This window comes from Oratosquilla oratoria, chromosome 27 (assembly GCF_046742065.1).
Source record: "Oratosquilla oratoria isolate Oo_2021 chromosome 27, ASM4674206v1, whole genome shotgun sequence".
Taxonomy (NCBI): domain Eukaryota; kingdom Metazoa; phylum Arthropoda; class Malacostraca; order Stomatopoda; family Squillidae; genus Oratosquilla; species Oratosquilla oratoria.
In genome coordinates, this window is record NC_134803.1 from 38,171,109 (window position 1) to 38,315,287 (window position 144,179).

Consider the following 144,179-nt stretch of genomic DNA (forward strand, 5'->3'; position numbering starts at 1 on the left):
ACAACCCGCAGCGCAGCGATACCGAAATTATTTCAACCCTGGGTAGGATTCGAACCCGGACGCCATAGTGGCAGGCGAGAACTCTAACCACTGCGCCACGAGGTGTGTGTGTGTGTGTGTGTGTCTGTGAACTTCACTCTGCGCTGTGCTGTTTCGTCTTTTTCTCCATTGAAATAAGTCATCTTTAAGATTATTCTATGAGTTAACGCATATTTCTTAATATTCATAAAATGTGTATCTATATTGTTTTCTTTATTTTATTTATTTGTTTGTTTATTTATGTATTTGATTATTCCATGATTTATTTATCTATTCATTTATTTATTTGTTTGTTTATTTATTTATGTACTGCTATTACCAAACCAGGATATCGCAGTCAGTTTTTATCAAGTTTCATTGTCTTGCCCGCAATTAAATTACCTCTTATTGTTGATTCAACGTTTATTCTTTCAATTATGACAGAGTACGTCCAATCTCTCCTATCGTATAGCTGTTAAGCTGTGGATCTATTTTGTTGCTGCTATTTGAATAATACTGATCATTTATGTCCTTCATTTTGTGCGGAGGTCATACGTATTGTAATATGTATGACTATAAGCATATGCTACATATTCTAATCTGAGTCGGATTATTTTCTGTTTTTTGTTTAGTTTTGTTTTGTTTTCGTTCTGTTTTCATCCACGTATCGGAAAACATCGATCAACATCACAAAATTCCTCGCCTCTTTTGTCTTTATAATTGTTTCTGTTCTCTTTGAATAAATCATAAATTGGTTTCTTTTATTCTTGTCTGTTTCCAATAACTTCTTTTCTTTCGGTATTTAAGATTCCACATTAGGCTTCTGCTTTATATTCTGTGTGCGGTAAATGTTTTGTAACAATTTCCAGTCTTCGCTTTTAACTCTCTTCATGGTCTTTGTGTCGTCTGCAAACGTCTTGGCGTAGCTTGTTCCTCCTATGATTTTATCTAAATAATATATATATATATATATATATATATATATATATATATATATATATATATATATATATATATATATATATATATATATATATATGACGTAAGCGGAGTAGGAAACACAGGAGTCTTAGTCTTGAGTTTATCCCTCAAGACTAAGACTCCTGTGTTTCCTAACTCCGCTTACGTCAACCTGTCAGAATGTCTCAACATATATATATATATATATATATATATATATATATATATATATATATATACACATATTACTGGATTATAAAAAAAATATTAGCTACCAAAATAAAACGAGAGGATAAAAAAAGACAGGTGATAATAAAATGTGTACAATTGTTAGAGCTGCAATATAAATATGGAACAAAACAAATATGGTATGGCGAAATAAGATAAATTGAATAAGGATTGAGATTCTGTAAAGAGAATTGTGGTACAAAATAGAGAAGAATTATTCAGACAAAATTTTCTATTGGCCGTCAGTATCACATATGTAATGGATGGGCAATAGTAACATGTAACTGACTTGTTATATTGTAATGATAATAATTTTTGTCTCGAATTTCAGCCGCTGAAAACCTGCTGCCCCACAGCAGCTGGCAACGATCTTCAGTCTACCATGGTTTAATTACATATACATTATGTTAAATCTATTTTTGTATCTCTTAGTTCTTGTTGTAATCTATTTACAGGCGACATTGCGCGTGCTTGTTCGCTGTCTTGGTCGCCATCTTGAATACAAAACGCTTACCATCAGCCGAAATGCCACCTGTCGGCAAGTGGTGGAACTACTACTCGCCAAGTGCCGAGTTCGGCACCGGGATCCAAACCTCTTTTACCTTACCATGGAAGTGATGGTCAAAAGGTAAGCCCAAGCCAAGGACAAGAGAGACGAATCGCATTCACTGCCTCCTAGGTTGCCAAATGTTCCTATTCACCTCATCTATTGGATAATTTTGCATCTGCAAATATTCTATCTATATAGCAATGGCCTCTTCCCATATACAAGGGAGGTAGGTAGCCAGTCAAGGCACGCACCCACTCCCACACACCACTTAGCACTGTTTCCCTGTCATCTTAGCATCTTATGGATGAAAGATCATCCCCGTCTCCTAACCACTGTTCGAGTCAGAAGCAATAAAGAGAGACAGTATATACATAGCAGGACATCTTCACTTACGCAGCGACCCTCCCTCCACGTCCCCTCATGCAGAAAATTGAAAAGGCGGAGATAAATCCCGTCGAGTTGCGTCAAAATATCATCCACACACAACCATACTCCAAACACACCTAACCCCTCCCTACCCACTTCCCTGCTCAACAGACATTCCCCTCTTGCTCAAAACCCCTTTCACCCCCACCGACCTCATCCACGGTCGTCCTCTCAGGTTCACTCTATCCACATCTGCTTTCCACACTTTTTTTTTTCTCATCTTTCTTGACTCGTTCTTTGTGTCCAAATCTTTCCAATAAATTTTCACCCGCTTTACCTGCCAGCTCCCTTTCTACCCTCATTCTTCTCCGATAATATCTGTACAAAAGAGGGAGAGAATATATATATATATCCTGCGTTTCATTTGATCACTTAAAGGCTCTCTTAACTATGTTTTTAATAAAACACATAAGAGTAATTACAATTTTTATACTTTTGAGTGTCTGAGAATATACCTGTCAGGAGCATAGGGGACGTGGGCCTGGCTGAAGGCAAACTTTTGAAAATTTTGTTAGTTTATTTATAGTTGGGCGCCTATAAATCAGATAAATAAGCTCGCTTCTGGCCGTGGGAGGAACGGGGGGAAGAAGGAGACGGTGGCTGTCCCCAAGGTAAAACGAATACTATAAGGTACGTTAGCAGGGGGGTGAGGGAGAGCCAGAAAACCTCTCCACTGCGCAGGTAGATGATGATGTCAACGGAAATATCGAGACCAGGGTTCCGCGGGTCGAGAGCTGTCAGTCACTCACACACCAGTGTATGGAGCGAAGCTCCATCTTCTGATAAAAGGGGCAGAGAGTAACATATAAAAATGCCAACAGTTTGTATAGTGCAGAAGTGCAATACCGTTAGACTGAAAGGTGATAAAAATATACATTTCTTTTCACTACCCAAAGATAAAGAACTTAGAAAGAAATGGATTGAATTATGTGGTACACACAATACTCGGTTATCTGGATATGTATGCAGCCGTCATTTTGAAAGTGACTATTTATTAGCAACATTTCCTGAAATTTTCATTAAATTGCAAATAAACAGACTAAAGAATCCGGTTAAAACATAACTGAGGTTAGTGGAGATAAAGGTCTACATATAAAATTCACGCCCACGCAAATCCAAAACGTAATACAATAAAAACCATATGATGCTTTTATGTGTTATTATTACTGGGTTTATATTCAGCTAGTTGGTGTGTATCAACAGTATAATATCTTCCTCATCTACAAGATCAACATATAAATTGACATGTCATCCCATCTAACTCGTCATATTAGTATAATCCACCTAATGTGAAAGCATGGAAAACATTTTTATAACTTTTCTGGCGGTCATATCTCAGATACTGATAATTAATTTGAGGATAAGAAAGTGATATTGAGTAATTTCAGTATTATGTGAACATAGTGTAATTTTAAAGTTTACCATACATACAGATGGTTTTCTTTAAAGTTTACATTTTCTTTCACCTCTCACTCTCTCCCCCCTCTGGATTTCCTATGACGTCACGGTGGAGGTGCGCGGAGGGGGGGGGGTGTGCTCAACGTACCTTATAGTATTCGTTTTACTTTGGTTGTCCCTAGTGATGAAGTCTCGGTGCGGGAGGTGGCTGTAGATAGCTTCCTCATTTCCTAAGGCCGTCTGTCACGGCGGGGAATGTGACGGGAGATTCCTCCCCCGGTTCCCGAAGTCGTCTGTCTTTGGTGAACTCCCGGCGACCCCTTATATTCACAGAGATCAAGTCATGACCCTCGCATTAACTGTCCTTTGGGAGGCGCTCAGCACAGCTGGGGGCTGCAGGTGTACCATGAGACTCGTTTCGTCCGCCCCGAAGCGGCGGGTCGGACTTCAAGGGCCCGTTTATCCGACTCGATTCGGCCGGGGCATGACTGCCAAGTGTTCAGTCCCTGGGGACCTTTCGGAGGCGTCGACGTCGATGCTGATGGGTATGCGTCGCCGGCGAATGCAACTGCCTCACAATACCTTTATTCTATTCCATATGTTGATTATTAAACGAATGAAAGCAACTCTTGTGTCGCAGGTGGTCTGGTGTGGTAGCCCGATCTGTATTGGTTCTCGACGATTCTTCACGTCCAATCGAATTGCAGTCTTGCCATCCAATTGGTGCGTCTACCTTTGCCCTTCAAACACATCCTGGAGGTCTTGTTCGAGTCTGTGACTCTATCCTCTCACCTGGGGTAAGCTGCTAAGTATCATTCTACTACAGTGGTTTTACTTCTAATACATTTTACTGTTTTGCTAGAGGAGGCCAATTTTCTTTGTGAAAATGAATTTGAAATGTTACACTAGTGGGCTTACAAATATGGTAGTTTTAATTCTATAATCAATACTTAGCCAACATTTCTGCTGCAGTAATTCTTGACTGAATATCTGTGGTTCTATAATTCATAACCATACACTGATAAAGTACACTTTAATTATATAAATTAATGAAAAAATACTTATTTACTATGTATATTTACAGTCCCAGTACAAATCTGTATTGGTGTCATGTCGAACAACAGCAGCAGAACTGGTGTCCCTATTACTCAGCTATCATTCAAGCAAAGAACCTCGTATCCACTATGCCCTACATGAGGTGAGATTTTGTTCTAGGTTATGTATTTATTTATAATTTATTGGATAGGAAATATGCTTGTGGATTACAATCCCTGTGTCTTCAGCTATTGAACTTTGGTTTTAATGAATATATGTTGTCTGTCTTTTGACTGCTTTTATACAGTCTATTTCGCAAATTAGTTAGTTCAACTGTGTGGAAAATTATCTCTTAACTTCCATCAAACATTAATTTATTATGTACTCTAGATATTCTTTTTGTCCATATTAATAGATTTTTGTAAATCATATCTATTCCTTTCATATTTTTGAAGACAGCACTCTTGTCTTAACTTCCACAAAACATTAATTTATTATGTATTCTAGATATTTTTTTTGTCCATATTAATAGATTTTTGTAAATAATATCTATTCCTTTCATATTTTTGAAGACAGCACTCTTGTCTTAACTTCCATAAAACATTAATTTATTATGTATTCTAGATATTCTTTTTGTCCATATTAATAGATCTTTGTAAATAATATTTATTCCTTTCATAGTTTTGAAGACAGCACTCTTGTCACTTCTTTCCCTCCTTAAAAAGAATGTCATATTCACAGGTCTCCCACATGCCATACCAGGACAGACCACTTGATCCATCAGAACTTCCCTTAGCAGTTCAGAATGGATGGCCAAAGGATTCAAAAGCAAAGTTTTCCTTTATCCTGAGAAGGAACATGACACAGGCATTGTCCTTACGACGGGTGTGTATACTCTTTGTTTAACCTCCTTTGCTTAAATGACATGTTTTACATAATTATGTTGTTCTGGATAATGTTAATTGAATTCATTCAGATGTATAAATCTGTGATATACAGATTTAGTTCTGAATTATAACAGACATATTTATTCAGCTGTGATCTGGGCCTTATGCCAAATGTGTTCAAATGATAACCAAAATTCTTTCACAAAACAATAGTTTTCCTTAATGGTCTTACTTGTTTGTTCCTTCAATTAAAGTCACATATACCCATGTATCAACTTATAACAATTAAAAATATCTTATCTTTTAGCTGTCTCTTCGGAACAATATCAACACCACTAAGAATGAAGACATCTCTACAAGCCCAAAGGAACAACATTGTCCTGAAGCTAAAGGTTCTTCAGAGAAAGAGAAGATAATATCACAAAGCAGCTACTTACCTCCAGTCTCTTTACTGGCCTCCAAACCTCACCCTTCTACAGTTTCAAACTCTTTACCTTCCAAGAGTACTTCAGATTCAGCATCTGTTACGCAGGTCTCTAACTTGGTGACACAAGCCTCAAACTTTCCCAAACAGACATCCAGCTTTTCAACACAAACCACAACGTTCTCTACACAGACTTCAAGCTTTCCCACACAAACCACAAACTTTTCTACACAAACCTCAAAATTCTCCATGCAGACCTCAAACTTTCCCACAAAATCCTCAGACTTCTCTACACAGACTTCAGACTTTGCTACACAGACCTCAAACCTCCCTATACAGACTTCAAATATTCCAACAAAGACTTGTGTAGAGAAATCAGTTCTCCCATCTAGCTGCAACCCAGGACACATCTTAAGGCATGCACGGCCTTGTATGACAACTGGTGTATTCAACATTATCACTTCAGATACGGCAGTAGTGCAACCCACAAGTTATTACATTAATGAAAGCAAGACTTCTCTTAATGTTGATGATAAAGTTAGGTCCGGCTCTTATACAGCTGTCTCTAAGATTGACACCACTCCTAAGGAGACTTTTGTTGATGCTGTGGTAGATGCTGTTATTGACTGTACACATGCAACTCCTAGAATATCACCTTTCACAAGTACCACGTCACAGCACCAGAACACAGCATCGAACTGTTTACCAAGTGTCACGAATAAGTCTGGTCAGACTACGAAAATGCACACAGGAGATTCTCCATCTGTGCCAGGTCTTGCACAACCAAAAGTGTTGGTTCCTCCAACCTCACATCAACCTCCGCATAGCTGTAACATTAAGGACCCACCAGGACGGTGCTGCGAGATGGAGATCAAGGTCAAGCACAAATGTGCTCATCGTTGCCACAAGTGCTTCTACATCTGATCTTGTGACTTCCGCCAACATGTGGTCTGGAACACAAGACTCTGCCTCCACAAAGAAACCTGAAGCACTTTGTGTACCTACAGGTGATGACCACAAGAGTATGTAAACATATGATGATCATACTCCTGGGTGTACACGCTGATGCCAGAATAATAGATAAACTTGAATCAATGATGAGTAACTGCAAATGGTGGTACGCTATTTCTCCATTGCTTGTCTTTAATTCCCATAATGTGTCAGCTTCAAGAGGCTAGCAGCAATCATTGTCTGGACAAGGCACAAAATTTCTCTCCAATCAACTCCAACTATCTCTCCTCAACCTTTCACATAAGATAATGAGGGTTATCACCCTGTAGGTGCTCTCCTATCAACTGTTGACATGGAAACATGATTCGGTTTAACGTCGCGAAACTTTTCCTATCAGGAGGCTTGGACAGTGCCCCTGACAGAGGACGTTGTTGCGTGGAGTTTAATGAACCATGCCCTTGGTCCAACTCGCTTGCGGTAAATTCGAAATGCCGCCGCCTCGACCTCCGCCGCAAGTCGCGACGCTCTAACCCGTTCGGCCATCGACCATCCATCCACACTCATACATAACAGAAAACAGTCGTTTCTTCCTAGGGAAATGTATGGAGAGTATTGGACCAAAAACTGAAGAAATTATATTGGAAAAGAGAAGAAAACAAGTCAGTACAATGTACTGTATATATATGTATGTATATATATATATATATATATATATATATATATATATATATATATATATATATATATATAAATATATATATATATATATATATATATAAATATATATATATATATGTATATATATATATATATATATATATATATATATATATATATGAGAAAATGAAAAATGTAAAGTCATACCTAGGGTTGGTAAAGTAAATATGAAAGTACAGCAGAGGTAAGTTAAAAGTGACTCGACATTCGTGTTTGAATGGAGACTGGTTTCCACAAGCGAATGTAAGGTTGTCATAAAGCCCCGAGGGTTACTGAGTAAATAAAATTGGACAGATGATACACCCAAACTGGGATACGGAAATACTTTCGTCAAAAACATAAATCAATTAAAGGCAGAATTAAAGACACCGAAACGAGAAGTCAAAATAGTAACTCTATACCTGCATTTCAACATAAAGCAAAGGTACAAAGACATACAAGAATTGGTCTGTAGCCTCCATTTTCTATTGGGGGAGATTCATGGTCTCAGTCTACACACAAGCACAGGTATGATGGTTGGAGAAATATTGGCGGGGCCCTACGAGCGTACGCTCCTTTCCTGTATACTGCAATTAGGTACATTCACACACCTCAGTCCATGGCTTGCTGCTGTGGATAGCATCTTGACCTCTCATGCAGGTCTGAATTCGAACCCTGCTCTAAGCTTGAAATCTTCACTATCACCACAAGCCATTACTGCCTCCCTTGAGCAAGGGGATGGGGCGTGTATGTATATGTGTAAAGTTGTAGCATTACCCGTAGATAGGTCTGAGCTCTCTTCTGACAGGGTAACAGCTATCGATCACAAGGCCAGCACACAAAGACGACATACGCACATACACAGCCTATCAAAATATTGTCAGTGACCAGAATGTAATGTAAATATACAGTGTCTTGCCTGAAGCTTTAAACTAAATGAACTACAGATAATGTTATAGTCACATATTCTACAGTTTTAGAATAAGTACTAATTAGTGTTGGTGAGTATCAGTGAGAAGATGGAAGGATTGTGTGTGATAGCCCTTTTTTGTACCGTTCAATAAAAATAAAACATGCAATTGATTCAAGGTTTGATTCATACCTCGTGAATACTGTATTTCACATTAAAATACACATATATATGCAACTGATGAAAATGTGTTTCTAAGAGTGATTTCTGGAAAAAATATTTGCCGTTGACATTCACCAGTATTTATGTTTTTCTGGACAAGATCGTGCAGTTGCCGAGAAACATTTAGGTGTGTTAAATTAGCTTATATTTCGAAATCAACACCACCGACTTATTCAATTCTATAAATTAATAATACAGCAGTTACATAATACAACTTTGTTTTAAAATTCAACATAAACAACGATACTTTATAAATAATCATGCTGATGATTTGCTTATGCGAAAGTATTGGCAAGTGCGCTTAGGCAATATTTCGTTCATACGTGATGAGTGAAGACAAATCTTTTGTCGACATAACGGCAGTCGTGAGTAGTGAAAGTCCGCTTTAGCCTTTCGCTCACCGAAGTGACAAAATTCGACTAAAGTTAAGCCCCATTACCTACATTTCTAAACAGTCTCAAAAGCCACTGGATATAGATTTTTACAGGGAAAGTAGGGTAGAAAATTAGAATCAACTACTTATAAATAAGTAGTTAAATACCGGGGTCTGTAATACTAAAGAAACTATTTAGTCTGCATTATCATTGTACTAATGCCACATCTTGTATTGTAAAGGGCTGAAGTGACGCTGGGTCACGTGTCACATCAGTGTCACGATACAGTGTGACGTTACATCTTCGTCATAGTTATATTAATTGCTTATTGTTTTGTGGCTGCGTAATCGATTTGTATCATAATTGGTTTGTCAGTAACATGATCTGTAGTACATATATAGATAAGTCAGTCAATGATTGCTTATCTACCACATTTCACGGAATAACGCGTATTGTCTTGACTGCTGAGGTTGTATATTCAGTTGTTCTGTGTTGGTATAGTAGTGTGAGGACACTTCCAAAGTTTTCCTTTATATTGATCATGATCAAATATAATGTTCCTACTTTCATTGTAGACTGCAGATAATTTTGTGACAAACAACACTTAAAAACTTAATTTGAGCGCGTTGGTCAACTTGGAGAATGTCGATATTTAGAATCAGAAATTCTTACCGGGGACCATACGACCGGATTCTTACGACCTTGACTATAGTGATAATCATATTACACCAGAACTTGAAAAAAAAGAATGATAAATGTAAATAGATTAAGGCAGAGAGGTGGCACCTATATATAATTATCTTTGTTTATTTTTAACGAGTATCTATTCGATCGTGCTTCTAAATAAATTACACTTGTCGTTTATTATGCTCAAGCACCTGTCAGGCCCGTGCAGAGGGGGGGTTGCTAGGGGTGCCCGAGCACCTGCCCCAAAAGTGCCCTTCACAAAAAATATATAAAAATGAATGAAAAATTATTTCTCAAATGCGTTTTCCATTTTCTTACCATTCAGAAATTATAATGTGGAAAATATGTGGCACCCTACCGGAGTTGCCAAATACGAATAATACAAAAGAGTGAAGTGCCCAATTTCCAGCCCAAAGCACCTGCCCCTTGCAATGTCTGTGCACGTTACTGGCACCTGTCATCACGATTTTTTCAGTACTAAAACGAGGACCTATTAGTTTTATCTTTTAAGTATACTGTATAAACTAGAACTTTGTTATAACGAATTCGTTTGGGGGACATTTGTCCGTTATATTGTGAAGATAGTCCATTGCCATTAGCACACAAACGAAAAACACTGGGAAAGTGCTCGCTCGTGATCTTAAGAATCTTGCCAGCTCCACCTCAGCGCTGCTGTTGAGGTGGTCTGTTAGGATTGGGACAGTAAGCCTTCCCTGGCTCATGTGGTGCCCTCCCCCACCCCCATTTGCCTTATTAACGCATCAATTTTGGCCTTAAATCCTTTCACTGTGTTTGCTGCAACTGCCTCTCTTGGCAGATTGTTCCGCTTGTTAACAATTCTGTTTGAGAAGTACTGCCGTATGTCAACTCGTGGTCGTTGTTTAAAGATTTTCAGTGGATGTCCTCTTTTTGGTCCCTGGTCCATGATAAAGTCCTCATCTCTCAAACCCTCCAGTCCCTTAATTATTTTGAACATTTCAATAAGGTGGCCTCTAACTCTCCGTATTTCTAGTGTCACACAGTGGCGGATCCAGATTTTTTTTTTTTTTTTTTTTTTTTTTTTTTTTTTTTAGTGGGAAGCGAGCGAAGCGACCCGAATCAGCTGGGGGATTTGAAATGTGACAAAATTTAGAAACATTTTGAAGCTATTTGCAAAGGTATATTGAGGAAATGGTCAATAAATTTGATTGCAATGGTAAGAAACTATACACACGCACATACGTGGCTCTTCCTGAAAAGTAGAATACAAGTATGGCAAAAAATAAAACTGCCACTTCAAGTTTTTCCATCCCTCTTTCCCAGCGTTGCGCTACAGCATCGTACGAGATCCCCTCGACCAATCAGCATTCATTGCCATCGTGACGCCATCGTACGATGCTCTATCTAACTGAAACCGACGAAAGCCAATTACGCTCCAACACCACCATGACGCTGTGATATGAATACTTACAGGTCCGGTTCGGCCTTCGCACAGTGTTAATTAAATCCGAAATACGTTAGATATATATTAAAAGGAGGATCGGTTTAAAAAAAATCGAGTCAATAGTTGTCTGACAATGGGATGTTACAGGTAAAAATTTGGGGTAGGGGCTGAAGCCCCCACCCCCCTCTTAGATCCGCCAGTGGTGTCACACGCCCGGTTTTCCTAGGGATCATCCTTAATACTGTATGTATATTTTTAAAAGTGCACACCTACAAGATATATTAATAGAAAATTAAATAATTTTGTAAATTATAGTACATCAACGTAATATACGATATTCTTGGCGGGAAGCAATTATAGAAATAGTTTACTAAAGCTATAAACAAACAAACGAAGTTGCGTAGATTCCTTTAGAGGCCATCTTTGTTTTGATAAATTCGGAAGTCGGAGACATGTCGACGGCCTGATGACTTCTAGAATTCCAGGTAGATTAGGTTGGGTTAAAATATACGAATTTAGCATCCTTTAATTTCTTCGATCTCCACCTCTACCAAAACAAACATGAGGTCTCAAGTAGACTATAACTTGAGGCGCCATGTTTGTTTTGTTAATAGCTTTTAGCAACCGTTTCTATTATTGATTTCCGCCAAGAATAATGTATGTACGTTGGTGCATTATAATTTACAAAATTATCATTCAATTTTGTGTTACTATATCGCGTAGGTGTGCACTTCTAAAAAAAATCACCATTCCTGTCATCCATCTTTGCACCTTTTTAATGTTGTCAATGTCTCTGTGCATATAAAGTCTCCATGCTTGATGGCAGTATTCTAAATGGGGTCTTACCAGGGATTTATACAAATTTACTATGTTGTGTTTGCTCTTATACTCTATTGTTCTTCTAATGTTTCCCATTACCTGGTTGGCCTTTGAAACCACTTTAGAAATGACCCAACATGGGCACTTGGACTGAGCAATGTACTTATTTTCACCCCCAAATCTTTCTCCTGATCTTCATTCATAATTTCTTGCTCCCCTAGTTTGTATATTTGATTGATGTTTCCATGGCCAATATGGAGACACTTGCACTTTTCCACATTAAATAATATTTGCCAGGCCTCTGACCAATTATACGTTTTAAGTCATCCTATAAGTAGTTGGTATCTTCCTGTGTTACTACTTTATTAAATATCTTTGTATCATCAGCAAACTTGAGGATGTTAGAAACAATATTATCATTGTCATTTATATAGTGAACAGTAGAGGCCCCAACACTGAACCCTGGGGTACACCACTCTTAACCTCCATTCTGATTTGTGTCCCCTTATGACAACCCTTTGTTTCCTATCCCTTAGCCAATCACTAATACATCCTTGTATGCTCTCTCTGATCGCATGTGTCTTAATCTTCCTTAATAGCTCTGGTGTGGAACCTTATTGAAAGCCTTAGAGAAGATCAGGTAGATGATGTCCACAGGGTAGCCTGAATTTATGTAAGATGTTACTCTCTCAAGGAATGTCAGTAGGTTTGTTAGACAAGATCTTCCTAATAAAAAAAAACATGCTGAGTTCCATTGATCAGTTTATGTTGTTGTTGTTGTTGTTGTTGTCGTTCCCTAGACTGTCTGTCCGAGCAGTCCCGTCTCCCCAAGGAAGGCCACAGCCGAGACTGGGTTTTCCCACAAATCCTTTATAGAGTGTATGTTGTGTTGTTTGCGTGCATGATTGTGTATAATGCAGTCTTCCATTATGTGTTGTATGGTATGGGGTGAAGTGTTACATCCTGGGCAGCTGTTCACAACACGGTCGTCCAGCCTCCTCTGGTAGCTTAGAAGTGCTGGGTGGTGACCGCATCGCAGTCTGGCCAAGTGGACTCTGTCCTTACGTGGGAGAGAGGATTCAGAAGGGTGGATATCAGGGGGTCTGGCATGCAGCAGTGTGTTGTCTTTCAGTGTGTTAATGGAGCGGTGAGCTGCAACGTCTACGTCGTGGGACCACCCCCCAACCCCAAGAGTTGGGGGCCAATCAGCAGCAACCACCCCTGGCCATCAGCTCTACGCAGATGGCACCGATCCCCAAGGAGGAGCTACGCCTACCTGGGGGAGTACCACAATCCTTTTTTTCCAACACACAATGTTACGTTTTTTCTGCACTGAGGGGTCATTTTCCGGCGATCACCCCTCTTCTTCTACTTTTAGCCGGAGATGTAGAGAGCAATCCTGGGCCCACCACAAAATACACATGCCCAACATGCTCTAAACCCATTACTTCGAGCAAACAGACAAAGGGCTCAGTTCAGTGCAATATGTGCAAAAACTGGGCCCACCTCACTTGTACAACACTTGCTGACACAAACCAATACACAAACACTTGGACATGTTCTACCTGCCCTCCAGTAATCCCACTCCCACCTCCCCAACCACAGCCAGCACCCTTACCCACTCCCAATTTCCCCTTGCCCTTACCCCCGATCAGTACTCCCCTTCCTTTGTCCCCGATCTCTCCTTTCCCCCCCTCTGACCCAGATCCTACACCTTCCCCACTACCACCCCAACCTCAACCCCAAACGGCAACATACAACACATACAAAACACACAACATCAACATATTACAACACAACATTGACGGTATTAACACTAAAAAACATGAACTTGAACACTTTCTTAAACAACACAACATACACATTGCAATTCTACAAGAAACAAAATTAAGACACTCACACAAAACACCATCATTTCATAATTACACCACCATCAGACAAGACCGGACTGACGGCAATGGCGGTGGACTCGTCACCCTGATCCACCATTCCATCAGTTTATGTTCCTCAAGATGCTTTATTATTGCATATCTAATCTAAGTTTCCATAATGTTGCTCACCTGAGATGTCAAGCTTATTGGTCTGTAGTTGCAAGCAAGTCTCCTTGATCCTTTTTTAAAGATAGGTGTCACAGTTGCTATCCTCCAACCATCTGGTATTTTTCCAATCTCCAAACTTCTCTTGAAAATATAATTTAATGGTTGTGCTGCTACTCCCCCCAAGTTCTTCAACACTGGTGGATGTACGTTATCATCACCCGGTGATTTCTCTGGATTTAAATTATGTAGGATCTCAATTACTCCCTGTGTAGATAGATCCACCTCTTGTAGCATTTGCTTACTTGTACCATTATAGACCATTCTTAGTTCAGGAATATTTGCAGTTGATTCTTCTGTGTACACTGTGGAGAAATGTTTATTTAAAATCTCAATCATCCTCTCATCCTCAGATAACATGTCTCCATTCTTATCCTCCAGTGGTCCAACACTCTTTTTTCTTTATTTTACTTTGGCATATGTATAATATACCTTCAGATCTTTTTTTACTCTCTTGGCTATCTTGCATTTTTATTTCTTTTTGGCTTGCCTAATGACCTTTCTTGCTCTATCTATGGCCCTTTTGTACCTCAAGTAGTCCTCATATAGTTTTCACCAGCATAATTTATTTTTCCTTGCCTTCAATATATCTCTATTCCACTACAGTGGTTTCCTTTTCTATTTCTCATCTCTTTGTAGGTACATAGAGCTTTACTACTCTTATCATATTCTTCGACAAATAAATTCCACATTTCTGAAACTTCCGTCTTTGAACTTCTCTTTCCATTGTATTTTTGGAAACTCTTTTCTCATATCCTTGTACTTGGCATTCCTATAATCAAAATATTCTTTCCAAGTTACTTTTCCCCCATCAGTGGAAATATCGAAACTCACTACATTATGATTGCTTGACCCCAGGGGCGCCATTACTTGTACACAATTTACCAGTGTTGGGTCTGAGCTCATTACCAAATCTAGAAGATTTCCCCCTCTTGTTAATTGCTTCACATGCTGAGTAATAAATTTAGGAAGGCTTTGCCTTCTCTTTCTGCTTGTAACAAGTCCCATTTGATGGAACTATGATTGAAGTCCCCACATATAATTACGGTACTTGGTCAATTCTCTCACAAGCCTCTTCTATCGTACTATGTAGATTTCTCTCATCTTCTCTTTTGGCTGATGTACTATGATAGCATACACCCAATATGATATCCCTATTTTCCGCTTTAATTTTACACCACACTGATTCCGTATCATCACTCATTGCTTCAATTTTACACCACACTGATTCCATATCATCACTCATTAAATTCTCCAAAGCACTTATTCTCATTTCATTTTTGAAGTATGCCACACAGCCACCTCCTTTCCTGTTCATTCTGTCCTTCCTCATCATATTATATATCATATCGCTGTTGACTGATTTCTGCACAGGGTATACCACTATTTGCCCATGACTTTGTTATCAATATTAAATTGGGATCCTCTTCATATATCATTTCTTCTAACTCCAACATTTTGTTCACAATACTTCTAAATACTTCTAGTATTCAGAAGCTTACAAGTTAGCAACCCATTGTTTTTTTTATAAGTCTTCATAGTATATTACATGGCCTGGAACTATTTACACATTTTACATTCTGTGTCTGTTCTAAACCAGTTAAGCCTGGGTATGGGAATTCCCCACAGCTATGCTTAACTGGTGTCCCGATGTTCCTAGTCTCTGAACTTGCTCTGCCAGCATTGTTTCTCTGTCTACAATATTTCCTCGCTTTATTATCAAGTTTTTTCCCCTTGGTCTCTTCTGTGCTTAAGCTTCTTCCACAGCTCATAGTCCTGTGTACTTTCTTAGTCATATCTCTCTTAATAAACACTTTGCTCTATGCTCCCTTATTCCAAAGTCTCTTGGCATTTTTCAACTCTCATTTTCTGATATGGCATCCCTGCCTTCACAATCAACATTCGTGGTCTGGGACTGTTATTTTCACTGCCTTGGCTTGATGGAATTCTTGTTATTTCCACTACATCCACCTCTTTCACATCTCAAATATTCTTGAGAAGGTGATTCACTACCTGTTCATCATTTGCTATGTGACCAATATCCACATTAACCTTTTCAATTTCATCTATCCCATTATTGATAACATTATATTCCTTAGTTTCCTTTTCCCTAGCCTCATGCACCCCAGCTCTCACCATTTTTATAGTTTCATTTCTAAAAGTTACATTTCTCATATTTTCAATGTTATCTAATCTGTTCTCCATCTGATCCACTCTTGCCTGTAATTTGTCATTACTATTCTTCAAATTATTCACAAGTTTCAGCGCAACAACAACTTTGTTATTACAGTGTGCAAAACCAATGAATCCTTACTTTGCTCAGCTCTTTTAGGAGGTCATATTTCCCTTCATCAATGTTTTCACATTCAGTGTGAAACCACTTTGTACAATACTCACAGTACATGGCCAGGTGTTCATCTTCCACTTCACTTTTGCATTCCCCACAGAAGTCAATCTGCCTAGGGATCACTGCCATTTGTTGTGATGTTTTCCTGGTCTGTCTTTGGTTACTGCCACTTTCTTGGCTGTTTTGCTATTTTCATCCTCTTCCTGTCAGTTAATGCTTCCAGATCCTACTATTTAGGCACTGTTCAAGGCTTATGGCTTGGGGGCAGCTTAAAAGTCGTATAAATAGATACTCTGCAGAGCTCAGCACTGCACACCTGTCCACAACGACCACAGCTGGAGATACAAATAACAGATAGAGAGCCAGACAAGATCAGTTTTAAAGTGAAAGATGTCCATATATATGTTAAGTGACCTGATTTTGAGATTTTGCTCTATGACAAGGCATGTCTATCACTTGGTGTATTTGCAGAGTGCCTTAAAATTTCAAATGTATGAGCTTGTGAAATAGAAGATAGTGGATAATTATGAGTAGTTACTGCATAGGTTCAAATTAACAGACTTTGAGTTTACTATGATATTACAAAATCCTAGTTGCTGTTGGTGAATTCAAAACAGAGTGCCACAACAACAGGATTGCAAATATAAAAATAGACACTGTAGGCACTTAGAAAATTACATATATACATATCCCAAGGGACTTTTCCCCCTTACAAGGGAGGTAGCCAAAGTCAAAGTCCCACCCATTTCATCCCCACATACTCCACACCCATTCACCACCCCTCCCTCCATCTTTTCTTGGCTCCTCCTGGACAATGGATCATCCCTACATCTTGCCCATTGCCCTGGGTCAGAAGAGTACAGAAAACTAGATAATGAAAAACAAAATAACTTTCAAGTCTTTATTTTTTTTTACAATAATATACTTAAAAATGTTTTAAAGGGTTGAACATTATTCTCTACAATGAATACATATACCAAGGGCTTTTTCCCCATTACAAGGGAGGTAGCCAAAATCAAAGGCATAAGTCCACTCCCATCCATTGCATCCCCACATAGTTCACCCCCCCCCCAAAAAAAAAAAAAAAAAAAATCCAGTGCTGCCCACTGACACAGTACTCATATAGTGTGCTGACTGCATGATTTTTCTGGGTATTACTAAAGTGTACACCTATGCAATTATCGATACAAAATTAAGGTATTTGTGAGGTTTCATCTCACCTGCTCATACAGCAATTTGTACAATTTTCACATCTATATTATGACAAATCCAACAACTTTTCTTAGTGATGTTTTCCCTCAATATTAAGGGGTGGGGAAAAAATAATTTCCGCAACCTTCTCACTACACCCATGCTGAAGCAGTGTCATAGCTGTCCAAACTGCAAGATGGATGGATGTCCCTACTCGCTTTATTAGATTAGGTTAACTGAGGTTAGAATAGGGAGAAGAACACGTGTTTCACGAAAATATAGTAGGTGATACTTGCAACATAAATGGCACTTCATTGGCCTGTAGTGGGAAGGTTTAAGGAATTATTTTTACCCCGTCCCTTCATAATCATTTCAGGGAAAAACGTTACTAAGAAAAGTTGTTGTAATATAGATGAAAAAAAAATGTACAAATTGCTATGCAAGCAGGTAAGATGAAACTTCACAAATTCCAAAATTAAATAATAATGTGGTAAATTAAAGTACATCAACATAATATCCATTTTCCTTGGCAGGGCAGAAAAAGAAAGAAAGAAAAAGAAAGAAAAAAAAAAAAAAAAAAAAAAAGTGATACACTACGGGAGCAGTGACATGAACTTCGAGATGCCATATTTGTGTCATCTGTCCAGTCCTGTACTATCATATCATTCCCTCCCTACAACGACCTTAATGACCTCTAGGGACGCTAAATGCATACCACAGAGGAGGTTAGGTTGGGTAAGACTAGACTATTTTTTTGGACTTCCATCAGTTCATCTTGTGGGGAGGGGGACATGTCTTGAAACTTGCAAACATCTGAGTTGTCATTATTGTATTGTTTTTTGCATTTTTTTTTTTAATTTATATTTAATGATTTCTGCCAATAAAAGGCTACCTCTTTTGTAAGGGGGGAAAAAGCCTTTGGTATATGGTTATGTATGTATACAAATAAAAATGTAGATTACAATGATGTATTATGATTTATGAAATCAATATCTAATTTTCTATTCCTATATCATTTAGGTATGCACTTCTTTAGATTTATTGTTTTCTGTGATCAATACTTCAATGACACCCCTACAGACCAGAGTCACAGAGCATTCTTTTATGATTGAAAACTACCCTACACTCTGAGAAGATTGCCATTTTTAACTTCTACTGTTCCTACTTTCTGTTACTTCATTAAAAATTTCCTGTACCGTCTCTATGACTCAACAGTATGAGTTACACTCTGCTGACACTGCAGATTAACCAACAACACTATATGAACATGTCCCGTTTGTTGCTTTGGGCCTTCTTGAATGATTGAATTCAGAGATTCAAAGTTGCCTATAGTGGGGAGTGGGTCAGTCAAAATGCACACTCACAAACAACAACTGGCTTATCTCCCATTTTTCTCCATGTTTTTTTACTATCTCCAATCCCTGGCTAATTACCTCCTTGTTCCACACACCATCTTTGCACACCTTGTAACTCCCTCTTCGAAACATCCCCATTCCTCCTCCACTCCTAGTTCTACTTTATCCTTCACTCCCTGCCACTCTTCTCTCAGCTTATCTCTCTCAGGTTGTTGCAACAGAGAATTATTTCTCAACTGTCCACTTTTAAAGCCTATACCACCATTATCTTTACATGCAGGTGCATTTGTAGAATTTGACACATCCTCCAGGTTTCAATAAAGATTCAAAGAATCTTCCCTATATCTTTAGCATCAATAGAAATCCCATAAAAATATATTTTCCAGACTGAACTCCATCCTAAGTGAACACAAAGTAACATTTTTCGTTTCATATGAACCTGTCAATGTCACTTGTACTGTTCTCACTAAGTCAGAGCAACACTATTTATTATAGTCGTGTTCCTATATCTTTTTTTATTATGACTTTCTGTTGCAACCTGAACTCATCAATGAAAGGCAGCACTTTGATGTCGTTGATCTTCTGCCCATCTTTATCATAGCAGAAAAGCTTGAGGCAGCGGTCACAGAGATGGGCAACAGGCATAGGGAGCCGAGTTTCACCCCACACCAGCCAACTGAAAAAAATAGTCATGCACTATTATATCAATAATGACAATGCACTCAAATATACAAGGCCAGTAGTTCCTACATACATACATATACCAAAGGCTTTTTTCACCCTTATAAGGGAGATTGCCAAAAAACAAAGGCATAAAAACCCCTCCCACCCATTCCATCCCCATCACACTCCACTCCCCTACACCCTCTTCCCTCCCTCTTATCTGACAGGTCATCCCTGCATCTTGTACATCTCATCACCTTACTTTTACCCACATTTATCTTCAACTTCCTTCTTTCACACACTTTCCCAAACTCTGTCACTAACTTCCTCAATCCCTCCTCTGATCCTGCTACAAGTGCAATGTTGTCTGCAAACAACAGCTGGCTTATCTCCCACTTTTCTCCATTTTCTTTAACCCCTTCCATACGGTGCCGCACACATAGGCGTCATGAGGAGCAAGTGGATTCGCGACGCTGCCATATCGGCGTCTTGATTATATTTATTGTAGTTGCCCCTGTGTTTTTACATTCTCCCAAATGTGCCCTGAATCCCATTCTCTGTGGTTTTCAAAATTCGCGGGTGAAAGAGAGAACGATCGATATAAGCGGTGACTATATTTTATGAAGCGAGTATTATTACGACACGTCGTACGGCTGGCATTGGCTGCTGCCCGCGAGATTTAAGTCTGGAGTGAAGTGGTTAACCATCTCCAATCCCTGACCCACTACCCTTGCATTTATCTCCCGCACCACCCCATCCATGTATAAATTGAACAGCCAGGGTGACATAACACATCGCTGATGAAGTCCCACCTTTACCTCGAACCACTCACTCTCTCCATTTCTAATCCTGACACACGCTCTACTACTCTCGTGAAAACTCTTGACAGCTCCTAAAAGCTTTCCTCCTGTCCCATATATCTGCAATACCTCCCACAGTGCCTTCCTGTCTACCCTGTCATAAGCCTTTTCCAAATCCATAAAAGCCTAAAAAACATCCTTACCTTTTCCTATAGCTTTCTCACATATCTGTCTTACCACAAAAATCTGATCTACGCAACACACACTGTTCTTCACCAATTACTCCCTTTGTTCCTCTCCTAATCCTCTCAACCAAGACCCTCCCATAAGCCTTCCCAACTACACTTAACAAACTAATCCCTGAAACTACTACACTCACACTTGTCCCCTTTTCCCTTGTAAAGTGGAACTATACAGGCACTCCTCCAGTCCTCCAGCACTCTACCCTCTCTTAAACAAACATTAAATAACCTAAACTGGGTAAAAATTAGAATAGGTTGGGAGGTATGGGCATTTCTGAGTACATATGGCCCTGGTACAAAGAAAAATGATAAAAGAGAAGAATTTTGGAGTAATTCAAATAAAAAGGTTGAGAATTTTGGAAGGAATGTAAATGTGTTGGGGATCAAGATGCTCGAGCATGAGATGAAACAGTGGCTTAAGTAACTGGGAAATATGGTGTTCCAGGAATTAAAGATTAGGAAGAGAACATAAGGAGTGACTGGGGAAGAGCAGTGTAGGTTTAGAAAAAAAGGGGGGCACATGAAGAATTGTCACCCCAGAATGCCCACATGAAGAATCGTCACCCCATGAGATCCCACCTGAAGAACTGTCACCCCATATGCTGAATATCAACAGTGGAATAAAGATTAGGTTAGGTTAGGTTAGGTTAGGTTAGGTTGAATGAAGGTTATGATTATTGTCATCAACTTGTACAAACGAAGAATCGTAAACCCAGGATGGCCCACATGAAGAATTGTCACCCTAGGATAGCCCACATGAAGAATTGTCACCCTGTCGAAGTCTGGGGTGACAATTCTTCATGTGATCCGAAAAAAGTGTTTAGACCAAGTTTTTGCCATATGACAGGTGTGTGAGAAGCATTTAAGTAATTTGTAAGGATATTTTAGGAAATTCATGGACTTAAAGAAAGAATATAATGTTTACAAGACAGCATTGGAGAACAGGGATGCACATATATTGATATAGTATACTTACCTAGCCATCAGTAATCCACATATGTAGCATGAAACTGACAATTTGGTTGCTGTCCCTCGAAGTAATGGGTATCGGGAGATCTCCTGCACATCATCGCGGTGATGTAATCTGTAAAAGACATGAAATTGAAAATCAAAGAAACAAAATTTCAAACCTTATGATGCAGAAGGGGCTCTCCCTCAGCTCAATTAAATTCACCAAGTGGCAACTATAATACAGGTCTATCTATCTATACAACACAATACCACAATACAATACAGATATGAGTTGTAAAACAGTCACTCAAAAAAGGTTTAAGACTTTCATCAGACACACACACACACACACTGTCACTGTTGGTCCATTCCCTGAATTTAAGCACAACTTTAACATGAAGGCTACAATATTTATGCCTTCACTAGCTTGGCAATTTAAAAAAGCTAGTCAAACTACTCTTGACACATTGCTTCTGACCTGGGCAGACAGCAGAAGACAGGGTTGGCCCTTCATCCATGAGGTGCTAAGATGAGAGGGTAACAAGTGGGTGGTTGATGGTAGTGGGGGCAGAAGCCCTTGGTATAAAGATAGACTATGTTGGAAGGATGTTAAGCATTAAATAAATGTGTAATGCTGGCTACCCCCCTGGTAAGGGGGAAAAAAGCCTTGGTATGTATGTAATGCTGGCAAAAGCTTTATACATTGGTCATGTTTGAAAAGGAGGACAGGGACAATAATTTTAGAGATTTTGTAACTAGTAGATGCAAGTTTGTTATTTTGAAGCTATGAGAGAGATTGGTGGGTCAACAAACCTGTGCTAACAAACTACTGGAGTGGGTTGATGTTGATAATGCTGAAATAGTGACATTATCATTTCATGGTGATAAAATAATTACATCAGTGACAGACGAAGGGAAAGGTAAAGGATGCTGACGGAGAGGAGGAGAAAGAACCAAAGCCAAAAAAGTCATGAGGAATTATTCATTCTCTTTCATTGAGTCTTCCATACTTCTTTTACTAATCCTTTCTTCAGCTGTTTGAAAAATCAGTCTGTTTACAATTCACATTTCAGACTGCTTGCTACGCTTAAAGGTCCACTTTTAATTGCGCCTCGCATACCACTTTTCCTAAGTCTAGCTATTCAGAATAACAATGTTGTTTGTTTGGCAACTGTGACGTCACGAACGCGGAATTCCCCGAACCTTTCACGAAGCGCACGGGCGGAATGTTTCGAATAGCAGACGACGCAATGAAATGAATTGATGTACATTAAACTGTAAATACAAAAAGCTATGGAAGTCTTGATATCTATCAAGACTTCCATAACTTTTTGTATTTTCGGAAAAGTGGTATGCGAGGCGCAATTAAAAGTGAATTTTCTGAATAAATTCTTCTGTAATAGGTAAAAACTTTATTTGTATGCTTTTAAAAAGTACATTTTCGATGATTTTTAGTGAATGGTATATCTGTTGATATCTGACCTTTAAACTGACTGTTGATGTGCTCTGGAGATACACAGGCAGGCTTACTGCTTAGAGTTTATCCAGTGCGGAGAATAAACGATAATTCTTGCAGAGAGTGAAAATTGACGAAATTAATTGGGGCAGTAATAAGTATCAAAAATTAATTTGTTTGTGAAAAAAATAATTAATTTGTGTATCAAAAAAGCTTAATTACCTGCAGAAAGACAATGGTTTGGCCTATGAAACAGGAAGGATGCCTAAGACGATGCCGTCTGTACAGCTGCCGGTGTTGTTGTTGTGATAACGCCGCAGTGATGCCAGCTCTACCTAGCTGATGCAGCCAGTGTTACCACACGGCTTTATGCGCACCAACTTCAAATATATAATAGGTATTTTGAAAAAAATAATCGGCCGCGACTATTTTTTTTTTTTTTTTTTTAGGTCAAATCGCATATCTTCGAATATATCCCCGCACATATCGAAAAGTGGTGCAAATTCTTGAATCGCATATACGCGAATTCGCATATATCGAAGTCGCATATATCGAGAACTACCTGTACTTGTTTCCATTTTTTGGATATAGATAAGCAAAATTAAATTTTTGAGTTTTTGGTTACACCTAAAGTATTTATAAAGTATATCTTTCAATATTCAGAATTTTCCCATATCTGGTACACCCTTAGTCACAATGATGCCCAAAATCAAAACTCTTTTGATCATGAACCTCTACTATGCAACAAACCTGACATCTGTGAAGACCATGAGGTGCTCACAGTTCCCCTGGTGCAGATACAAGTATGGGTAACCAAGGCGCAGTTCCAACTCGTTGAAAGTCACAGCTTCCATATTTGCTACCTTCATTTCACCTGGTCAATTACAAGAAATCCTTAGGGATCACAAATTAAACCACATAAAGAAATGATGGGTATAAAACCAGATCCAGTTATAGGGCCCTGCTGTGGAGCTGCTATACTTTGCTGCATTGCCAAACTGTAGTGAGGGACAAAGAGGAGCTCTCTATCTACATGGTGAGTAGAGGGGCAACAAATGGATATAAGAGGGTTGTAGGATGGGTGCAAGCTTTGACCTGCCCCCCTCCCCCCATATTGGAGAAGAGGCCTTTTGATATGTATGTGTACATGCAATGCAAGCCTGAAAAAGGGCAATTCACTGAGGCTCTGCACTTCAACAGCAGTTCATGGTAGCTGGAACTGATTTATCCCCATTCCTTGATTATATCCTTTACCCTCACCCTAACCCTTATCCAATCAAAATAATTTATGGAGCAGATGAGAACATCCATTCAGGCTGCATCAACATTTTATCCACCTTGAAAAATAAACAAAAGTAAAACCCATACCACACTGTTCATGACGCTGTGCCCAGGAGCGGATGACACTGCTGTAATCTTTTGCTGTTGGGTCTCGCATATCATTGTAGAAGATACCATTGATGTAAAAAAACCCAGATGGGTACAAATCCTGCAAAAGTGTATAGTATGGTATTAGTAATGAAAATGTGAAGATGTTCTCTTTTACTCTCATGAGAGTTCTTTGGGGTGTCCGAAGTGGAATAAGGATAAGGGAGATGAAATGAGTATGTTGTTGAATGGAAAAAATCTCGTCAAAGATACATACATATACCAAAGGCTTTTTTTCCCCTTACAAGGGAGGTAGTGGAGAGAGAGAGAGAGAGAGAGAAAAAAAAAAAAAAAAAAAAAAAAAAATCCACTACCACTCATTCCATCTCCACATGCTCCACTCCCATCCACCCACTCCCTCCTTCTTATCTTGGCTCCTCCTGGATAACAGATCACCCTTGCATCTTCCCCACTGCTCTGGGTCAGAAGCAGTGTCGCAAGACACAGCACATCAACAGCAAGTCCACTTCATTAAATCAGCAACCCCCCTTCTCTGTCCCTTCATGCAGAAAAGGAGAAGAGGGGGAGAAATCACTTCAGGCTGCATCAATTTATTTTTCACACATAATCCCTCACCCCCCACCTCCCACCCACTCACCCTCATACATCACAGCATCATCCATACACAACCCTTCTCCATTCACACTTATCTTCTGTCTTCTCCCATCCTTCCTCAACAGATTTTCCCCTCTTTCCTAATACTCCTTTTACCCCATCCATCTCATTGTTGGTTGCCCCCTCATATTCACTTTTTCTACCTGTCTTCCACACTTCTTTTACTCATCTTTCTTCACTCATTCTTTCCATGTGTCCAAACCATCCCAATACTCTTTCATCAACCCTCTCTTCTAACTCCCTTTCCACCCCAACTATCCTCCTCACCTCCTTGTTTCCCACTCAATCCAGCCTAGTAACCCCTACCATACTTCTCAGGCATTTCATCTCAAACACATTTAAACCCTCTCTCATGTTCCATGTTTCTACCCAATACAGTGCTATTGGCACAATCATCCATTCATACTATCTCCTCTTAGCATCCACTCCCAAATGTCTATTTCTTATTACATTTTTAATTTCTCAATCTACATTCTATCTCCACTCCTTCCTTTTCCGCCACATTGACCCAAGTATCTAAAGCTATCCACTTTCCCCAGTCTCTCTCCCTTACTACTCACTTCTAATTTGTTGCCATCCTCTCCCCTTGTACATCTCATCACCTTACTTTTACCCACATTCATCTTCAACTTCATTCTTTCACACACCTTCCCAAACTCTGTCACTAACTTCCTTAATCCCTCCTCTGATCCTGCTACAAGTGCAGAGTTGTCAAGAAATAACAACTGGCTCATCTCCCATTTTTTCCATTTTCTTTAACCTGTGCATTTACCTCTCGCACCATCCCATCCATGTACACACTGAACAGCCATGGTGACATGACACATCCCTGAAAGTGAGTTGATTGAAAAAGGAAGAGGATGAATAACAGGTACATACATATATATATATCAAAAGCTTTTCTCCCCCTTATAAAGGAGGCAGGCAATAACAAAGGCATAAAAACCACTCCCACCCATTCAATCCCTAACATACTCCCTCCCTCTTTCTTGGCACCTCCTGGATGATGGGTCATCCCTGCATCTCGCCTACTGCCCTGGGTCAGAAGCAGTATCGCAAGATACAGCACATCCACAGCAAGGCCGCTTCATTAAATCGGCAACCCCCCCTCTCTGTCCCCTCATGCAGAAAAGGAGAAAGATAGGGAGAAATCCTTTCGGGCTGTGTCAATTTATTTCTCACACATACTCCCTCACCCTCCATCCCATACCCACTCCACCTCATGCATCACAGCATCATCCATACACAAGCATTCTCCATTCACCCCATCTTCTGTCTTCTCCCGTCCTTCCTCAACAGACATTCCCCTCTTTCCCAACGCCCTTTTTACCCCCATCCATCTATCTCATCCTGGGTCTAAATATGAAAAATGTATCAAGTGCATTGGTGAAGTGATCTTTAAATCCATGTTGACTTGGTGAGGCAGGTATGTGTTTGGATTCTATATGAAAATATAATAAACATAATGAGTAAAATGAAAACATAAGTCATGATGCAAATCCTGTATCAATTACCGAGTTATTGGGCAGGTAGGTGAGATGACGCAGCATCGGATCCGTACTTAAGTCTTCATTGATGGCAAGATCATTAATGCAAGTAATAGCATCTCGAAGCTCAGATAACTTTTGCTGTCCTAATAGTAGCAGTTCTTGGCTATGGGATGGGAAGGAGCTGCAAAGAATAATGAAATTTTGGAAATAAAATTATAGGTAAGGTAAAGAAGCTCGCTGGCTGAGCGGGTTAGGGCGTCGTTACTTGCGGCGAAGGTCGAGGGGATGGGGGTTCGTATCCTGCCACCAGCGAAGTTGAACCAAGGGCATGGTTCATTAAATTCCACGCTACAAAGCCCTCTGTGAGGGGCACCGTCCTAGCCTTCTGATAGGGGGGAGTTTGTGACGTTAAACCATATCATCATCATCAAAGATCATCTGGTCTACAAGACCAGGTAAAAAATAAAACATGAATCATTAATCACAGCAACAATTAAGACAACAGGTAAATCAATATAAATATATTACATAAACCATAGCAGGCCTAAGGGAAAATTCATAACTGCAAACCCTTACTTGTATGATTTCTTTTGATGTGTCCTCTTGAAGAAGGGACGATGTATTCGAACATTTAGCACAACATCACGAAGGCACTCCGCATTATCATGTAACTTTTTGACTGGTTCCGGGCAATTCTCACTGTCTGTAATCTGGAGAGAAATAAGGAAGGATGAAGTGAAGGCAGTTGTTAAGATGATGAGAGCAGGTAAGGCACCTGGTCTGGATGGATGCCATGCAGAATGTCTAAAAAAAAGGGATGGAATGGGTGGGGATGGTTTTTATGCCTTTGTTTTTTGGCTACCTCCCTTGTAGGGGGGGAAAAGCCTTTGGTTTATGTGTGTATGTATCTATATACCATGGGCTTTTTCCCCTGTACATGGAAAGCCAAGTCAAAAGGCACACACCCACTTCCACCCATTCCACTCCCATCCACCACCCATGTTTCCCTCTCGTCTTAGCTCCTAAACAACTCCTTTAACAGTTTTTTCATTTATCTACTTTTATGAATACATACATACATATACCAAGGCTTTTTCCCCCATACAAGGGAGGTAGCCAAAAAGGAAAAGGCATAAAATCATTCCCAACCCTTCCATCCTTGAATACACTCCACACCCCTCCACCCTCCCTCTTATCTTAGCACCTCCTGGATGACCGGTCATCCCTGCACCTTGTCCACTGTTAAATAATAAAACAGCTAATAGGTTCACTGAAGACAGATGAACTATTTGAAGTGAAAATAATAGATGCATACATGCTGTTGTGAATAATGACAGCAATGGTGTGGTGGTGATGTGTGATAATAATAATTTTGTTGCCTAGAGTTTCACTGACTGGAAACCTGCAACTGTCAACAGTCCTCAGGCCATCCCATAGATCTTTCTGGAAAGAAGCATTTCACTGTTGTCTGTTTTGCATTACTGTGGGACTGTTTCTATATCACCAGCTGAAAGTAGTAGAGGGTAAGCAATTGCCAGTTGTCATCTCTCCTTACGTGAGAAGGTGGAAAGACAGTGCAAAGGACAGGAGTGAATGGAGAGTACCTATAAATGGATGAAGAAATTACCTGACCTACTCTATAAATCTTTTGAGTGGATGAGGGGTACATGGGGACCACCGTAAAATATAGTGGTAAAGGTAAACTCGATTCAGTTGTCTGGTCCTGCTGTGAAAGTACTGTCTTTTTGCATTGTCTTTGACCTGAGTAGTGTGGCAGTAGACAGAAATGACCCTTCATCCACAAAGTGCTAAGATAGGAGGGACATCAAATGGATTTAGGAGAATGATACTTTCAGTCAGCCACCTGCATCATAAAAAGGGGTAAAGGCTCTTTGGTATAAGCATGTACTATGCTATACCTAATATAGTTTTTCTTTTGTGCTTGAGTTATGCCTAGAACAGTATTATCCATTATCTTTCTTAATATGCACTTAATCATAATAGGAAAGGTGTATACAAGTACCACACAAACAGTGCTGGGGTGATGTGTGTTGAATATATTGTTTATGTAATAATTCAGTCAATCTTTATAATATTTATGCCATCAATGCAAAATGGTGATGTGAAGTGAATCAGTGTAATAAGCTTTATTTACATATTGATTTAGGTTTGGTTGGGCATTATATACTGTCAAAGATTCTGGATTTTTCAAGACCTGGACAGGATTACAGTCCTATTTAGTTAGGATCTTGGAAAATTTATTGTTGTGTATGTTGTGAGCAGGTAAGGCACCTGGGTTGGATGGATGCCATGCAAAATGTCTGAAAAAAGGAGGTAGAGTGTTGGTGGACTGGCTGGTGAGGTTATTTAATATTTGTTAAAGAGAGGGTAGAGAGCCAGAGGACTAGGGGAATGCCTGTATATTCCACTTTACAAGGGAAAAGGGGACAAGTGTGAGTGTAGCAGTTTCAGAGGGATCAGCTTGTTAAGTGTAGTTGGGAAGGCTTATGGGAGGGTCTTGACTGAGAGGATTAGGAGATGAACAGAGGGAGTAATTGGTGAAGAACAGCGTGGGTTTAGAACAGGTAGGGATTGTGTAGATCAGATTTTTGTGGAAAGACAGATATGAGGAGCTGTGTGCTGTAGGGGCTCAAGCGCCAGTTCCCGCGATTTCAGGTTTTTGCATGTTCTAGGTGCTCCATCTCTTCTAGATCATGGGGCAATAGACTGGGATAGGATTCTCTACCTTATTCCCACTGTATCGAGGGGTTAGAGTTGCATACTGAAGGGAGAGTGAGGTAGACGTGCATGAGGGGCCGGACGACATCCTCGATTACTAATCCCCCCCCCCTTATTTAAGTTACGTGGGCACATCTTCCCTGGAATGGTGAGTGTGACTAATATTGTGTGAATTTCATGTATTTATTGCGATTTGTCTCTGTCTGGTAAAAAAAAAAAGTAAAAACAAAACAAAACAAAAAAACGTAATTTAAAAAAATCATTAAAAATAATTACAATGGATAATGAAATTCATATTATATTACATATTTCATACATGTATTTACCTTCCATTTTGAATGTTTATTTACATGCCACACATATTGGGAATATTAGGAATCGTACATAGGTGTGCATAAATTTGCATATTTCAATAATAATATGCAACAAAAAAATAATGAAAAACACATAGCAAAAAAGATCTGTTCGAAAGCTTTCAAATGATATATTACAGTTTGATTTTTACACGCAAATAATGTCCGTAATATGTACCCATACTTTAACGCTTAATTACTCGGAATTCCTAATTTGGCGCTTGAGCCCCTACAGCACGCGGCTCCTCATATGTGAGAAAGCTATAGAAAAAGGTAAGGATGTATTTTGAGCTTTTATGGATCTGGAAAAGGCTTATGACAGGGTAGACAGGAGGGCACTGTAGGAGGTATTGCAGACATATGGGATAGGAGGAAAGCTGTTAAGAGCAGCCAAGAGTTTTTACGAGAGTAGTAGAGCTTGCATTAGGATTAGAAATGAGAGAGTGAGTAGCTTGAGGTACAGGTGGGATTTCAGCAGGGATGTGTTATATCACCCTGGCTGCTCAATTTATACATGGATGCAGTGGTGTGAGAGGTGTGGGTCAGTAATTGGAGATGGTTAAAGAAAATGGAGAAAAGTGGGAGATAAGCCAGTTGTTGTTTGCTGATGACACACACTTGTAGCAGGATCAGAGGAGGGATTGAGGAAGTTAGTGACAGAGTTTGGGAAAGTGTGCGAAAGAAGGAAGTTGAAGATAAATGTGGGTAAAAGTAAGGTGATGAGATGTACAAGGAGAGAAAGTGGCAGCAAATTGGAAGTAAGTATTAAGGGAGAGAGACTGGAGGAAGTGGATAGTTTTAGATACTTGGGTGCAAATGTGGCAGGAAAGGGAGGAGTGGGGGTGGAGGTAGAATGTAGATTGAGAGAAGCGAGTAAATACCTTGGGGGATTAAAAAGTGTAATGAAAAATAGACATTTGGGAATGGATGCTAAGAGGAGGTTGTATGAAGGAGTGATTGTGCTGACAGCACTGTACAGAGCAGAAACATTTAACATAAGAGAGGAAGGGAGAAGGAGTTTGAATGTGTTTGAGATGAAATGCTTGAGAAGTATGATAGGGGTTACTAGGCTGGATAGAATGAGAAATAAGGAGGTGAGGAGGAGACCAGGGGTGGAAAGGGAGTTGGGAGATAGGTGGGATGAAAGAGTATTGGGATGGTTTGGACACATGGAAGGAAGGAATGAAGAAAAACTAGTAAAAGAGGTGTGGAAGGCAGAGGTGGAAGGAGTGAACATGAGGGGGTGACCTAGGATGAGATGGATGGATGGGGTAAAAGGGGCATTGGGAAAGAGGGAAATGTCTGTTGAGTAGGAGTGAATGGAGAATGGTTGTGTATGGATGATGCTGTGATACATGAGGGGGAATGGGTGGGGGATGGGGATTGAGGGAGTATGTATGAGAAATTGACGCAGCCCGAAGGGATTTCTCCCTGTCTTCTTTTCTGCAATTTAATGAAGTGACCTTGCTGCAGATGTGCTGTGTCTTGCAACACTGCTTCTGACCCAGTGCAGTGGACAAGATGCAAGGATGACCCATCATCCAGGAGGTGCCAAGATAAGAGAGAGGGATGAGGGTTGAGGGGAGTGGAGTTTGTAGGGGATATAATGGGTGGGAGTGGTTTTTCTGCCTTTGTTTTTTGGCTATCTCCTGTGTACAGGGGAAAAAAGCCTTTGGTATATGTATGTGTTTATCTCACTTTTGGCTATAAAACTACTCCATCCTCAAAACAGAACTGTAAAGTATTACCATTCTGATGGTGGATGAATATTTCAGGAGGCGATTTCGCAAACGATTATATTTACTAATGAACTGACGTTTCTCCAGTTCTTTCTCTTGTTCCCGTAGTACCTGCAGCTTCTCTGCTGCTCCATCAGGAATGACTCCATCCGTAAAGGAACCTGTAGAAAAATTCATTCATGTACTACCTCAGTCTAAATACTATATATTGTTAATGCAGATACAGTGAGTCCTTCTTATATGGTAATTCTTTATCCTGTAAATTCACAGTTACGTTATTTGGTAATTACTACCCTTGATCCTATTTATGGTAAGAAAAATTCACAGATATGTTATCCGCTCGTGTTTTGAAGAGGAAAGAGCAGGAAGAAGGTACGTCTGCCATATTTCAATTTGCGGTGAGGTTTTCAGGAACGCATTTGTACTGTATAACAAGGACTTACTGTATTAGATACACAGGCTTATGATAGTCAATGGAATAGGAGTAAAAAATCATGAGATTGTGTGGAATAGGAAGAAAAGCAGTGAAGAGCTTCTACAATGGGTGTGGAGCCTGTCTGAGTGGTGAATGAGAATGGTGAATGGTGTTTGGAGTAAATATTGATTTGATACAGTGCTGTCATGTCACCATAGTTGTTTAATTTTTATACTGATGGAATGGTGAAATAAATGAATGTAAGTATTATGAGCAAGGGAGTAAAGATGAGGGAAAACAAACAAGAATGTATGTAAGAACATTCTAGCATACATGAATGATCCTGTTTTGCTAGCAGGGACAGAGAACTTGAGGAGGTTCAGTCATAAAGGAAAGTTTCTATTTTTATTGCATGTGTGTATGTGTATATACAGTATTCACCTTGGTCTTTGAATCATGTGTTGGACTCATGATCGACAACTATTTCCCTCCCAGAAGAGAGCTCAGAGTTCGTATGACTGATCTATGGGTAATGCTATGACCTTACACACACACACACACCCCCAACTCCCCGCCCACAATTATGTGTGTGTGTGTGTGTGTGTATATATATATATATATATATATATATATATATATATATATATATATATATATATATATATCCACATTCCCAGCAAGGCTGATTCACTATTGGCAACTCCCTCATCTCCATCTCCTCATGCAGAAAAAGAGAAGACAGGGAGAAACCCCTTCAGGCTGCGTTAAAATATCATTCACATGTAAGCAGCCCCTATCCCACATCCCCCAGCCCTCCCTTGCATAACAGTATCATCCCATCCCTAGTTTCTGCCTGCTCCCTTCCTTCCTTAACAGACATTCTTCTCTTTCTCATTGCCCCCTTCACCCCATCCATCCATATCATCCTTGATCATCCTCTCAAGTTCACTCCCTCCATCTCTGCCTTTCACACCTCTTTTACTAATCTTTCATCACTCATTCTTTCCGTGTGTCCACACCATCCCAACAATCTTTCAGCAGCCCTATCTGCCATCGCTTTTTCTACTCCTGCTCTCCTACTCACCTCCTCATTTCTCACTCTATCCAACCTTGTAACCCCTATCATACTTCTCAGACATTTAATCTCAAACACATTTAAACTTTTCCTCTGTGTTAAATTCCAAGTCTCTGCCCCATACAATACCATCAGCAGAATCACCCCTTCATACAATCTCCTCTTTGCATCCATTCCCATTTGCCTATTTCTCATAACACTTTTTGATCCCCCAAGACATTTACTTGCTTCTCTCAACCTACAATTGTGGCAAGATGATTGAAAGGGAAAGTCAAATCCTAGATGCCTAGGGTGCACAAGTGCACATGCACGCAGGTAGAGTGAGAATGAATTCCAACACCTTCAGCCAACTCTCAAGGAACCCTCTATTGTGCTCAGATCTGTCTCCCAAGGGACGCTCCATTGTCACCGGATCTGACAGTGACCAGAGAAGCCAGGTGTTTTGGGCTATGTGAAACAATAGATACTTCTCCTTTGTCATTGCCATCCTACCAGATCAACATGCATCAACATTTTATTTCTTTATCACATATTTCTTTTATGTTCTCTATCTTTTGTAAATCTTATGTAAATATCCCATGCATAGGCAATGAGAGTCCAGACTCAGTCCACGCATTGTACTTTGAAGATATTGGGGAAAATAGATTATTTTTTAATTTGTAATGGCAACAGCCAAATTGTACCTTGTAATTAAAATCTGGCAAACCCCCTCCTCCCAAGTTTTGCTCGGAGGTTGCTTCATTTTTGTGAAGGAAAGAAGGGTGAGATGTCAAAACAAACAGACTTTCACCTTGTTTGCCTCACCAAACAGCCAATATAGATAACTACAAATCTACACAATTTACCTCCACCTCCATTCACTCCCTTTCCTACTACATTTATCTCCAAACACCTAAAGTTATCTACTTCCTCCAGCCTCTCTCCTTTTAGATTTACTTCCAATGCACTGCCATCCTCTACCCTTGTACATCTCATCACCTTACTTTTACCCATATTTACCTTTAACTTTCTCCTATTGCATACCTTCCTGAACTCTGTCACTAACTCCCTTAATCCCTCCTCTGACCCTGCTACAGGTACAGTGTCATCAGGAAACAACAACTAGCTCACCTCCCACTTTTCTCTATTTTCTTTAACCACTTCACTCCGGGCCAAAATCTCGCGAGCAGCATTAGCTGCCAGACATACGATGCTGTGTCATAATACTCGCATCATAAAAAATAGTCCCCGCTTATATTGATCGTTCTCTCTTTCACCCGTGAATTTTGATAACCATAGAAAATGTGATGAAGCCAGTTTAAAGACTATGTCAGTTACGCAGGGACAACTACAATAAATATAACCAAGATGCCGATATGGCAGCCTTGCGTATCCACTTGCTCCTCATGCCGCCTACGTAGGCGGCACCGTATGGAAGAGGTTAACAATCTCCAGTCCCCTGCCCTTTGCCCTCACCTTTACCTCTTGCACCACCCCATCCATGTACACGTTGAACAGCCATGGCAACATGACACATCCCTGACACAGTCCCACCTTTAACTCAAACCACTCGCTCTCTTCATTTACCATTCTAACACAGGCTCAACTATTCTCATATAAACTCTTGACTGCCCTTAACAGCTTTCCCCAAATGCCATATATCTGCAAAACTTCCCATAATGCCTTCCTGTCTACCCTGTCATAAGCCTTTCCCAAATCCATAGACCCAAAAAACATCCTTACCTTTTCCTAAGGTTTTCCCACATATCTGCCTTACCACAAAAATCTGATCCACACAACTCCTACCTTTCCTAAACCCACACTGTTCCTCACCAATTACTCCCTCTGTTTCTCTCTTAATCCTGTGTCTTGCTGCACTGTGTTTGACCCAGGGCAGTTGGCGGATGCAGGGATGACCCATCATCCATGAGGAGCTGAGATGGGAGGGGCAGAAAGGGTGGTAGAGGGGAGTGAAATGGGGGGAATAGGTACGTGCCTCTGACTTAGCTACCTCCCTTACAAAGAGGAAAAAGCTCTTGGAATGTATGTATATATATATATATATATATATATATATATATATATATATATATATGTATATATATATACATATATATATGTGTATATATATATGTATATATATTATGGGAAAGGTGGAGGGGGAAACACGGGTCTTTATCTGATTATTGAGTTTATTCCTGACCGGTTTCGCTTACAATAGCTTCTTCAGAGGAGTGTTACTCTGGGTCGAAGTTGGCGGTGTATATAGTGAGTCAGGCCCACGTTCCCTCCTTGCGGAGTGGTTGGTGGCTGGTTCCAGTACATGTCAAACAGCATCGGTACAATATAATACAATAATATTAATATAATAATAATACAACACAACACGATCTATGACACAATATACAATATAAAATATAATATATAATATAATATACCAAACCAAATCATATCATGGTAATGTGATATACCATGATATGATTTGGTTTGGTATATTATATTATATATTAGACCCGTGTTTCCCCCTCCACCTTTCCCATAATTTGTCCCAATATCTCTACCTATATATATATATATATATATATATTTATATATATATATATATATATATATATATATATATATATATATATATATATATATATACAGTAAGTCCTCATTATACGGTACATATGCATTCCTGAAAACCTTTCCACAAATTGAAATTACCGTATACCGAACCCATTATAACACTTCATAATAGGATATGGCAGACGTACCTTCTCCCTGATCTTTCCTCTTCAAAATATCTAATGGATACCGTATCTGTGAATTTTTCTTACCGTAAATAGAATCGAGGGTAGTAATTACCAAATACCATAACTGTGAATTTACCGGATAAAGAATTACCGTATAAGGAGGACTCACTGTATATACAGACGCTCCTCAACTTACGTTTTAGTTACGTTCCGAACGGCCGAACGTAAGTTGAAAATGAACGTAAGTTGTTACTGTACTATACATCCGTAAATTCTATTACCGTATCTTATGAAATACCCCTAAATCATTAATTATACACATAACATTGTAAAATAATAACATTAATTTCAAATAAATTAAATTCAAGCAACATAAATTGAGATGGTGGAGGAGGAGGGGAAGGAGGATGAAGCAAGGCACGTTCAGTCTGTCGTTTGTGCCATGTAAACAATGGACGCAGCATCATGCGTAAGTATCGTTTGAACTACGGAGAGCGCGCTAAACTAAAAAATTCACAAAAATTTTTACAATTTTTTTTTTACAGTCGGTTCAAACGTAAAATCGAAAAAACGTAAAACGAATGAACGTAAGTAGAGGAGCGTCTGTATATATACTGTACTGTATATATATATATATATATATTTATATTCCAATTCACCACCACAAAATTTAAACACTTCATCACTATATCAAGGGAAAGAGTAACACACCATTGGTAGTGCATAATGTTTGTGCAAACTGAAAATGGAAGGCAAATCATACCTGCATACCAATTGGTAAGTCTTCCCGATTGATGGAGTGAGCCTGAGGTCTCGTGCTGCTGCAATTCATCATCACAAGTCAGGAGGTCGATACTGTGAAATCAAGTCATCAACTTATTCTAAGTATTCATTCAATAATAACCAGACTGGGCTGAGCTATACTTCTTGGGTCCCATCTCTGTATCTCCAGTTATCAAACTTTGCCTTCAGAGATAGCAGCAGGGAAATTTTACTCACCAATATCCCTCACACAAAACTTCATGCAGATGCTCATCAATAGCATCCATAATGTAACAGATGTCCTAAATATAAATTTATTATAATCCTCAAACATTTCATTCACTATGCACCTCACTCTTTCAAAGGCCTTCCTTCAGAACCCTAATAAAATTTTACTTAAAAAAAAAAAGAAAAAAAAAAAAAAAAGGTGCCAAGAGGGAAAACAAAAAGACAGTGAAGAGGAACACATTCTGAATTACTAATTTATCTTACCTGCATGCTTCTTCAAGTTTTTGGTAATATGCGTCATCTTCTTCAGTATCTACAATTTTGACATCAAAATCTTGTGCCTGAGCAACATAAGCACATGTATCCTGCAGTTTAGAAAAGAAATTATGAGACCACATCACAAAGCCCCAAAAAGACTGTAAATAACTAAAGTGATGAATATTCTCCTACAAAAGCAAATGTTTAGTAAGCTTTATCACAAATGGCTGAAAACTGAGAATACTATCAATATCCCTAATTTTGTCAGCAAACATGTCTGCAATGCCAAGAGGCATTTTGGCAAAAATGTATAAATAAGAGTGCAAAATATAATGCAGGCTGCTGCTGTATGTGTAATCAACTTTATTCTAGCAAAATATTTTTTTTTTTGTAAACTAATGGAAAATTGGCATGACAAAGAGGGTTATGAGGTAACATTCTGGATAAATCTTCAAGTCTTCACAAATTTGAGTTCCTCAAAAGCAAAAGCAAAAATTACTTTGACTTCAAGAATCCAGTGCATATAATAAAACTGACATCATTCATCACTTCTAACATACTAATTGCCCCAAAGCTTTAGCTACAAGGCAAAGAAAAACTCTAAACTGTAACTACTAGTCAACTAAATACTGGTTATAATAATTCAATTATATTCAACTTAAAACAGATCAGGCATTTCATATTTTTTTCATTTTCATACCTATGAAACAAAAAGCCACTTTTATATTTCACGGACATGTTTGTAAGGTGACAAGCTATGTGACCAACACTCCCTAATCCTTCTCTTCTTTTGCTTTTGTAATTTATTTACATTTTTCATTGAGTAATTCACTGATGATCATTTTGAGTTTTGACCCATTTCCAGTATTTTGTATTAATGTTTATTTTTCAAACTTGATTCTAGACATTTACATATTGTCTAAATATTGTAATGACCTGCACTTCTCTCAGCCATTCTCATGATAATTGCACCATCTGTAAAGAAGCTAATGTAGCTTGTACCTTCTATCATGTCATTTACAGGTCCCAAAACTGAATCTTGTGGAATTTCACTGGTCACTGCCTTCCATCTTCACATCTTATCTTTCACTGCTATTCTTATGTACTCTATTATTATTATTTTTCTGAAAATCCCTGGTCCATTCAGAGCTTACCTGTAAATCCTCTAACATGCTCCAATTTCCACAAAAGTTGCTTGGAATTTCACTGGTCACTGCCTTCCATCTTCACATCTTATCTTTCACTGCTATTCTTATGTACTCTATTATTATTATTTTTCTGAAAATCCCTGGTCCATTCAAAGAGCTTACCTGTAAATCCTCTAACATGCTCCAATTTCCACAAAAGTTGCTTGGAATTTCACTGGTCACTGCCTTCCATCTTCACATCTTATCTTTCACTGCTATTCTTATGTACTCTATTATTATTATTTTTCTGAAAATCCCTGGTCCATTCAAAGAGCTTACCTGTAAATCCTCTAACATGCTCCAATTTCCACAAAAGTTGCTTGTAAGCTACTTTGACAAATGCCTTCTCTAGACCTAAGTGTACACACTCCACCCAACTCTCTCTAACAGGGCATTGTCTTCTAGATCTAAAATCAAACTGGTTATCAGCCAAAATTTTTGTTTCTTCAGTATATTCAACCAATCTTTGACAATTCTCTTGTATAATATTCCTATCAGGCTGGTCAGGGACACTGGTCTGTAGTTCAGTGGTTTCTCTTTACTTCTTTTGTGAATTAGTACCATATTAGCTCTTTTCCAGTCCTGTGGTACTATTACTTCCTCCACTGAGCACACACATTGTTTATGAATCTTATCCACTAATTGGTATCTACATTTCTTAAATATTCAATCTGAGACACCATCAGATCCTGGAATCTACATTTCTTAAATATTCAATATGAGACACCATCAGATCCTGGAGCTTTTCCTATGTCCAATATTTCCAATAGTTTGTGTACTTCTTTTGTTTCCACATGTATTTTATACAACATATTACTGACTACACCTCTCCCTCCACTACAAAATAATTTTCCTTAGTGCTGTGGCCCAAGGGTAGCCACTCACTTGGGCAAGGGACTGTGTAACCTTGAGGAGGTGCAGCAGCTTGTTCCTACTGGTGTTTTTACTTGGGATTGGTGGCCACAATCCTATAACTGTAAGGGAGTGAACATCGTAAGGTTCTAATTAGCAGTCTTGAGGAAGCCAGGATAGGCTTAGCAGGCCACTGGTGGATCATAATTCCACTCCTGAAATGCAGCTCAAGCCTTGGAATTGGACAACTAATCTGATCATGACCCAGCAATCCCATAGACCAGTTTCACAGACCAACAATGTTACAATTGCAACTATTAATCTGTCAACAATGAAGGAAAATTAATTACCATTGGACCATAATCATAGGAAATAATATATCTTTCAAAAGCTAAAAAGAAAAAATGAATATGTGTTTGCATATTCTAGGATAAATTTTCTTAAAAAGATGTATGGGAAAAAATATGCCTTGGTATCAAAATTAGGCAAGATTTTCCTCATTCAACTGATGATCTACTATGAGAATTTTTTGTGTTTGTTACCAAATACCAAGACTCCAGATCAGCAAGCCAAGTGTGGAACTTTTTTTGCTATTATTTTAGTTGTGCACACCTACCCGATATAGCATTAGAAAATGAAATATTAATTTTATAAATTAAAATACATGAATGTAGTATGTGCTTTTCTTGACAGAAATAAATAGCAAAAACCTTACTATAAGCATATCTACTATTGAATGAAGCCACTAGTATACGGTACAGATGCCATGTTATCGCCTGTCCAGCCCAGTCACGGTCTGTTAGATGATGGCTTTCATGTTGTGGACCAGGTATTCAACAATTCTAGGTAACATTAATAAGCGCTGTTACAAAGACAATAGGGTTTCCTTGGACTTTATGAGAGAACACAGGGCTCTGCCATCATCTGTTAATTGCCTGAGGTACAATAATGATCAGGCCGTCAGCATCCGTGATGATGACGACCTGGATGATCTTTAGAATTTGAAGTACTGAATTACTAAATATAGGTTATGTTACACAGGTTAAGTAGGTTAGGTTATGATAGGTAGGTTAGGTTAGAATAGATGAATTTATCATCCTTTCATTTCCTCGACCTTGGCATTTATCAAAACAAACATGGCGTATCATTCAACCACCATGACTTCATTTGTTAGTAAATTGGTTTTAGCAACTTTTTTATTGATTCCCACCAAGAATATCACACATTATATTGGTGTATTATAATTTACAAAATTGATAATTAATTTTCTAGTGCTATATCATGTAAGTGTGCAAAACTAAAAATTTACCTTTTTCTTTCTAAACTCTCCCATAAAACAACAATTGCATGCTTATCACTTTATAATTATATAGTGATCAAACTGATATTATTATCATATTTTCTTCTATTTATTTACCTAGTTGTATTTACCTAGCTGTAATATACAGGAAGGGAGCTATGCTTGTGGTGACCCGTCTTTGTATCTCTCTGCATCAAGTTTTATCTTAAAATCTTATATAGTATTTGCACATACTGTTTCGTTGTCTAATTTGTTCCATGTATTTATCGCTCTGTGTGGGAAGCTGTTCCTTTTCAAGTTTTTTCTATAACTGTCCTATTTCAGTTTTTTCTGTGTCCTCTCGTTTTACCGTTGTCCCACACTAACAAGTCATTCCTATCTAAAACTTCCATTCCTTTCATTATTCTGTAGATAGTCAGCAAATCTCCTCTTTCTCTTCTTTGGTCCAAAGTTGGTAGATTGAAAGATTCAATTTGGACAGTCTTTGCTCATATGTTAGTTCAGCGAGAGTCGGTGCTAGTTTGGTTGTCACTCTGTATTCTTTCTAGTTTCTTAATATTCTTTTTAGTACTAGGTGTCCAAAGTGATGTTGTGTACTCAAGTTTTGGTCTTATTAGTATAGTTAGTATTTTCTTTATAATTTCTTCATCCAAATTGTAGTTTTCTCCGAATATTTTATTTATATGCTTATCTGGTTTCATGTCTTTTCCAATCATCACTCCAAGATCTTTTTCCGAGTTTGCTTTTTTTACTCTTTCTTGACCAATTCTGTAATCTTTTGATATTCTGTTTTTACTCTTTCCAAATTCCATTATACTGCATTTCTTTACATTAAATTTTACTTCCCACTTTTGAGTCCAATTCCAGATCATGTCAAGATCTTGTTGCAATGAGTTGCAGTCCTTTTACATTTTTACCTTCTTTAGTAATTTTGCATCATCTGCAAAGAAATTCATATAGCACTCCACACCTTCATTCATGTCATTAATGTTACATGTATACGCCGAACATGATCGGGGCCAGTACTGATCCTTGCGGGACTAAAAATGTGGAACGCTTCACGATTTTGTTATGTTGATGTTTAAATGATGTGCTGCTGTAAACATAACTACTAATGCAAATGTTAAAGATGTAAAAGTACAAGAACAGAAAAATCGGGAACTGTTACTGTCAGGGTAGGTAGGTCAAACACCACCAGAGGCACCACCGTCGATGAGGAGCCCAATAGCACGTCATTTTATGCAAACGGCCAAATTTACATACCGCCAGATATTTCATTCATACAAATGTTATACGAGTGTATTTACTACGATCGTAGTAAATTTCAAACAATTACATCATCAGTTACATGTCGGTACATAAAAACATAAGATAAACATGGCGGCTTGCATTCAGCAGTAAATCGAAAATTGGTTTATGTTTCAGCGTAAAAAATGAGCTAAATAAATTCAGAGTGCAGGCAACTAACCAAAAATAACGAAAACTACAAGTCTCGCGGATTATTCTTATACCAAAATAAAGGCAGCGTGATACGGTAGAGCTGAGAAATCGGTGGTACTAATTAGTTTTTTATTCTATCGGGTCGGATTATCGGATAACAACATCAACATCCATCCCGCCATCTTATCAAACTTCACTCTATTAAGTTTCTTACTATTATGTTATTAGTGTAATACTTATAGTTGAATTATTTGAACTATTTTCTTTAAAATGTGTGATTTTCATGTAATTTGATCAAAGAGAAGTTACGTTTTTATCCTCCGTAATATTATGGACCACAGCTACGATTCGTCCTGCCCGCTATGATCACTGGTGGTATGGATCAAACTACACTATTAAGTTTGTTACTATTGTGCTATTAGTGTAATAGCTTGCATATAGTTGAATTATTCAAACTATTTTCTTTAAAATGTGTGATTTTAATGTAATTTGACGGTATTCGTAGCTGTGGTGGGTAATTTTGCAAAGGATAGAAACGTAATTCTATGATCAAATTACATGGAAATCACACATCTTATAGAAAATAGGTCAAATAATGCAACCATATATTAAATTTTTATATAAAATTGTGCCTGTCAGTAAAAACCGTCATTGTTTACGTTTGATCGGCGATTAGTCAGACCGCACGTTTCGGCCCGATTTTCTGGAAAAAAATAGGCCCGATTTAATTCCATTCAAAATGCAATATCTCGAGAACTAGGACAGCTAGATGGATAATTCAAATTGCATTATACTCATAGCGACTTTTTGCATCCCATGAGAACTACTTCAGCTCAAATATCAGGAATTTCGTTTTCATTTTGACCTAGCTAGTCAGGGGGCAACACTGGAAATATAACTTACTTGTGGAACAATTCTTTGATTATAACTGCAGCCAAAATTGTCATCAACTAAGTCTTTATATTCTTCAAAATAATCACGAATTGAGATTGGCTGCGTTACCCATGGGAAACGCTTCATATTCTGTAATTTCTCCATTGAGCCCAATGTTTCCTTATTCTTTACTCTGCAGGAATATATTTCTTGTGCAGTCGTATAATATGGGCAATGCTGCCTGATTACAAAGTCATTTCGTGAAGTTTTTTGTTCATTCTAGTCCAGGAATACGAAAAAGCCGTGTATCTAAGCCTTGTAACAATATTGAGTTGTATGTATCCTTTTTTGTTATGTCAACGATTACTTCCATCGGATGTGTATCGAAACGTAAGATAAACAAATAACAAACATGCGTTCAAATCTGAAAGGAATAGTTATTTATTTCCATTTTTTACTTCTTATTGTAAACTTTTTATTCGTAGTAGCTAAAAATTATCTTGGTGTCTTTATTTGGTTAGAAAGCTGAAGTATTATGATATAAAAATGGATTCTGTGCCTCACGGCGCAACCGCTTCTCACCCACCTAATTCAATACTTACTTACTGGTCTTGCAATAGAACACCATAACAAACAAGAATAGTAAGAGAATGGATTATGTATTTATCCAAGACTGGATTTGATATGAAGTAACAAATGTTCATGAATAGATCGATCAAGAAGGTCTCCTTGTTCTTACGATGTTGTTATACTTACAATGGACTGAATTATGTATAAAATGTATACTTTTACTTTGCACCTGGCTGGCTACCTCAATAAAAAAAATTGATAGGTTCAAGGCAAACGAAAGAGATGGGTACCCCAGATCTTCTGGAATACCAGCTCACTAATGGATTAGTTAATAAAAAAAAATGCAAACGGAAGTATGTGCCATCTATTCATCTAATCATTGTAGAGCTTAGGTAGGCCTGTGCATGATGCCAGTTTATCGTGTGACATCAATCTATCTAGGGAAAATACCTCTATCGGACCTGAAACCAACATAAGACATTATAACTGTCGCAGAACGAAACGAGTAGAAGGGTGTTCTCATGTTGTCAAACAAAATAGGAACAGGAATGGTAGCAATTAGCTTGCTATGTATATCCCATGCATCTTGTAATCATGTGGATTTGGGGTTTTATTCCGAACAGATGCCTGTAATTGGCACATACCCTGGCAACTCAACCACATACAAACCCTCCCTGGTATAGCTTCCCTTACCACCACCCAACTTCTTGTGCAAAGACACAATAATCACATATGAATATGATATTAAAGTTATCCCTGCATTGTGTTTAACTAAAATATTGTTTTATATTGTTGGATTTTAAAAATTATATATGAAATATGGAATTTGATATGTTGGACAGATTTTTTTTTAATTCTGTAAACACACTATTATTATATGTAAATTAGTTATCTATTTGAAAATAGACAATTATACTTCAAAAGTTTATTCTAATTTACGGTAGATATGTGAGTCAATTGAATGTAGTAAAGTTTCCCCTAGAAAAATAAAGCTAACTACCCCTTATATTTGAATCATATTTCCAATATATTGCAACCATATATATTTTTATGTTTATATGTTGACATTTGGAATTATAATCTGTCTCCATGAAAAAATAGGTACAGACATATGTTTACGATAAAAGAAAATATAGTATACTTATTTCTACCTACTGTTTATGTATTTCAAGAATGGCAAAAATATTTTATATACGATTTATTAACTAGGTCTTTATTCCAGCACATAGGGCAAAGCCACAAGGTGACGGCTTCAACGCAGCATTTTTGTGCGACGAAAGTCGCTGACAAGTTACTTTAAAAGCGAGAGAATGAAGGGGACATTGACATAGATAAGGAGTATTGTTGACAATGTATGTCAGTTACGGCCGATTTCTTGTACGTTTCCTACTTTCAAATCTGAAATCGAAACAATTCAGTCCACACACACACAGCCCAAGCTCAAACAATACACGAGTTAAAATCTAAATATAAAAATACTGATTATATCGGTACATGAATTTGAGTCAAGGTATGTTAGAAAATTAGAGAACAGGACCCAACAAACGTTGCTCCTTTTCTGTATACTACAATTAGGTAAATACACATACACATAATCAAGGGCTTCTTCATCCTGATAAGGGAGTTAACCAGCCAAGATCACACAATTACCCGTAGATTGGTCATATAAGCTCTCTGCCGGGAGGGAAATAGCTGTCGATCACGAGTCCAACACGTGCAGAAAGGAGCCTGCATGGAGGCATTCAAGAAACAATGTTAGAATATATCATTGGATGCCAAAGTGCCGTCAAACCATGAAGACCATACCGAGTCGTTGTGTGACTTGTAAAGGGGTTGATCGTAGGAGGTTTGAATATCCAGGTTTACCTCCATTGCCTGTTAATTAAGCGAGTGACAATTGAGCGTCTTTTCTTTCATAAAGGAATAGATTATTCAGGGCCTATCACACTCACAAGGACTAAGGATGGAAACCCCTACAAATATTACATGTGTTTATTCACATGCACAACAACTAGACTGATGCATTTGAAGTTGGTCTCAGACATGTCGACCCTGACATTTCTGAACCTATTTAGGAAATTTTGTGTAGAACATTCATTCCCGAGAACAATGGGTCCAATTTTGTTGCTGGAGCCAAGTTCTTCGAAGAGATGTTAGACCATATTAACGTCTCCGAATATATGACCGGATTTAACATAACATGGAAATTCATAGCCCGCTGAGCACCGTGGATGGGTGGCTTTTGTGAACGCATGATCAATTTAATCAATTCATGCCTGAAGAAAGTCTTGTATAAGAAACTAGTGACTCGGGAAGTGTTGGAAACAATTCTGCGGGAAGTGCAGACGCTGTTGAACAATCACCCATCAACATATCTCAATGAAGATGTTCCCGTAGAATCCTCGACTCCTAATCATCTCATGTATGGAAAAAACATAAATCCCCATCCACCACAAGTAACGTCTGATCCATCTGATCCCGATTTCTTGAGGCATACAGGATTAATTGTAAGACACAGCTGTCTATCATCAATTATACAACATTTTGAAAGAATTTGTAAAGGGAATTGCTTGACTTCTGTGAGAGAAAAACATTATGGATTCTCGAAACAAAAGAAACTACCTAAAGTGGGAGAAATGGTGACAGTGGAGAGACTTAGACCACAACACGAGTGGCCATTAGGACGTATTATTAAAGTATAGCCAGATGAAGAAGATAATGTACGCATTGTAGATGTGCTCTGCAACGAGATGATTAGTAGACGAACCCTGGACAAACTAGTTCCCTTGGAAATTCATTTCCAAGAGCCAACATCCTTAATAGGCGAAGAATTCATTGGCGAGAATGAGACACCCTCAGTACGTCCTATGAGACAAGCAGCCCGAAAGGCAACTAGATTAAGGCAATCCCTGATTGACAATGCTCAATTATAATCAGACAGAAACATTTTTTAGAGTAAATAAGCTATTATTACAAATTGATATAGACATCTGTGGTTACGAGCTCAGTAAATTTAGTGAACTGATAGCTGTATAATTAAGAGTGAGTTATAGGAATTAAGCATATCAAGCTGTATGGAATCAGTATTCTAAATGGTTAGTATATGAAAGCATGTATAACGAATTATACAACTTTACTTTTTCCATTTGAATAGAGTGGCCTAAAATTTTTGTCTATATATTCGAAAACATTATATAAACCACCATGTTAGGGACTCGACGCCATAGGACCAAACATGGTTGACTACACTCTTCAGGAATGTCAAGTTACCAATATATATTTTCATGATTAATCCTTTGGTTTACCATCTGGTGACTTCCCCGTCTTGAGTATTGGTTCTGGTGTGTTACCCATCTCTAATTCCCAAATATGGGGATTATCTGTTATATGTATCGTGCAGTATTTTCACTTCGTTAAGGTGAAGTTGTACCTCCCATAGACCTTTGGCAACGAGAGGTCAGAGGTCACCAGGCGTTCGGAGAGACGTTGGACCCTTTATTACTGAGTTCGAGACATGATATGAAACTGAACAGAAGTGTTAGTTACTCGTGATTGGGGAGTAATATGAAATTTAACTCATTCACAGACCTCATATAAACCCTAGCGTGTGAAGTGCAGATGCGACGAAGCTTGTACTAAACGAGAGTGAGGGAACGCGTTCTATGAGAGAACCAGTCTCCCCTCAACACACCTTCATCCTTCCTTCCATTCCCATGCCTATTACCCCATGCCACGCCCGAAGTCGGCGCACACATCACCACTACCAGAACAAATACGATGAAAATCACCAAGTGGCCCCAAGGCCACGGTAAGATATAAAACTATGTTTTATTGAAACATCTAAACAAAACAGAAAAAAAGATATCACATTCACAAAAGACACATGATGCTTTGTGATACCATTGTATTTTTCGTGGTTCGTTGAGTCCCTGCCGATCACAGGTACGTAGTGTTTTGCTTCTATGAACGTTGTAAAATTCACGGGAGTTTCCCAGAATTAATTCGACGGAGCGGTCACCTTGAACTTGCACCGTCAGCATTACGCATTGAAAGGGATGGAGAAATGTGTTGTAAGTCACAATAATGTGTCTTATCAATAATTGTATTTTTTATTTGATTACATTTTGTTTAGGATTGTGCCTGCTTTTGCAGGCTTCTGCTTTATACTACGGTACTACTTATAAAATATCATACCCTGTATCCTTCCCATAATTCCACCTTATTACTCCTCGCCTATACTGATTGATGCCGCAGAGCAGAAACATGGCAATCAATGCTATTGCTATACTTCGATAAAACCTTACAGTCCTTATCTGATTCATTCCCTAGTCCAGTGTTCCTCAAACCTTTGTAAACCCTGGCGCAGCTATGAATTAACAAAAACTTTGGGGCGCATCATTGATTCTAATATGAAAAAGTTAATCTTGAATTTTGAAAATAGGAAAATTATAAAGAAGTATCCTGAAATAATCATTTATTTTATAGACATTACATTTTACATTTAAAGTATCCTAATGTGAAACATGTGATTGATGAGAATTGAAAATTTTGTGAATGCCTGGCCTTATTTGTGACAAACATAGGCCTACTCTCATCTCTTCGTCAGAAAATCCTTGGTGTCTCTTAAATATATGAAAATCATACATATTCTTAAAAATATAAGCATATGTTATTAATAAAATATTCCGTTATCTTGGGGCCCATCTGGCTACCTTCCAGGGCGCATTAGTGCTGTAGTAGTTTTAGTTTGGAACAACGGCAGGACAGATGAAAATAAACACAAAATATCTAATCTCTTTCTTTTGGTAATTAGCCACAAGGTGCGACACTAGAAGTGTCACATGAGAAATATAGGTGAAGCTCGGACTAAGGCCACAGCTTAGTGGAGCTTATGGTTGTAGCTGGACGTGGAGCCTAACGTCAGCGAGGCGGTAGCAGATGATGACGGCGAGGCTCGATGGGACGGCTAGAAGACTGGACGAGATGTAGTTTGTGCGCTGGTCAGGTACTGTTCTGAATCTGAATCTCTAGGAAAGACCACCCGCTTGCGCGGAATCGGGTTTTGTGGGAGGGGAAGAATGTCTGTAAGAAAATGAAAAGATAGTAGCGTATAAAAGAGGGCTATTGCCACCGGGCGATTTGCGAGCGATTAGGGGTATATTTGTGGTCGTGGCTCGGGAGAAATGGACCGGGAGCTTGGACGGAGGTGCTGACGCCGGGGTTAGGATTAGGATCACCAACGAAAGTTTAGAAAATGGCAGGAGGCGTAGTAGTAGAGAAAGGTGGAAAAACGGAAAAATCTTTAGTGGGAGGTAAACTGAAATGAGAAGATGTAGTAGAAGAGAAAGTTAGAAAGGAAGCGAATTTTAGTCGAAGAAAAAGTAAGTGTAGATGTTTGTGCGTGTGGCGTGGCTATGTTCGTGAGAGTGTGTGTGTATCTTACGGGAAGTGAGTAGAGTTCACTTCCCGTGTGTGGAGGGCGTTCCTGTTAAGCCACAGGTGGGGCGTGCGTTGCCTGTTTTTCCCTAGGTTGGGTTTGAGTTCCTGAAGAGTTGATTCAGTGGCGGTGCGAGGGGGGGGGGGCAGGCGGACGGTGTAAACCCGCCTGCCGACGTCAACGAAGAGATCGGTCCGTAACCAGACCGGCAGCGGCAAAGGAGATATAACTCCTCGCCACCACCACTGGCGAGCGCGTTCCTGATAAGCCACAGGTGGGGCATGCGTTGCCTGTTTTTCCCCAGGTTGGGCTTGAGTTCCTGAAGAGTTGATTCAGTGGCGGTGCGAGGGAGGGGCAGACGGGCGGGTGTTGTATGATCTCTTTCCTTCCAATCACAACTCTGAAAACAGAGAATTACGCGATTGGGAATTGTGTGTAAATGTCAGAAGTGTAAACTCGCTCACCAGCGTCATTGAAGAGACCAGCGTTAGGTTGCGGGCCGGTTGGACAGAGAGGTGTCCCAAGTCTCTCCGTCGACCAGCCTGCGATCAGATTGAGGGTTCTGAATGAGACGGTTTGTGCCTCTGCTTTGCCAGCGAGCAAGTGTGCGTGTGCCTCTTTTCTTCCAAGCACCACTCTGAAAACAGAGATTTACGTGACTTGGGAAATGTCTTGGTGTAAACCCGCCTGCCGACGTCAACGTAGAGGTTGGCCATGCCAGACCGGCAGCAGCTAGGAGATATATCTCCTAGCCACCACCGGCCGGCGAAAATTCCTGGGAGTTTGTTGAGAGAGCTGGTTTGAAGAGACGTCCGACTTCTACGAGCGCTGTGTTGGTATTGTTCTGCCCATCTCGGCGAAACGCCGACATTTTAAAGGTGGCTGGCGGGAACGTAAGGAGCTTTCCAAGTTCCTGATTGGCTGACCGCTGGCTGACAGGGACACCCTTGCGAACTACGCTTGCCAACTACAGGAACTTGCTAGCTCCGAAGATTTCTTTGATTAGTGTGTGACGGTTCGTAGGATGCATCACGTCACTACAGTGCGTCCGGGTGCACCGTTTGAAAAACACTGCCCTAGTCTGTCACAATGGAAGTAATTCACCACAGCCTTAGACTTTGTGTTAGATTTGTGATCCTCAGTTATTATCCCCCAGCCTAGTACGATGGATGGACAATATTTATCTAATTTATTTATTCATTTATCTGTTTATTTGTTTGTTTATTGTCTATTATTTTATGTTACTTTGTTTCTATATTTATCTATTTATTCATTATTTTTCACCAAATATACACATCATATTCCCTTTCTCAAGGGATCAGGGCACTAATGTTATGCAGTGTTAATGAAAATTTCAATTTCTGAGCGGAGATTAATTTCGAGTCTACATATGGTATCAAGGGATAAATCAACTCAAACAAGAAGTTAATACAAAATAGACTTGTAAGATTATAAAAATGTTACGAGAGGAGTTCTTCAGGGTTCCGTTCTTGGAGCACTTCTATTCATAGTATTTATAGATTATACAGACCATGGACTGAAATCTATTGTCTTCAAAATTGCTGATTATGCAAAACTATGCGGAGTGGCAAATAATCACTTAGATATTCAAGAAGATTTAGGTAAACTACAGCAATGGTCTGAAAGTGGCTAATGAAATTTAACACAAGTAAATGTAAGGCTATGCAGACGGGTAAAAATAATAAATGCGATCACAAGTTATTTGGAAATTCGTTAACAAAAGTGGATATACGGTAAAGCATTGGCGTCTGTTCCATGCTATGCAAAATAGATGCTGCCCAGTTAAGATGGTTAGGACACTTAGAAAGAATGAATGAAGAAAGAATTGCAAGGGGATGCTGGGAGTGGATGCCGGACGGAAGAAGGCCAAGAAGATCGAGAAAGAGATGGAAACAAAATGTTGAAGAAGCCCTCAGCAGACATGACTTGCCCAACATCGAAACTCTGAGAGAGGAAGGGGTCTTCCATAATAGAGCCAGATGGATATCAAATCATCAAAGCAGTGCATGTCCGCCTCAGAGAAGGCAAATAAGTTTCTATGGTTGATTGTGCAATATTTGTATTTTAAAAGAACATCTGTCATTAACAAGCTATATAAATCATTAGTTCGTCCACATTTGGAATATGCTGTTTCCGTATGGTCACCGAATCTCGTTAAAGACATGGGCAAATTGGAAAAGGTACGGCGGCGAACCACAAAACTGGTTCTAAATATCAGAAATAAATCATACGAAAGTCGACTAAAACATACGAATCTATTTTCCCTAAAAAGGCGTAGACTCAGGGATTATTTGATACAGGTCTTTAAAATTCGAAAGGGAATGACAACATCAAAAGTGACAAAATTTTCACACTGAATGATCGGAAAAGAAGTAATGGTCTCAAACTGCCAAGAAGTAGATTTAATTTAGAAATGGATGGAAACATCTTCGCCAATCGTGTAGTAAGTGAATTTAATAAACTTCCTGTAGAGGCAGGGAAGAAAATACTTTTTATTTTTCTTGAGCCATTTTTTTTTTTTTTTTTTATTTCACCAGAGCCATTTTTTTAATTACCAGAGCCATTTTAGATACTTCCAGAGCCATGTATATATAATTATCAAATGTTCATATTTGTACTTAAATTTATTTACTTTCAATTACTAACCAAACATTTGATTCTATTTTGTTTTCTCATAAATACGCGAACGAAGTTATAAATGGGATTTCCCAGTTTCCCTCCCAGGCCTCGAGCGAGTTTGCATATGTACGGTGTACGTATGCATGCGGTGATGTGGCACTGGGTATGGTGCATTGTACATGTAGTCAGCGCGTTGATTGGGCAGCTAGCTGCATGCAACCAATGAACTTCCCTGCATACAGGTACCGACATTACGTAGCACGATAGTCGTGTAGAGTCTAGTCAACATGTACTAGTATACGCGCGCATGCAGCTGATACGAAGCTAGGCTAGGTAAGCCCAAGGTCTAAGTAAACAGGTCTAACCGCTGGAGCAGTTCTGCGCAGCTTCTGACGTCTTTTGGATGCGTCCATTTTCTCTTTGTGATACACTGAAGAAAACTGTGAAACGCCAAGGAAGACAGGAACTATAATATTTTATATATTATATATATATATTATATATCATATATATTATATATTCATATATATAGACAGGAACTATAATATTTTATATATATATTTTATATAATATTTGTCAGAATATAACTAATTGAGTGGAGCGGTGCGAGCGAAGGCGACGTCATTTTCGAACGACGGACCAGCTTCAACTGACAGCTATAGGACCCGCTAACCCCACTTTGAACAGCCAGGTGACGTTCACGGGCCCGCTGCGCCAACTCCCTCGAAATTCGGTCGGAAGTGGTTAGACCTTATATTCTTAGATCTTGGGTAAGCCATTGAACTCTAGCAGCTATACCGCGTACACATACGTACGTACATAAAAAAATCAAGTTGATTGATGCATTGCGTTTATGATATCGATTGATAATGCAATGATTAATCACGGGTAAGTTGAGTTTGCTCTGATCCTTTCATCAATGTTGATGGGATTCAGGGATTGCCAAATGATGGATAATGCATGAAAAACGTTGAATCTTGCCGCGGGAGCGATTTTTTTGTGGGGGATCGCTCCCGCTATTGGATTTGCGAGAGCGACATTGGAACTTTCCCGAGCGAAATCGCTCGTCGCTCCTGTGTATTTTTTCGCTTTGTAGAGGCAGTGCAATGTAATACAGTTCAAAGTATTAAGATTTATTTAGATAAACATCTAAAAATATGTTAGAATGCCTGTCATTTCAATTTAATGTTATTGTTTTTTCATCAGCATTTATTCAGTTATCAAAATATGTTTATTTTTATATTCATTGTTATAATAAATTATTGTTTTTGTTTGTCTTATTTATCATTATTTATTTTATCTTATCTACTTGTTTATTTATATGCTTATTTTTCCACATTCGACCTAGTTATATGGACCAAAAGGTCTCCTATCGGCATGCTCTACCATTGTAATCCTTTGGTAAAAACCTCGAACAAATATTCGATAATACTCAGGATGATCCAGTGATTGGAAAACAATGAGGATAATACAATGTATTTTATAAATAATGATGTCATAATGAACAACAACCGCTCGAAGAAAATATGGTTATCAAATTTATAAGACAAGATTATCTACATTGAGGCAAAAAATAATGATGAACAAAATTAAATGTTAAAATGTTCCCTAACTAGAAGGAAATAATTTTATATCGAAATTTTTCATATATATGTTAAGTAGTCAGCCAGACAATTGATAACTGCCCAATGTATAATAGAGGTAGATAGAAGCAACGTATTATCATAATACGTTGCTGTGGTACTTTGGTGCTTATCTTGTGAACTTTCGACGTGCTAAGGGTTCAAATACATAATAATTATGTGTTTGAACCCTTAGCACGTCGAAAGTTCACAAGATAAGCACCAAATGTACCACAATGCAGGAAAACGATAGGTGATAGAACGTGAAAAAATAACTATTGGATAACACCCCATCTGATTTGGAAGACACTCCAATTATTGTAAATAAAAATAAAATAGGAAATTTGGTGTGGATGATGAAATTGTGAAACATTAAAAGTTGACCATGACTTCAACAATAAGTTAAGGCCTGCCTGAGAAAAATAACATACATTAGTTAATGTAGGGGGGTGGCAACAAAATTTCAACAGTTAACAGTAAACTGTTATGAATGTAAATACATGATCCATATTGTTTACATTTCGTAAGACGTCTGCATACATGCTTAGAACGTATTTGTGAAGAAATAAATATCCTCATGCTGAGTATATTTGCACTAGCAATAAAGGTGATGAGAAGATACTGACATAATGATATGACAAGATTACGTCATTTTGGTTGGTATGTGGATACTCAAAGCTCATCTAAGGAAGAGTAGGTGATACCGGTAGATCCTAAACGTAAACATCGTAACATGGCCGGCGAACGTGACCACGACAGTGGCAGTTCTGGAAAAGAAACAACTAAACCATGTAGAGCCTGCACAGATTTTAAATCATGGATGAAATTTCAAAAGAAGAATAGCGAGGAAAATTCTGGTAAGGTATGATGATAGTCGAGTTGTCGGTCTTAACACCACCATCGTTCGTGAGTTTCCTCATCTTGGTTTGGATTTATGTTATTCTGGTTATTGTCAGACAGTTTTGTTCAGTCTTAGGGATTGCCATTCCCTCACAATGTAAGGGGATAGAACCTACTTGAGTTGAACTTGTTTGTGTCGTCCTGTGTAGCTCTGGAAGCTATTGCCGGACAAGTCATTTGAGCTGTCTGAAAGAAAACCAATGTTTGAATGTAGTCCCCTAAATCTATATCACAGCAAGTTAAGAAAAAAGAAAGAAAAGAAAACACACACGATTTATCCCAGTCACCTTGAATTATGTCACTTAATTTCCTTTATTTACAATAAAAAAGGAAAATTACTAGTAGGATATAGATTATAGTAGAGATTCAAGATAGGGAATGACCTAACTTGGAAAGGTTCTTTTTAAACTCGGAAACAGAGAAGTCACATAGTCACAGTGTCTTTACTTTCTTGATTTTGGATAGTGCTTAATAGATATGGGTTCTATTTTTGGTAAAATTTTCCACAGCAAAATATGTCGCTGATGATTGATTTGGATTAATGTCACAAACTCCCATCAGGCAGCTAGGATGGGGCCCTTTACAGAGGACTTTAGCATGGAATTAATTAACCATGTGCAGGTGGCAACATTCAAATTGCTGTCGCCTCGGGCTCCATCACAAGTAGCAATGCTCTAACCCACTTGGCTAGCAAGCATCCTAGATATGTAATTAACTTTTAAAATAGTAGGCAACATTCTCCTTTGACTTTCTGCCATAATTTTTTCATGTGTGTATATTTTGTACATTGTATTGTGCTGTAAAAAAGATATAAGGAAAAATATACATTTGTGGAATATCTTAACAAATATTGGTGTAATTGATGAGGTGAGCTGATCTAGAAAGGAATAAAACAGTGAGACAATGTAATGGACCTCTAGAAATTACACTGTAATTTTTTTTGTAAACATTCAGAATGACATACCATTATTTATCAAATGTGTTTTACCAAAGTTGTTTGAATGAAATTCAGCTGAGGGAAACCCATTGTCATTAAGAATACTTGATCCTGGGTACTTTTACACCTGAACAGAATGATTATCAAGAACCAGAGGACTACTCAAAATTGATCATTCTGATACAGGATTAGGTATTGTGATTATTATTTACAAGTTTTGTTATATAGTTATATGACCTTATTTCCTGACCTTGATGCAATACAGACACCATCAGCAGCAGATATTGCAACCGCAGGAAGTCTAATGGGAGCAGTGGCAGCTGTGGCTACTGTGTCACACTCAGGAAACGAGGCAGTTGAGGTATCATCAAATACTAATGTAGCTGTAGGATCGGCAAATACACATGTGGCTTCAGCATCTACAAGTACAGCTGCTGCTGCTGCTGCATTGCCAAGTGAGCCAGTAGGAACTCAAGCATCTTCGTTAGTGAAGGAGCAGTCGACAACACAGGTCCTTGAAGTGGATGATGAAGAACCACTATGGGGTGAGGAATTGTAACCAATTCTCTCTCTCTCTCTCTCTCTCTCTCTCGCTCTCGCTCTCTCTCTCTCTCTCTCTCTCTCTCTCTCTCTCCCCCTCCTTGTAATCTCATGAATTTAAAACTTCAGAGCACAGTAGAAATTAGAAAAATATTTCATTTAACTAAGCTTATCAGTATTTTCACAGTGTGATATTTTCTCTTTCTTTTAACATAATCAGTAAGTGGCTGCTTCTTTGCTTCCTTTACAACTGTGGATGGAATGAAAAGTGTCATGAAAAACAATTATTTAGGGATGAAGGAGTGTTTATATATGTGGGGAGGCAGATCGGGAGAAACTAAAAGTGGATGTCAATAGAACAGGGAAGACAGGATATGAAAGATAGATATGTGATAGGAGGCTGTGAATGGATAAATGGATTATATGGAGTTCTTTGCCTCTACTTTGTAAATGTTTGGATTAAGAGGTTTTTTATATGGTGAAGCAGTGAGGATAAATCAGTTTTGGCAGCTGGGTCTTGTATTGGACCTAAGCAATTTGATAAACTGTCAGAGGGTTTGGCCTTTTATACCTGAGGTGCTTTTTGGTTTTTGTGTGTGCTTTTACTTGGCTAAAACCACCTTGTAAGGGGGGAGAAGTTTATTGACACGTGTTGTGTAGTAAGGGTGACATTGCTTGTTCATATATTTTTTCTCTGCATTTCAGGGAAGGCAGCAGAATTTGGATGCCCTGCAGACACAGACAGCTTGGGACGCGGGACTTGGAGACTGATGCACACTGTTGCTGCCTATTATCCAGAGAAACCTTCTACTGAAGTACAAAATGATATGAAGAATTTCATAGGCCTTTTTTCTAAGTTTTATCCATGTCCTCCTTGTGCAGAAGATTTTAGAGAGTGGTAAGTATAAGTAATTTTTAACCCCTTCACTCTGATTATACGAGATCCAGGGATCAATGAGAGGTACTTGGTTGTATTTGGTGGTTCTGCAAGATCTCTTTCTATCAGATTCAGTTGTATTTCTTACACTTCACACATAGAGATCTGACCACCAGCAACTGCTCCCCTTTCCATACCACTTTCAGCCTGTTAATATTTATCTATATATCTACATCTTTTTATATGTATTTCTACCAATATCTGTCTATCTATATATATATATATATATATATATATATATATATATATATATCACGGTAAAACCACTGTTGGAGTAGAAAAGACTGGAAACGGGGAATCTATATATTTCGATTGCAAACTGCAATCCTCTTCAGTAGATACAATTAAGAGAGAGCATGCTACTTAAGTAGCACCCTTTACATGAGAAAGGGGAACATGGGAAGAGGCCTCTACCCTCGGCTCACTCCGTATGTGAGGTCAGGAGGCAAATGTGTTTTTAAAAGGTTGGTGATAAAAAGTCCGGATATTATATCCGGGGACCATTGCCCCTTTTGAAATATTCATATTGGGCTGGTATTCAATAATAGTGGATTCTACCATTTTTCTCCTGAACTCGCATCTGGATTTATAAATAAGTTCAGCTTTGTCCCAATCTAAACAATGTTTAAATTGCTTAACATGTTGGAACACAGCTGAGCTCTCTTGTCCATGTAAAGGTTGTGACTTAGTTTACATTGGACAGACTGGAAGGGATTTGAACACTAGGATGATCGAACATAAATGTTCCATTAAATATGGACAAGAGAGCTCAGCTGTGTTCCAACATGTAAAGGAGAAATGTCAATGTAGTGGTATTGGGAGATCTTAATGCTAGGATAGGAAATGAACCAATAAATGAAGTGGTTGGGAAGTGTGGAGTTCCAAGAAAAAATTGTAGTGGAGAGTCAATGGTGGAGATGTGTCTAGAAAGAGAGCTGATGATAATAAATACAATGTTTAGGAAGAAAGTCAAACATAAGTACACATGGGAGAGTGTGGTGGATAGAAGGGTAGATAGGGTATTCATGGACTACATAGTGGTAATCAGGAAAATAGTAGGAAGAGTTTTGGATGTGCATGTTCTAAGGGGAGAGAGGGGAATATCAGATAATGTTTTGGTGAAAGTTTAGTTGAGAGTGGATAGATTGAGAAAGAGGAAAAGGACAGAAGGTAGGGAGGTGCTTAAAGTAAACTGCTTAAATTAGAGTAAAAGAAGCTGAGAGAAGAGTGGGAGGAAGTGAAGGATAGAGTAGAACTAGGAATGGAGGAGGAATGGGGATGGTTCAAGGAGGGAGTCACAAAGTGTGCAAAGATAATGTGTGGAATAAGGAGGACAGAAGGAAATAAAAGGAAGGGTAGTGAGTGATGGGATGATGGAGCAAAGAAGGTTGTAGAAGAGAAGAAGCAAGCATTCACAGATTGGTTACAAAATAGGAGGAGAGAATCATATGAGAAGTACAAAGAAAAGAGAAGAGAAGTAAAGCATAAGATAAAGGAGTCAAAGAGGAGAGCAGATGTGAAATGGGGTAAGAGTAGGACAGAAAGTTTTGAAAGTAATAAAAAGATGTTTTGGGAAGAAATTAAGAGGCAAATCAAGTAGAGAAGAAAAGGTAAAAGATGCAGATGGAGAGGTGATAATGGAAGAGAAGATGGTAAGAAGTAGATGGGCAGAGTATTTTAGGGAGTTGCTCAATGTGAAGGAGGATAGAGAGGGAAAGGTAGTTGCATTGGGAAGTGTTTTAAGAATATGACAGTGATGAGTGAGGAAAATGGAGGAGAAATTAGGAAAGATGAAGTGAAAGCAGTTGTTAAAATGATGAGAGCAGGTAATGTGGGGTTGGATCAATGTCATATGGAGTGTCTAAAAAAGGAGGTACATTGATGGTGGACTGGCTGGTGCAGTTGTTTAATGTTTGTTTAAAAGATGGTAGAATGCCAGAGAGCTGGAGGAGTGCCTATATAGTTCCACTTTACATGGGAAAAGGGGACAAGTGCGAGTATAGTAGTTTCAGAGGGATCAGTTTGTTGAGTGTAGTTGGGGAGGGTTTTAATTGAGAGGATTAGGAGAGGAACAGGGAGTAATTGGTGAAGAGCAGCATGGGTTTAGGACAGGTAGGGGTTGTGTGGATCAGATTTTGTGGTAAGGCAGATATGTGAGAATGCTTTATGAAAAGGTAAAGATGTTTTTTAGGCCTTTATGGATTTGGACAAGGCTTATGACAGGGTAGACAGGAAGTCACTGTAGGAGGTATTACAGATATATGGGATAGGCAGAAAAGTGTTAAGAGTAGTTGAGGGTTTTATGAGAGTAGTAGGGCTGATGAAAGAGTATTGGGATGGTTTGGACACAGAAAGAATGAGTGAAGAATGATTAGTGAAAGAGGTGTGGAAGGAAGAGGTGAAAGGAGTGGACATGAGGGGGTAACCAAGGATGAGATGGATGGATGGGGTAAGAGGAGTATTGGGAAAGAGGGGAATGTCTGTTGAGGAAAGAAGGGAGAAGACAGAAGATAGGGGTGAATGGAGAAGGGTTGTGTATGGATAATGCTGTGGTGTATGGAAGGGAGTAGGGGGGGATGGGGTTAGGGAGTATGTGTGAATGATATTTTGACACAGCCCAAAGAGATTTCTCTCTGTCTTCTCCTTTTCTGCCTGAGAGGATGGAGAAGGGGGGTCGTCGATTAAATGAAGCAGTCTTGCTGTGGATGTGCTGTGTCTTGTTACACTGCTTCTTACCCAGGCAGTGGGCGAGATGCAGGGATGACCCACTAACCATGAAGATCCAAGATAAGAGGGAGGAAGGGGGGTGAATGGGAGTGGAGTATGTGGGGATGGAATGTGTGGGAGTGGATTTTATGCCATTGTATTTTTGGCTACCTCCCTTGTAAGGGGGAAATTGCCATTGGTATATGTATATACCAAGGGCTTTTTCTCACTGAGGTAGCAAAGTCGAAAGGCAAATACCCACTCCCACCCATTCTACCATCCACCATCCTTCCATCTCATCTTTACTCCTCATGGATGATGGGTCATGTCTATATATATGTCTGTATACCAACAGGTTTCTTTCCTCATACCAGCCAAGGCACCCCTGACACACTTTATATATATATATATATATATATATATATATATATATATATCTATATCTATATATATATATATATATATATATATATATATATATATATATATTTGTATATATATATATATATATATATATATATATATATATATATATATATATAGCCTATGGCATAGGAATAATCCCACATTAATACCACACAGACGACATTCAAGTTTTTTCCCTTGGAGATCTGCAGGAGGGCCCAAGTACTGTTGCTAACCACAGTGGGGGTGCTGGTTTTCCATTTAGATAGATAACTGTTATCGGGGGCTATGAGATGGATCAAGAAATTTCAAAAGCCAGTAGATATAAATGATGATTTTTGTTTATTATATTTAAATGATCTGTCTTTACTCTTCATATCCTTATATTCTTCTTCAATGTCTAACCTGATTGTTCTAAAATAGGATCAAAAGCAACACTCCAGATGTGTCCTCAAGATCATCTCTGTCACTTTGGTTCTGCAATGCTCACAATGAAGTTAATAGCAAGCAGGGGAAGCCGCTCTTCGACTGTACCTTGGTTGATCAGAGATGGAAAGATGGCTGGACAGATGGATCATGTGGCTGAAGGTCAGGAGATACACAGGTCATAAGGAAGCGAGTATGTGAAAGAAGGTATCAAGTGGTCCAACTTCAAGGCAGTTATGGTGGGTCTAATTGTTATTGTATCTTGGGGGTGGGGTGATTTTTGTTTGGTGATCTTGGGTATGATTATGGTAAATGATTCTCACAACAGTATGTATATTGGTGAAAATGATAACCATTGTTATATAACTCATTTTATTATAATTATTACTCACAAGTTGTCATTATTGATATAATTATAACGGTAAGATAGAAAAGTTTCTCACTAGAGTATAGAAATTTTACATTGCATATAGAAAAGAGAAAGAGGGGTAACAGTTCTGAGTAGGGAAGGACCACAGACGAGTCGAGTTAGCAAGTCAAAAATCAAGGAAGAGACATTTCAAATGTCACGCCTGAGACTACCTCAATAAAAACAAGAAACAAAATAAAAGGGAAGAAAAAACCCATTGCAACAAGAAAAAGGGCACCTATAATAAAGAAAATAAAAACATTGTAAAAGAAATAGAAAAATAAAAACTTGGGAGATGTATACTGGTTATATAGATTGTAATGTATATATCAAATTTATGAAATACAATTAGAAATAGAAATGGATCTTCAACCCAATTGTGAAGCACTTTGAGCAATGGAGAACAAACTGCAATATTATTACCAAGCATTTCTCCAAAGCAAGCCTCAAACCTGTCACCAAAAAACAGAAAAATGAAAATATATGCAAAATAAAGCTAGACAAAGAAGCTACTCTGCCCTTTTGGAGCAGACAAGGTTATACTCGGTACTAGCACATCTCACAAACATACAACCAGTTTTTCTTTTTGCTCTTATCTGTTCCACATTCACACACGTTTGAAGACTAAATTAACAGGGTGGTTGGAATCTTCCTCCCAGACTCACTTTTGCCTTGACTATTGGTGGGAGAAAAGTACAGAGAGGGAGATTCTTAGTTCCCTCACTGCATTCATTTTAGTTGCCTTCTTCAATGTGCATGGGAACATAGTGGCACCATTCCTCTTTCCCATAACAAAGGTATAGAACAAAGAAGAAATGGGATAAATTCAGGAAGGCAGAAGAAAGAAGGAACTACAATAGTAAAAAAGTGTGTATGTACATATACCAAAAAGTCCATTTCCCCATGTAATAGGGGTGATAGAGTCAAAACATATACCTACCCTTCATCAATCCCATACCCATGGAAAAGGCCCATTTGCTGTCCTTTCTATTTAGCTCCTTGTGGATAAAGGTTGATCCCTGTACCCTGTCCACTGCATGACGAAGAACAGAGGGAGTGCAGCAAGAGGCCACACCTCCACAGCAGGGCCTGGCAACTTTATTTGGTTTACCCCTACTGTTTTATTTTATGATGACTCCCCTTCCCCTTCCACTTGAAAATTTATTGTGCAGATGAGAAGAAATCCCTAACAAGGATGAAAAGTCCTTTTGGTGTATGTAAGTATGTAAGGGTGCTTGCTGGTCAACAACACTGTATCTTCCTGGAGTGAATTGTAGACCCACCTGGAGGCTATTGTCAGTTACCTGAAACTCATGGGGTCTTCTGTTAGAAACTAGGGGGCAATGGACTGATTGATCACTGGCCAAGTGATTTAGTGGATCTCTGTTTAGGCGAGAGGTCAAATTTGGAGGTGGCTGAAGCCTTCCTGGCAGAGCGAGTTCAGAGTAAGGGCATACTACATTAGATTCTCTGTAAGGAAACACCATCCTAGCCCTCTCTGATGAGCAGGGTTAGTGATATTAAACCGAAAGCTGGTTGTTGTTTTTATTTATTTATTTTTTGTTATGTGGGTTGCTTTATTATCCTCCTTTGAGGTCATGTATATAATTTTAATAATTTACTGTGATGGTACATAGGTATAAAAGGGTGATAAATGTTCCTATGTAACAAAGGCAAGCATAAGTGTAAATAGAACATGAATTTGTAAATATTGTATAAAAATGTAAAATAAAATTGCATATATATGAAATGTGGTTTCTTGCCTATTATCCATGTCTGGTGTTAGGTGAACTGCTGTGGCATGTTTAGGGGACTAGGTTTTACTCTAGTCTTTCTCTTCTGGAGAAGGACTGCTGCCTCATCACCTTGTGTAGCCCCAAGGATTGACTCCCACTAGGAAAGGTGGTGAAGTATTCCTGAATGTTATGAATCCCATTTTGAGGTTTTGAAGCCTCCAATGTTGTCTTCTGTTCTAGAAGAGCACGACAAGATTTCAAATTGAGATTTGGATGAATCTGACCTATAAATATACAAAGGGCAATTTCCCTCTTATAAGGGAGGTAGCCAAGTCAAAGCCATGCACCCATTCCCATCCTTGTTTCCCTCTCATCTTAGCTCCTCATGGATGAAAGGTCATCACTGTCTCTTGCCCACTACCCTGGCTCAGAAACAGTGCAGGAAAACACAGTACATTCTCACCAAGGTCACTTCACTTAATTGGTGACTCCCCACTCTGTCCCCTCATGCAGAAATTGGAGACGACGGAGAAATCCCTCTGGGCTGTGTCAAAATATCATTCATACAAAACCACTCTACACTCCTTCCCCATCCTTGCATCACAATATCATCTATACACGGTCATTCTCCGCTCACCCCTATCTGCCTCTCCCTTCCCTGCTCAACAGATATTCTACTCTTGCTCAATGCCCCTTTCACCCCGTCTATCCATCTCATCCTTGGTTGTCCCCTGAAGTTCATTCTATCTGCCTATGCCATTCCACACCTGCAGGTAAGGTGGTGATCCAGTTGGAGCAGGTGACCAAAATGACAAAAAAAAAAAAAAAAAATTGGGTTAATCATGGATTTTGCCAAAAATTTAGTCCAAACTTACCCCAAAGAGAGGCAGTTGTACAGAAAGCATGGTGAGGTGGATAAGAGTAACTGGGCTCAAGGGTGTGTGTGTGTGTGTGTGTGTGGCGACAAGGCAAATTTTATTTATTTTTTTTTTTCTGATTTTTTTGTGACCCAATTGGGGCAAGTGACTAGACTGACACAAAAACGAAAGGAGAGAAAAAAAAAAAAAAAAATTGTCAGGTTACTAATTTGGCCAAAACTTATCCCAGAGAGAGTCATGCACAGAGCACAGCAAGGTAGATGGGAGGAACCTGTGCCCAAGGGCTTATGTATGGCAAGCAGTCAAATTTGAACCTTTTTTTCTGATTTTTCACATATCCAACCTTGGCCCCATACTGTTGGCCTCCAAGTGCAATCCACAGGAGGCCTGATGGCCCTCAGCCTATGGGTGAAGTGGTGACCCAATTGGAGCAAGTGACCAAAACTACCTGCAAAAAAAGAAAAAATATTGTAACTCGAGGATTTTGCCAAAAATTGTCAGGTGCTAAATGGCCTACTGGCTCCAATGCTTGGCCTTCATGCCAAAAATTTCATAAATGAAAATCATCAAAAATCATCAGGTCACCAATTTAGCCCAAACCTAACCCAGAGGGGGAGAGTTGTACACAGAGCATGGCAAGGTAGGCAGGAGGAACCTGGGCCCCAAGGGCATGTGTGGTGACCAGCCAAATTCGAGTTTTTTTCTTTGTCCAGAATTTTCACATTGCCACCTTTGGCCTAAGTGGTGTCCAAGTGCAATCCACAGGAGGCATGGTAGCTCTCAACCTGTGAGGTGGTGCCCCCCCAAAAAAAAAAAAAAAAAAAAGTACATAGAGACCCCACAGATTTTGCCAAAAATCATCAGGTCATCAATTTGGCCCAAACTTACCCCAGAGGAAGAAAGTCATGCACAGAGTTTGGTGAAGTAGATGGGAGGAACCTGAACCCAAGGACGTGTGTAGCAACCAGCCAAGTTTGAGCCTTTTTTTCTGATTTGTCACATTTCTCCCTCTGGCGTCCATACCTTTGGCCTAATTTTATGTCCAAGTATAATCCACAGGAGGCCTTGTGGCCTTCGACCTCTGGATGAGGTGGTGACCCAATCTGGGCAGGTGACCAAAATACATTTACTAAGGGTTTCCCCTTTCCCTTTACAATGGAGGTAGCCAAAGTCAAAAGCATTTATCCACTTCCATCTATTTCATCCCCACATACTCCACTCCCAATCACCACCGCTCGTTCCCTCTTTTCTTGGCTCCTGGATGACAGGTTATCCCTGCATCTTGCCCACTGCCCTGGGTCAGAAGCAATGCCGCAAGACACAGCACATCCACAGCACCACACCAAGGCTGTTTCATTTAATTGATGATACCCCTCGCCTGTCCGTCCCCTCATGCAGAGAAAGAGAAGACAGGGAGAAATCCCTTTGGGCTACATCAAAATATCATTCACACATACTTCCACCACAATTTCCTTCCATGCATCACAGCATCATCCACACACAACCATTCTCCATTCACCCCTGTCTTCTCCCTTCCTCAACAGACATTCCCCTCTTTCCCAATGCCCCTTTTACCCCATCCATCTATCTCATCCTTGGTCACCACCTCATGTTTACTTCCTCCACCTCTGCCTTCCACACCTCTTTTACTGGTCTTTCTTCACTCATTCTTTTCATGTGTCCAAACCATCTTGATACTCTTTCATCAACCCTATTTCCCAACTCTCTTTCCACCCCTGCTCTCCTCCTTTCTCTATCCAGCCTAGTGACCCCTACCATACTTCGCAGGCATTTCATCTCAAACACATTTAACCTCTTCCTCTTATGTTCCATGCTTCTGGCCCATATAGTGCTGTCAGCATAATCACTCCTTCATACAACCTCCTCATAGCATCCATTCCCAAATGTCTGTTTCTCATTACACTTTTTAATCCTCGGGGAATTTACTTGCTTCTCTCAATCTACATTCTACCTCTGACTTCACTCCTCCCTTTCCCGCCAAATTCAGCCCCAAGTATCTAAAGCTATCCACGTCCTCCAGTCTCTCTCCCTCAATACTCACTTCCAATTTGCTGCCTTCCTCTCCCCTTGTACATCTCACCACCTTACTTTTACCTACATTTATTTTCAACTTCCTCCTGTTCCTGCCACTAACTTCCTTAATCCCTCCTCTGATTCTGCTATAAGCGCAGTGTCACCAGCAAACAACAACTGGCTTATCTCCCATTTTTCTCCATTTTCTTTAATCACCTCCAACTTCCAGCCCATTACCGTTCCATTTACCTCTCACACCTCCCCCATCCATATATAAATTGAACAGCCATGGCAACATGACATATCCCTGGCAAAGTCCCACCTTTACCTCAAACCACTCACTCTCTCCATTTCTAATCCTAACACAGGCTTTACTACTCTCATAAAAACTCCTGACAGCTCTTATAAGCTTTCCTTGTATCCCATATATCTGCAAAACATCCCACAGTACCTTCTTGTCTATCTTGTCATAAGCATTTTACAAATCCATAAAGGTCCAAAAAACATCCTTACCTTTTCTAAAGCTTTTTCACATATGCCTTTCCACAAAATTCTGATCCACACAACCCATACCTGTCCTAAACCCACACTGTTCCTCACCAATTACTCCCTCTGTTCCTCTCCTAATGCTCTCAATCAAAACCCTCTCATAACCCTTCCCAACTACACTGAACAAACTGATCCCTCTGAAACTACTACTCACACTTGTCCCCTTTTCCTTTGTAAAGCAGAACTATACAGGCACTCCTCCAGTCCTCTGGCACTCCACCCTCTTTCAGATAAACATTACACAACCTCACCCGTCAGTCCACCATCACCATACCTCCCTTTTTCAGACACTGCATGACACCCATCTAACCCAGGTGCCTTACCTGCTCTCATCACTAACAACTGCACTTTCACCTCATCTTTCTTATTTCTTCACTTTCCTCATTCATCATTGTCATTTATTTAGCATTTCCCACTGCAACTACCTTTCCCTCCCCATCCTCCTTCACACTTAGCATCTCCCAAAAATACTCTGCCCATCTTCCTCTTAATGTCGTCTCTTCCATTATTATCTCTCCATCTGTATCTTTTACCTTTTCTTCTTTACTTGATTTGCCTCCCCTTCCTCTTAATATCCTTCCAAAACATTTTTTTACTTTCAAAATATTCTGCCATATTCTTACCTCATTTCACATCTACTCTCCTCTTTGCCTCCTTTATCTTATGCTTTACTTCTCTTCTTTTCTTTGTACCTCTCATCCTATTTTCCAACCAATCCGTGAATGCTTGTTTTTTTTCTTCTACAACCTCCTTTGCTTCATCATCCTACCACTCGCTACCCTTCCTTCTATTTCCTCCCATCCTTGTTCCACACACCATCTTTGCACACCTTGTGACTCCCTCCTAGAAGCATCCCCATTCCTCTACTCCTAGTTCTACTCTATCCTTCACTTCCACTCTTCTTTCAGCTTCTGGTGACCAAAATGACCCCAAATAATGCATGGGGCTCATAATCTGGTTACAAGTTCTTATTAGGTATAGCAGGGCCACAGACAGAAACATTGAAGAATTACTAGTTACCAACTCTAGGCAATCGATAGGGACATACAGAAATGGAAGGTACATTGAATGTTACCATAACAAATGCAACCCCGATGCTGAAAGGTTCATGAAAATTTAAGTGAAGCACATAGAACTGAGTGTGAATCCAGGGAAACTGTCTCAGGATGACACTGCACTTGATACCAGCACCTCAACAATAAGGACTGGTGACACAAGTCTAATGGAAGAACATCAGCATCCACCAATAAGCTAGGTATTGGGGATCATAACACACCAGTTGCCAGTCAAACACCGACATGGTGCACCGAATCCAACACACAAAGCTGAGCCTTAGTAGCAGGAGAATAAAGTTCACATCCATAGTCCAACTTAGAACAGTAGTTCAGTGCAAGAGGAGGAGGGTCTGTTTGTCAGCACCCCAAGAGGTATGAGCCAAAATAGTACCTTCATACAATTAGCCTTGATGTAATGAAGGTAAGGTACCCAAGTCAGGCAGTTGTCAAATATATGACTCAAAAATCAAGTTTCCTCTACACAAGATTCTTCTTTCATAGATAGTCTGGGTCAGGGCAAACACCACAAAGGTGGCAAAGGTGCATGACCAGACTTTGAAGCTGAGAAACAAAATCCCCGAGTTGGAGTCCATCGAGTAATCCTATCAATTGCTAACTGCAACTTCCTTTTAACCATTGGCATCCATGCTACAGAGGAGATTGACAAGTGATCAACATTTAAGCTACCTAGAACTCCTGGAAGCACACTGATGACACCGTTTATAGCCACAGTGAAAAGTGTGAAACTAAGTATACAGTCAGACCTCACCGAACACAAGTGTTAGGTTCCTTAATCATCATGCAGGACGAAATTCATGTTTGGTGAATAACAGGTCTTATGGGAAAAAATAGGTTAGGTTCCCAAACCCTCTCCAGACACTGGTGAACAACACGACCAGGCAGGTTATTCAAATTGTGAATCACAGTTGTGTTCAGCAAATGTTGGGATATCTTGATTATTCATGTAAACTTGAAATTTCATGCATGGTGGAGTCACGTTGAGCGAGGTCTGATAGTACTTCCCTATGCCATGCCAGCTTCAAGTGGATAAGCTTCAGACAGAATACCCTGAAGTTACAGCCATAAAAAGAATTTAATATAAAAACTTTCTGTATAAAAACAAGGAGTTGGACACAGAGACTGAACTTGAATACTTAGTAAAATGCCATATTGTTTTTTCTCTAAATAAAAAAAATCCAGTAACATTGTGTTGTTTACTTGTGAATGTTTCACAATTAAGATTAGAGATAAAAGATCACATCATGTACTAGGTCCTCCCATACCTCATTTGTCCTCTGTAGACCACAAGAACTTCCTCTTCTTAATCTCTAAATAGTCTGCAACATCCCCACTTTCCCATTTCTCACCATCGTTTCGATGTTCATTGTACCCAGTCTCAACCCTGTAGTAGGGTTTCTCAACTTTTTTACATTTGCAGCCTCCTTAGATCTTGCATGAGGGGACAGAGAGGGGGGGTCGCTGAATATATGAAGCAGCCTTGCTGTGGATGTGCTGCGTCTAGCGACACTGCTTCTGACCCAGGGCAGTGGACAGGATGCAGGGATGACCTGTCATCCAGGAGGTGCCAAGATAGGAGGGTGGAGGGAGTGGAATATATGGGAAATGAAATGGGTGGGAGTGATTTCTATGCCTTTTTCCTTTTGGCTACCCCCCGTGTAAGGGGGGAGAAAGCCTTTGGTATATGTATGTATGTATTAGATCTTGTATTATTGAGACCCCTAAGTGCAAGATGTATTGTGGGGATTATATAATAAAGCTTCCACACGAGTACATTAAATTTACACACGGTTATGATCTCATGGATCTCCTATGGTCTTTGTACCTCTGGTTGTAAAACCCTGGTTTATCCACATTTATGTCCGATATACAGAACTATATAGGAAAATAAGAATACAATATATAATGAGAAAATATCTATTTTACAGCCACTCTATATACAAAAATAAATACTGTATGAAACTTGAGTTTCTACTCACATTATGTTATGTCATACCCCTCAATGAACAATCCCATTCATGTATAAAATTCTACATCACCGCTAACATTTATACAAAATTGTTTATTATTTTACATAATTTGCATTAATTTTCAAAGCAAACTTTTCTCAGTAACTATAAACACCCATTAATTCTATTATTTCTTTCAGAACCCTTTGATCATTAAAAAAGTAAGCTTGCTCGAAGAAAACCTGAAGAATAGTAGAGCTGTTATTTGCATCCAGCAACTAAGTGCCCTTGTGAAGCATATTTCAACTCTCCACAGTTTGAGCTATCTTGACAAGATGTGTGTTCTTGGCGACATTGTCTCCTACTTGGAAGGGGACTTTCTCCACCACACCAGGGCATGCTGCCTTGATTACATACTGCAACGAGAAAAGATTCCATTCACGTAAGTGTTCTATCAGGGGCTTTACAAAAGAGAGGAGTGTCTGTAGAGGAGGGACGGGAGAGGACAGAAGATAAATGTGAATGGAGAAGGGTTGTGTATAGATGAGGCTGTGATGCATGAGGGGGAGTGGGTGGGGGATGGGGGGTGAGGAAGTATGTATGAGAAAAAATTTGATGCAGCCCAAAGGGATTTCTCCCTGTCTTCTCCTTTTCTGCATGAGGGGACGGAGAGGGGGGGGTCGCCGAATTTATGAAGCGGCCTTGCTGTGGATGTGCTGTGTCTTGCGACACTGCTTCTGACCCAGGGCAGTGGACAGGATGCAGGGATGACCCATCATCCAGGAGGTGCCAAGATAGGAGGGAGGGAGGAGGGTGGAGGGGAGTGGAATATATGGGAAATGAAATGGGTGGGAGTGATTTCTATGCCTTTTTCTTTTTGGCTACCCCCTGTGTAAGGGGGAAAAAGCCTTTGGTATATGTATGTATGTATGTATATATTTTATTAATACTGGAGTCACTATCACTTACTTCCATCTTCATAGCGATCATAACAACCAGAGGATCTCCCATGTTTACTGTCTCGCCCTCCTTCACAAAGATTTTTTCTATCACGCCGGGCATGGGAGCAACAGCGTCACCTGTAGCACCTGCACCTGATCCCAAATCAGCTTCAAACTTTGCAGATGGAATGGTGAAACACTTGCTGCCATCCTGAGAATAAAACAGAAATAAGCAATGAGAGGAAGATGGGTAGAGTATTTTTGGGAGTTGCTAAATGTGAAGGAGAATAGGGAGGGAAAGGTAGTTGCAGTGGGTAGCATTTAGAAAATTACAGTGATGAGTTAGGGAAATGGAGGAGAAATAATCTAAGATAAGGTGAGAGCAGTTGTTAAGATGATGAGAGCAGGTAAGGCACCTGGGTTGGATGGGTGTCATGCAGAATGTTTTAAAAAGGAGGTACAGTGATGGTGGAATGTTTGGTGAGGTTATTTATTGTCTGTTTAAGAGAGGATAGAGTGCCGGAGGACTGGAGGAGTGCCTGTATAGTTCCATTTTACAAGGGAAAAGGGGACAAGTGTGAGTGTAGTAGTTTCAGAAGGATCAGTTTGTTAAGTGTAGTTGGGAAGGCTTATGGGAGGGTCTTGATTGAGAGGATTAGGAGAGAAACAATGTGAGTTTGGGACAGGTAGGGGTTGCGTGGATCAGATTATTGTGGTAAGACAGATATGTGAGAAAGTTTTGGGAAAAGATAAGGATATTTTTTGGGCCTTTATGGATTTGGAAAAGGCTTATGACAGGAAGGCACTGTGGGAGGTATTGCAGATATATGGGATAGGAGGAAAGCTGTTAAGAGCAGTCAAATTTTTATGAAAGTAGTAGAGGGAGTCTTTTTTGGTTACCTTGTAAGGGGGAAAAAGCCTTTGGTTATGTATGTATAGTAGAGCTTGTGTTAGAATCAGAAATGGAGTGAATGGTTTGAGGTAAAGGTGGGACTTTGCCAGGTATGTGTTATGCCGCCTTGGCTGTTCAATTTATATGATAGGGTGGTGCAAGAGGTAAATGCAAAGATAATGGGCCAGGGATTGGAGATAGTTAAAAGAAATGGAGAAAAGTGGGAGATATGCCAGTTGTTGTTTGCTGATGACACTGCATTTGTAGTAGGATCAGAGGAGGGATTGAGGAAGTTAGTGATAGAGTTTGGGAAGGTGTGCAAAAGAAGGAAGTTGAAGATAAATGTGAGTAAAATTAAGGTGATGAGATGTACAAGGGAAGAAAATGGCAGCAGCCTGGAAGTGAGTATTGAGGGGGAGTGACTGGAGGAAGTGGACATTTTTAGATACTTGGGTGCAAATGTGGCAGGAAAGGGAGGAGTGGAGTTAGAACGTAGATTGAGAGAAGCAAGTAAATACCTTGGGGGATTAAAAAACATAATGAGAAATAGACATTTAGGAATGGATGCTGAGAGGATGTGCTGTATGAAGGAGTGATTGTGTCGACAGCACTATATGGGGCAGAAACATGAAACATAAGAAAGGGAAAGAGGCAGAGTTTGAATGTGTTTGAAATGAGGTGTCTGAGAAGTATGATAGGGGTTACTAGGCTGGATAGAGTGAGAAGCGAGGAGGTGAGGAGGAGAACAGGGCTGGAAAGGGAGTTGGGAGATAGGGTTGATGAAAGAGTATTGGGATGGTTTGGACACATGTAAAGAATGAGTGAAGAAAGATTAGTAAAAGAGGTGTGGAAGGCAGAGGTAGGAGTGAACATAATGGGGCGACCAAGATTGAGATGGATGGATGGGGTAAAGGGGGCATTGGGAAAGAGGGGAATGTCTGTTGAGGAAGGATAGAAGAAGACAGAATATAGGGGTGAGTGGAGAATGGTTGTGTATGGATGATGCTGTGATGCATGAAAGGGAGTGGGTGGGGGATGAGGGTGAGGGAGTATGTGTGAAAAAATAATTTGACAGCACTGTCTTCTCTTTTTCTGCATGAGGGGATGGAGAGGGGGGTCACTGATTTAATGAAGCAGCCTTGCTGTGGATGTGCTGTGTCTGCTTCTGATCTAGGGCAGTGGGTGAGATGCAGGGATGACACATCATCCAAGAGGAGCCAAGATAAGAGGGAGTGGAGTATGTGGGGATGGAATGGGTGGGAGTAGGTTTTATGCCTTTGTTTTTTGGCTATTTCCCTTGTAAGGGGGAAAAAGCCTTTGGTATATGTATGTATAATAAACCAGCATCTTTCCAAATGAAAGGACCACCATTGGGTAACTGCAATGGAATGTTGTGCAAGATAAACACTGGAGAAAATTAGCACCCTGCCACCTGCTTCAGAGCCCATCAACACCCTTACTAATCAATAAATGTTCCCCCTGGGCTCACTTGCAGAAAACCTGCAGCCTCCAGGAAACAGGCTACAGCTTCTGGGCAGGACCCAAGTCACTTATGGAAGAGATATTGTATTGTCTGGGGATTGTTAGTGTGGGGCATTGTAGTAAGAGATGTTCTGGGTGTCTTGTGTGGTTCCATCTTAGGCAGTTTGAATCTGTTGCCAGGCCTATTCTGTGTTGGTACTATTTTAATGACAGTTAGTGTCCTGATTGCAGGTGTGATAGTGTGGTTCTTGTCTGATGTGGGAGAGAGATGAAGTACATTACATATCAAAGGCCTTTTCCCCATTTTATGTGAGGGTAGCCAAGTCAAATCACACACCCAATACTTACACATTAAATCTCATTTAATACCCCTCCCATCTCAATACTTCATGGACGAGTCATTCCTATCCCCAACCAGAATGCTTAGATCAAAGTCAATGTAGTGAGACACAGAGAAAATAGGAGGAGGAATTGTCCAAAATAAAGTTTTTGTTATAAATCTGGGTACCACTGCCACCATCACTGCTGAAAAGGATGTACAAAGGTGTTGCATCTCCTAAGCTTCACAAATCATGACAGCTAATTGTACTACCCAACTTGTATATTGACCGACATCAAATTCATTATTCTCAAGAAAAGAACTGACCTTTGTAAAAATGTGGAGCTCCTTTCCTTCAGAAACCACACGAGCACTGGATACTTCATTATTAATCGAGCTCTTCATGGTGACTACATTGTCTGAACGTACTAGATTTCCACTCACTTCAAGCGTTTCACCATTCACAGCCATGGTGAATCCGCCATCTTTCTTGTAAGTAACGTTGACCTCGTGCTCTTTGAAAAGAAATATTTGAATAAGTTACCAGCTGTTAGACAATTCACTACTAATTATTTTTCTGTACACTCCCCCTTCAGACCTATTAAATGTTCATATTTTTATCAGCAACTTCAAAAATGGCATTTCTACTGTTCAGCATCACCACACAATTTTATTCAGCTATGGTATTAAATGACCATCAAAAAAAAAGAAGAAGAAGAAAAATTAGTCTTGATCAACTTTCATTTTAAAATCTGAGAAATTCAAAGTTGAACAAACTATCTATTCATCTATATATCAAATGGCTTCTTTCCCCTTATAAGGGAGGTATCAAGCCATAGCACACTCCCCCATCTTAGCTTCTTGTGGATGAAGGTGCCATCCCTGACCTCCATCCAATGCTTGGATCAGAAACAATGTACCACGACATGCCTCCAAATCCATGAAATACCACTCTTAACCCCTTCCATACGGTGCCGCACACGTAGGCGTCATGGACTAAGATCTCGGTGGCAGCAACCAATGCCAGCCGTACGACGTGTCGTAATAATACTCGCATCATAAAATATAGTCACCGCTTGTATCGAACATTCTCTCTTCACCCGTGAATTTTGATAACCATAGAAAATGCGATTACAAAAGAATTAGAAAGAATATCATTATGGAGGGGCGACTACAATAAATATAATCAAGACGCCGATATGGCAGCCTCGCGAATACACTCGCTCCCCATGACGCCTACGTGTGCGGCACCGTATGTAAGGGGTTAATACAAAAACATGATCTATGCACCCTCTTCTCCTCTTTTCTACTCCCTCCCTCTGTTCTCTTTCTAATACAAAGCCTCTGTAGGGAACAAGTTACATACATACATATACCAAAGGCTTTTTCCCCCTACACGGGGGGGTAGCCAAAAAGAAAAAGGCATAGAATCCACTCCCACCCATTCCATTTCCTATATATTCCACTCCCCTCCACCCTTCTCCCTCCCTCCCATCTTGGCACCTCCTGGGAACAAGTTAAACATAATAAAGTTTAGGAACAAAGTAAAGAAGTAAAGCCATCTTTGGATCATCTGATGAAATTAAATTTATTTACCAACAGAAAGCTTACCTTTGTCTCCCATTTTAAGGGCTATGGGACGAGTGAGTTTGTGATTGAAACGAGGAATGACACTTGGGGCAAAAGGTGAGGTTGGATCTTGAGATTTGGAGATGCGGCGAACATTCTCGTTGTACTCGTTTAATATGATAGCTAAGGCAGCCTGTTGAAACAATTAAACATACTTGAAAATAGTTTCTGTACATTATTACTTCTTAACCACATTAGTGTAATGACATCCTACATGGTAATGACAATTTCATTCAACTAGGCTAAATGCAAGGAAGAATCTTGGTATGAATTATCTAAAATAAATCAGGATTTCCACCATTAAATGCAGAATAAAATCTAAAAAGCTTGTCACCAAATTGAATGGGAAACCTTACTAATTACTCTACTTGAGAACTGATCAATCAAACTGTTGCCCCAGGGGCCAAATTTATAAAAGATACTAACCCCTAAGTCTAGACATAAATCTTCAAAATCAATCATCCATAATGTCGATGTTATGTCTAGACATAAACATTTAGGTTGCTGACACAGGGATTTAGGCAAAATCTCTGCCATTAGGGTTAGGATCTTTTATAAATTCGGCCCCAGAATTTTAGGGCTCTTGTCCAATGGAAGGCATTGGCCACTCAATTTTACCATTAAAAATTTAATTCAATTTTTTTTTAGGGTGAGCAATATCATTGATTTCTGAGAGGCAGTTTCCATTCTATTTTGTCTTAGCCACTGTTGTAATTTGTCAAAGTATGCTTTAGGTGTTCTTGGGAGTTGTTTTGTGGTTGCTGTGCTGGGTTGCCACTGTTGGGTCATCAACACATGAGTGCAGTGCCTTATCCTGGATTTGATGTGGGGAGTTCACTTGTATGAAGGTGAGAGTATTACTTCTTGGGGTAACTTCAATGTACAATCTTTTGATCCCAGGCAGTTGGTTGTTTAGGAAGACTCTTCACTCTTTATCAAGCTAAGAAGTTTGTTCACCAATTCTTGTCAGTGATATGAGTATGTGTCTGGGAAGTTTGTCAAATGCCTTATTGATGTCTACTGCCACTGTAACCGTTCTTCTTGAGAAGAATAACCAAAATATTCATACATACATATATCAAGGGCTTTTTCCACCTTACAAGGGAGGTAGCCAAAGTCAAAAACATTCATGAAATTTTGTAAATGACAAAGAAAAAAAAAATTATTCTAGTGTAGGTACATACCTCACAAAGGTCTTTAGAAGTAACTGGTTTATTGGGGAAGAGCTCATCATAATGCTGTGGTATGAAGTCTGTGTGAACATCTCCTTCCACAAACTTTGGATGAGATGCCAAGTCCATCAAGAATGTTATGTTGGTATTCAGGCCAACAATCTGTAATTTGTCAGGGCAATTAATTATACAATTCACCATACATAAAATTGTTGCACTTAAGTTTAACTTTTCAGACAAAGCTCTAGACAAATAAAATGTCAACCTACTGAATGTGAAGATGGAAAGAGAGCTGACAGATGGGGTTGACTAAAGAATGCCGAGATAGTTTGGGAAACGAGTGAAGAAAGACTAGCTAAATAAGTGTGGAAAGCAAAAGAGGATGGAGGGAACTTGAGGGGAAGATCAAGAATAAGGTGGATGGATGGGATAAAGGGGGCACTGGATGCACTGTCTGTCAAGCAAGGAAGAAAGTGAAAGAGGTACTAGTAAATAGAATGGTTGTTAACGAAAGAGAAAATGACACGGGTAATCTTTTGCACTTTCCCTACACATACACACACATGGTAAACCCTGAATAAACCAAAATAATGGAGGTGGGAGGCCAAACAGTTAATCAAGAGTTTGGTTTATAAGATGATTAGTATTTCTGCCTCAACAAGAAATTAATTTATTATAGGCAGCATATGGTCACGTGTCCAAACATAATTTACTGTATATATACTTTCTCTATGAATAGAGATTTCCTCTATTACAGACAAAATTATGTGTGGCTCTGGTTTGTAGGGATGCCCAATGTAGACCCTAAAGTATCAGCTGCTCAGTAGCATGCAGCTCATACTTTAGGGTATATATGGGGGATCTGTTGAGGAGTGAGAAGACAGAAGATAGGGGTGAGTGGAGAATGGTTGTGTATGGATGATGCTGTGATGCATGAATAGGAGTGGGTGGGGAATGGGTTAGGTTGTATGTGTGAATGATATTTTGACACAGCCTAAAGGGATTTCTCATCTTCTCTTATTCTGTGTGAGCAGATAGAGGGAGGGGGGTCGCCGATTAAATGAAGTGGCCTTGCTGTGGATGTGCTGTATCTTGCTACATTGCTTCTGACCCAGGGGAATGGGTGAAATGCATGGATGACCTGTCATCCAGGAGCCAAGAAAAGAGGGAGAGATGGGTGGTGAATGAAAGTGGTGTATGTGGGAATGAAATTGGTGGGAGTGGATTTATGCCTTTGACTGGCTACCTCCCTTGTATGGGTGAAAAGGCCCTTGGTATATGTATGTATATACTGTATGATGGAGGTTGGCATATTAGAGGAATTTGGTTTCTCTAAAAGTCAATTTAATAAGGTTTGGTTTATCAAGGGTTTACTGTGCTATTATTATCATTATAACAATTATTATTTTTCTTTTAGACAGTAAAAATTATGGTGCACTTTGTCACCAGTATCTTGAGAGCCATAAAATACAGTACTTTAAAATTATAAGGTACTACACTTTCAACTAACATTGTATTCTGAGAGACATGCTTTCAACTTGTTCAAAGCCTGATCTCTGTTCTGTCCCCAAACCACCAACTTTGCAATCATAGGGTCATAATGTACCGACACCTCGTCCCCTTCACGCACACCTGCAGGTATAAACAAAATATAGCAGTACATATGTAGGTCAAGAGTTGAATATGTAAGTCACAAAAGGGGGATTAAGGGTTTTGTATACATATTAACAAACTAAGGATGGGAGGACAAGAAATGTCTATATAAAGAACACAAATATTCAAATATTTACTTCTACAGAATTGTAACAATGCCACATTTGTTCCTAAAGATATAACTTTTAGAGTAATCTCTCCTAAAAGTAAACAAGAAAAATTATTAACCATACCAGTCTCAATCCTGACATCCTCAGAAGGAGATGGTGTTGACAGGTGTAAAAGTGGCCCAGCTCCAGGCATGAAGCTGTTGTTGGGGTCTTCTGCATAGATACGAGCTTCAAAACTGTGCCCCATCAAGTTAATTTCATCCTGAGTAACTGGCAAAGGTTCTCCAGCTGCCACCTGGTAAGAAAACCAACACAAGATGAGAACAACAACCCATCTATATACATAGACTACAAACCCCCTGATTAAGGAGGTAGCCAATTCAAAGCCCTCCCAAAGATCTCTGGGAAGAAACTTTGGAGTGATGTCTGTTTTGTATTTGTGCTAGTCAATTTCTGTCATCCCTGTCACAGAAACTGACAAGGATGACCCTTCATCCATGAGAAGCTAAGATGAGAGGGAAACAAATGGGTGATGGATGAGAGTGGATTGAGTTGGAGTGGGTGGGAGTGGGTGTGTGCCTTGGCTCACTACCTCCCTTATAAGGAGCAAGAGGCCCTTGGTACAGAGATAGATAGTTTCTATGTCACTGGTTGTTAGCTCTCCTTATATGATAAGGTGGAATAAATACGGCTAGCCACAGTCCAAAACAGTGTCAGTCCTTCAGGGACCAGAGTTCCAGATGGGGTGAGGGTAATGATGGACTCTGAGGATGGGTTGTGGGACAACAATTTTCTCAGACATCCATTTTACATGACCACCACTTGTAAGTACCCATGAGTGGCCCAATTCTGGTGTTGCATTTCTATATCTTATGTCACACTATGATTGTTTATATTTCTTGATATATTTACCTATCTACTGTATGCCGTCACACAAATGTAGATAATAAACTACAAGCAAATATACATATATGGGTGTTTCCCCCTTACAAGGGAGGTGGCCAAAAAAACAAAGGCATAAAAACCACTCCCACCCATTCCATCCCCAACATACTACACTCCCATCTATCCCTTTCCCTCCCTCTTATCTTGGCACCTCCTGGATGATGGGTCATCCCTGCACCTCACTCACTGCCCTGGGTCAGAAGCAGTGTCGCAAGACACAGCACATCCACAGCAAGGCCGCTTCATTAAATCGGTGACCCCCCTCTGTCCCCTCATGCATAAAAGGAGAAGACAAGGAGAATTCCCTTCAGGCTGCATCAAATTATTTTTCACACATACTCCCTCACCCCCCATCCTCCCTCATGCCAAAAAACAAAGGCATAAAATCCACCCCCACCCATTCCATCCCCACATACTCCCTTCCTACTAACCCCCTTCCCTCCCTTTTATCTTGGCTCCTTCTGGATGACGGGTTATCCCTGCATCTTGCCCGCTGTCCTGGATCAGAAGCAGTGTAGCATGACATAGCACATCCATAGCAAGGCTGCTTCATTTAACAATTGAGATAATTTTTTCAACACGTACAAACTTACACAAAAATAGACCAGAGGAGGAAGAAGAAGAAGAAGAAGAGAGAGGGAGAGCTTCTATGAGTGATCTGGGGCAACTCAGGGATGTTACAAAATACCTTAGGGTTATGGATCTCTCCTAAGAAAGAGGAAGAAGAAAAGGAAGGAGATGAAGAGGAAAAGGAAGAAAAAGAAGAAGAAGAAGAAAAGGAAGGAGATGAAGAGGAAAAGGAAGAGGAAGAAGGAGAAAAGGAGGAATAGGAAGGAAATGAGGAAGAGGGAGAAGAAATGGAGGAGGAGGAAGAAGAAAAGAAAGATGATGAAGAGGTATTGGAGGGTTCCAAGGAGTAACCCAAAATGTAAGCTCACTCAAGGGCAGGAAATCCAACCACAAAGGAACACCAATTAGCCTGTACAAATAATCCTTCCTTACCCGAAGCTGCCATTCAACAAGGTCTGTTCCTGTGATCATCTCCGATACAGGATGTTCCACCTGTAGTCTGGTGTTCATTTCCATGAAGTAGAAATTGTGCTGAGGATCCATGATGAACTCGACAGTGCCGGCACCGACGTAGTCTACAGCCCGTGCAGCACGAACAGCAGCCTCTCCAATTGACCGCCGAACCTCCCATGACAAACCAGGCTAAAAGATAAGGAAAATAATAATGTTAGTAATTCTTTACTTCAGTATCTTTATAACTTAGCTCATTGGTATTGACTTTCCTCAAAAATATGAAAATTATGGAGAGAAAAAAAAAGGGCCTTGGTAACAACATATCTATATATACGCCAAGGGCTTTTTATCCCTTGCAAGGGAGGTAGCCGAGTTAAAAGGCAAGTACCCACTCCCACCCATTTCACACCCATCCACCACCCTTCCCTGTCATCTTAGCTCCTAATGGATCGTGGGTCATCCCTGTATCCTGCCCCCTGCCCTAGGTCAGAATCAATGCAGCAAGACACAGCACATCACAGCAAGGCCACTTCACTTAATCGGTCATCCCTTCCTATGTCCCCTCATTCAGAAAAACGAGAAGACAAGGAGAAATCTTTTCAGACTGTGTCAAAATATTATTCATACATAACCAATCCCTACCCTCCCACCCACCCCTCCCCCTCCATTTCTTGCACCACAGCATCATCTATATAGAGCCATTCTCCATTCACCCCTATCTCCTGCCAACAATATATATATATATACACACATACCAAGGGCTTTTCCCCTTACAAAGGAGGTAGCCAAAGTCATGGGCATAAATCCACTCCCACCCATCTTATCCCCACATACTCCATTCCCATTCATCACCCTTCCCTCCCTCTTTTCTTGGATCCTCCTGGATGATGAGTCATCCCTCCATCTCACCCACTGCCCTGGGTCAGGAGAAATGCAGCAAAACACAGCACATCCACAGCAAGGCTGCTTCATTAAATTGGTGACCTCCCCTCTCCATACCCTCATGCAGAAAAAAGAAGACTGGTAGAAATCCCTTTGGACTGTGTCAAGATATCATTCACACATATTCCCTCAAACCCCCCTATCCCCCACCCACTCCCTTCAATGCATCATCCATACACAACCATTCTTCACTCACCCCTATCTTCTCCCTTCTTTCCTCAACAGACATTCCCCTCATTCCCCTTTTACCCAATTCATCTCAGTCACCCCCTCATGTTCACTCACTCCACCTCTGCCCTCCACACCTCTTTTACAAATATTTCTTCACTCATTCTTTTCATGTGTCCAAACCATCCCAATACTCTTTCATCAACCCTATCTCCTAACTCCCTTTTCACCCCTGCTCTCCTCCTTGCCTCCTTGTTCCTCACTCTATCCTGCCTAGTAACCCCTACCAAATTTCTCAGGCATTTAATTTCAAACACATTTAAATTCTTTCTCTCTTCCTTTCTTATGTTCCATGTTTCTGCCCCATACAGTACTATTGGCACAATCACTCCTTCATACAATCTCCTCTTAGCACCCTTTCCCAAATGTCTATTTCTAATTATAATTTTTAATCCCCCAAGGCATCTACTTGCTTCTCTCAATCTAAATTCTACTTCCACCTCCACTCCTCCCTTTCCCGCTACATTTGCCCCCAAGTAGCTAAAACTTCCTCCAGCCTTTTTCCATAAATACTTCCAATCTGATGCTATCCTCTCCCCTTGTACATCTGATCACCTTACTTTTACCCACATTTATCCTCAACCTTTTTCTTTCTCACGCCTTCCCAAACACTGTCACATAAGCAAATAAAATCAGTGAATATAGTAGATAAGTGGGGGTGCCGTAACAAATAAATAAATAAATGAAAATCATGTTCTGTTTCTACTTACAGCAGGAGCTTCTTCAATAATCTTCTGATGTCGCCTCTGCACAGAACAGTCTCTCTCAAACAAGTAAACATAATTTCCATGTTTGTCTCCAAATACCTGAAAGTGGAAATAAATATATACTCCTTAACACTTAATACAATTCATGAAGTCTGCCTTAAATGTGTTTGAGATGAAATACCTCCTGAGAAGTATGGTTGGGGTTATTAGGCTGGATAGAGTGAGAAATGAGGAGGTGAGGAGGAGAGTGGGATTGGAAAAGGAGTTGGGAGATAGGGTTGATGAGACAGTATTGGGATGGTTTGGACACATGAAAACAATGAGTGAAGAAAGTAAAAGCGGTGTGGAAGGCAGAAGTGGATTAAGTGAACATGAGGGAGTGACCAAGGATAAGATGGATGGATAGGCTGAAGACAGAAGATAGAGGTGAGCGGAGAATGGTTGTGTATGGAAGATCATGTGATGAAAGGAAGGGAATGGGTAGGGGATGGGAGGAGGTTACAGAGTACATGTGAATGATATTTTGATGCAGCCCAAAGGGATTTCTCTCTGTCTTCTCTTTTTCTGCATAAGGGGATGGAGAAGGGGGGGGGGATTGCCAATTTAATGAAGCAGCCTTGCTGTGGATGTGTTGTGTCTTGCTAAATTGCTCCTGACCAAGGGCAGTGGGCAAGATGCAGTGATCACCTGTCATCCAGGAGGAGCTAAGAAACGAGGGAGGGGAGGGTGGTGAATGGGATTGGAGTATCTTGGGATGAAATGGGTAGGAGTAGATTCATGTCTTTAGACTTTGGATACCCCCCCCCCTTGTAAGGGGATAAAAGTCCTTGGTACATGTATTTATGAATTCTATATACCTTGTACTACATAATCAATTTTTTTTCAATACATGCACAACTACTGAAGGAAATGAATGTGAGAAAAATCCCAGGACCTGAGGGTATTTCAAAATGGATACTCAGTGAATGTAAAGAGTTGCTGGATAAGATGCAAGAGCAGACTGTATATTCACTAGTAGAAGAACAAGGATAATAATTGGCAAAAAGCTAATGTGGTGCTAAGATATATGGGATGAAACAATTTCGATCACATGTAACAATCCCTGTCCTGGGCATTTCAATCAATTAAGGCTCCAGTTGGGCCAGGATCTGTTCCTTCATGAACCATAATAATGAATAAGTTCATCAACATAATTCAAGTTTTTCACTCAAGGTGTTGCTGAAAGCTTCAAAAAGAAGAATTTAACATAATCCAGAACAAAAATGATAAAGAGGGTTCACTACAACAAAAGCAACTTTCTACATAGGTGGAAAGTAGGTCTTTACCTGAACTTCAACATGCCGTGGTCTCTCCACAAACTTCTCAATGAGCATCACATCATCGCCAAAGGACTTCATGGCTTCTCTGCGAGCAGATTCGAGCTGCACATCAAATTCTTCTTCTGTCATACATATTCTCATTCCCTGAAAGTAGCATTTCATCGGTTCATAAAATTTACATAACATTCAATCCTTATACTCTGAATATTACTTTCTGTCTCATAAAGCTAACAGCCCTAATTACTTCTCAAGTACCCAAAATAACATTTTCGATGACTTCTGGCATCTTTTGTATGCCTCTATATCTTCCATTATATCTTGTCTAAGCCTCCATTTCCAAAGAATTTTCCCAAAATTACTCTACATTATCTCACATCATATAATCATATTAAAATGAGGTGTTATGATAGGAGGGGTAATGAATAGGGTTTGATGGATGTGTGGTAGGCATGCACTTTGTTTCAGCCACATCCTTGTAAGGGAAAGATGACCTTGTTGGATGTAAATTTATTTGTTTCTCCATTTAGAGAGCCTGTATATCTTTTGCTATAATTTGTTATGTAGTGCCTTTTCAAATGATCAGTAGCAACATAATTATTCTGAAGAGCTCTACAAGTAAAATTTTCATTTATGCTTTCCATACAATTTATACACAGACCTCTTCCATGAACATACTTTCTTTGTAGAAGATAAAATCAACTGTAAATAAACCATGTATCAGCAACACAAGAGATACCAAACTAGACTTACCTTTCCTCCTCCTCCTCTCACTGCCTTTATCATCACTGGAAAGCCTATTTTTCTAGCTTCTTCTCTCAATGTGTCATCACCCTGTTCCTCACCATGGTATCCACCAATTATTGGCACATCAGCTGCTGCCATTATATGTTTTGATGTGCTATGAAAAATGGGACAAAAATACATGGGGGGTGGTTGAGTCAAAAGGTATATACCTACTCTTTTCACACCTCTACGAGTATAACACCACCTTTTCAGCACAACAGAAATGTTGCTTATTACCAACAAAGTACTAAAAAATATTTGTTTCTTCACACAACTTTAATTCTCACATTTACGTATAACCTGCCACCATCATTTTTTGTACATCTTGTCTATTTCATTAAGTTGAGAAGCAACCTAGCACTCAAGGGGTTTTAATTGTGATGCCCAAATATCAAGCGAGAACATAACAACCATCACATTACAAGACCCACCTCTTGATGCCCATATCCCTGATGGCTGAAGCTGGTGGTCCAACAAAGATGATATCTTCTTTTGCCAGAAGCTGAGCAAACTCCACATTTTCTGAGAGAAACCCATAACCTGGATGTATTGCCTGGGCTCCAGACTTATGGCACACTTCCAGCACACGATCCATACGCAGATATGACTGCTGTGAAGCTGCTGGTCCAATATTATAAGCTTCATCTGCCTGCAGAAGTGAAAGCAAATTCAAGAATGGATGATATTAAGATCTTAACGTGGATGAATGTTTCATTAATTTTGTTCTTAATGACAAAGTATTTTTTCAGCAGATATGGGGCCTATATTCTTATTGGACCTTCATAAGTATAGGGAACACTGTTGCTAAATAACACTATCTAATACTTAAGTATGCCATTTTGTTAAACAAGTTCAATCTTGATGATGAAACATGATAAATGTGGCATTCCCTATTTATTCATGGTTTTCTAAATTAGAACTGAAGAAAGGTATGGTTCTATCTATACACTCAATGGGAGGTGGCCAGCCAAGGTTTCATCATTTTAATACTTTTTCATAAACTAAACCTTACCATTGAAACATGCATTGAATTTCTGTCTGGATCTGAGTACACAGCCACTGTCTGTATACCCATTTTTCTTGCTGTCTTCATTACACGGCAGGCTATTTCTCCACGGTTTGCAATGAGTAACTTGCTGATTGGCCTCTGCTCCGAATCGTGGTGCTGCCATCGCACTGTATTCCATATGGCTGATCTGTAACTGTAATTTTTTCTCATTAACTCCTGTAGTTTTATATTTTACAGGATTTGAAAAATAAGAAAATAAATAAATAAAAGTAAACTCATACATACTCTCATCAACTATGTAAATACATACTCAACCAAGTCTATGCAACCACACAGAATAGCAAACACATACACATTAATAAGGCCTAGACTGGAATATATGGCGACATTATGGTCACCCATTGCCAAAAAGAAAATAAAGAAAATTTAAATAATCCAGACAGCAACCATAAAAATGGCTCCAACACTTTCGAACTTGTCATACGTAGAGAGACTGGCTAAATCGGAGTTACCGACTTTGAAGCACAGAAGAGAGGTGACCTACTGACCATCTATTGAATCATGAAAGGCACAAAAATACACAATAGAGAGGACTTGTTAAATTGGGATACAAGAAACACAAGAGGATATGACAAGAAACTCAAAAAAGATAGTTATAGAAGAGATCTGAAGAAGAACAGTTTTCCACAGGGTGGTGGACACTTGGAACAAACTGGACAAAACAAAAGTGTGTGCAAAAATCATACACGAATTTAAGAGCAAAATAGACACTGTAAGATACAAAAGTGGGACACCATGAACGTAGCTCCCCTTCTCATAAGATACAACTAGGTAAATACACACAATCTAAAGGATGCGACGAAATAGTTTTCCCTATAGATGCATAAGTACTTGGGATAGCTTTGATGATATTGCCCGAGCTAAAAAATACATGAATTCAAAGATATATACATATATATATATATATATATATATATATATATACACATACATATACCAAGGGGTGTTTCCTCCTTATACAGAAAGTAACCAAGTCAAAGACATGCATCCACTCCTACCCACCACCCTTTCCTCTCTCTGGTCTTAGTTCTTCATGGATGAAGGGTCATCCCTCTCTCCTGTCCACTACTCTGGGTTAGAAGCAATGCAGCAAGACACAATATATCCACAGCAAGGCCACTTTACTTAATTGGTGACTCCCCCTCTTGAAATTTGAATCTAGATACAATAAATTTGAGAGTAGGAGATGGGACCCCATAGATTACTCCTTTCCTGTATACTATATACATACACCAAAAGTTCTCCCCCATCTAAGAGGGGTGGCAGAGTTGAAGCATACCACTCATGTCAAATATAATTTTTTGAGAATCCTTATGTCATCCTTTGAAAAGTTAACCTCTTCAATATGAGTCAAATATTCGTGCTCATATCAGGTTGCCTGATGTATGATGATGCATCACAATACGGGTATTACAAAGTATAAAGTTTCTGCTATTTTACTTGTTCTCTTTCACCCTGAATAAATATAACATCACAGAAAATGTTATCAAGCCTGTTCACAGAATACAGAGGTCACTCAATTACAGCTATACTTTCTTTCGGTAATTTTGTCTGTTAATGACACGGCTGAAGTCGGCTTCCGCACGTTCCAAGTTGTCCTTGGTTCTGTACTGCTTCTGGCAGGGTGTTGTGGTGGCTGTAGGGGTATCCTGGTATCGGTGGATGGTCTGGTAACCCATCCAGCCATTTGTCCAGCTTTCTCTTGAAAGACTCCGGGCTAGTATCTGTCTGGTCCCGGAGATCTCTTGGGAGGCAGTTGAACAAACGAGGTCCATTGTGAGTGAAAGAGTTGTGTTTTATTGTCTTCACTCTTTGTATGGAGCCTACAGTACCCTTTATGTAGCATAGTCTTCCCTTTCTCGGATGGTAGTTTGCCACTATCCCCACATTAGGTACTCTGCCCTCCAGGATTTTCCACACATAGATGATTATATACCGTTCCCTTCTCCTCTGCAGAGAGTACAGTTTTAACTGGCTCAGTCTATCCCAGTAGTTTAGGTGCTGTACTCCCTGAATTTTTACAGTGAAGGAACGCTGGATAGCCTCTAGGTTGGCTATTTCTTGTATTTTGTATGGGGACCATAGCTGGCAGCAGTACTCGAGCCTTGGGACTACCAGACACTTCCATAGGGTCTTTAGGCACTGCCCATCTCTGGAGTTAAAAGTTCTAAGCACCCACCCACTCAAGTTTCTTCCTGCTTCTATTATTTTATTTATGTGGTGTGAGAAAGTTGCATCGTCGCTCATGAATACCCCAAGGTCTTTGACATGCTCTTTTTCTGTGATGAGTTGGTTGTTGTACTTGTAGTTTGTGGAGTTTTTGAGGTCTTCATTTCTCCCATAGCGTACAAGTTCAAATTTCTCACCATTCAATGCCATGTTGTTTGATGCTGCCCAAATTTGTATTTCATTGAGGTCCTTTTGTGTATTTTCTGCATCTTCTGGGCATGTTATCTGCCTTTTCAGCCTGGTGTCATCGGCAAAAGAGGATGCTTCAGTATACTTTAGTTTCTCGTCAATATCTCCTACATGTATAATGAAGAGGAGTGGCCCTAGCACTGACCCTTGTGGTACACCACTTTTTACTCTACTGGGCTCAGACAGTTCTCCTTGGACAGATACTTGTTGAGTTGTGCCTGTTAGAAAACTATGCAACCATCTTCCAAGTGAGCCCATTATTCCGAGATTTTGTAGCTTATGTAGGAGAATGCCGTGATCTACCTTGTCAAAAGCCTTGGCGAAATCAAGGTAGATCACATCAGCATTCCAGCCATCCTGTGTGCTTTCGAGGATCCTCTCATGGTGTTCGAGTAACTGGGACAGACACGAACGACCCTGCCTGAAACCGTGCTGTCCATCGTTGAAGGCTTCCTTTGTTTCCAGGAACTTCACCATCCTCTTTCTTATGATTCTTTCGCATAGTTTTACTAGGTGAGAAGTTAAGGCTACTGGTCTGTATTTGCTTGCCTGGCCTCTACTTCCTCCCTTATGTATGGGTGTGATGATGGAGGTCTTGAGCATAGTAGGAACTGTGCCAGATTTTACTGATACGTCCCAAAGCATCTGAAGTGGCTTTGCAAGCTCCTGTCCACAGTTTCTCAGAAGTTGTGCATGGAAACCATCCGGTCCCGCTGCCGCTTCAGGTGGAATAGCTTTTATTGCCTCCATTATGTCCTGTTCGGTGATTTCGATTGATGAGAGTATTTGTGGGCTGTTTGGGGAGTCTGTGAAGAAAGTTTTTGCATCCTCTACCACCTTGTCTTTTTTTGGGTCACTGAAGACACTCTCATACTGTGACTTGAGAATATTTGCCATAGCTACAAAATTAATATAATCAGGAAGCTGACACTGGCATCCAATCATGGCTCATGATGAGTACATAGGTGTCATCATATTCAAGTGGTTAAACTCTATAATTAATCTTACATCACCTAATGCAAAACATAATATGTTAAGGATTACTGAAGCCTATCCTTATTCTCATCCCTCATAAGAGATGAGAATAACTGAATATAATAATTAAACTGGTAACTTCTTTATGGAGAGATAGATTTTATCTTGAAAATTAATTAACCTTTTCAATAATTATTAATACTTCATTGAAAATAATTCTAAAAAAAAAAAAAAAATCTAAGAGCAAAACAGAAAATGTGAAATTAACTACCATTCAAAAATAAATGGCTCTATACATATCAATATTTCATAACTTTAGAATGCTATTGTGCAACTATAATTCCTATAAAATTTTATTTTTTCAAAGATTTGATCATTTGTGATTTGAAATAAAAAAGGAAACAAGGTGAAACAAATAAATCTGAATCCCTATAGATAATATAAGCTGTCACGACCTAATATTTAGCAGACTTGCCTTTCGTATCTCAAGCAAGAGACAAATTAATTATATGGTCCAACTGACCAATAGCAACTCGAGTCTGGATGTTGATGCACTACCACAAGAAATGGCCCACACTTCATGACAACACTGCCTACCGATTGTGCAAAACCTCTATTAACTTCAGAACTATACTGTCCCCTCTTAATAGTTAAAGAACATATGATATAACAACATATACATTTCCATGCATTATGTAAACTCGCAAACTCGAATTCAGAATTTCAGAATCGTCTGCTTACACAGATTAGGTGCACAATCCTACGTAAACAATCGTCTGATATACCAACACTTTCAATGTCCTTATAGGTCATTATATACATATTTCATATCCATATTATAAAACATGGGGAAATTAATTCACCTTTTAAATATATTTGTCAGCGTTCCTCTGCACAACCCTGACATCTTGTTGCAGAAACTGTTGCCAGTTGCTATCGAACAATTTAGTAAGGAAGATCAACAACCTACTAAAGTTACGTGACGCAAAACAAAACACTATCTGGGAGTATAGGTAGTTTAGTCCATCAACACCAGAGATCGCTATGATCGCAAGATTTTGTTGATCCAGTTTAAAATCATGCTAACTTTCCTCAATTGAATCTCCCCAGAATTTGTTCTTCATTGAGGTTCTCATTACAATTATATGATCAACCTTGCTTACATCATATGTTTATTTAATGACAAGCTTTTTTTTCCCTTGCATAATTACTTCATCCCTACAATTTTGTAATTTTTCTTTTATCAAAACTACCAAGTGATCTTGTAGTGTTTTCTTCCTCCAAGTGTAAATTTTACTTAGTTATTTCGAATGTAAGTTATAACAATTTAGGGTTGATTGTAGAATCCCCCTCACACCGATGAACTGTGGGATCTCCACCCCAACTACTTTCAATTGTAGAATTTCTCTGGCCACTCTGATCAACTGTTCTCTCCACTCTAACATAGAATAGGCTAGGTTGTTTGATTTGATTATGCATCATGTGCCATTATCAACTGTAGAATGTTAGGTTAGTTTAGGCTATGAATGTCCACCCTGGCAACATTCAAATATACAATCTCCACCCCAAGTGTGTGTGTAAATTCTACAATAGATCTACAACACATATCTTATATGTAATTTTTATCATTTTACTTATATATTATTTGATAGTTCTTTAATCCTTGTTGGAGTACCATGTGTCAATTTTGCCAATTATTATTTTTTTTTTTACTAATCATCTTTCAACTTGCACATGGGTTAACTAATTGGTTTCCATTTTCTATCTGGCCTTTCATTTATTATGCATTATTTATTCTGTGTACCCAAATCCCTTTCACCACACCCAGTCTTCCAGTTCAGTCCTCCCTTGTTTTTTCCATACCTCCAAATTACCTCAGCACATTTTGATATACTCTAATGACAGCTCTTTCTATCTACTCTTACCTGATGGACTTCCTATCCCTGGACATCATAGACAGAGGACACAAGAAGCTGCACTTTGCTGATGTGCCAGTTAATATTTTTTAGTAAAATCTGAACACGACCAAGACTAAACATTTCTATGATAGGATATATATACATATAAATGAATTTTTGAAAACATGTTATTTATTGTATTCCTTCATTAGAAATAATACTAGAAATAGATGCATTAAAATAATAAGTAATCATAAAAACTGAAAGTGTCTAGAAACAGTTTTCAACATAAAATTATAATACCAAAATGAGGATATTTACCAGTACAGTACTAGGCAAATGTCATAATCCACAACTAATATGTACAGCAATTCATTACAATTATGTACTATTTTTCTCACAATAACACCACACACAAAAGTATACATTCAAATAACTCATTGATGCATGGATAAACAATGGATGTTTGTATGTTGTGACCCTGTAAGATAGATGTCAGACAATCATCTGCCTGGTGCTCATCAAATCATATTAACACTATTATTTCTATCCAGTTGTATCCCTGAGAGGCTGGTACTTTGTCTCTCTGCATTGGGCCAAAGACCTTTGTTTTTTGAATAGTTTTATGCCATTTTTTCACAACAGCTGAGAACTGGTGGCTGTCACCCTCTTCTTCCCCCTGCCAGTGGATTACATTCATACACTGACAAGGGTAATCTTTGAGAAGCCCCAAGGACCACTGCTGACTAGCAAAAAGAATCTTTCCCAATACCCCAGGGACTATCTCTTACAACACCCCTTATGTGAAAAGGTGGAAGAAATACTGTTTAAACTGATATAAAAAGATCTTTGGCCAAGTCCAGAGGCTAAGTATCAAGTGTGGGGATTGACATGTTTTAAGTAGCATGATCAACAGGAAACTATTTTCTCTGCCATCCATCTTGCATGACTATTACGAGCAAGTACCCATTACTAGTCCCATATCACATACACATATACATATATATATATACACACAATTATATATACATGCATATATATATAAGTATATACATATGTGTATACTATATATAATAATAAAGAAAAAATATTAAAAAAAACATGTTCAATTAGCCCTCCCATTCCAACAACCCAGGAATAGCGTCATGAACCCCACATTACTTGAGCCAGATGCAATGCAGTGAGGCACAGCAAGGCACAAAAGCCACAGCCAATTTACCCCTACTTTTTCAACACCCCACTTCATCTTTGAATGAATTACGAGGTAGATGAGAACATCACTTTCAGCTACAGCACCCCTTCTTAAAACTATAACCTCCCTCCATTCATTCTCATTGTTTGCATTTTCCCCCGTATTCAACAACTTTCAGTACATCAAAATCCCCCTTCACCTTATCCATCCATCTCATTCTCACTGCTGTAAGGAGCAGAAACTTAGAATGTGAGGGAGGTTGAGAGGAAGAGAAATATGATAGGAGTGACAAGAATGGACAGTGAAAATGCAGATTAGATTAATGAAATTTTTGGCTTGAAAGCCAATCACCGTGTGAAAATGCAAAGGAGAGGCAGAGAATGAGGGTGGGAGAGGAATTGTTGGATACAGTAGAACAGAGAATGCTGAAGTGATTTGAACACATGGAAAGAATTAAGGAGGTAAAACTAGCAGTATGAAAAATAGTGGATGGAATAAGCTTTGGAGAAGACAGCATGTCCCATATCTTATTACTTCATACTTTGAATTTTAAGAAAACAAAAGCTGTTTCTACTATTAGAAAATGGGTGATTTTGTACTATGCAAGTTTGGGTTTTAACAAAACTACTTACTGATCTATTTCACTACATTAAAAACCTGCAATACTCTTTTTCCTCGCCTTTTTCCGTGAAATCTTTTTAAGAAGTGGTGTTGATACTGGGCGGTCAAGATATGAAGTGGCAACACTTTCACTAATAGATTCACTTTCCTCTACTGACCTGGCTACCTCTTTACCTCCCTTCCTTAATTTTGAAGATATTTGGTTTAAACCTGACATCTTGAAGGGTTCCGTGTGGAAGTGAAATTGTATGTCTTCATCCGACTGTATGCTCTTCTCCCACTTGTCCATAACTACCAAAGCTAGTTTATCTTTGCACAGTTTTAAACTGTTCATACTAAGCCTTAATTGTAACTTTTTTGGGATAAAGTCAGATAAAACATAATCAAGGTTTTCTGTATTACTTTTACCAAACCAATTTTTTTCCGAGGACACAAAATTATCAGCTAAAATAGGGTTCCACTCTATCCTCTTTATCTTACTCCGTTTACAATATTTGACAGAGTCAACTTCCTTTTTTACATTCCAGACTTCATGTTTCTTTGGCTCATCTCTGGAATCCATTATCATGGGCAAGTCGTCAAACTTATCATCAAAACCCATCTCTTCCTCATTTATACCATTCAGATATGTGGATGACAAGTTCATCACCTCAGTTTTCACTGAATTCTTTTGCACCATTTCCTTAACATTATCACTCCAGCGTATCCATGTACTACAGCAGTGTCTATCAGGATCTTTTGCAGTCCCAAGGTTCACGTGGGTCTTTGTTAAACTTTGAGTATACAAACTCTGATTAAAAATGTCACTATACTTGTTTAAAAATAAAGCAAAGCATTCTCCTGGTCTTCTTAGTCCTTCTAAAACAGAAAATCCTATTAGTTCACTATCAAACCTTTCTTCTACCTCATAAGTAATATTTTTACAACACTTTTTAAGTCGATTCTTAAACCATTTATTCACACTGAACAGCCTCGGCAATGTGGTTTTCCAATTATAAACAGAGGAGAGAGTGGGACCACATTTCCTACTAATCTGACAGAGCTGTTTGGACCTTGCATTACATCCTACATAATACTTTGTGTCTCCATCCTTTAAAATGCTAGTAAAACAAGGATAGTCGTCCATCATGTGTCTCCACTTTAAAACAGGATGACTGCAAAATCGTTGATCAAAAAGTAAAACATAATTAGCACTTGTAATGTATATTAATGGATCATCAGGAGTAGGCATTATATTACATATCACTTCACTGGGTTGGATCCATTTTTCCATCTTATCTAAGCTGAGTATCTTTTTAAACAATTTCTGAGAATGTGATGTTCTACTTGCACGAGTATCACAAACAAATAGATCATTTTCAGTACATAACAGTAAACAAAGGGGATGCATGGAAAATTTACATCCATACCACATACTTCTGTTAACCTTATTACGATTCTGTAAATTAATTTGCCACATGGGTTTCATCTGCTCAGCATCATTAATACTCACTTGACCATTGCTGAGTGTCATGGCCCACATACCAGGTATGGAGTCGTTCAATGTCATGCATGTAACTTCACTGTTCAAAGCTGACTTACAATCATACAAAAGAACAGATTCACTTATATTGTCAAGCTTAGAAAACTTTATATCATATGAAGATTTAGTGAGAACATAGCTTTGATCATGAATTGGTTGCACTTGAATTTCAGTAAGTTTGTGTCCAATTACTCTGTTGCTATGGTCCACCAACTGCAGTTGGGATTCAGTGGACGGAGATTTACCATCACCTCTTGGATTATACTTAATTTCTGACACCTGAAGATTGGGACCCCTGGTAGACTGTGCTAAAAATACAGCATATGGCTTCCCTTGTAGTTCTGTCACTTGGAACAATCCAGAGCCACGAAAGAGACCTTTATTATCTTCATTGAGATTGGTCTGCAAGAACTTGTGTGATTTGTTGTCTGCAGGAAAAACATAACCAAAAGCAACATCCTCAAGGTCATCTGTACAGATACTTTTACTTCTGTACAGGCCATCCACTACCCTACTGCTGTCCAGCAAAACATCATCTGAAATCAATACATACATGATAATGAACTCAGAAGGACTGGTGGCCATAATCACTTAATTTTCATTTCCTGAATTAATACTGTTACTATGACAATAAAGATGGTACAGAGTGACAAGGCAGAGTTGGTGCAATCATGCAACTCAAGTAAGACATTGGGAGAGATTTTTGTTCAGTAGTAGACTGAATGGTTGATTCATTAACTGACCAAATAGTATTTTCATTTAAAATATGATTTTTAAGGTTAAAATCTTTATCATGATACACCCTTTCACAATCACAACATGCATAAAACATCTTAATCTGGATTTGAAGATTTTATTCAGCTGGGGCATGGTTCAAGAGCTGATACAAGCTAGTCTCCCATTAAAACAAAGTATGGACTACCAAACTTTGCTGTCACTAACAACCACTTTAAAACACCGGCAGTTTCCACTACTATCTTTTGTGAACTCTTTATGTGAAACACATTTTATAATTTTTTACAAATGAATACAAATCACAAAACATTTCTTCCTATCTTTTGTTTACTTGATGCATCTGTTTGAAGGATAACTGGAAAGTAAGAGGTAAAAACACCTACCTGTATGTTCTTCCAGATATACAGGACCAGTTTCTCCAACATCTGGCTGAATGACACTCTTGAAGCCACAGGAGGAAGTTGTGGGTCTCTGAGACGACCAAATTGGGGATGGAAACATCTCTGCTATTTGGGTTTTCTATGCATCTGCCTAAAGAATAGAGTGAACCATAAATTTAGTTAAGTGTTGAAAAAATTACAAACACAGCATTTCAAAAAGGAACTTACATTGTCTACACCATACATATGTATATATTTTTTTTTTTTTTTTGTGAAGTTCTGCAAGCATATAGGATAGTGCAGTGCTGCATATGTTGAAACAAGTAACAAGTACATTTACCAAAATACTTTAACATTTTGAAATGCCTACCAATATTAAGGAAAATCTATCATATCTTCACCAAACCTAATGCAACACTTGACCCAATCTATGAAATACTGGTAAAACTTTAGTAGTGCACAACTAAGGTATTTTTCTATAATACATGGTTATTCCTAATGTTTTGTCTATTTCATTGACATCTAACCCTCAAATTTGGCATAAACCACTTTTTTTCATTTACCTCATCATCCCTACAATAACTAGGAGGTGATGAGAAACCACAAATTAGAGATGAAAATTGAATGGGAAAAAAAAAAAAAAATGTTTTGTTGAACTTAACCTAACCTAATCTTCCCTCATGGTATATCTATTCACTAACCAGGGGGGTCAAAGCCCCCCCAGAACTCCCTTGTAATAAGAGTCAACTTACCTTAGAGGTCATCAGGGTCATTGTCAGGGACTGTGTTGATGGCAGGTTTTGGCCTCTGATTGTACTCCGAGATGTTGAGTCTTTTCAATTCTTCAAGAAAAGCATGAAGCTCAGCACCATAGCACTGCTTCAAAAAAATGTAGCGTGCGAGGTACTGGCGGAGATACTGAGGGCGTATTCCTGGCTTCACTATCCACTCCTTGACATCCCGCCAAAGCCGGTTGATAGTCTGAATGTGTATTTGTTGGTTGTGTGGGTGAATGAAGTTGCTGGAATGTTTTATAGAGTGGTGTGTATAGTCTTTGTTTGCAAGTGCACTGTAGTCATGCTGGCAGTCACTATAAATAACGGAACCTGGCCTGATAAAACGGCAAATGAGGGGCTCTAAAGTCTTTATATTCCTCTTCTCTCCCTCACCATCGCCTAGTGGAACAAGAAAGAGTTTTTTGGACTCCCTTTCAATCCCGCCAAAAACCCATACCTGAGACCGATCTTTCGCAACATCGGCTTGGCTTCCTATAAGGAGTGTTTCATTGATTTCCACTATAATGCCGGGGCCACCAATAGGTCCCTGAAGGTTGTACCACTCTTCACACACTTTACCACAAAAATGCCGCCGTTCTACACTTGTTGTAAGCGAAATATTCAAGTCACGTATGGTGTCTTCATGGCTGAAGTTTTTCAATACCCATTTATTAATGAAACACACCCACTGCCAAGGCTCACTACGACTGTTTTCCAAAAAAGTACCGTTGTAGTCACTAATGCTAAAATAACACTTTTTCTTTGCCTTCTTTTTAGCAACACGAATGTAATTGTTGCACACCCAAATATGTCTGTCTCTGCGCAACCAGCATGGTTTATTACATCTCGGGCACTTCACGGATGTTGGTAGAAGCCCGTGTTCTCTTAATAATTCACAGGAAGCCTCATTATCTTTGTAGCATCGCTTGGTGATGTCACCTGGAGTAGGAGAACACCCAGTACACAAGGTATCCATCATCAAACATCAGACAACAATGATGAGACCAGACAGATGACACAAGCCACTGGGGAATGATGTGATTGGCTCAAATATAAGACGTATGATAAATCATGATTATGATTGGTCTTTAGTTGTAAATTCCACTGTACTTATCAAAAAGACTGCTTTAAGCAAATTTTTTTATTATTGATTTCTGGTAAGAAAAGTAGATATTATATTGGTGTAACTTACAATATTAATAATTAATTTTTATTAATATATCACTTAGTTGTGCACTACTAAAATACTACCGAATTATTGCCTACACTTATTTTCCATTGACACTCCTGTAAAGTAAAAATAGTTTGTAATTAGCACATCATGAAAACTCATTTATATTTGGTTATTTCAATAACCATACCTTTGGTTTGATTAGGTCCCATGTGGGATCATAATGACTGCACGTTTTGTGTTAACAATATTTTGACGACTTTCATTACACCCTTATGGCCCAAACTCACACGTATTCTTTATGACTGGATATTAATTTTTACTTCATTGAGAAATTACATTTCATTTTCACTATCCCCCTGTTCTGCTGTCCTCCTCAAATTTCTCCACTACCTCAATGATTTCGAGATATGAAGTCATTGAGGTGGTGCAACATTATCTATGGGGTTACTAATACATACTAGATTCAGTTAGGATTAGATACTCATACTGCCAAATACTGGCTATAATTTTCAAAATTTGTAGTCTGCAAAAAAAAAAATAATAAACCACCTGTGATTTGACCAACAGTGATATTATTACTTAAATTTACCAAATATGGTGTAAACCTACATGACATAAAATACTAGGTTAATCAAGACGAGCCTATACACAAATTCGCCGTCATTTTCAAAGTTCTCTAAGGCCTTAGGTTAGGTTAAGTTATTAAAAATGTTTTTGATAGGAAGAGTACTCCCAAATATTGGTATTGAGTCATGGACCACAATTACACGGATGGCAGTAGACGGGTAGTTCGAATGTTTACTGTTCACATATACTACGCGATTATCTATTATAATTTACCATGTGATTTACATGGACATACAGTTTCGGCACGAAAAAATCTGCTACATCTATTGTGATCGAGATTAACTGAGTCACTGTTATCCCTAAAGAAATAAACAAAATTTACTGACCTCGGGTTTGCAACGAATTTTTACAAAGCTAACTTTGGTTTCCTAAGCATATTAGATATTGGGCAATATAATATCAGACATGCCTGGCATCTCAATGTATCCCTTGCTTCATGGGTTGTTTGACAATACAATATTACTTACAATGTTAATTTAAATTGGTTATAATAAGATTTTGCTGCGGAGAACCTGGCATGTTACGACTTCATTTAGATTAGACATGTGACGACATGGGCAAGTCTGAGCTCAAGTATTTGCTACGGAAACAGTTGAATATTTACCTTCATCCCGCCATACGATACTGCAAATATAATATTCATTTGTTTTGATTTTCAGTGAAATGTATCGTATTTATTAAGTAATACTGTTGTATGTTCAACCTTCTGTCTTCGAGATTATTTACTGCCATTCCACATGAATCTACAGTAAACAACCTTCTCTGATGGGTTTTGTTTTTTCTTAGGCAAACTGTAAAACGTAACTAACGTTGATGCCTCAGATTCACATTAACCACGCTCTCTATCGGTAGTTGGGCAAACTACTATGACAATCTCAATGCATGTAGTATACAAAATAAGTAACAATGCAACTCATGTCCAAATATTTTATTGTTAGAGGGCCAAAATCGACGTTCACCGTTTTGACTATTATTCCAACATTCAATTGACGCGTTGGATGGAGTGTGGAGGACTAAAAACGAATGGAAATAAAGCCGAAGTTGCGGATATGTAAAGGAGAAAATTGTATTCTTTTAGAATTGCACACCTACGCGATATAGCAATAGAAAATTAAATATTGAATTTTTAAATTATAATACATCAATGTAATGATTTTTTTTGGGCGAAAATCAATAACAGAAAATTTTGCTAAAACCTATGCACAAACGAACGAAGTCGTGTCGACTCCTTTAGAGTTTAGACGCCAACTTTGTTTTGATGGATTAGGAGGTCGAAGACAACGACGACAACCCTGATGACCCCTAGAATTATAGGTATCCCATTACTAAATGCAGGTTAAGTTAGGTAGGTGGGTTGATTTCCGCCAAGAATAACGTATATCATGTTGATGTATTATAATACTGGTCAACAAAGAATTTGTCCCAAATGAAAACAATATCTGTTAATTGTATGTTTTTGCACGCAGAATTCAAAAAACAATGTCCATTCTTTCTATCACCTACATCTCTTTTTCGTTCCACGGTATGCTACGTTACGTGTGTTACGTAGGATAAATTTCAATCAAGCAGTTGGTAACGCTGAGTTTGACAACACTGCGTAAGATTGTTATACGTTTGGCATTCTGTGTTTGAAGTGTTGGTAAGAGGTTGTGTAGTGCTTATCTGTGTGGCAATAAGTTTATGATATTGTACAGTAGCGTACCCGCCATTCACCATCACAGTGCCAAGAAACTGTATAAACCACCCAGGCAATTTTTGCTTTATTTGCAATGTATTGACATTCAAGTCACAAAAACAAAAAACAAACAAAAAAACGGTGTTTTACGTCATTGATTAAAACGTGTTATGAGCATTATTTTGGCTGCAAAGTGGGGGACCAGGATAAAAGCTGGGCCCCTCACGTGTGTTGTGTAACCTGTCAGGCTTCTTACTGCATGGGCGAAAGTTTCACGCCATATGTTTTCTGGCCTATGGTTTGGAGACAACCAGAATATCATACTTCAAATTGCTACTTCTGAATTACAAATATAAAAGGTATAACATCAACATCCAAGCATATTGTAAAACAACCCAATTTATCATCTGCTATGAGACCAGTACCTCACAGTCAAGACTTCCCTGTACCTGACCCTCCAAAAAACAAATTGAACTAAGTGATGATGAGTCAATTGAGGAGGTTATTGGAAAAGATACAGAAGACATGCAATTTCAGCCAATATATTCATTAAGTAAACCACATTTATTGAGTCGGGGAGATCTGAATGATCTTGTGCGGGATTTAAACTTGCCAAAAAAAAAAAAGCAATCTGAACTTCTGTCAGGCTGGAATCTTCTCCAGAAAGAATCCGAAGATAGTTTTTATCGTAAGTGACATTTTGATTTTGATTTGAACATTTTTTCTCACTTGAGGATGTTGTGGTGTTTTGCAATGATACAGATTCTGTTATGGAGGAACTTAACCATAAATATGACAGGAATGAATGGTGCTTGTTTATTAACTCTTCAAACGTGAGCCTAAAAACTGTTTTGCATCACAATGGAAATAAGTTTTCCTCTGTTCCATGCAGCTAACACAAAGGAAACATGTAAGAGTATGAAGCTTCTATTGAAATATATATATATATATATATATATATATATATATACATGATATATATGATATATATTTATGTGTGTGTGTGTGTGTGTGTGTGTGAAGAACACAAATGGAATATATGTGGTGACCTAAAGGTTGTGGCAATTTTACCTGGAATGCAGCTGGGTTACACAAAGTTTTTTGCTTTCTCTGTGGGTGGGCATCATATGGCCTGTGTGGTCTTTTCTTAGCATATCTAGGGTTTGTTCCAACTTAGTTTCTTCATGTATCGTATTACCCAGTCATTACAGTGTATCAGGGTTTTCAAAGTTGTACATTATCAGTGTTTATCTTCATAAAAATGGCTACAGGCCGCAATTTATGGGGGCCCTGCTGATGTCATGCCATGCAGTACATATTGCACAGGCTACAACAAATTAAAAATATATATATATATATATTTATTTGATTTGACTGTGGATATTCTTCACAAGAAAATAAATATGTCGCAAGGGATAACACGTGCACAATAACATGCGACGCCATATATATATATATTTTTTATTTTTAGGAACTGTGCTGTGATGAGATGTACTAAGAGTGGTGATAGTGGCAAGTTGAATATGAACGTATAGGATGAGACCTCTGATGGGGTAGTGAGTGTGTGCCTTATGTAGTCAATATTCTAAGGACTTTATTGATATATCTATGGACCGAGTAATTTTGCAATCTTTTGTGATTGGAGGTTTTTGTTTCAATAACCAAAATAAAATGTTCAGGTTTTTACGGTGTGGCAGTTTATAGTTGCATTTGTGATGATCTCCGATGTATTATCGGTGGTGATTTTATAGGCCTAACAGGTTCCACCGGTTATTTATGGATAAACTCTCTGCAAATTAAAACAAATGACCGATGAGAAACAACACATCATTTTTGTATAAATAAAGAGTAATACACACACACACACACACACACACACACACACACACACACACACATATATATATATATATATATACATATACATATTTGCTAATGAGAACACGGGTACGTGTGTTCACTTATGCAAAGTAGACCACTTAGAAAAAAGAAACTAACGAAGCAGAGCGCTTTCGTATATTACATCTTCAGTGCAACATATATATATATATATATATATATGTATATATAATATATATATATATATATATATGTATGTATGTATGTATGAATGTATGATTGAAAGGATCACCATACGATTAATTTTGTGTGTTAGGGCCTGTGATAGAGCTAACAGGGCATTGGGATTTATTGCTAGGACAGTTAAAAAAAAAACCCGCAAAGGTAATCATTAAACTCTTCTGTCGGTAGTTGGACCCATCCTTGACTATGCGGCACAGTTTTGGTCTCCGTCCTATAGAATGGGTATAGTCTCCATCCTATAGAATGGATATTCACTAAAATCAGTACAGAGAAGAATGACCGAACTGATACATAGGCACAGAAATCCACTTTACGAAGACAGACTTAAGCACTCTTACACTCCTGAAAAGACGAAGAGTGCAGGATGATCTAATAGAGGTATACAAATAGGTCAAGGGCTTTAAGGGTGATGCAGACAAGGTCATCATACTAAGACAGCGGGGGTAGGACTCGTAGTAATTAATTTAAATTGGGCAAAATTATATTTTAGAAGGAAATAGGCAAGAACTAATTTACTAATAGAATGGAAGAGTGGAACAGCCTTAATAATCATGTAGTAAGTGCTGAATCTATAGGTTGTTTTAAGAGAGGCTTAGACAACTTTATGGATGGGGATGATAGTGATGGACATAAAACTGCCTAGTATTGGCCTTATGATCTCTTGTAATCTCTTCCATTATGTTTTTATATAACTGAATTGTTACAGCTGAAAACAGTTACTTCGATTATTTGTAACATATGTTCACTTGTAATCTGTTGGGCTTCAAATAATCGCAGATAGTACGAAACGTAGAAGGAAAAAGCTTGTCGACAACGTAGGTTACACCAAGATCTAAGAATATAAGGTCTAACCACTTCCGACCGAATTTCGAGGGAGTTGGCGCAGCGGGCCCGTGAACGTCACCTGGCTGCTCAAAGTGGGGTTAGCGGGTCCTATAGCTGTCAGTTGAAGCTGGTCCGTCGTTCAAAAATGACGTTGCCTTCGCTCGCACTGCTCCACGCAATTAGTTATATTCTGACAAATATTATATAAAATATATATATAAATATATATAAAATATTATAGTTCCTGTCTATATATATGAATATATAATATATATGATATATAATATATATATATATATATATATATATATATATATATATATATATAATATAAAATATTATAGTTCCTGTCTTCCTTGGCGTTTCACAGTTTTCTTCAGTGTATCACAAAGAGAAAATGGACTCAGCCAAATGACGTCAGAAGCTGCGCAGAAGAATTCCAACGGTCTGACCTGTATATTTAGACCTTGGGTTACACCTGCAACGCACAGCGAAGACGAAACAACACAACGACGTATTGGACAGTGCGACCCAACCACAATCCTTGTCGCGTCAGCATTATTTAAAGTGGGAACGTTTTCATTGTCAAGAAAAATAAGCGCAATCATCCAAGTTAACCGGATGACGAAAGCAACTGCATTAATGAAAGCCCAAACTGCTGAGAATATTTTCAAGCCAGCGTCAGCTATCATGACAGAAGTTCGGTTTAATGTGAAACTCCGTTTATCATGATTCTAGGGCAGTGTTCCTTGTAGACTTTGTAGCGTGGACTTTAAATGAATCATGCCCTAGGTCCAACTCGTTGGCGGCAAAGTTTGATCTGGCGTCACGAATTCCGACGCAAGTAGCGACGCTCTAACCAGTGAGCATCCTATCGTGATGAAAATACTCCTCGAAAATAACTCCTCCACTCCCTGCCCGTCTCTGCACGAAAAACAGACATCTGGTCAGAGCAGCCAATCTCTTCTGACAAAATAATTGACTAAAATAACCGGCCGATTTGGAATGTGAACTCCAAAATTGTCACGTTTCAATTGATTTCCTTCAAGCAGATGTAAAAGTAGACCATCACCACCACCTGATTTTCGTATTCGATTAACAACCGAAGTTCTATACTTCTAGAGTACCTTCATGTCACCAATACGAACAAATAATGACGTCAAGGGGTGGCGTGGCGCCATAAACCGTCTGGTAGATGGTTGATTTGATCTGGCTATTTCTCAGTTGAGCAGTTCCACGCAGAAGCAAGAAGAACGCATCTCTAAGTCTGTCTGGTATCCAGTGGCGATTCTAGGAGGAGGGGTTGGGGGTGGGTGGGCCATGCCCCCCCCCCCAGTTTTCAACTAACCCCCAGGTTGGCTCCCCCAGTTTTTCTGCATATCCTATCTTAAAATTATATATATATATATATATATATATATATATATATATATATATATATATATATACATACATTGGTAAATATTACAGCTGGCCCTCCCACTTTCATAGTCCTAGATTCGCCACTGCTGTTATCGGAGAGAAAATTACGTCGCCTACAACGTAGCGAATACGTGAAACTGCAGAAAAGAACATTCGATCTATGGAAGGACTACAATGTCGGTGAAAGAACAACTTTAAAAATTCTGTTTGCATTTAATCCAGACTAGGCATAGGCCTACAAAGTTACGTTTTTTTTTATTACAATGACTATACTAGGAATATTATCTAAACATGTATATGTTGGAATGGTTATGAAAATCTGTATACTAATAAATGAATTCCTGTTGATATCGATATAAATCGGACCGGAAACAGGAAATTCCTCAAGGGGACACGTCCCCTCCGGCCCCTAATTGTCTAATAGGGTGGTGATGTCACGGCAACGAAGACAAATGAATGGCCGAGAGCGGTGACGTCACGGCACCGGAGTCGACTGATTGGCTTAAAGCGCCTGTGAGAGAAGCGAGCCCGCCCAAAGGGCCGAGCCCCGCGTAGCGAGGTCGGGTGCAGCCGGTTGCTCGCAAAATAAAATATATATTGGTAGAATTTTTTCTTCGTTATATAATCTTTAAAGTTCATTGCTCGTGGTGATAGTGGTAAAAACTACCAAAGATTCTTCCAACTAGCATAAATCGAGGCTTACAGAAATAAAAGAAGCCACACAAGTCCATACAGGGACAAGGCGACTGCAATTCCTCACATGTCTATCACTATTCACTCTAACATTCTCTCTCCTCCAGTGATGTGTTTATTATCATCACTTTGCTTTTCTCACTACTATCCTCATAAGTGCCAGCCATGGGTACAAGTTCTAAATTAGTACTCTATAAGAAAATTTATTAAAGTAAGATGTTGACAGCTCATTTTCTATATTTTCTTAATTTTGATTTTTTTATTAGCATACATTTTTCTTGACCTTTCATATATTTTCGATCTTTATCGAATGTTCATGTTTGTTTACATTTAGAGACTGGATGTCGCAGCTGGGAAATTTGGAAGGGCAAAACACGTGTGAAGTGACTAATCATTGTAAGTAAATACGAAATCTTATGCTTTTTACATGAACTTCTATATGCATATATAACTTCACTTGGCACATGGAATGATAAATTGGAATTACCATTCAGGAAAATTAATTGCTGTCTCTTATTAAATTGTTAACAATATTTATTTAGCTTAGCTATTAGATAATTAGAGTGGACTACTATGGTTTAGAACTTCAGTACTGCAGTAGAAATATTCGTAATAGTTGTCATGACTAGAATTTGGTAAATATTCGTTCACTGGTATTAACTTTTTCTCTTTTTGGTGAATATATAAAACGGTAAACGTATGATTGAGCTGATTATAATTACACTGATTTCAGACCTCATTCGCACAGTTCACATCCATTCCAACCAACATACCCAAAAAACTTTACATGCACTTTTCACCATACAACAACCTTGTCAAGCAGGATTACGTCACCGTGGTGAGGTACAGAGGCTGCATTGTCCCTCAGGGGGCCTCAGAGGCTCAGTGTAGATCCATCTCGGCTGCATTAGGTAGGTCAAACACCACCAGAGGCGCCACCGTCGATGACGAGCACAATAGTGCGTCATTTTATGCGCACGCCGTTCAAACGGCCAAATTTACATACCGCGGGAAATTTAATTAATAAAAATGTTGCGTGAGTGTATTTACTACGATCGTAATAAATTTCAAACATTCACATCATCAGTTACATGTCGGTCAATAAAAACATTAGATAAACATGGCGGCCTGCATTCAGCAGTATATCAAAAATTGGTATATGTTTCAACGTAAAAAATGAGCTAACAAATTTATTGTGCGGGCAACTGACCATAATTAACCAAAACTACTAGTATCGTGGATTATTCTAATACCAAAATAAAGTCAGTATGTTACGGTAGAGCTGAGAAATTGGTTGTTAAAATTAGTTTTTTTTTTCTATCGGGTCGGATTATCGGATAACAACATCAACATCCATCCCGCCATCTTATCTATCACTGGTGATATGGACCAAACTTCACTCTATTAAGTTTCTTACTATTATGTTATTAGTGTAATAGACTTATAGTTGAATTATTTTAAATATTTCCTTTAAAATGTGTGATTTTCATGTAATTTGATCGAAGAGAAGTTACGTTTTCATCCTCCGTAATATTACGGACCACAGCTACGATTCGTCCTGCCCGCTATCTATGATCACTGGTGGTATGGATCAAACTACACTATTAAGTTTGTTACTATTGGGTTATTAGCGTAATACCTTGCATATAATTGAATTATTCAAATTATTTTCTTTAAAATGTGTGATTTTCATGTAATTTTACGGTATTCGTAGCTGTGGTGGGTAATTTTGCAGAGGATAAAAACGTAATTATATGATCAAATTACATGGAAATCACACATCTTATAGAAAATAGGTCAAATAATGCAACCATATGCTAATTTTTTATATAAAATTGTGCCTGTCAGTAAAAACCGTCATTGTTTACGTTTGATCGGCGATCAGTCAGACCGCACGTTTCGGCCCGATTTCCTCGGACAAAATAGGCCCGATTTAATTCCATTCAAAATGCAATATCTCGAGAACTAGGACAGCTAGATGGATAAATCAAATTGCATTATACTCATAGCGACTTTTTCCATCCCATGAGAACTACTTCAGCTCAAATATCAGGAATTCCATTTTCATATTGACCTAGCTAGCTGCATCAATAATGGATGGAATAACTTCCAAACACTCAAACAGGGTTTCAGGCATTAAACAATATCATAATGATAATGTCTCTGTTATGTACTGAGAGTGCCACTAATTAAGATACCCAGGTTTTCTTAATACTTAATACTTGATGTACTTCTGAGGTCTGTGCCTCATAGTCATGATGGTGATCCTCCACTGAGTCTGTTTTGTGTTTTCGTTATAATTTTATTTAGTTCCACTTGGTCTGGTAATGAATTTTAGTCTGCATGGCAATAGGATGTGTACTGTAACCAACAGAAGTTCTTATTGTTAGTCTAGTGCAGGGTTGAATTATTTACCACGCATCCTGTCACATCCATTCCCTCCTTAGGGTGGGAGCTGAGGCTTCTGGGGCCTTCATGTGGTAAGCTGGCTGGGTTCTATTCCAGTTGTACACAAACACAATTTTTAACTTTTTTTTTTTTTCATTTGAAAGATTATTTATTTTTATGGAATTTCTTTTCAATACAGTATTGTCAGAGTTAGATAACAAAAAAGGTGCTTAGTTTTGAATATAGGTTAGGTTGAATATCTGTGTTTGTGTGTTTCTGGAATTGCACTGTTTGCTGTCAACATTGAACATGGTCATGGTCCTTATTTCCAAAAGGGCCTGTGTCAGATGCGCATATGCCCTATGCAGCCTCTGTCCTTAGACTAATTAATTTTTAGCTATTCCAGGAGTTAAACAACAAAAATTAAAACATTGTAACTCATTATTGTAACTTATTTGATATATCATATTGGTTAAAAGTTCAGTTATGATACTATTAATAATTTTTTTTACAATTTATTGAAAATATCTTTTGTACATAAGAAATAGAACAAAAGGTGAAACTTGCCTTTTTTTCTAACAGGAATGCTGAATTGTTAGACTTATTTAACTGTGGGAAGACTTATGTTTTGAATGACTGACTTTTATCACCCCCAGATCATGGTGAAGAACAAGTACAGACCTGCCAAGCCCAAAGTAGAAGGCAAGGCTGCAGTGCCGGTTGTTTCAGCAAAAGAATTTGAAGGTCTCAATGGCTTTGAGGAACTTTCGTCATACGTTTTGCTCAAGCCAGGTCAACATGGCAATGTGAAAAGGGAGGTATGGAAGGATGGGAAGATAGTGAAGGTGAGGATAAACCTGTGTTCATTAAATATAGAGTTAGGTCATTCATTTATAGTCAAAAAAGATTTTGCTTTCAGATCCTCCCACCTATATTATGAGACAGGTGGAATGTTTGGTCATTAGTTGGTGGAAAAGAGACTAAGAGGTAGGCAGAGGTGCTGAAAGGAGAAAGAATAGAAGGCAAAACTGAGAGAAGTATAGAATGTATTGAAAGATAAAAGAAGTGGGAGTAAAGGAAGAATGTAGGTATATGAGTAAGTGTTAAAGTGCACAAAGACTCACTGGGATGAAGAGGATGGGAGGAAACAGAAGGAAAGGCAGTGAATGGTGTGATGAGGTAAAGATAGTGGTGGCAGAAAAGAGGAATGAGGCTATAAAGAATAAGAGAAGAGTAAGGCTGTAGCAAGAGAGAAAATGCAAAGAGTATTGTATTAGATGAAAGCTGGAAAGGTACATATTAGATCATTGTCAAGCAGAAAGTTAGACAAAGGTTGGAGTAGTTAATGATGGAATGGCTGGTGAGATTATTTATGTGTCTAAAGGAAAGTTTAGCAGTGGATTAGATGAATGCATGTTTAGTTTCCCCAGATAAGGGTAAGGGATTGTGTTGTGGATGTGTGGGGTAGGGGAAGGTTTGATGAAGGTAATCAAAAGTTTTTATGTGAATAGTAGAGCATTTGTGGGAGGCAGGAATGGAAAGAGTAGTTTCAGGTGAAGGTGTACCTATTTCAGGGTTATGTGATATTGCTATGGTTGTTTAGTGTGTATATGAATGGGGTGCAAAGGGAAGTAAGCAGGTGATAAGACAGAGTTTTCTGTAATCTGGAAGGTCTGAGGAGTACTGCAGTTTGGATAGAAAGACTTGCTAACCTATAAGTTGGTGAGATAAACTCTTATTAGTACAATAGATAACAGTCCAGTGCTTCAGGACTAGTTACTCATAGTGCAGCTGTGGGTTCTCAGCCACTGAAACCTGAAGTAGCAGATCTTATCTTGTAACTTTTTTACTTATATTAGTGGAATTTAAGGACGGGGAGAAATCCCTTCGGGCTGTGTCAAATTTTGCTCACACATACTACCTCACCCCCCATCCACCCATGAAGCAGCCTTGCTGTGGATGTGCTGTGTCTTGCAACCTGACCCAGGGCAGTGAACAAGGTGCAGGGATGACCCGTCATTCAGGAGGTGCTAAGATAAGAGGGAGGGTGGAGGGGTGTGGAGTGTATTCAGGGATGGAATGGGTGGGAATGATTTTATGCCTTTTTCTTTTTGGCTACCTCCCTTGTAAGGGGGAAAGAGCCTTGGTATATGTATGTATGTATTAGTGGAATTTGAAATATATATTTTGTTTTTCATCAAATCAAATTTAATTTACAGAAGAAGAATAAGAAAAAGAAGAAGAAACCTAATAAAGAGGAAAGTGAAACAGAAAAGAAGAACGGTGAAGGTGTGAGCAAAGAAAGTAATGAAATTCCAGTTGAATCTTCAGTAAAGAAGAAGAAGAAGAAGAGGAAAAAGAAGAAACAAATTTCAAATATTGAAGGTGGTGACAACCTTAATGAACCTGGAGCAGGAAAGTATGTTTTAAAGCGGAACTTTGAGCCAGAAAAAGAGGAAGAAGTTAAACAGGTGGTTAAGAAAGCACGTTATGACAAAGTGAAACACCCAGGTTTTGGTCAAGGCCATAGAATAGATGCAGATTTCACCATTTGGAAGAATATGTTTGTTCCAGAACCTGTTGTGGAAGCATTAGCTGAACTAGGCTTTGAGCAGCCAACAGAAATTCAGGTAAAGTTTATTCATTTTTCCTTAAAATGGTAGAAATACGCAAAAAAGAATCTTCTGTCTAGTTCACTTGTTCTTTTAAAGATGACAAATGCTATTACTTCATCACAGGGGTATGTTGAAACTGATGCAATTAATCAATCCATTGCCCCATCAGCTGGACTAGATTTGACTTAAGAACATAAAAACATAGAAATCAAGGATACTGTAGGAGACCATAAGGCCTACACTAGGCAGCTCCATGTCCTTTATCACTTATCCTTATCTAAAAAGTTATATTTTCTTAATGTAACCAGTAGACTCGGTGCTCACTACATAGTTACTAAGTCTGTTCCATTCATTAACCACTCAATTGGTAATTGAGTTTTTGCCTATTTCCTTCTTAAACCTAAATTTGTCCAATGTAATTCATTATTACGAGTCCTGCCCTTGTCTTTATATAACCTTGCCTGCATCACCCTTGTAGATGCCCTTGACCCATTGGATTACCCCTATTAGATCACCCCACACCCCTCATTTTTCCAGAGCATAAGTTAAGGTGTCTAAGCCAGTCTTTGTAAGGTGAATTTCTGAGCCCATGTATCATTTTGGTAATATGCCTCTGTACTGATTCTAGTGAATTAATATCCATTCTATAGGACAGAAACCCAGTCTATTTCACATAGTCAAGAATGGGTCTGACTGTCACCAGATAAAGATTAACCACTTCAGTATGACTCAAATTCTCTTGCGCAGCATCAGCTGCCATATGTAATTTGTATCACACTTCTTGCATTATAAAATATAAAGTCACTGCTGTATTACTCATTCTCTTTTACACTGAGTAATGATAAACACAGAAAATGTGATCAAACCAGTTCACAGAATCTGGGGGGTAACTCATGTACAACTAAAAATATATATATAATCAAGATGCTGATGCCAGCATCCTCGTGTAGCCACTTGTGCCTCATGATGCCTGTGTAGGTGTCACCGTACTGAAGTGGTTAATAACTACATCTGCACGATTGTTTGTAACTGTCCTAGCAATAAATCCTAATGCCCTGCAGAAACGAGAAGTGTTTATGTGTTTGAGATAGTGTCTGAGAAGTATGTTAGGGGTTACAAGGTTGGATAGAGTGAGAAATAAGGTGAAGAGGAGGGCAGGGGTGGAAAGGGAGCTGGCTGATAGGGTTGATGAAAGATTATTGGGATGGTTTAGACACACGGAAAGAATGAGTGAGGAGAGGTGTGGAAAACAGAGATGAGTGTAGTGAAGTTGAGAGGATGATCAAGGATGAGGTGGATGGATGGGGTGAAAGGGGTTTTGAGCAAGAGGGGAATGTCTGTTGAGCAAAGAAGAGAGTAGGCAGGAGATAGAGGTATGGATGATATTTTGATGCAGTCTAAAGGGATTTCTCTTTGTCTTCTTTATTTTCTGTATTTGGGGATGGGGAGGGGGGTCACCATGTAAGTGAAACAGGCCTGCTGTGGATGTATTGTGTCTTGCTGCATTGCATCCTGACCTTGGCAGTGGGTAGGAGACAGGGATGGCCCTTCATCCATGAGGAGCTAAAATAATGGGGAAACAAAGGTGGTGGATGGGGGTGGAATGGGTGGGAGGGGATGCATGCCTTTGACTTGGCTACCTTCCTTATAAGGGGGACGGGGGAAGCCCTTGGTATGTGGATAGATAGGTCCAAAGTATTATCTCCACTCATAGGCTCAGTAATCAGTTGCTTCAAAAAATTATCTTGTACCACATCTAAAAAATTTTGTGCTTCCTGGTCTCCTAATTAATTTTCCCAGTCAATGGGGAAGGGTTTTAGTTTGTGTAAATGTAGGGCCATGACTCAAAACACAAGGTTAGTTTGGTTAAGCATGAAAACTACAATTTTACAAGGCTGAGTTTTAAAGTGGTCTCATTTTTATAGAGAAAATGATATGGCATGAAATATCTGTTAATGAATTGGCTGCACAATGAGTGAGTAAAATTTTGTTTCAGCGCTTGACTTTGCCTGCTGCTATCAAAGGAAGAAAGGATGTTATTGGAGCTGCAGAGACAGGAAGTGGCAAAACTTTAGCATTTGGCATTCCGATCATCCACGGTATTCTGAGGGATAAAGAATACGAAGCAGAGCATGGTGATGAAGATAGTGATGAGGATAGTGGTGTTGATGATGGGGAAGGTGAAGGTGATGAAGAAACGGAGGGAGATTTGGAAGGGGTAGAGGACACTCAGGAGGACATTGCTGGACATGAAGATGGTGATAATGAGTGTGATTCAAGTTTTGAAGTTAGTAAGGAGGAAGATGAAGAAGAAAATGATGCAGAAGGGTCAGGAGATGAAACAGTTGATGAGAATCTGATTCAAGATGATGGCATCGGCTGTGTCAAAGTTATAGACAATGTAAAGTTTGATTTTCTGGATAATGATGACAATGTAAATGTGGCTTATGATAGCAGCAAGAAACTTCGGGCTTTAGTCATCACACCCACAAGAGAGTTGGCTATACAGGTATTGAATTTTTTTACCTTTAATTAGAACTGATTTGAGCTATAAATAAGATTTTCTGGTAGACTTATGCAGAGTAGGTGCAACTTTTAGCCTGAAATGGATTTACTAATTTTGACTTTTTTCATTTAATGCTAGTTAACTGGCTGTTTCTATATTATGTCAATTACTTAACTCATAATTTCTTGTTTTACTCCTTGTGTAGATGTTTATATTTCACCAAGAAGTATATTTTTTGTCATTAAATCTATTTCAGCCTCATTAGATTTGTCGTGATTTTTGTCTACTAATAGAATTCATGTTGGATATATTAAACTTTTTAGTTTATTATATTCTATTTTCTGTATATTAATTTTTTATGGATGCTTGCTGGCTAAGTGGGTTAGAGTGTCGCTACTTGGGGCAGAGATTGAGGTGATGGCAGTTCGAATCTGCCACTTATGAGTTGGACCAAGGGTATAGTTAATTAAATTCCATGTTTCAAGGTCCTCTGTTAGGGGGCACTGTCTTAGCCTCCTGATAGGGGGAATTTGTGATGTTAAACTGAATCATCAGTCAATCATTTTTATGATACATGTACTTATATATCATGATATTTTGGAAAGGTCAAGAGTCACTTGGATGCTGTCCTAGTTCATACAGACATAAATACAACTGTTGTTGTTGGTGGAATGGCACCCCAAAAGCAAGAACGGCTGTTGCTTAAAGGACCCGATATTGTCATCGGAACTCCAGGGAGACTGTGGGAGCTCATACAGCAGGGCAATCCACACCTCGCACAAGTCACAAGCATCAGGTATGAAGTAAAAACTTAAAACTTTATTTTCATACATTTTATTATATGACAAAAATGCATCATTAGGTGGACTATTGATGGGTACCTTCTTGTGGTCCTGTGCCCATTTTCAAAACCTGTCAATTCCTTCACATCTATCTGGAGGTGCAGTTCTGTGGGGCTGACACTTGTTCTGTGGACCGGACTCGTGATCATTCTGTCAACTTCAGTTTTATCTCTTCCACCTTTTCATACATGGAGAGCTGGCAACTGCTCCCCTCCCACCACAGTGGTGAAGTAGAAGTAGCCCCATACTAATATAATGTGGACATAAGTCCAGATTTATTTCCTAGAGGGGTCACTGATTAAATGAAGTGGCCTTGCTGCATTGCTTCTGACTCAGGGCACTGGGTGAGATGCAGGGATGACCTGTCATCCAGGAGGAGCCAAGAAAAGAGGGAGGGAGGGATAGTGAATGGGAGTGGAGTATGTGGGAATGAAATGGGTGGGAGTGGGCCTTTGACTTGGGGTACCTCCCATGTAAGGGGGAAAAGGCCATTGGAATATGTATGTATGTATATATACAGTGTATTTATTAATGGAATGGATTCTGTATTGATTAACTTTTTGTTTGTAGATATCTTGCTATTGATGAGACAGACCGAATGGTGGAAAGAGGCCATTTTAGAGAACTCCAGGATCTTCTTGAACTAATCAACTCAAGTGAAAAGGCCAAAACCAAAAGACAGACATTTGTTTTTTCAGCCACTCTTACCACCGTTCATGAAGCTCCTAAAAGGGCTTCTGTGAAGAAGAAAGTATGTATATGGAAGTACTACTGTAATTAATTTCTATTTAGAATTTGAGAGATTATTTTCAACTGTGTCATGCTGCAAGAAAGATTAGTAAAAGACGTGTGGAAGGCAGAGGTGGAAGGAATGAACATGAGGGGGCATCCTAGGATGAGATGGATGGATGGGGGTTAAAGGGGCATTGGGAAAGAGAGGAATGTCTGTTGAGGAAGGATCGGAGAGGACAGAAGATAGGGGTGAATGGAGAAGGGTTGTGTATGGATGATGCCGTGATGCATGAGGGTGAGTGGGTGGGGGATGGAGGATGAAGGAGAATGTATGAGAAATAAATTGATGCAGCCCAAAGAGATTTCTCCCCATCTTCTCCATTTCTGCATGAGGGGATGGAGAGGGGGGTCACTGAATTAATGAAGTGGCCTTGCTGTGGATGTGCTGTATCTTGTGACACTGCTTCTGACCCAGGGCAGTGGACAAGATGCAGGGATGACCTGTCATCCAGGAGGTGCCAAGATGAGAGGGAGGGAAGAGGGTGGAGGGGAGTGGAGTATGTAGGGGATGGAATGGGGGCGGGTTTCTATGTTTTTTTCTTTTGGCTACCTCCTGTGTAAGGGGGAAAAAAGCCTTTGGTATATGTATGTATGTGTCCTGCTGCATTTCATTTGACCTGAGCAGGGTGGCAGGGGCAGGGATGACCCTTCATCCACAAGGTGTTAAGATGGGGTTTTGGATGGTTGAAGGTGTGGCTATATGCATTTTTAGTTAGCCTTTGATGAGTTTGTTGGAAAATTGCATTTCTCTTTGTATATCAATATTCACCATGTATTTGACTTCTGTATTGAATGATGTGTCATGAAATTGCATTGAATGATTGATTTTGGAGTCTGAACAAGTGTCTAGAAAGCTACTTTGACCTAGTTATACCGTTTACCATTGCATATATTCTGGATAATGCACATTAATACATCATTCACACAATACTGACAACAGTACAAAGTTTCATCTCTGAGTGATATATAGTTTAATCTGACAGCTATGGCCCAATATTTTGTGGATATGGTCTCTTACAATAGAGAACTGAAGATTAAGATTGAATTGATCAGTTGAATTTGTTCAGTTAGCTGGGATGTATATTGGGGAAATGGTTTTATAATTTATGAAGACTCCATTTTGGTCCGAGTATGTGATCATGTAGCGTTAGCCTGGGTAAAACCTGCAACTGGCATGATTGGGTTAAAGAGTTTATTTGATGTGACAAGAATTATATAAATTTATCAATATATGTAAGTGCCTTGGGGGGATTAAAAAGTGTAATGAGAAATAGACATTTGGGAATGAATGCTAAGAGGAGATTGTATGAAGGGGTGATTGTACCGACAGCACTGTATGGGGGAGAAATATGGAACATAAGAGAGAAAGAGTTTAAATGTGTTTGAGATGAAATGTTTCAGAAATATGGTAGGGGTTACTAGGCTAGGTAGAGGGGAAAACGAGGAGGTGAGGAGGAGAGTGGGGGTGGAGGAGGAGTTGAGAGATAGGGTTGATGAAAGTATTGGGTTGGTTTGGACACATGGAAAGAATGAGTGAAGAAAGACTAGTAAAAGAGGTGTGGAAGGTAGAGGTGGAAGGAGTGAACATGAGGGGGCAACCCAGGATGAGATGGATGGATGGGGTAAAAGGGGCTTTGGGAAAGAGGGAAATGTCTGTTGAGGAAGGATGGGAGAGGACAGGAGATAGGGGTGAATGGAGAATGGTTGTATATGGATGATCCTGTGATGTATGAGGGGGAATGGGTGGGGGATGGAGGGTGAGTAAGTATGTGTGAGAAATAAATTGACGCAGCCCAAAGGGATTTCTCCCCATCTTCTCTTTTTCTGCATGAGGGGATGGAGAGGGGGGGTTGCCAATTTAATGAAGCAACCTTACTGTGGATGTGCTGTGTCTTGCGACACTGCTTCTGACCCAAGGCAGTGGGCAAGATGCCAAGAGGGAGGGAAGAGGGTGAAGGGGAGTGGAGTATATTGGGGATGGAATGAGTGGGAGTGGTTTTTATGCCTTTATTTTTTGGCTACCTCCCTTGTAAGGAAAAAGAAAGCCTTTGGTATATGTATGTACCTAATCTAATGCAACAATACTAACCCAATCTATGAAATATTGGTAAAACTTTAGATGTGCACAACTAAGGTATTTTTCTATAATGTATGGTTATTCCTAGAGTGTTTTGTGTGTTTCATTGTGCAGAGGATTCGAACCTACTACTCTTGGCGCCAGAGCAGTAGGTTTGAATCCTCTGCGTAACGGTCATAAAAATTATCTGATATGTATATATATATATATATATATATATATATATATATATCTCAATGTGAAATTAATAAAAGATTGTATGAGAGATCATACTGTACTGTTGGTTATTGGAAATGCATAAATGTTTCATCTCAAATGGTAGTGACTTTTTTGACTGTGATCTTTCATTCCAGTCTGTCAAAGTTACGTCGCAGATGAAAATTGAGAAGCTGATGAAGATGATAGGTCTCAAACCAAAGCCGAAGATTGTGGACATAACACAAAAATTTGGAACCGCTGCAAGTTTAACAGAGGCCAAAATAGTCTGTGACAAAGTAAGTATAATCTTGATATTCAAGGTTTTCCCTCAGTAAGATAAAATTACCCATTGACAGATAGAATTAATGTTTAATTATAGAATGCTGCAAAAGGGTTAATTGAGATAAATTTAACTTTCATTGGCATTGGTATAGGTGCACAGGGAGACATTAGAATAAGTGTGGTGTAATATGTTATATCTAAGATGAGAGGAACAAATGGGTGGTGGATCGGAGTGGAATTGGTGGGAGTGGGTCTGTGCCTTGGCTGGTTACCTCCCTGGAAGAGGTCCTTGATATATGGATATAATATATTATAATTATGGAAAAAAAAAAAAAAAAAAAAAAAAAAAAAAAAAAAAAAAAAAAAAAAAAAAAAAAAAAATATATATATATATATATATTATATGTATATATATATATATATATTTGTAGATACCCTGTGAAAGTATCATTAATTTTTTTATCAATTCATTAAGGTCTGAAATCTTTTCCTTCTTTTCAGTTTGAGAAGGATTTTTATCTATACTATTTCCTGAAACGTTACCCAGGACGCACCTTGGTCTTTTGCAACAGTGTCGATTGTGTCAGAAGACTTCAGAGTCTGTTCACTTTCCTCCAGTGTGGACCACAGGTAGGATACTGGAATCTTTTTGTCAGCATATTGATATTTGTAGATGCCAGTACATTAGAAATAGATACATGTGCTAGTGCCATAACTATTTAATGCCTTCAGTATAGTGATGCAAAATGTGGATTTATATTGGTTCTTGGGATCAGTGAAGGGAGCCTGCCTGTGATGGCCCTGAGAGACTAAATATTGAAGAAATCCTGATCAGTTCAGCTGGAGGTGAAACCCCAAAGAGGTGGCACACATTCTTTAGACAATTTTTCCTTCACTTTTTCACATAAAGGAGAGCTAGTATCTGATGACTGCTCCCCTCCTCTTCCTCTCACCAGCAGGTGATATAGAAACATTCTCACACTTATAGATAACAGTTCAAAGTTTATTCTTGAAGAGATCTATAGAAGGGTTCAGAGACTGTTGTCAATTTCTGTGATGCTGTAGATTTCCAGTCAGTGAAACTCAATTTTTTTTTTTTTAAGGAATGTCCCCTTTGGGGTAGATGCCTAGTCCTATCCCCATCCCATAGTATTCTTTCTCCCCTACCACAATGTTCGCCAGAAAAGGAAATATATATGCTGAGAAGTGGTACAGGACACTATTAAGTGGTGAGGGAACAGCATAACAGAGGGACAGTTGCAGTATAATAAAGGGGCATAATTTCTATGTGAATAGAGATTTCCTCCAACACAAAATGATGTGTGGCTCTGGTCTGTAGGGACGCCCCATATAGACCCTAAAGTATCAGGTGCATGCTACTTAGCAGATTTTAACCTCACAATAACATGCAGCCATTACTATTCCTTCAATGGGAGGAAATAGAAATAAGGGTAGTGAGTGGTGGGATGATGAAGCAAAGAAGGTTGTAGAAGAGGAGAAACAAGCATTCAGAGATCGGTTGCAAAATAGGACAAGAGAAACATATGAGAGGTACCAAGAACAAAGAAGAGAAGTAAAACATAAGATGAAGGAGAGCAGATGTGAAATGGGGGAAGAGTATGACAAAAAATTCTGAAAGTAATAAAAAGATGTTTTGGAAGGAGATTAAAAGAGGAAGGGGAGGTGAATCAAGTAGAGAAGAAAAGGTAAAAGGACCAGATAGATGATAATGGAAGTGACGGTGGTAAGAGGAAGATGGATAGAGTATTTTAGGGAGTTGCTAAATGTGAAGGAGGATAGGGAGGGAAGGTAGTTGCAGTGAAAAGCACTAAGAAAATGACAGTGATGAATGAGGAAAATTTGAGAGAAATAAGAAAAGATGAGGTGAAAGCAGTTGTTAGAATTATGAGAGCAGGTGAGGCACCTGGGTTATATGGGTGTCATGTGGAGTGTCTAAAAAAGGGATGTACAGTGATGGACTGGCTGGTGAGGTTATTTAATGTTTGTCTAAAAAAGGGTAGATTGCTGGAGGACTGGAGGAGTTCTTGTATAGTGCCGCTTTACAAGGGAAAATGGGGCAAGTGAGCATAATAGTTTCAGAGGGATCAGTGTTGGTGTAGTTGGGAAGTCTCTTGGGAGGGTTTTGATTGAAAGGATTAAGAGAGGATTAGAGGGAGTAATTGGTGAGGAACAGTGTTGGTTTAGGACAGGTAGAGGTTGTGTGGCTAAGTTTTTTGTTGTAAGGCAGATATGTGAGAAAGGTTTAGGAAAAAGTAAAGATGTTTTTTTGGGCCTTTATCAATTTGGAAAAGGCTTATGACAGGGTAGACAGGAGGCACTGTGAGAGGCATTGCGGATATATGGAATAGGAGGGAAACTGTTAAGAGCAGTCAAGATTTTTTTATGAGAATAGTAGGGTCTGTGTTAGAATTAGAAATGGAAAGAGTGAGTGGTTTGAGATAAAGATGGGACTTCACCAGGGATGTGTCATGTTGTATGAAAGTGGCAGTTGCTGACAAGTCTATCGAAATAAACACCACAAGTGAAGACGGAGCCTTTATTAGTGTGATGTTTTGCTTGTTACAGCTTGTCAAGTACATGAAAAAGTTGTTACAAGTAAAACATTGTACTAATAAAGGCTTTGTCCTAACATGGTGTTTATTTCAATAGATGTGTCCTGTCGCCATGGCTGTTCAATGTGTATATGGATGGGGTGGTGCAAGAGGAAAATGCAAGGGTAATGGGCTGGGGATTAGAGATGGTTAAAGAAAATGGGAGATAAGTCAGTTGTTTTTTGCTGACAACACTGCTTGTAGCAGGATCAGAGAAGGGATTAAGGAAGTTAGTGATGGAGTTTGGGAATGTGTGCAAAAGAAGGAAGTTGAAGATAAATTTGGGTAAAAGTAAGGAAATGAGATGTACAAGGGGAGAGGATGGTAGCAAATTGGAAGCAAGTATTTAGAGAGAGAGGCTGAAGGAAGTGGATAGCTTCAGATACTTATGGGCAAATGTGGCAGGAAAAGGAGGAGTGGAGGTGGAGATAGAATTTAGATTGATAGAAGCAAGTAAATGCCTTGGGGGTTTTAAAAGTGTAATGAGAAATAGACATGGAACATAAGATAGGAAGAGAAAGTTTAAATGTATTTGAGATGAAATGTGAGAAGTATGGTAGGGTTTATTAGGCTGGATACAGTGAGAAATGAGGAAGGAGGAGAATAGGGATGGAAAAGGAGTTGGGAGATAGGGATGACAAGAGTAGTGGGATGGTTTGGTCACATGGAAAGAATGAGTGGAGAAAGATTAGAAAAAGAGGTGTGGAAGGCAGAGGTGGAGGAAGTGATTATGATGGGGCAACCAAGGATGAGATTGATGGATATGGTGAAAGGGGCAGTGAGAAAGAGGGGGATGTCTGCTGAGGAATGAAGGGAGAAGACAGATGATAGGGGTTAGTGGAGAATGGTTGTGTATGGATGATGCTGTGATGCATGGGAGTGGGTGGAGGATGGGGGGTGTTAGGGAGTATGTGTGAATGATATTTTGATACAGCCCAAAGAGATTTCTCCCTGTCTCCTTTTTTTCTGCATGAGGGGACAGAGAGAGGGGGGGTTGCCAATTAAATGAAGCAGCCTTGCTGTGGATGTGTTGTGTTTTGCTGAAGTGCTTCTGACCCAGGGTGATGGGCGGGATGCAGGGATGACCCATCATCCTGGAGGAGCCAAGAAAAGAGGGAGGGAGGGGTGGTGAATGATGGGAGTATGTGGAGATAAAGCGGGTGAAAGCATATGTATGCCTTTTGACTTTGGCTGCCCCCTTGTGAGGGAGGAAAAGACTTTAGTATACATACATATGTATGACTTTGGCTACCTCCCATGTGAGGGAGGAAAAGTCCTTGGTATATGTATATATGTGAAACTCAAGGCAACAATTATTATTATTGTTCTGGCTCATGTCAGGCAGTTTTGTTCAGCTTATGGGGTTCTGTACTATTGTATTGTCTCATTAAAGTCCTGTGGTAAGATAGTGACTGGAATGGATGATATTCTGGCTAATGGAAAATTATTTTGTTCAGCTGAGGAACTATCACTTGATTGAAGGGATTATATTTCTTTGGTATTGGGTCTGTGTCATTTGTGTTGTGGTGCTTAAATTCATATGAAATATATATGTGATAGTGATGCAGATGATCCTCAATTTAGCAAACCTCTGCTGGGACATAAACAATGAATGCACTGATAATGAAAATGATAGTTGATGTTGGGAGTATTATGTTATTGTGTATATGTATTATTTTGATGCCTTGGCTGGCTACCCCCTTATAAGGTGGCATATGTAGATGTTTGAAATGGTGTTGATTGTTATTTCTTGATTTGTTTTCAGTCCTTACATGCTTCAATGCATCAGAAACAAAGATTGAAAAGCTTGGAAAGATTCTCCTCCAATCCTCGTGGTTTTCTCCTGGCAACAGATGTCGCAGCAAGAGGGCTGGACATTCCAAATATCCAGCATGTTATTCATTACCAGGTCCCAAGGACTGTCGAAGTAGGTTGAAGTTTGATTTATGAATGATTTCCAAGGGAAATACAAAAGTCATGTAACATATCTCAAATTTCCATGAATCGGGTTTTATGAACATGTTTATTCCCACCTTTTGAATTAATCTTTAGTTGGAAAGATTTTACAAATATTCACCCAATTTCTACAGACATATATTCATCGCAGTGGCCGAACAGCCCGTGCCACCCAAGAAGGTCTTAGTGTTCTTCTTGTGGATGGAAAAGAGGCAACCTGTTATCATCGTATATGTACTACACTTAAAAGAGAGGCTGATCTTCCACCATTCCCAGTGGACATAGAGATTCTTAGACAGGTGAGTCTTCTGTGATGATTAGGTGGCTGTTTACAATGGAGAAAAATTGCGAGTGGATGAAGGAGTTTCATGGCCTAAATAGTTCTTCATGTTTGCTTAGTAAATTTTTTTGAGTGAATGGGGAGGGACAAAGTCCTCTGTGAGGGGCATCGTCCTGGCCTTCTGATATGGGGGAGTTTGTGATGTTAACCTCTTCACTCCAGGGCACATCGCATGTCTGGCAGCATTAGCTGCCTGACGTGCGATGTTGCGTCATAATAATCGCATTATAAAAAATAAAGTCAGTGCTCAATCGTTTGTTCTCTTTCATCCGTGAATTTTGATAACCATAGAAAATATGATGAAGCCAGTTTAGAGAGAATGGAGGTTCCGTAGGTGCGACTACAATAAATATAATCAAGACGCCGATGTCGGCATCATCGCGTACCCACTTGCTCCTCATGACGCCTATGTAGGCGTCACCGTATGGAAGTGGTTAAACCATATCAAAATCAAATCAGAATGAGGAGGGGGTCAGGGTGAACCGGGTCTGACTGTTGGACTCTGCTGCGGAGGAGTTGTGTCTTTCTATATGCCTTTGGTTTGAGCAGTGTTTTGTGGGATGAGGCTGTGAGGGGCAAGGATTGTCTATCTATATGTCAATATACAAAGTGCCCCTTCCTGCAAGGATTGGGTGTACATAATTTTCTTTAATGTAATGTTATCTTTATTTTAGGTTAAAGAAAGGGTCAATTTAGCTCGTGGAGTGGAAAAGCTGGAGTACTCTCAGCGCAAAAGCAGTGTTGAGGACAACTGGCTCAAGAAGGCAGCCCAGGAAGCTGAATTGCTTCTAGATGAGTAAGATATATACATATTTATTTACTTATAAAAATAAGGGGGTGAGGAGGAGAATGGGGTTAGAAAGGGAGTAGGAAGATAAGGTTGATGAAAGAGCATTGGGATGTTTTGGACACATGGAAAGAATGAGTGAAGAAAGATTAGTAAAAGAGGTGTGGAAGGCATAGGTAGAAGGAGTGAACATGAGGAGGTGACCAAGGATGAGATGGATGGATGGGGTAAAAGGGGCATTGGGAAAGAGGGGAATGTCTGTTGAGGAAGGATGGGAGAAGACAGAAGATAGGGGTGAATGGAAAATGGTTGTGTATAGATGATATTGTGATGCATGAGGTGGAGTGGGTGGGGGATGGGGGGTGAGGGAGTATGTGTGAAAAAATAATTTGATACAGACCAAAGGGATTTCTCCCCATCTTCTCTTTTTCTGCATGATTTAATGAAGCGGTCTTGCTGTGGATGTGCTGTGTCTTGCGACACTGCTTCTGACCCAGGGCAGTGGGCAAGATACAAGGATGACCTATCATCCAGGAGGAGCCAAGATTAGAGGTGGAGTTTACGATGTTAATCTGAATAATCATTGCATGTAACAGAAGGGACAACAAAGGGTGCTTGATGAGTGAAGGATGGGTTTATGCCCTCACTGGGCCACCCTCTTTATAAGGGGGAAAGGTTCTTTTGGTATATGTATATATTGTTATGGCAGAGTTATTTGCTCTCCTCACATACAAATAATAATTGAATATTCCAGGGATGATTTGGACGAAGATGAAAAAAGGGCTGTGACCCAAAATGCAGCTCAAATGAAAAGAGAAATTCAGAAGAAAAGAGCACAACTCAATCAGATGCTCTCCCACCCACTAGTGTCTTCTGACTTTTCTGGGAAGTATCCAACTCAGACAGGGATACTTATCGATCCGCACAGAGAAATGCAAGCAGAGAGTAACAAAGCCTTGACAGTCATGAAGAAGGAAACAGAAGAATATACTTCCTTAGCCAAAAAAGTTAAGATAAAACCTCTAGGAAAGAAAGTTAATAAAAAGAAATATAAAGGATTTGAAAAGAGAAGATTAAAAAGACAAAAAGAAAAAGAGAAAATGATGAAGGAAATGGAAAAAGAAAAACAGGAATTCTAAAGGTAATATGAATATTTATCTGAAATATTGTGAATTAGATTGATAAATTTGCTTATTATTTTACCTGTAAATTGTTTGAAAAGTATTGTTTTAATAAAATGTTAAAAGATAGAAAATCTGTAAATAACCATTTGTATAGGTAACCCCGTTCTTTTGAATATACTGTTATTAGTTGTTGTTGTCATTCATTAGACTGTGGCTGCATAGCCCAGTCTCCTTGAGGAACATCATGGCTGGAATGGAGTTTTTCTCATAAATCCCTTATAGAGTATATTTTGTGTTATTGGTGTGCATAATTGTGTACAATGCAGACTTCCATAATGTCTTGTATGGTATGGGGTGAAGTTTTACATCCTGGACAGTTATTTGATGTGGTCAACCAGCCGCCTCAGGTAACTTGGAAAGGCTGGATGGTGGGTGCACCACAGCCTGGCTAGGTGGGCTCTGTCCTCTCAATGGAGAGAGGATTCAGAGGGATGGATATCAGGGAGTCTGGTATGCAGCAATGTATTGTTTTTCAGTTTGTTGATGGAGCAGTGAGTGACATGATTATGGATATGCTTCTGGAGGCAGGTGTCAAGTGGTTGTGGAAGTGATACAGTATAGGTATTTAGGCATTATTTTGACATTTTGTGATGTGTGGGTATTCTGCCATGTAGTGCAGTGGGTATGCTGTGTTTGCAGAGGCTGCGGCAAGTGCTTGCATGCCTCACTATGTGTAGGTTTAATTTTAAGGTTGCTTCATTGCTGGTGTGCCAACACATAACACTGAACTTTACGCTGTCCTTGGTATTTGCAAATAGCATGAACTGACATTATGTTCAGGTCCCACAAGCATCCTCGCCTCCACTTGGATGAGGGGCTGGCACCCAGTTTACAGACCAGATCCAAGATCATTTATTGGTGAATTTTCTTCTTCTTCTTCTTCTTTTTTAATGTTAGGAAATAAAGTTGCCAGCCAGCCACTTCTACCTTCCTTTTTTCCATCCTACCAGCTGGTGACATGGAAACAAACCCTCGCATTTCTTTTTGGAGATGTACTGCATAATCCAAGTAATCCTTCACTCACCTTGTGAATGATTCAGTTTAATGTTACAAACTCTCCCCATCAGGAGGCTAGGATGGTGTCCCTTACAGAGTTCTTTAAGGAATGGAAATTAATGAGCCATACCCTTGGTCCAACTCGCTGGCAGCAGGGTTGGAACTGCCATCACCTCAACCTCTGCTGCAAATAGTAATGCACTAACTTGCTCAGCCAGTGAGCATTCACCTTTTTAATACTTGTACAATGTATGTTCATTGGCCAATCAGCTTAGTGAGTATTCCTAGGAGTGGAGGTGGCTCAAGGCAGCCTGGCAAAGCAAGTTAAGTGCGCACTACAATAAATTCCTTGTTTCATTATGTCCTTTGTAAAGAGGTTCTTTCCTACAGCCTTTGCTGAGAGGTGAGGGGTTCAATATTATAAGCAAAGTCAGATGATCATTATTGTTATTATTAATTATTATTATTATGGTTAGCATAGTAATTATCTATGAGAAGCTAAAATACAAGGAGAAAAGAATGGTGGATTTGGTGGAAATGGGTACATATCTTTTGACTTGGCTACTTCTCTTGTAAGAGGAAAAAAGCCATTGGTGTATAGAATTATTATTTTTTTTTATTATAATTATATAATTTATGATAATCTGTGGATCCATATATGAAGGGTGGTGGATGGGAGTGGGTACTTGCATTTTGACTGGTCTACCTCTCTTATAAGGGGGGAAAAAGCCTTTAGTATATACATACATACCTATACCAAAGGCTTTTCTCCCTTACAAGGGAGGTAGCCAAAAAACAAAGGCATAAAATCCACATGCATCCATTCCATCCCCACATACTCCACTCTTATCCACCTCTTATTTTAGCTCCTCCTAGATGACGGGTCATCCCTGCATCTCGCTCACTGCCCTGGGTCAGAAGCAGTGTTGCAAGACACGGCACATCCACAGCAAGGCCACTTCATTAAATTGGCAACCCCCTTTCTCTGTCCCCTCATGCGTCAATTTATTTTTCACACATACTTCCTCACCCCCCATCCCCCACCCACTCCCTTTCATACATCACATCATCATCCATACACATCCATTCTCCATTCACCCCTATCTTCTGTCCTTTCTCGTCCTTCCTTAACAGACATTCCCATCTTTCCCAATGTCCCTTTTACCCCATCCATCCATCTCATCCTTGGTTGCCCCCTCATGTTCACTCCTTCTACCCCTGCCTTCTGCACCTCTTTCACCGATCTTTCTTCACACATTCTTTCCATGTGTCCAAACTATCCCAATATTCTTTCATCAATCCTATCTCCCAACACCCTTTCAACCCCCATTCTCCTCCTCACCTCATTTCTCACTATCCAGCTTAGTAACCCCTTTCATACTTTGGTATATAAATAGATTATAATGATTATTGGAAGTGATTATTAAGATTGGAAGTGAGTATTAAGGAAGAAAGACTGGAGGAAGTGGATAGCTTTAGATACTTGGGTGTGAATGTGGTGGGAAAGGGTGGAGTGGAGGTGGGGGTAGAATGTAGATTGAGAGAAGCAAGTAAATGCCTTGGGGGATTAAAAAGTGTAATGAGAAATAGACATTTGGGAATGGAGGCTAAAAGGAGATTGTGTGAAGGAGTGATTGTGCTGGTACCACTGTATGGGGCAGAAACATGGAGCATAAGAGAGAAAAGTTTAAATGTATTTACCTATTTCTATTTTACGGGACGAGAGCTATGCTCGTAGTGACCTGTTTTTGTATCTCTCCACATCCAGTTTATTCTTAAAATTGTGTATAGTTTTGGCATTCACTGTTTCTCTGTTCAGTTTGTTCCAGACATCAATCACTCTATGTGGGAACCTATTCTTTTTCAGGTCTCTTCTATAAGTGTCCTCCTTTAGTTTCTTTTCATGTCTTCTTGTTTCTCTTCTGTCCCACTTTAATAAGTCGTCTCTATTGAGGATTTCCATCCCTTTCATAATTCTGTAAATGGTCAATAAATCACCTCTTTATCTTTTCTGTTCCAGTGTTGATAGATATAATTTCTCCAATCTTTGTTCATATGTCAGATTTGACAGTGTAGGTGCCATTTTTGTCGCTGCTCTTTGGATTCTTTCTAATTTTCTTATGTTCTTCTTTGTGCAGGGTGCCCACAATGTTGCGGCATATTCTAGTTTAGGTCTTATCAGTGTAACCACTATTTTTTTAACCATCTCATCTATGTAGTTGAAGGCCACTTTCATTGATCTTAGTAAGATAAAAGTCTCCCCCAAAAAAATTATTGACATGTTTATCAGGTGTCAAGTCACTTGAGATGATTACTTCCAGGTCCCTTTCTGAATTGACCTTTTTAACTTCTTTGTTTCCAATTTTGTATTGACCCGATACTCTATTTTTGCTTTTTCTAAATTCCATTATGCTACATTTCTTGATGTTGAAGTTCATCTCACATTTCTGACTCCATTCCCATATTTTGTCTAGGTCTTGTAATGATTTACAATCTTCTTCCATTTTTACTCTTGAGTAATTTGGCTTTGTCAGCAAAGAAGTTCATGTAACAATTTTCTCCCTCATCCATATCATTTGTATATATGGCAAACATTAAAGGGGCCAATACAGAGCCTGGCGGGATACCACTTTTCACATCTTCCCAGTTCAAATTTTTGTTTCTAAGTACCACTCTCATTTTTCTTCCAATTAAGAAGTCCTTCATCCATTCCAGCAGTTTACCTTGTATTCCTCCTATTATTTCAATTTTTCTTATTAATTTTTTATGTGGTACTTTGTTGAATGCCTTCTGCAAATCCAAGAAGGCACAGTCTGCCCAGCCATCACTTTCTTGTATTATCTCAATTAATCTTGAGTAAAAGCAGATCAGGTTTGTGGTGCACGATCTTCCACTTCTAAAGCTAAATTGTTTAGGGTATATTATTTTATTTTCTTCCAAGTGTTTAGTCCATTTATTTCTGATGACTTTTTCACATATTTTTGCTACTGTGCTTGTAAGGGATACTGGTCTGAAATTTGTAGGATCTTCCCTATTTCCTCCTTTGTATATTTGTACAGTACTATGTTTGCATCTTTCCAATCTTGTGTTACCTTTCCTTCTTTGAGTGAGGAGTCTAATATCTTTTATATTTTGTCTGTCAGTTCTTCTATACACTTGTTCAGTATCCAATTTGCAATTCTGTCTGGTCCATGCGATTTCCTGACATCTAGGTTTTTTATTTGATCTCTTATTTCTTTTTGTGTTACCTTTATTTCTTCCATTTTGGGTGATCTTTCTTGTTTTCTATCTTCCCAAAATTGTGAGCACTCAGTTGTAAAAACTGACATGAAATGTCTGATCATGACTTCTGCCATTTCTGTGTGTTTGAGATGAAATGCCTGATAAGTATGATAGCAGTTTCTAGGCTGGATAGAGTGAGAAATGAGGAGAGTGGGGATGGAAAGGGAGTTGGGAGATAGGGTTGATGAAAATAGTATTGTGATGGTTTGGACACATGGAAAGAACGAGTGAAGAAAGATTAGTAAAAGAAGTGTGGAAGGCAGGTGGAGTGAACATGAGAGGGCAACCAAGGATGAGATGGATGGATGGGGTAAAAAGGGGCATTGGGAAAGAGAGGAATGTCGGTTCAGGAAGGAAGGGAGATGACAGAAGATAGGGGTGAGTGGAGAATGGTTGTGTATGGATGATGCTATGATGCATGGAAGGGAGTAGGTGGGGGATGGGGGTTGAGGGAGTATGTGTAAATAATATTTTGACACAGCATGAAGGGATTTCCCCCCATCTCTTTCTGCATTAGGGGACGGAGAGTAGTGGGTTGCTGATTAAATGAAATGGCTTTCCTGTGGATGTACTGTGTCTTGCTACATTGCTTCTGACCCAGGGCAGTGGGCAAGATGCAGGGATGACCTGTCATCCAGGAGGAGCCAAGAAAAGAGGGAAGGAGGGTTGGTGAATGGGAGTGGAGTATGTGGGCATGAAATGGGTGGGAGTGGTTTTATGCCTTTGACTTAGGCTACTTCCCTTGTAATGGGGGAAAAAACCATTGGTGTATGTATGTATGTATTGATTATTATTGGAATGCTCACTGGTAGAGTAGTTTAGTGTTGTTACTTGGATGTGAGGTAAGAATGGAGGCAATTTCAGTTAAACCTTGAGTGAGTTCATAATATGGGCATTATACTATATTAAATTTCCTGCTTCTAAAAGTCCTCAATATGGCAACATCAACTGAACCCTTTGAGAGGGGGAGTTCATGACATTAAACTGAATCATTATTATTGTTATTATTGTCATTACTATTATTATTTCTCCCGTTGTTCTCTATTTTCTGCATGAGGGTACAAAGATGGGGTGTCACTGTGTAAGTAAAGTGACCTTGCTGTGGATGTGCTGTGTCTTGCTGCATTGCTTCAGACCTAGGCAGTGGGCAGGAGACAGGGATAAACCCTTCAAACACGAGGAACCAAGATGAGAGGGAAACAAGGGTTGTGGATGGGAGTGGAATGGCTCGGAGTGGGTACATGTCTTTGACTTGACTTTCTTCTTTATAAGGGGGAAGAAGTCCTTGGTGTGTAAATAGATTATTATTGGCTAATTCACTTATAAGGGTGAAGGATTCTTATAAGGGGGAAGAAGTCCTTGGCATCTAAATAGATTCCTATTGGCTAACTCACTTATAAGGGTGTAGGAACCTTGTGAGGAGGAAGAAGTCCTTGGTATATGAATAGATTATTATTGGCTAACTCACTTATAAGGGTGAAGGAACCTTATGAGGAGGAAGTCCTTGGTATATGAATAGATTATTATTGGCTAACTCACTTATAAGGGTGAAGGAACCTTATAAGGGGGAAGAAGTCCTTGGCATATAAATAGATTATTACTGGCTAACTCACTTATAAGGGTGAAGGAACCTTATAAGGGGGAAGAAGTCCTTGGTATATAAATAGATTATTATTGGCTAACTCACTTATAAGGGTGAAGGAACCTTATAAGGGGGAAGAAGTCCTTGGTATATAAATAGATTATTATTGGCTAACTCACTTATAAGGGTGAAGGAACCTTATAAGGGGGAAGAAGTCCTTGGTATATAAATAGATTATTATTGGCTAACTCACTTATGAGGGTGAAGGAACCTCTTGTATATAGATTCTGTCATCTTGGGGTGAAGAGAGGATTTAGAGGGATGGATATCAGGGCTTGGCATGCAGTAATGTGTTGTCTTTCAGTTTGTTGATGGAGTAGTGAGTAATATGATTATGGATATGCTTCTGGAAGCAGGTGTCTGGTGGTTGTTGTGGTGTCTATGTGGTGGGATCACCCCCGGAAACCCCATCATGGAAGGAATTGGGGACCTAATTGCCACAAGAAGCCCTTGCTCCTGTGGGTGGAACAGATCCCTGGGAGCAGCTTTGGTTACCTGGGGCAAGTACCTTGATTTGTATTGTGATTATTATTTTGCTTTCATCTTTCTCTGGTGAAAAAATGGATTACTGTGAATGTAGTGCCTTGGCTTCTTTTTTATTGTAATACTTCTTAATTTGTCTCGTGTTATCTCATCAGACAGGCTTGTGTTGCGTACCCTGCCAAGGACTTTTGACTTGTTGCAAAAATAGGTCCAGTTTTCAAATTTCTCTGTGAACTGTGAGTACTATTTTCACCACTATAGAGGTAGTAGAATATATCCCCCACAAAAGGGAAGGAAAAACATACATGTAGGAAATTAGATAGTACAGAGGGGTGACATGTGTAAATGTACATTTGTTTAAAAGTGTAGAAAGTCAGTAGCATCACTGTTGTTGAAGATCAGTAGATTTTTTTTATGATGTATATCTATAAGTGTAAGTGAAGTGGCCCTGCTGTGGATGTACGGTGTCTTGCTGCATTGCTTCTGATCTGGTCAGTTGGCAGGAGACTGGGATGACCCTTCATCCAATAGGAGCTAAGATGAGATCAAAACAAGTGGGTGGTGGGTGAGAGAGTGTGTGTCTCTTGACTGGCTACTTCCCTTATAAGGGAGAACCCTTGGTGTATGTATATATATATATATATATATATATATATATATCTATCTATATATATATATATATATATATATATATATATATATATGTATAATATGAGTAATTCGCTAGTGGTCTATAAATGATATAGACCATGGACTAAAATCTACTGTTTCCAAATTTGCTGATGATACAAAACTGTGCGGAGTGGCAAATGATCACTCAAACCAATTAGATATTCAAGAAGATTTAGATAAATTACAGCAATGGTCTGAAAAGTGGCTAATGAAATTTAACACAAGTAAATGCAAGGTAATGCACATAGGTAAAAATAACAGCAAGTACGATTACAAGTTATTTGGAAATTCGTTAACAAAAGTGGATAGTGAAAAAGATCTCGGCGTAATTATCAGTAACGACCTCAAATCATCCAAGCAGTGTATTTCAGCCTCTGAGAAAGCAAATAAGATTCTGGGATTGATTGCGCGATCTTTTGATTTCAAAAGTCCATCACTCATTAACAAGCTATATAAATCGTTAGTTCGTCCACATTTGGAATATGCTGTTTCCGTATGGTCACCGAATCTCATTAAAGACATTGACAGACTGGAAAAAGTACAACGGCGAGCCACAAAACTCATTCCAAATATCAAAAATAAATCATACGAAAATCGACTTAAGCACATGAATCTGTTTTCCCTAAAAAAGCGTAGACTCAGAGGTGACTTGATACAGGTCTTTAAGATTTTAAAGGGAATTGACAACATCAAAAGTGACCAAATTTTCACATTGAATGAGAATCAGACAAGAAACAATGGTCTCAAACTGTCCGGAAATAGATTCAATTTGGAAGTAGGTAGAAACAACTTTGCCAACCGTGTAGTTAATGAATGGAATAAACTTCCTGCACAGGTAGTGCAATGTAGTTCAGTTCGAAGCTTTAAGAATCATTTAGATAAATACCTAAGTAAGATGCTGTAATTATTATAATTTATGTTATATTATTTGTTTTTGTTTTGTTATAATTTGTCTCTGATTTTCATTTATTATTAGTTATATGTCAATTTATTATCATTTACTATTTACCTGTTTGTTTGTTATTCAACTATACCAATGCATTTATTTATGTATTTTAATTGTTATTTACATTGTTATAGTTTTTTTTTTTTTTTAATTTTATTTTTTTTTTTTTTTTTTTTTTTTTGCATCCGACCTAGATATGGATCAAAAGGTCTCCTGTCGGCATGCTTTGCCTTTGTAATCCTTTGTAATCAATCAGATAGTTTTTATGATCGTTGTGCTGAGTATTCGAACCTACTGCTCTGGCTCCAAGAGGCTCCCAAGTCAGTGCCTTACACCACACAGCTATCGATGGTTAAACAATCTATAGCTGAGTGGTGTAAGGCACTGTCTTGGGAGCCTCTAGGAGCCAGAGCAGTAGGTTCGAATCCTTTGCGCAACGATCATATATTTTATCTGATATATATATATATATATGCATATATATATATATATATGTATATATATATATATATATATATGTATATATATATGTATATATTTATATATATACATATATATATATATATACATATATATATATGTATGTATACCAAAGGTTTATTTCCTCTTGTAAGGAAGGTAGCCAGCCGCTGACTAAATATTCAGCACCTATGTGCTTATGATAGGTTCTGATATAATAGTATTAGTTGGCATTGATAAGAGTTTGGTTGGCACTTGTATAGTAAGTGTCTGGAATTTATGATGATTTGGTTGATGCTGGTAAATATCTGATTGAATCTAATAAGTATCTGGTATGTACTTACATGGTAAGTATCTGGTTGGCATATATGATTATTTGGTTGGCACTGATGCATATCTTAGCTGGAATATAACGTCATAAGTGTCTGGTTGGCACATATCTTAGCTGGGATATAACGTCCTCACTGGGTGTAATTGCCTTATATGTAGTAGAATATTTGTCTCATTCTAACCAGAATAAAATGTATAACTTGCGTCACCGCGCAGAACACAATGGCCCCTTTGTTACCTATGGGTTGACATGGAGACGAATAAAATCATCTGGCGGCATCCAAAGTAAAAGAAAAAGTACCATACTGTAGGGAGGGTGTTGCTATGGATGCTAAGATCTTCATAAGTGGTTGAATTTTCGTAAGCCTTTCATCAGGATGAAATGTGTAAAAAGTGTTGCAGTTCAGAAGAGATAAGTAAGAACATAAGAATGGAGGAGACGGCAAGAGACCATAAGGCCTACACTAGGTAGTTCTATGTCTTACTACCTCTCCATCCTTAAAGTTATTTAATCTTATCATAAAACAATAGCTTCAGCGCTCACTACATAGCTCCTAAGTCTATTCCATTCGTTAATCACACTTGGGGTAAACCAGTTTTTGTCTTCCTTCTTAAACCTAAATTTGTCCCATTTAAACTTATTACTACGAATCCTGCCTGCTACCTTAATATGATGACCTTGCTTGCATCACCCTTGTTAAAGCCCTTGGCCCATTTGAACACCTCTGTACTTAAGTGACGCACAAGTAACTACAATCAGTATCGATTTCACGCGACGAGCGATTTTGAATTCGAAAGTCGTTATACTGATTTCAAATCTAACGACTTTCGAGCTTCGAGATGGAATGATCGATGATGTGGATTCGTGTTCATGGGAAAGGTCATGGCAGCTGGCGGAACGCTGGGAAGACGGGCGAAACGCCTCCACCTCAAGGTCATCGGCTGGGGGCTGGAAGGGAGGACAGACTCCTGCAAGAACTGAGGGCCTCTTCAGGGGACCGAAGGCTCCTAACGCGACCGGCGTATCTTGCGATCACACAGGAGCTTCTGTTGACCAGATGGGGATCGTGAGGACCACGCAAAGAAAGACACGGAAGCCAAGAACCCTGGATGTCGTCGTTGGTGGTGAACGCCTCTTCACCTCCCTGGTGTCTCAGGAACTTGTGATGTCGCAACGAGTCTTTAGGCGGGATTGAAGGTCTTGAGTTTTCGTCGTCGTCGTCGTCATTTTTTCTTCATTATTTTATTTTTTATTCTTCCTTGTTGTTCTTCTTTTTCTTTTTTCTTCTTGTTCTTATCCTTCTTTATTCTTCTTCCTTATACTTCTTTTTTATTATTATCCTTCTTATTCTCTCTATCTTCTCCTTTTTCTTCTTCTTCTTCCTCTTCTTTATTCTTCTTCCTGTTATTCTTATCCTTCTTTTTCCTCTTCTTCCTCTTTTTCTTCTTCTTTATCCTACTTTCTGTTCTTATCCTTCTTCTTTTTCCTCTTCTTTTTTTTTTCCTCCTTTTGGTTAAAAAGAATACACGTACAGCGAAACGTAATTATGAAATTAAGGTTGCTAGTCAATCAAGATCCAACCCAAAGGGTTTCTTTCATCTCTTTAGAACAAAAAATAAAGAAAGAATAGGACCAATTAAAAACGATGAAAATGTCGTGATAGAATCGGAGAAAAAAATAAGTGAGGAGTTCAACAATTATTTTCTATCGGTGTTTACTAATGAGAGGTTAGATAAAGTACCTGACTGCGATCCGATTTTCAGAGGGGATGAAGAAAGTAGTCTATCTAATATCAGCATTAGTAAAGTAGAAGTAGTCAAGCAGATTGAAAGACTTAAAGCTACAAAATCCCCGGGTCCAGACGAAATTTTTCCGAGAATGCTAAAGGAGTGTAAATTTGAAATCTGCGACCAGTTAACTGAAATATTTAATAAATCAGTAGACACTGGTTTTGTGCCTACTGCTTGGAGGCAAGCAAACGTTGTTCCTGCTTTTAAGAAGGGAGATAGATCGTCTATATGTAACTACTGGCCAACCAGTTTGACATCGGATATAGGAAAAATGCTTGAATCAATAATAGTAAATAGACTCGGAGAACACATCGAAAGACATAATTTAATTCGTGATTCACAGCATGGTTTCTCCAAGGATACGGAGCTGCCTAGTGTAGGCCTTATGGTCTCTTGCAGTCTCCTTCATTCTTATGTTCTTATGTCCTCCTCCTCCTCCTCCACCTCCTTCTTCTTCTTCTTCTTCTTCGTCTTCGTCTTCTTCTTCTTCTTCTTCTTCTTCTTCTTCTTCTTCTTTTCTATCCTTCTTCTTTATCCTACTTCTTTCTGTTCTTTCTATCCTTCTTCGTTTTCCTCTTCTTCTTCCTCTTTTTTTTCTTCTCCTCCTTCTCCTCCTCCTCTTTCTTCCTCTTCTTCATCTTCTTCTTCTACCCCTTCTTTTTTATCTTTCTTCTTCCTGTTCTTCTTATCCTTCTTTTTCCTCTTCTTCCTGTTCTTATCCTTCGTCTTCTTCTTTATCCTTCTTCTTCCTGTTCTTCTTATCCTTCTTTTTCCTCTTCTTCTTCTTCTTCTTCTTCTTCTTCTTCTTCTTCTTCTTCTTCTTCTTCTTCTTCTTCTTCTTCTTCTTCTTCTTCTTCTTCTTCTTCTTCTTCTTCTTCTTCTTCTTCTTCTTTATCCTACTTCTTTCTGTTTTTCTTATCCTTCATCTTTTTCCTCTTCTTCTTCCTCTTCTTTTTTCTTCTACTCTTCCTCCTTTTCCTCTTCCTCCTCTTCCTTCTTCTTTTTCTTCTTTTTCCTGTTCTTCTTATCCTTCGTCTTCTTTATCCTTCTTCCTGTTCTTCTTATCCTTCTTCTTTTTCCTCTTCTTCCTCTTTTTCTTCTTTTTTATCCTTCCTGTTCTTATCATTCTTTTTTTTCTTCTTTTTCTCCTCTTCTTTCTCCTCTTATCATTCTTCCTCTTCATATCCTTCTTCTTCCTCTTCATCTTATCCTTCCTCTTTTCTTCTTATTCTTCTTGTTCTTCTTTTTCTTCTTCCTCCTCTTATCCTCCTCCTCCTTCTTCTTTCTCTTCTTCTTATCCTTCTTATTCTTCTTATTCCTCTTCTTTTCTTCTTATCCTTTTCTTTTTATTTTTCTTCTTCACGTTCGTCCATGAGAAGCTAAGATAAGAGGGAAGCAAGGGTGGGAGATGGGACTGAGTGCGTGACTTTGGCTACCCCCGCATATAAGGGGGGAAAAGCCCTTGGTATATAGATCCATTCTTCTTTTCCACCTTCCCTTTCTTCGTGGGACAGAAAAGGTGAAGGACGGTGGCTTACAAGGCTTATAAGGCTTATAAGGCTTCTCGTGAGCTTCGACTCTGGAGACATGACTGTCCCGCGTGGCAAAGCTCGGAACACTAGTCAAAAACAGAAGAACGTGGTTAGGACACCCACAGTGGGCCGAGGTGGGCGGTTTTGTGTAACTCCTGTTTATTATGTTTTATTATTTTTTATATATTATTTTTATTTATTTATTTATTTACTTATTTTTTGACCGCACGTTCTTGAAGAAAAATATTGACGAGGGGAAATGGCGCAGTCTTTCTCGTATCGGGTCTATAAATTCACGACTTCTGCACAAAACCTTCTCCGTAACACTCTCGTGGGTGCTGACGCGTCACAGGCAGGATAGAAACACTGGTGAACTAGTCCATAACAACAACAGATCACAGATAGCAAGGGAGGGGACAGACCCAGGCTTCCTTTGAGTTTGAAGCTCACTTGGTACATTCTCGATTTAGTTACTCGCGTTTGACCCAACTCCCTGTGCTCCGATTTAGGCCTGGCCACTCCCTGTGCCCCCTTTGATCCTTTACCTCGCCCCTTCCACCCTTTCACCCCTTCTACCTGTCTCCCCCAATCTCACCCATCCACTCCCCCCTTCCCTTTCTCACCCCCTCTCCTCCCTCCACTCCCCATTCTCGTTGTACCTTTCCATGTTTGACCCAGATTGTCTTGTTCCCAGACCCCCCTTCCCCCGTCCCCTCCCCATCGTTCTCCTCCACTTAGCCGCTTATTCACTTGTTTTGATTTTATGTTGTTCACAAGGATAATGATGAGAATGTATGTATGTATGTATGTGTATATATATATATATATATAAATATATATATATATATATATATATATATATATATATATATATATATTGCAGAAACCACAGGGAAATTAAAGTCGGAATACTGAACGTTTTCGTCTATTACGACATCCTCAGAGTACAAGAAAAAATAGAACACAATATTTATACAGAAGTAAGAAAACTGGGAGAGGTTATAGTCACATAAAACCTTCGGACATTATACATACATACACATTCAATTACACATGGAAATGTTAATGGTAATAATAATAAAAGTACATACACATTCATATACACATGGAAATAAGAAAGGTAATAGTAACACAAAAAAAAAAAAAAAAAATTCAAAAGAGCAAAATCATGTGGCCGAAAGGTCCATAGGACATTTGGTACAATTAGGAAACTTGGTACTGCTTAAATATCCTATGATTATAAGATTGTTTAACCAAAACACAAGATAATATTATCAAATTGTACAAAAAAACAACACAATATTTAACAGAAATAAGAAAACTGAAAAGGTTATATATATATATATATATATATATATATATATATATTTATATATATATATATATATACATATATGTATATATGAATATATATATATATATATATATATATATATATGTGTGTGTATATATATATTTGTATATGACGTAAGTGGAGTAGGAAACATAGGAGTCTTAGTCTGAGTTTCCTACTCCACTTACGTCAACCTGTCAGAACGTATATATATATATATATATATATATATATATATATATATATATATATAGCTATATATATATATATAGATAGATAGATATATATATATATATATATATATATATATATATATATATATATATATATATATATATATACATGCACGTACACAGAGTGAAAACACCAGCATTAGTGAATCAGCAACATGAAAAATAAATCCCTCAAAAGTCTACACACACACACACACACACACACACACACACACACACACACACACACACACACACACACACACACACACACACACACACACACACACACACACACACAATACGAGATACGAGAACGGGTCACTACGAGCATAGCTCTTATCCCGTAAGATACAACTAGGTATACACACACACACACACACACACACACACACACACACACACACACACACACACACACAATACGAGATACGAGAATGGGTCACTACGAGCATAGCTCTTATCCCGTAAAATACAACTAGGTATATATATATATATATATATATATATATATATATATATGTATATGTATGTATATATATATATATATATATATATATATATATATATATATATATATATATATATATATATATATGCTCTACCTCAGACAGTCCCTCTTCTTTGACCCCTACCTTCCCCGTCGTCAGTGTGTCAGGCTCCTGACAATTAGCCGCCGCGAGGACAACAAAGAAAAAAAAAAGAAAAAAAAGAAAAGGGACTCCGAGACGCTCCCGGAGTTGTGAACATCGCGTAGAGGCCAGCTGGAGTGGCGGGGCTTTGTTGTTGATGGGGGTAATGGAGGGAGGGGGGAGAGGGGGGAGGACATGGAGTGAGCAGTCCGGCTCTTTATCAGTAGCAAGTTTCTTGAAAAATTCGGAGTATCTGTGGCTCCTCTGCGTGTGGAGTCTTTGCAGTACTTTTTTATTTTATTTTTATTATGATTTTTTTTAAGCAGATAAGAGTCTGAAGGTACGGCCTTTGGCAGAAAGGTTTTTATTTTTCGGTGAGAGTTTGAGGTTGACTATTCATGGTTTCTCTGTACTCGGAGTTTTGTATTTTTTTCTTGTAACTGATGGGTTATGTTTATTTTGAATTTGTTAAAAACTGGCCTTCACTGGGAAGACTTTGCCTACTTTGTGAACCCTTAGAGCTCCGTCAGTGATGAGGCAGATTTATCTCGAGTTTGCTCAAAGCTCGATCTTGTCAGGAAGGCGGTTGTGATAAAGTGTAAAACTTTGAGTTCCACTGTGATTTTCTCTGTACTTTTTCTGCAATCTTTACATCTTTTTCACAGAGGAAAAACTACCATGGGAGGAGGATTGTATGAACAATCTACGGGTTCATCCAGCCACTTTTCAATCGGTGGACAAATTGTCCACCTCTTAAAGTTTTGTTTTGGTTGCTGCCAGACGATTGACCTATATATTTTTTTTTCAGTAACTTTAAGTACAGACAGCTCTCGTATCTAGATTTCAAAATTTATTACATAGACCCGGTAGAGATTGCACAATCATTGCACAATCTTGCTGTAAATATTTTAGTCGACTTTAGTGTCACCCCTCCAAGGACCAGAGCCACGCAGCATTCTTTAATGATTGGTAACTCCACTCAAAGATGAATTACCAATCACTTTTAATTTAACTATTCCTACTTAAATCTTTCTACTTTTGACGTATGTTTGACTCCACCTCCCTCCTCGGTGCAGCATTGGCCTAAAGGCCTCAAGGATAGAAACACTGGTTATTGCCGATGAAATACTTAAACTTGCTTGCTTCATCGATATCCGATGACCTTCACATTTCTAGCCCACGATCGTAGGCACGCCATGTTCATCTTTCGCTACGTTTGTTTGTTTGTCTGTATGTTTGCCTGTCTTCTCAGCCCGCCTCTCTTCCTCACTTCAACTCTCTCTCTCTCTCTCTCTCTCTCTCTCTCTCTCTCTCTCTCTCTTTCTTTCTCTATTCCACTTTCTTCCCCATGACTCCATCCCTCACTATTTGCTTTGTCACGTGTTTCATTTCCTGGAGATTAATTGAAAAAATCTTTGTATATACGTGTTAAGCTGCATTTTCCAGCACACACACACACACACACACACACACACACACACACACACACACACACACACACACACACATACATACATATATATATATATATATATACATATAATATATATATACATATATATATATATATATATATATATATATATATATATATATGTGCATGTATATCATCGCCAAAGTATCTTGCATCTAAAATGCAAAATAAATAAGTTGCTTTAGTTGTGAAGTTAGATTTTGATTTGTCATAACAACAGAATGAGAAATAGGATATGAGGCTTTTTTATTATTATTATTTCTTTTAAGAATGTCATATCTATCAAACTTATAAAGTGGATGACCATCACTTAGATATATCTATGTAACCTCGAAGTAAATTTCGAATTAGATTTTCAAACGATTGTACTTTTTCAGGCGATAATGTTGCTTCAAGTTTTGATGACCAGAAGCTTGCAGTCTCACAGTAACAAGTGACAGTCCTTGTTGGTGAGGAGCGTACGCCAGGAGGCTCTGAGCAGCTGCTGCCGAAGCCGTCACCTTTGCCCTATGATGCCCCCAGAGAGAAAGAGTAGCGCAGAGGGCATTGCGAGGTACATATGAGGAGCGTAGAGCCAGTGGTGTGTGTGTAGGGCCCAACTACTTAAGTTGATTTTTTTCATATAGATTTTTTTTTTTTTTTTTTTTTTTTTTTTTTTTTAAGATTACGTCCACGTTCATCACTGCACTCCCCACCCTCACTACTCGGATGTGCCACAGACACCCTTGAAACTTTTCGCTCTGTATACCAAAACTTTGTTTTTCTTTTTCTCAAATGCCCCCGTGTGTCCTTGGCCTTCCGCACCCTCAGCTGATGTAAGGAGTCTGCATGAGTGAAGTTTGATGCCCTTTGGTCCTGACCTTTCATGCGGCTCCTGAAGCCGTTCACGGAAGTGGAGACCACGGGTGATGACCAGAGGTGAAGGCTCACAACTGAAGTAGTTTAATCCATTCACATTAACCTTTTTCCGCTCGTTGTGAGCCACGTTAGCGAGATAGGTTAGGCCTAGCGTCGGCATGCCCGCGCGTCAATTTTACAGGGATCTGATAACAGGTTTTTATGAATTTGATAAAAAATTATGCATTTTTTTTTAATAAGTATAGTTTTGCCTCTGTAGTTAAGATAGACGCTGAAATGCTTCAATGTTCTCCATAGTAGCCCTTGCTATAAACTGTTAAATACTAAAAATGAATGTTGTTTTCTATGAGAGCTCAGTGTATGCATTTTCTTTGTTTTTTATTTTCCTTCAAAACTTAGAAAGGAGTGAATATATGATACTGCAGTAATTGTATGATGCTCAGATTTTTTTTTTAAAGTTTTCGGAAAGGTAATAAAAAGCAATATCATAACCAACACCTTTATATATATATATATATATATATATATATATATATATATATATATATATATATATATATATATATATATATATATATATACGTTAATACAGAAAATTATATAAATACAGAAAATATGAAATAGGGTTTATTGTGTCTTCCTGCATTGCTTCTGGCCCTGGGCAGTAGGCGGGATAGAGGGATGACCCGATAGAATATATATATATATATATATATATATATATATATATGTGTGTGTGTGTGTGTGTGTGTTTTCTCATGGTGCTTTTGAAAGCATACATGCGTGCAGAGTGCCTTGTTGCACACCCTGCACATAGTGCGGGTCATTTTTCTCTTACCATCGCTGTAACATAAAAAACACCGCCGGTATTTGTCCCCCTCTATCCGCGTCACTGCATGGAGCGTCTTCCCAAGCAGTCTTGAAGGAGAGGACAGCGTAGATGGGCTCCCTCGCTCGCTGTAGAGTCTTAGAAGTCCGACATACTTATTCAGTATATTCGTAGCCAGGTTCAGGCGGAAGTAGTGCTGTTCCATTATGTGACCCAGTGTTTTATATACTGCGTGGCAATTCACTGTTGCCACGTCTTACAGATAAAGAACAGCTTTTTGTACCACTTCCGCCATCGCCTGATAGAAAGGGTACGACCAGGCCAGGTGGTCGCCAAGATAGATACCCTTCCTATATTGAGTGTAGTCGGCGACACACTGTGGCTTCTGGAGCACCAGCCATGCCTTTCCACATTTACCCTGCCGGGTGTATGGGTTGTGCTTAGCGTGGGGACAGCCCTCTTGTCCTTCCATGCCAAGCACAACATCCCAGTGGCGGAGTTCCTGTGGTCTACGTCCCCTTTCCTCTCCACCCTGAGGTCCGTAGGCATGAACCGCCTGTTGGTTCTGGCAGTTCCGACAGCATCATTCCTTTGGTGCCCGCAGGTAGTGGAATAAGGCAAGGGACGTATACCAATTGTCGACATATACGACGTACCCCCGATCGAAGAACTTACTAGCTTTCATCAAATTCACCACTGCCTTCTGTGAAGACGGGAAGATTTACAATATTTAGAATCGAAAGGTCTGGGGTTTCGATAAAGAATAAATCTGTGGTGGTGAAATAAAATTGGACGCTATTCTCACTCTGCGTTATATTTACGACGCCAAAGTTTGTCGACCAGGGAAGATGTTTTTGTGTATTTTGAAATATTCATCTCTATGATGGGCTGGCGCTACTGTTTCTTGCCGACCTCTTCGTTTACCTATGTAGTTCACAAAAGAAAAGAGAAAATTCACAAGCACTTACTCGGAAACACAACACACGCACACACACACACACACACACACACACACACACACACACACACACACACACACACACACACACACACACTCACACTCGCACATAAGAGAGAATGAAAGAGAGAGTTGTCTATAATCTGCATTCCCTGCACCCCAGTGGTGTCATTTGCATATATACATACATATTTTTTCATCTTTGTGTTGCTCAAGATTTAAAGTGAATCCACAACGCACTTTTAAAACGATCCTTCTTTACCTCTGTCAGAGGTGCAAGTGCAATTAATTCATCATAAGACTCACCAGTCTTAGGTTCCCTCCGCCACCGTTGGTATTTTTCTTTTTCATTCTTTCTCTTGCGAAACTATTTCATTAATCTCGGTGGAGAAGGGATAAATGCAAAGCGAGTAATTCCCACATGGTTTTTACTCCTCTGTTGTGTCATGTGTCAGGGATAGAATAAGTTGTTTATTATAGTGGTGTGGTAAGTCTTAACACGTTTTTGTGCAGCCGTTTTTTAACTGTGTCCTTTTTTTCCTTGGTTTGCGGGGCTAGTAGCAACTCGGATCTCAACCTTTGTTGTCCACGCGATGCCAATGTTATTAGCGGGGGTACCCTGATCTCACAGGAAGTGTGTGTGTGTGTGGGGGGGGGAGTACCCCTCAATCGCAGGCGGCGTTAGCGGGAGGGTGCGTCCCTAAGAAGCTGATGTTTGCCTCGGAAGGGGAAACGGTGAGATGCCGCGCCATCCCTGCCGCGGTGAGTGGCGGGCTGAGTCCAAGGCGAAGGGTAGCCGTAGCTCTACAGTCTAGCAGGTAGTGTTGAAGGGGCTGTTGCACCTCAGCCACACGCAGAGTTTTCAGCGTTCGTGATTGTCTCTTCCCGCACGTTGCACTTACCACCCACAGCGGATCCTGTGGACGGTAGCTGCATTGCCTCTGACCTGAGCAATGGGTAGATATGACCCTTCATTTACAAGGAGCTAAGATAAAAGTTGTGGGAGTGGGATGGGTGGAGGTAGGTGCATGCCTTGGCTGGCTACCTCCCTTACAAGGGGGAAGAGGCCTTTTGGTATATAGATAGACTTTTAACCCCTTCTGTACCTGGTAGCACATTTCCTTCTTTCTAGCTTCCCTCATGCCATTGTTTTTGTCATTGTTGCACCTCTTCATTACTCTCTCTGTGTGAGCGAACAATTATATGACGATAAAGAGGATATGCAGTTATAAAAGACTAATATATTTTCATCGTGGAGTTCTGGATATTTGTATATAGAGACGAAAAAAAATGTTGCTAATTTTGATCAATATAACTTTTTATATTTCAGATCTTCAATGGAACTCGTGTCGACATTCGGCTTGCAAGATTTTATGCAACACCATTAAAATATCAAACATTGATATGAAATAAAAAGCATATATTCTTGTTACTTGTCCTTTCTGGTTTTATATATCTTAATTACTAACGAATCTTTTGGACTGACTGCTTAAGGGAAGTAATGCCCTACAATTTAGGCTAAACCGATCAGAAGAATCCAACCAATTGTCAGATCTAGTGTACTAAAATTTAGACTGTAAATGAAAGGAAATGCCTAATTTATGCAACTTCGATGACTTAAAAAATTCAACTATTCACCAATCCTATCGAGTGCCCGTCGGTCTGTTTATGGGAGCAGCCAGCACAAGGGCACCAAAAATCGAGCATAAAACGGGAGAAATTGACAATTTTATGCAGCATTGTTGAACTTGTGCTACCTTTAAAACCCCGTCTAAGTCGCTGTGTTTGTGGGGCAAGCAAGCAAAACCTCGCTGAAACTCGGGCTGCAATGGAAAGGCATGACCAAACTTGTGGTACTGTTGATAAGTAAAATGCGACCTTTGGCAACCTATCGTAGAGCTCGTAACATGCACCCAGTCATTTTAGGTGGAGCCAGCATCACACAGAAACTTTGGTCGGAAGTGGATAAGCTAAGTGACATACGAGTTGCTATTGATAATTAAAATCCGACCATTTGACAAAGATCGTCATAAAGTTAAATAGGAAGAGGTATTATCATCATCTGAGAGCCCCTGCCTCCTGGAGTCCCTGTGGGAGGAGCTTAGTAAAAGCCCGCCAAAACTTCGGCCAATAGTGAGAGGAGCTACCCGATTTAGGGGTTCTGTTAATAAGTAAAATCTAAAAATTGGGAAGATCATTCTCGCGTTGGTGTTTAAACAATAATACTATCAACTAAGTGCACCTAGTGTATTGTGGGAGGAGCTTAGCAAAAACCCGCCAAAATCTCGGCAAATAGTGTGAGGAACTACCCGATTTATGGGGCTCTGTTGATGAGCAAAATCCAAATTTTAGAAAGATCATCCTCGTGTTGGTGTTTAAATATGAACAATAATGCCATCTATTGAGTTCACCCAGTATATTGTGGGAGGAGCTTAGCAAAAGCCCGCCAAAACTTCGGCCAATAGTAAGAGGAACTAACCGACTTCTGTAGCTCTGTTGATGAACCATCTATTGAGTGCACCTAGTATATTGTGGGCGGAGCTTAGCAAAAGCCCGCCAAAACTTCGGCCAATAGTAAGAGGAACTACCCGACTTATGCAGCTCTGTTGATAAGCAAAATCCAAAATTTGGAAAGATATTCCTCTGGGTGCTGTTTAGATATGAACAATAATGCCATCTATTGAGTGCACCTAGTATATTGTGGGAGGAGATTAGCAAAAGCCCGCCAAAACTTCGGCCAATAGTAAGAGGAACTATCCGACTTGTGGAGCTCTGTTGACAAGCAAAATCCAAAATTTGGAAAGATCTTGCTCGCGAAGGTGTTTAGATATGAACAATAATGCCATCTATTGAGTGCACCTAGTATATTGTGGGAGGAGCTTAACAAAAGCCCGCCAAAACCTCGGCCAATAGTGAGAGGAGCTACCCGACTTATGGAGCTCTGTTGATAAGCAAAATCCAAATTTTGGAAAGATCTTGCTCGCGGTGGTGTTTAAATATGAACAATAATGCCATCTATTGAGTGCACCTAGTATATTGTGGGAGGAGCTTAGCAAAAGCCCGCCAAAACCTCGGCCAATAATGAGAGGAGCTACCCGACTTATGGAGCTCTGTTGATAAGCAAAATCCAAATTTTGGAAAGATCTTGCTAGGGAAGGTGTTTAAATATGAACAATAATGCCATCTATTGAGTGCACCTAGTATATTGTGGGAGGAGCTTAGGAAAAGCCCGCCAAAACCTCGGCCAATAGTGAGAGGAACTACCCGACTTATGGAGCTCTGTTGATAAGCAAAATCCAAATTTGAGAAAGATCAGACTCGCGGTGGTGTTTAAATATGAACAACAATGCCATCTATTGAGTGCACCTAGTATATTGTGGGAGGAGCTTAGGAAAAGCCCGCCAAAACCTCGGCCAATAATGAGAGGAGCTACCCGACTTATGGAGCTCTGTTGATAAGCAAAATCCAAATTTTGGAAAGATCTTGCTAGGGAAGGTGTTTAAATATGAACAATAATGCCATCTATTGAGTGCACCTAGTATATTGTGGGAGGAGCTTAGGAAAAGCTCGCCAAAACCTCGGCCAATAGTGAGAGGAACTACCCGACTTATGGAGCTCTGTTGATAAGCAAAATCCAAATTTGAGAAAGATCAGACTCTGGTGTTTAAATATGAACAACAATGCCATCTATTTAGTGCACCTAATATATTGTGGGAGGAGCTTAACAAAAGCCCGCCAAAACCTTGGCCAATAATGAGAGGAGCTACCCGACTTATGGAGCTCTGTTGATAAGCAAAATCCAAATTTTGGAAAGATCTTGCTCGCGAAGGTGTTTAAATATGAACAATAATGCCATCTATTGAGTGCACCTAGTATATTGTGGGAGGAGCTTAGGAATAGCCCGCCAAAACCTCGGCCAATAGTGAGAGGAACTACCCGACTTATGGAGCTCTGTTGATAAGCAAAATCCAAATTTGAGAAAGATCAGACTCGCGGTGGTGTTTAAATATGAACAACAATGCCATCTATTGAGTGCACCTAGTATATTGTGGGAGGAGCTTAACAAAAGCCCGCCAAAACCTAGGCCAATAATGAGAGGAGCTACCCGACTTATGGAGCTCTGTTGATAAGCAAAATCCAAATTTTGGAAAGATCTTGCTCGCGAAGGTGTTTAAATATGAACAATAATGCCATCTATTGAGTGCACCTAGTATATTGTGGGAGGAGCTTAGGAAAAGCCCGCCAAAACCTCGGCCAATAGTGAGAGGAACTACCCGACTTATGGAGCTCTGTTGATAAGCAAAATCCAAATTTGAGAAAGATCAGACTCGCGGTGGTGTTTAAATATGAACAACAATGCCATCTATTGAGTGCACCTAGTATATTGTGGGAGGAGCTTAACAAAAGCCCGCCAAAACCTTGGCCAATAATGAGAGGAGCTACTCGACTTATGGAGCTCCATTGATAACAAAATCCAAATTATGGAAAGATCATCCTCACGTTAGTGTTTGAATGTAAACAATAATGCCATCTATTGAATGTACCCAGTATATTGTGGGAGGAGCTTAACAAAAGCCCGCCAAAACTTCGGCCAATAGTAAGAGGAACTACCCG

General features: G+C 39.1%; 6 protein-coding genes across 10 annotated transcripts in view; 3 read left to right on the plus strand and 3 right to left on the minus strand.

Moving 5' to 3' along the window:
• LOC143039972 (uncharacterized) overlaps positions 1–7,581 on the plus strand; it is a 37,761-nt gene extending 30,180 nt beyond the window's left edge. Inside the window, exons 3-7 of the mRNA XM_076210468.1 lie at positions 1,662–1,834; positions 4,221–4,377; positions 4,665–4,778; positions 5,357–5,500; positions 5,810–7,581. Coding sequence (XP_076066583.1) covers positions 1,662–1,834; positions 4,221–4,377; positions 4,665–4,778; positions 5,357–5,500; positions 5,810–6,850 — 1,629 coding nt within the window. The 3' untranslated portion in view covers positions 6,851–7,581. The remainder of the gene's footprint in view (positions 1–1,661; positions 1,835–4,220; positions 4,378–4,664; positions 4,779–5,356; positions 5,501–5,809) is intronic.
• Positions 7,582–17,332: 9,751 nt separating this feature from the next.
• On the minus strand, positions 17,333–42,964 carry Pbp49 (proximal sequence element A Pbp49). Of its 3 annotated transcripts, none has more exons than XM_076210469.1 (10): positions 42,611–42,964; positions 36,935–37,035; positions 36,444–36,535; positions 31,483–31,634; positions 27,219–27,352; positions 26,667–26,823; positions 24,478–24,598; positions 23,860–23,983; positions 21,679–21,786; positions 17,333–19,673 (listed from the first exon to the last, which is right to left on the minus strand). In XM_076210469.1, the coding sequence occupies exons 1-10, from the start codon at positions 42,743–42,745 to the stop codon at positions 19,487–19,489; spliced, it is 1,311 nt and encodes a 436-aa protein (XP_076066584.1). In that variant the 5' UTR covers positions 42,746–42,964; the 3' UTR covers positions 17,333–19,486. The 3 variants fall into 3 exon arrangements, with proteins under 3 accessions (XP_076066584.1, XP_076066586.1, XP_076066585.1); XM_076210471.1 differs by having other exon boundaries at positions 36,444–36,501; positions 42,611–42,630; XM_076210470.1 differs by lacking the exon at positions 42,611–42,964 and adding an exon at positions 38,083–38,884.
• Positions 42,965–53,061: 10,097 nt separating this feature from the next.
• Positions 53,062–61,859, plus strand: Alr (Evr1_Alr domain-containing protein Alr). Its single transcript, XM_076210472.1, has 4 exons — positions 53,062–53,711; positions 54,952–55,231; positions 55,932–56,124; positions 59,698–61,859. Exons 1-4 carry the CDS (start codon positions 53,583–53,585, stop codon positions 59,858–59,860), a joined length of 765 nt encoding a protein of 254 aa, XP_076066587.1. The 5' UTR covers positions 53,062–53,582; the 3' UTR covers positions 59,861–61,859.
• A 6,423-nt stretch (positions 61,860–68,282) lies between these two features.
• On the minus strand, positions 68,283–87,947 carry Mccc1 (Methylcrotonoyl-CoA carboxylase 1). 2 transcript variants are annotated; one of them, XM_076210473.1, is made up of 14 exons: positions 87,799–87,947; positions 83,486–83,675; positions 82,905–83,122; positions 82,441–82,588; positions 81,697–81,834; positions 80,375–80,470; positions 78,474–78,683; positions 76,650–76,821; positions 76,274–76,395; positions 74,776–74,925; positions 73,574–73,724; positions 72,290–72,477; positions 69,298–69,480; positions 68,283–68,744 (listed from the first exon to the last, which is right to left on the minus strand). In XM_076210473.1, the coding sequence occupies exons 1-14, from the start codon at positions 87,840–87,842 to the stop codon at positions 68,631–68,633; spliced, it is 2,124 nt and encodes a 707-aa protein (XP_076066588.1). In that variant the 5' UTR covers positions 87,843–87,947; the 3' UTR covers positions 68,283–68,630. The 2 variants fall into 2 exon arrangements, with proteins under 2 accessions (XP_076066588.1, XP_076066589.1); XM_076210474.1 differs by having other exon boundaries at positions 83,486–83,669; positions 87,799–87,928.
• Positions 87,948–88,592: 645 nt separating this feature from the next.
• LOC143039976 (uncharacterized) lies at positions 88,593–96,663 on the minus strand. Of its 2 annotated transcripts, none has more exons than XM_076210477.1 (3): positions 96,465–96,663; positions 93,287–93,434; positions 88,593–92,704 (listed from the first exon to the last, which is right to left on the minus strand). In XM_076210477.1, exons 2-3 carry the CDS (start codon positions 93,402–93,404, stop codon positions 90,675–90,677), a joined length of 2,148 nt encoding a protein of 715 aa, XP_076066592.1. In that variant the 5' UTR covers positions 93,405–93,434; positions 96,465–96,663; the 3' UTR covers positions 88,593–90,674. The 2 variants fall into 2 exon arrangements, with proteins under 2 accessions (XP_076066592.1, XP_076066590.1); XM_076210475.1 differs by lacking the exon at positions 96,465–96,663 and adding an exon at positions 94,036–94,179.
• Positions 96,664–102,885: 6,222 nt separating this feature from the next.
• LOC143039977 (ATP-dependent RNA helicase DDX24) lies at positions 102,886–121,207 on the plus strand. Its single transcript, XM_076210478.1, has 12 exons — positions 102,886–102,953; positions 105,602–105,790; positions 107,165–107,575; positions 109,557–110,069; positions 110,672–110,862; positions 111,479–111,659; positions 114,131–114,271; positions 114,759–114,887; positions 118,635–118,796; positions 118,960–119,124; positions 119,840–119,961; positions 120,707–121,207. The coding sequence occupies exons 2-12, from the start codon at positions 105,605–105,607 to the stop codon at positions 121,089–121,091; spliced, it is 2,586 nt and encodes an 861-aa protein (XP_076066593.1). The 5' UTR covers positions 102,886–102,953; positions 105,602–105,604; the 3' UTR covers positions 121,092–121,207.
• Positions 121,208–144,179: the final 22,972 nt, after the last annotated feature.

Coding starts and splice junctions, on each gene's coding strand:
- Pbp49 (XM_076210469.1), bottom strand. CDS start 42,745: ATGGAGAAATTACAGAATATGAAGCGTTTCCCATGGGTAACGCAGCCA. Junction 36,536..36,934: donor AAACTTGAAGAAGCATGCAG/GTAAGATAAATT, acceptor TTGATTTCACAG/TATCGACCTCCTGACTTGTG. Junction 21,787..23,859: donor ATGGTCTTCACAGATGTCAG/GTTTGTTGCATA, acceptor TGTCTTTTACAG/ATTACATCACCGCGATGATG.
- Alr (XM_076210472.1), top strand. CDS start 53,583: ATGGCCGGCGAACGTGACCACGACAGTGGCAGTTCTGGAAAAGAAACA. Junction 53,712..54,951: donor GCGAGGAAAATTCTGGTAAG/GTATGATGATAG, acceptor GATGCAATACAG/ACACCATCAGCAGCAGATAT. Junction 55,232..55,931: donor TGATGAAGAACCACTATGGG/GTGAGGAATTGT, acceptor TCTGCATTTCAG/GGAAGGCAGCAGAATTTGGA.
- Mccc1 (XM_076210473.1), bottom strand. CDS start 87,842: ATGTCAGGGTTGTGCAGAGGAACGCTGACAAATATATTTAAAAG. Junction 72,478..73,573: donor CCTTAAAATGGGAGACAAAG/GTAAGCTTTCTG, acceptor TTCTTTTCAAAG/AGCACGAGGTCAACGTTACT. Junction 69,481..72,289: donor AGCTCCACATTTTTACAAAG/GTCAGTTCTTTT, acceptor TTTTATTCTCAG/GATGGCAGCAAGTGTTTCAC.
- LOC143039976 (XM_076210477.1), bottom strand. CDS start 93,404: ATGTTTCCATCCCCAATTTGGTCGTCTCAGAGACCCACAACTTCCTCC. Junction 92,705..93,286: donor ATATCTGGAAGAACATACAG/GTAGGTGTTTTT, acceptor TATTGATTTCAG/ATGATGTTTTGCTGGACAGC.
- LOC143039977 (XM_076210478.1), top strand. CDS start 105,605: ATGGTGAAGAACAAGTACAGACCTGCCAAGCCCAAAGTAGAAGGCAAG. Junction 110,070..110,671: donor CAAGAGAGTTGGCTATACAG/GTATTGAATTTT, acceptor TATTTTGGAAAG/GTCAAGAGTCACTTGGATGC. Junction 118,797..118,959: donor AGGTCCCAAGGACTGTCGAA/GTAGGTTGAAGT, acceptor CAATTTCTACAG/ACATATATTCATCGCAGTGG.